The sequence below is a fragment of the Pimephales promelas genome, chromosome 12 (assembly GCF_988280905.1).
Source record: "Pimephales promelas chromosome 12, fPimPro1.hap1.1, whole genome shotgun sequence".
Classification (NCBI taxonomy): domain Eukaryota; kingdom Metazoa; phylum Chordata; class Actinopteri; order Cypriniformes; family Leuciscidae; genus Pimephales; species Pimephales promelas.
The window spans coordinates 17,255,626-17,396,416 of NC_142780.1; the positions used below are offsets into that span (position 1 = coordinate 17,255,626).

The window sequence follows — 140,791 nt, forward strand, 5'->3', positions numbered from 1 at the left end:
GCAGATGATGTGGTGTGCACAAGAGTTTATATCAGAGAGTGAAAGTATGAGGAAAAAGGAAGAACATCCATCCATATCACTGTCTTTCCTCATTAACCATTGACTGTGATTTTATATCATCTATTTCCTTTTTGCCTCATCTCGTCTTTCTTTTTTTGTTGACAATGTATTTGAATAATACATGACAGAGCCATGCAAATAATTCTTGCGAGGTTCCAGAAATCCAAGCAAAGATTTATTTTTTTTAACTGGGCCCTGATTGGTCATTTAACAAACACATAATTTGTGCTGAAAAGCACTTTTGAGGGTTGGTCTCCACATAGATGAAGACCTGGATATCTAAAGCTTGAAAATCAGTCTTTGGTAAGACGGTTCACATTCACCACTGTAAAAATCTCAGAAAAGTCACATTTATCATAAATCACAGAACTTTCACAAACAAAATCTACACGATTTTTGTGGATGGTGGAAGGGTGGAAGATTTCCCCATTCAATTTTCGCAACGGATTCAACTGACAGTGGACTTGTGTGAGCTATGCTTCATAAATCACCACACTAATGGCAATAGACAATGGACTTTTATTTTTGCCTGCAAAATTTTGTGAATGTAACCGTGCCTTAAGATTGTACATCAAAGTATGATATGCCCTCGGAACATGTTTATGAAGTTCAGTCCATATTTTTTTTTATTTTCTCAGTTGACCTTTTGTTTAGCTCTGTCTTGAAATATTACTGACCAATCCTAACTTACCAACCGTTCTCAGACAGGCTTTTACTTTCTAACTCTATGGAGAATCTATCTATGGATTGCTTTTAAATTTCATTTTATAGTTTAATTCAGTTAATTGTGAGAAGTGTATGCCTTCATTCTGATTTGCTGTGGCCAAAGTTACTCGTTACAGCATAACTTAACAATGTTTTAAACGAAAAATGGCTGATAAAATGCTTTTCAACTTCAATTCATTCCAGCCCAAGAAAGGACAATATTCTATTGGTTAAAATCCTGCTGTTCATGGAAATCTCCAGTTCATTCCTATGCGACGTTCTGTAAATCTTGTCTGAATTAGCGACAGTTCCAAAGGGGGCGGAGCTAAGCAAATGGTCAATTGTGATTAGAAACCCCTGAATCTTCAATCCCAACCTTCTCTTTTCCTCTTTATTTTTGTATATATTTTAATAAAAACTGAATCTGAATTTTCATTCAATCTCTCTTTTTATTTTTATTTTTAAGTATAAACAACTACTTACTGTATTTCTGTGCATGGACAATGAAGGTTTCTGCCGAGAACATGTGTTTTTCTGCCATTCAGTAGCGTTTATCCCCACAGAAACGTAGTGGTGGTTCCATGATGCCACTGGAATGAATGTTCATTGATTTTATTTTAAAATAAAAAAGAAATTAAAGAAATCACATTGACCTTTATAACAAATCCTCACTCTTTCTCACACTCTTTTCTCACTCAGACATACTAGTGGGTTCACATCTTATTATAGTATTTCTGCCAGCTGGCTGTAACTAGAATAACTTGTCTGTCGCTCTCCACCCCTTCGTCTCTCCCTGATTTTTCCATCTCAGTCTTTCTTTCTCATCATTATCACACCGTCTCTGGTTCCTGCCTTTCATCTCTCTGTTTTTCAAGACCCTACACTTTTAATTCACTAATCACTGTTCAAATGAATGGAATGTAAATGTATTGTAATGTAAAAATGGATGTAAAACCCCCACATAAGTCATCAAAGAAATTTCCCCAGTAACCAAATTAAAATAAAATAGATCCAGGCAAAGAAGCCAACTATCCATTCTGAGCAGGAAATGCCAGTCGGATTACAAGGTGAAGATGATTAACGGCAGATGTGCTTAACAAGGAGCATGGATCATAAGAAGGAATAGAAACTCAGGGTCAAAAAATTAAATGAGGACAACAAACACCCATATATACTGTACATATATATCTACAATACACGGTACACCCAGGACAGTTAAGAACAGAAATGTAGAGATTAATAGACATGATCAAGTGAATTCACACTTACAAAGAAAAACAAAGGTATGAATGTAGGTGATGGTGGAATGTGGAGAGGTTTAGGGGTGATGCCTGCAGCTGTACTTGGTTACTGTGACCCTAATAAAACCAACCTCTCTCTACCTCCTGCCCCTATAAAAGACCCCAAATAACTGCCTCCCCTTCCTCCTTTATTACCCCCTGGGGCAGTAAAAGGCAGCTGTCTCTCCCCTCTCGATAAACCGCCCGCATATTTGCACACATATGAAACCAAACATGCACATTCTTTAGAACCTTCACATGTCCCATCAAACACTTTGGACACTGTGAGCACAGACCATAAAACCACACACATACACATGCGAGTGCCCACAGCCAGTAATTGGCCCTAATGTGCCAGAAACACTTGCATATTTGGTCATTAACTTCAAAGGAACACAAGCATATAGTCTAACAACTCAAACACACACCCACACGCACACACATATGTTGATTTTGCCCATGTGCAGGGCAGGTAAATCTGGAATGACAATCTCTTCCCAACATCTATTCTGTTTGCTCTGGATTTGGCTGGCAGGCAATTTGAGAATCAGTTAAGCATTAAGCACACACACACACACACACACACACACACACGCACGCGCAACTAGTGAAGTGACGTGAAGGCAAGTATGGCAATCAATACCTGGAATTTGTCCTCTGCATTTAAGTGCAATGTGTAAAAATGTTGAGTATCTATTAACAGAAATGCAGTATGACACCCATATCTATGTTTTCAGTGGTGTATAAAGAACTTACTTGATAAACCGTAATGTTTTTATTACCTTAGAATGGGACATTTATATCTACATAACCGAGGCTACCACCACTTCTATGAAGGTCGACATATTGTGACGTCATGTTTCTACCGTAGCCGAACACGAACAAACAACGCTACAAAACGCGTTTCATCACTACCTTGAAAGAGAAGCCGCAGAAAGCTGGAAACTAGCCATAGACACAGTGAGTAGTGAGTTTTCCCTTGTCAGTGGTGTAAAATATGTAGTTGAAATGTTTCATGTTACTTAGTTCTTCTCCCTCGCTGTGTTATGGCTTTGCTATGTGGGGATAAATGTGCTGGTTACGTTCGTGAGACAGCTGATTCGTCCTCTTGTCATTGACCGTAAAACGGTAAAGTTACAGGAATCACCAACGCCGAGTTACAGGAATCACTGACGCCGAGCGAACTGAATTGCATAGCCGAGTCTGACAGTATTAATGAGCCAGCGAGACTTGGAGGCTGGGAAGCGCTGGCCAGTCTCCCAGACACAGTGCAAGTGGGACCAACGACACCAGAAGTACCTGGGGTGGGGCAGCGAGGCGAAATGCAGGGACACGACTCGGAAGGCATAGTGGCCCAGAGAGGGGTCTGAGTGTGTGGTGCAACACGTACCTGCTTCTGTCGAAGGGAAGAGTGAGTGTGCGGAGGCATCAGTGTGTCAGGAACAAAGGTGCTGTTGCTGCTCACTGGCGCTGAAAGAGGGGCTTGAGGGTGACAAGGCATACCGTCATCGACTGCCAAGTGTGCCCTCTTGGGACCCAGAGGTTTCAGAAATTGCTCTTTTGTTAAAAACGTGGGTACCACTGGCCGGTGGTACCCACAGAAAGAAAAGGAAACAAAAGATTCTCTGCCCCGGCCCTCCACCAGGGGAAGGAGCGGTGCCTTCACCACCTCCTGAAGAGCAACTTGGTCCACCTCTGGGTCACTCTTCTTGCCAGGGTTGTTTGCACCAGCGCTTGCCTCCTGGTTTGGCAGCGGCCTGGATGGGCTTGGCCGACTTCCTGCAGCCTGATTCATGCTGAAGCCTGGATGGTGGCTGCAGCTGCAGAGGCTTACCGGGAGCGGAGGACACCACCGGAGGTCAACCTCGGCGATGAGCAGACGGAGGGTCTGTGGCCGGTGGACGGGTGGGAGCAGCAGTGAGCTCTTGTTTGCGTTGCTGAATAACCCAACCTGGGAGATGGGGCATCCAGGAACCGATATTTATCAGTGTCCCTCACGTCCGACCGGTTGACCCAAAGGTGGCAACACCAAGGTGGACATCGCCTGACCGACTGAACGTGCGGTTTCTTTCGCCGATCAGAGAGCGAGGTCAGTTGCCACGCAGACCCCCAGGAGGAGCTCTGGGTCAGAACCACCCTTGTTCATGTCCATGAGCGCCTGGGCCTGATGGACCAGCAGAAGTGCCATGGCATGGGGGCAGAAGCAGTCTGTCCACAGGCTCTGTAAGCCTTCGCTGTGAGACTGGATGAAAACTTACAGGCCTTGGATGGGAGGCGTGGATTGCCCCACCGTCTATTTTTTTGTTCTAACATGAAGTTCGAAAGAACAGTATTTATCTGATTTAAAACATGTTGTCAAACTGTACAAGGTTTTACTGTCACTTTTCATAAATATATTGCATCCTTGCTGAATAAAAGCATTAGTTTCTTTAAAACAATACTAAATTCATAAAATCTTATATTTCAAATAAGCCTACATATATTTTCATGAAAGATTGAACAAATTCAATGTTGTTAGTCTTTAAAAATCACTCTAATCTCTCATGTAATTTTAATGGAATGTGTGTGTGGCATAGGCAAACCATGGGATGTGAGCTTGTGATACTCAAACTGTGAGCTGGCCGTCAAAGTCAGATCTTAATCTCAGTTGTTGAAAGATAACAGATATATCAGATCCGTGTTAAATCTGACAGCACCGTGTGATTTGGATCAGATTTAACCATGTAAATATATGGACAGACAGCTTGGTATGATAATATTTTGTGCCCTGCAGCAAAGATTGCACAGGACATTGTGAAAGATAGAAAGATTTATATGACTGAATGTGTATATGGTTGTGGATACGCAGGCAAAAACAATTTGTCAAGGACACTGAGTGGCAACAGAGAGGGAAACTGAAGCGTAGGGTGTGTTGAGTTTTCCAAGTATGACATGTACAAGCGTGTGTGTGTTTGTGTGTCAAACAGTTAACAGTAAGAAACAGCCTAGAGACAAAACATGCCAAAAGGCCCTGTGGGCTTAATTCAAAGCATCTACTGTCACCTTACAACCGATTGGGGGATCACAGCTGGCCCTGATCCATGAACCTCAAGGGCAGTCTGCAAGATTCTTATGCACACACACACACACACACACACACACACACACACACACACACAAGTAAACAAGGTTAAGATAATATGTATATGTGTATGTAGATAATCAAATATGTTTTTCACACCCTAATCATTTTGCTTGCACACTACCAAAGAGGCAATACGCAATACGAACACAACTACACACATGCACTTGAGCATTTACTTCCAGTTGAAAAAGACAAACAGTCTAAAACATTTCTCACAGTGGTGCTGACTCAAAGTGAGCTGGTGGAAAGGATTCCAAGATTCCAGACATGCGGAAAGAGTGAGTCCCGCACTGAGGTGTGGAGAGCAGAATCACACTGAAACAGTCACATCTCGTGCCCAGGCTTCTAGGTCAACTGTCAGTTTAAAGGAAAATTCTGGGTTCAGGACAAGTTTAGATCAATCGACATGTTGAAGCTTCACATTTCTGCTTTTAAATTCTAAAATGTATATATAAATCCCTATTCACTTAAAAATGAAAATTCTTTCATCATTTACTCATTCTCAAGTAGTTTCAAACCAGTAATCATTTCTTTCTTCTGCTCAGATCTTTTGAAGAATGTAGGAAACCATGTACCCGATTGACTTCCACAGAATTTTTTCCCCAACTTTAACTCTACTTGTCCCCGTATAGGGCAATTGGTTCTGCAGCAAGACAGACACAGGACAGACACAGATGCACCGTTGCAAGACCAATACATAAAATACTTAATGTTACAGGCTCTCGTTGTATGACAGAGAATTGAGAAGATAGATAGGCCTAAGTGCTATAGACCTAAACTAGATGAATAAATAAACGGGCCTGTAATTCGACAACCATATGTAAAAAGAAACATCTAACAATGTTCACTATAGGGGGACATTTCCATAACAATCATCATTTCATCAACAAAATCATCAACTGCAATACTGTATACATGTTATAACTACCCCATCACTATTTAATTGTTAAGTCTATCTACTCCTGAGTTGAGATTGCAGTCGGAACGAATGAGTGCCCGTATCTTTATTGCTCTTTACTGGAGTTAATCTAAACCAAGACCCAGAAGGTAAGATCTGAAACTCTAAATGAAGGGGGTGGGAGCTATCAGAAATAACTGATTTGGCCTTCCTAACTACCTGTCTGTTTTACAGGTCAGTGAGACTGCTAGACACCTAGAATTTTACTGCTGACCTTCACTATATTAGAAAGAGCAGTTTTGGCCTTAACAGTGAGATTACCACCAGCAAATTACTGATAATGTTAATACAGACTCAATGTATTATTTATAAAAAAAGAATGGTCATGAGGGTCTTATCAACATGAAACATGTATGAACTAATACATTAACCTTACAGACTCTTAATTAGTTGCTAATGTGGTAATCATTAATGAATAGCTTAATCATTAGTTACACATTAATTCAGTATTATCTGTGCATTATTCAAGCATTAATTAATGCTTATTAGTGCACACGTAAAGTGTTATCAATATTTCTTTAGGCCTCATGATCATATGGATATAGAGATTGAGGACATGTGCATCATTCAGTTTGGCAAAGTGTCCTTTTTGCAACACAATTTAAAGAGAGCATACTCTGAAAATAGGATCAGATCCCTTGCAGTATTTGCAGTGAGAATAACATGGGGAAAATTACAGATGCCCGAAAGGGTAGATGAGATCAACAGACATTACCAAAAGATCACAGCATTGACCCCAGTGACTCACTGTGGTTTTTATAGTGTAAGATATCATTACATGGAGCTCAAGGCATGAATGGGAAGAGTGCAACACTACTCAGTACTCAACAGCTTTCATAGTAGCATTTGATTCACTACTGAACGATTAATCGATGTCAGCCCCCTTTTTTTGTTCTTGCACAGGAAGCATGACATGATTCACAAAACAAGTCGGTTCCTGCTCACTTTTTCAGCAGTGCTGGTTCCGGAAGTATTTTTTCATTCATTTTTTATTAATCTTATAAAAAACGATGGAGAAATGCAAACTACTCATTTACAAATGTTGAATATTAAAAAAAAAACAATACATTTTAAGTGTGTTGCAAAATATGCGTATTATTTACAAAAATTTCAGTATTTTGAAAGCATAGGGAGATATACGTGATTACATCATTTGCAGTGCTTTCATAGAGTGGGCGGAGCTAAAAAATAAAGCTGAAATAATGCAGGCTCATGACTGAGCCTGCAACAGCAAATTCCATCATTTAACAGCCTCGTAGCTCACAGTAGGTCTGTATTTAAAGGTTTATAAGTTATCATTCAAAATCAATATTTGCTATGGAGAAAATTAATACTTTTTACTTCCAGAACAGAGCTATCCACTCTACATAACATCTATTCTAAGGTATACGTATGACTAAACCACAGAATGCACATATACTGACAGGAACAACTCTGGTGGAACACCAGATGACACACATCTCCGTCTTTTTATGTTAGTGAAATCACACTTGAACGCACGCAACACACACAAGGCTGTCAAGGCTTGTTGAGATGCACCTTGCCTTACTTGAAATGTATGCGAGAGTAGGCGGCTGCAGTGGCAGTGGGGGGAGGAGAGAAAAAAGCGCAGGCAAGCCGAACAGATCTCGCTTCTCTCAGTGGATCAGACACCTGTGAGATCAAAGACTGATATCACGGGATTCACGCCCGTCCACGGTTTTGATAATAAACTGGATGTAATTTAATTTTTGTTGCTTGTAATAAAATAAATATAATGAACAAGACACCCAAAGAGCCAGTCATGCTGATGTATGTCAAAAAATTGCAAGAGGTTGTGAGAGTTGTGCCTACACGGCAAGAATAAGTGTGATTTTTTAACCAACCTTGTGCAGTAAATTTGTTACTGTATTTTTTAATCATTGATAACTTTAGACATAAAACAACATTAATTAAACTGAACATAAATTGTCAATTTTGAATTCATGGTGACTTTAATTTTATTTAGCACTGAAATAAAGGACTGACTGAATGCGTAAAGTTGAACGTGGCTTTTTTTTTCTCTCTTTCTTCATCACTTACATACTGTACTGAATGGAGTCCCAGATGTCATGCAATGCTGTATAGTAGCATACCATATCTGTGGGAAGCCACATTGCTAGTAACAGCAGGCATCTGCTGGGGTCAGGTGACTGCTGAGTTTTGATTAGTTGAGAGAACTGAGGCAGAAGACAAGAAACGGTCAAAATCTGTTCTTTTGTTAAGAGTATGTTTTGGCCTCAATGCTTACTCTTTAAAGGGTAAGTTCACTCAAAAAGGAAAATTAAGTCATTAATTACTCACCCCCATGCTGTTCCAACCCCGTAAGACCTTCGTTCATCTTCGGAACACAAATAAAGATATTTTTGATTGAATCTGAGAGCTAGATCAGTCCTACATAGACTGCCTATGGCGGCTCAATTATAAGTTTATCAAGCGACGAGACTACTTTTTGTGCGAAAAAAACACATAAATAACGACTTTATTCCACTATTCCATTACTTCCTTATGGGCGCATGCGCGAGAACTGAGACGAGGACGTTCTCATTCGTCTACTTCTTGTTACCGGCTGCTCGCCGCTTAGGAGTTTCACCGCCACCTACCGTATAAAATGATGATCCATATATAAGGCGCTCCGGATTATAAGGAACACTGTCGTTTTTTGAGAAGATTACTTGAGAAGAAGTAATGGAATAGTGGAATAAAGTCGTTATTTATGTTTTTTTCGCACAAAAAGTAGTCTCGTCGCTTGATAAACTTATAATTGAGCCGCCGTAGGCAGTCTATATAGGACTGATCTAGCTCTCAGATTCAATCAAAAATATCTTTATTTGTGTTCCGAAGATGAACGAAGGTCTTACGGGGTTGGTACAGCATGGGGGTGAGTAATTAATGACTTAATTTTCCTTTTTGGGTGAACTAATCCTTTAATGGCAAGAGAGTGCATACTCACAGAAGATGTGAACACCCAGCTATTTTTTATTTTATTTATTATTATTACATAAGTGTGAGTCAGAAGGAAAATCCTGCTAGTCCAGTTAATAAAATTTGATTTGAATTGTAGCTTTTGTGTGTACATGTTGATTAGTGTCTGTTTGTGGGTTGTGTCCATGGTGGTGCAGTGACACCAGATTCCTTCACCTCCTCAAAATTAAATATGAGCTTTTAATGCAATTATCTTTTTTCTCCAAACATAGTCTATTTTCACATTAATTACAAGCTGTTAGCATGAATGCCCCCCCCTCTCCCCCCCCCCCGTCTGTCTGTGTGTGTGTGTGTGTGTGTGTGTGTGTGTGTGTGAGAGAGAGAGAGAGAGAGGTTAATAACGGGGAGAAATTGAATTTGTTTCCACTCCCACATAACTGTTACCTGTGTGACATTTCTTAGCGTGACAAGCAGTGCATCACATTCCTGCAGGTGAATTACACAATTTTCTGCGGTTACAAATATTAAGATTAGGGTTAGGAACCCTTGTTGTGAAACTTAACACACTTGGTAATGCTCCATGCTGAAGGAAGACTGCAGGAAATCACCAGTTGTAACACACAATTATTAAAGGGATAGTTCACCTAAAAATGAAAATTCTGTCATAATTTACTCACCCTGAAGAATGTAACCAAACAGTTTGTGGGGCACCACTTATGGTGTATCGGGACAATTTAAATAAAATGGAAGTCAATGGTGTCCCACAACTGTTTGGTTACTGACATTCTTCAAAATATCTTATTTTGTGTAGACAGAAGAAAGAAACTCAAACAGGTTTGGAACAATTTGAGGGTGAGTATTATGACAGTATTTTCAGTTTTGAGTGATCTATCCCTTTAACGCCGGTTGGCGCAGATGGAAAACTGCGAAATAGCGCCATCTCGAGGATTTTTGCCGAACATGTTAGAAGAAACAAAATTGTTTCAAATGTGTTACTCTATTGCCATCTGCTGGATGAATATTGCAAGTGGATGACTGAGATCCACTTCAAAGCACTTCGCAGTCATCAAGCAGCAGGTGCAAAAAATAGCACATAATGCTAAAAATTTGGGTCAGAAACATTCAATCACAATCAGTTGTTAGTCAATAACTGGCACTGCACATAAAGTGTTTTCAAACGTTAGCTACTTTGTTTACTTAAGAAAGAATAACATTGTCAGTTAATAATACTTCAAGTTGAAAAATGACAAAAAAATCAAGTTTTCAAAAGGGTCAGATTTCGTTGTTCATTATTTCTCTATTAAGCTTTAATTTTGTCTAGATATGCAATATATATATATATATATATATATATATATATATATATATATATACATAGATGAAGAGTTCAGATGCAAAAGCCTCTAAGTGCCATTTGAAATTTTCTTCTAAAATGATCATTTTTATCAAGCTTGTATATTTAAGTTCAGTAATTTCACTTAAATGGCAATGATAATTACCTATTAATTGTCATGTAAGTGAAATTACTGAACTTAAATATACAAGCTTGATAAAAATGACCATTCTAGAAGAAAATTTCAAATGGCATTTAGAGGCTTTTGCATCTGAACTCTTCATATATGCATATTTTGGGGTTATATTAGCCTATTCCAAATAAATAGATTGAGATCCACAAATAAATGTAAAGAATTTCACAAAAAATATATAAAATTCAGAAATAAATTAAATGAGATTTGCAAATAGGCTATTATTGGTTTTGGTTTTTTTTGTTTTGTTTTTTTTTTGGTTTTTTTTTTTTTTTTTACAAATGTGTTTTATGTCCAAAACAACTCTGCCAACTCTTCTGTGAATTTGTAAATCACTACATTTGTGATATCTTCTTGTGCATTTGTAAATCCCCTCACGCATTTGTGGATTTTGAAACACTTCTAGCCTCCACAGTTTCCTTATCCACCATTACTCCATCCACCATTTCCTCAAGGCAATCAGATAACAGCCACATTGAGCTGACCAATTGAAGCACGTTCTTGTTTGGCTCTACACTCGGGCAGAACTGAATTTGATTCATTCAGAAGATTATTACACCCTTGAAATGGAGCTGTAAGTGGCGCTTCATTCAAATTGAGCTGTTTGTTAAAACACCCTGTTTCCAAAAGATTGCTGGAGTTTAAGGCTTCTTTATATTTCCATCAGGATAAACTCAGGATTACACACAAATTATGATTATTATTCTGAGCATCATAACACGCATAGACTGTAAAAACACCCTCCATTATGGGTTTGCTATGTATGTGGGGAGAAATGTGCTGGTTACTTTGTGAGACAATCAGCTGATTACTATTATATTATATACAGTATTAAGACCCTTGATCCTCACCTGAGCTTTGTAAACTTCATCCATGATGTGGTTAATAATGGACTGTGGTACAGAAACATTGACAATGTTACACACCTTTGGCGTACTCTGGCTATTTTCTGCTGTCTCAGACAACCATATGTTTGTCCAGTTTGAGCCACCGTAGCCTCTTCGAAAGGGAGGGGTGAGCAGTGGGCTGAGCCTTTAGTGCAAATTCGCAACCGAACTGCTAGATCTCGCTAAAAATCACACACTGCACCTTTAAAGTACAATCGTGGTGACAAATAGGTAGGACATAAATATTATGTAGAATACCAAATATCTGCCCAAATAACCATCATTGAAGATGTAACAGCATATAGGCCTACTGGGGTTTTGAGTGGATCATGAAAAAATACATTTTGCGTTTATTGTGAATGCTGCAACTTTTACAATAAAATGTTATTAAATCTGATTCATACGAAATATTAAATGTGTGATCAAGTGTTATAACGGATAAAAAATGCAATGCCATTGCATATTTTTCTATTTTTCTGCTTTTTGTGGATTTTAGGCTAATCTATAGCCTATTTGTGAATTTAATACATTTTTGTGAATCTCTACATTTATTTGTGACTCTCAATCTATTTTATTTGGAATATGCAACAATTGTAACCACATATATAGGACTATGAAAAGAAATTACAAACATTTTAAAATGTGGAGAAATGATATTGTGATGGAAATTTGGTGCTGGAGAGGAGCGAAACTGGCCAGAACCGGCAAATAAGTTACAGTAATAACCCTATAAGTAGGAAAAAATAAATAAGATAGTGTTGCTTTTTTCAAATATCTCCTATTCAGGCAAAACTAAATGAGTTTTCTGGGTTGTGGTGAACCCAGACATGACCCAAAGCACTACAATATTTTGACAAAGTCTTAACATAACAGAGCTGATAATATCTGTGGCATGACTGTGGCGAGAGAACAAAATCAACCCAATCTTGCTTTTTTAAATAGAAGGTCAGTCTGCTTTTCATGTTTCCAATGCTCAGTCTTTTATAGAGCATATAACATATTGACATGTTGTATATACATATAACAACACGTTTCTGTCATAAAAACAAAAGGTTCATCTAAAGGGAAAGGAAAACTAATTGGTCTCTGTTATCATAACCAGAATCTACATGGAGTTGGCAAATCTATATTTGTTATTCAATTTACTCCGGTTGGAAACTGTAAAACTATTTCTTTCCCCCCTCAAATTTTTCCAAGAAAACCGCATCTGATGTCGGCTACTTCACGACACGTACAATAAAGTAAAATAAAGTGTGTGTATGTGTGTGTGTGAGAGAGAGAGAGAGAGAGAGAGAGAGAGAGAGAGAGAGAGAGAGAGAGAGAGAGAGAGGTTTGTGGGCCAGGCCAAAAAAAGGGTCCAGTATGAGGGAGACTCTTTCTGTAGAATCAAGGCGCTCTTTCATTTTTGGCTATATAGCCTACATATTGGATACACCGAGCGGTCGAAGGAAAGCAGTCTACGAAGGCAATGAAATAAATTTCACCTCAGGAAAATAGTTGGCTATTTCTGATAATTTCCACATTTCATATGTAAAGGATAAAGGCTTCTGTAACAACATTGAGAAAAAAAATCCCTGGATAAAGTATTTTTGTCGGTTGTTTTTGTGAATGTATTTTGGGAACCGCTCGTTTGCAACAGCTGGACTAAACTCAGGCGCGCGCTTATTTAACGACAGCAGGTGTTGGAGCCGCGCAAACCTGGATTTTTAGCAGCCTAATCGTTGTTTATGTGGGGAACAAGAAGGTAAGTTAACCTAAGTTTTCAATTTGTTAGTTTATCGAGGATTTCTTAATAGATACCGTTAAACTTCCGTGTTTGCACAAAGAAAAAAATAAATTAGCCAATAGCCTATCATGACTGTCCTCAGTTGATTTTAAACAGTCTTATTTTCTTCAGTGAGACAGGAGATGTGATTGATGACTGACAATCACAATTTAAGTCACTATTGACTTTATTTTAAAAAGTACACTGACAGTAGCATCAGTTCCTATAACATTTTGCCTATCTCCATTTGTGCTTCCCTAAAGAAAAAAGGGTAAGCTACGTTTTGGAAAAACATGAGTCTGAATTTTAAATTAGTGAATTGTCATTTTAGGTCCCTGTAGCCTAGTTTGCCATTTATTTATCATTTATAATTAGGCTATTTAAACCTTCGAGCGAAAATCGATGTTAGCCAATTATAAAAAATAAAAACTATTGTTTAGGCACACTATGTAGGCTACGTTAGGCTACTTATTTAATTGGTCAAATGTTTTTAAAAACTAGTTCGAGTCAAAATGATTAAAAAGTTGCGACAAGGCCAAAATCCCATACAGTGATGTCTTTCATGCACAGGGATGTGAGAGCGGCGCGCGTGCTACGTCCTGCACTGTGAGCGCGTGAGTAACAGTATGCCACTGGAGAGGAAGCAAATGTCCACCTGAGAGAACACACGCGTGCACCCCTGTTTCCTTGCGCGCGCTGTATTTACAATCACTGCTGACAACTACAAATTGAAGAAGGAGAAAAAGAGACTGAATCACGTAACTGGCAAATGGAGATCCAGTACCTGCTGTTGTTAAAGATCACTGTTCTTCTCAAAGGTGAGTTAAGCATGTGATTTTGCATTGATTTGTGCTGTTTACTCTCTCAGTCACGTGATGTTCATGTAATATAGTTTCTTAAATAGTTTAAAACATGCAAATAATGTTGGTAAAAGCATTTGAAGATCATCTGTAAGATCGCTGCACTTATAAGACAGTAAGTAAGCTGTAGGCTGTGACTCCAAGGACATTATTTATTTGTTTAACCACATGTTTTCAACCAATGTTATTTAGAGTAATTACTAATTAAAGTGTAAAGCATGATGTTGCATCTAATCACTACAAATCACTTTCCTTGCTGTAGTATTTTTGCTGGAATTACTTGCATTAAAGAGTTATTCTCTTTTAACCGACTTCATCTAGACATCAACAGATCAAACTATTTTGAGGGAGACCTTTGTTTAAATTCACTGAAAGAAACTAAGATTTTAGATAAAGTAGCCTATCATGCCACAATTAGGTCACACATCATAGCAAATTACTGTGAACGCTATGGTGCTTTATGGACAGTTGCAGTCGAAGTATTTCCAGAAGTTTAATGCCACTAGCTGCATGACATGTTTATATAAAACTTGTTACCTAGCCTGCATACTGTAGGCATTGGTGTCTGTTTTTGTGCATACTGCTGTGGCTGCTGATAGATTCTGCAGATGCTCAGTGATGAGTAAGCTGTCTTGTGTTTTGCTATGCTCTTCTGTGCTTTAGATAGAGAACACAGGTGTGGACTCTTGGAATTCCACCCCCTTTTACCCCCTAATGTCTCTTGGCATTTCTCACTCTCAAGACCCACCCACCTCTTGAGAGGGTTTATTGAGACATTACATGAAAAACAGGGGCAACATAAGGCAGCAAAAGAAAACAGGAGACAAGAAATCACCTGAAATGTTTTTTTTTAAATGTGTGGAGCAGATACATTAAATCTGTTTGGAAAGAAGTAAGATTTAGAATAAAGTGACATGAGAAACCAGTGTATATCCTCACACTGAGAGTGAGGATGAATGTGTGTCTGTAGGCTATGGATATTTCACTGACCCAAAAATAGAAAATATAAGGAAAAAAGAGAATATAACTATAACTAAAGAAAATAGAGTAATAACTAAACTGCACCATTTAAACTTCACAGTTTAAATTAGCATGGGTAAAATTGTTTTCCATTTCAGTGGGTTTCAACATAAAGTAACATGTTCTCTCTCGGTAATGTGTCCCATGTGTTCGCATATTACTCATACTGGCATGGCTGAACATACATTTGCATTTCTAATAAGACTCATTCAATGTGACAGTGGTGGGTGAGAATGCTTCTCTCAATGTGGTTTTAGGAAAGCATTTACTGTATGTGTGTAATAGTGTATATGTGTGTTTTTATATGTAAGGAGTGAGAGAATCTCTGCTGCTTTTCCAGACTGTTCACCACCAAGTTACATAAATGTTTACAGTTGTCATGACAAGGCCCTGGAGGCATGGACCAAGAAAACCCACAGAGCTAAAACAGAGGACCAAAGACACTCTAGATCTCTTTCACACACAGAAACAAACATTGAAGAATGAGAACAAAGCAAGTGTGAATGAGAAGAAGGGAGTTTTGCTGGGTGGATTTGGATGAAGATAATTTGGAAGAGATAAATGACCCCCCAAAAGCCACTTTTGGACATTTAAGTCACACTTAAACATGACTGAATATCATTGGATTGGATGCTAGAACTCTTAATTTTTGCCATTTTAAATGAATGTAGGAAGTCAGTTCATTTCAAGTACAAGTATCCTGCAGAGTAATCACAAGTATAGTTCATCACATTAACTATGGACATTTTCCACTAACACAGTGGTTCTCAACCTTTTTGACTTGAAGTCCGCCCACTGTCCAACACAATATTCTAAGACCCAAGATATTTCCTCTTCTATTTCTGCAGTAATTACAGCAATGCTGCTTGGCCATGAGAATTGGCTAAAAGGAGGTTGCATCCACTTGCATCCACTCCTTCAGATTTGTCCTTGAGCCGCGCAAGGGTCACCTATACATAAGCTCATTCCATTCACTTCGGTTGATGGATTGTTGTTATGGCGCAGTTTACCAGTCTCTCTCCACACCTTGCAAAGTTAAGTGCCAAAAGAGCTTCCCCTGGAGCTACTTTCAGAGCCACAATCTCTGTTTCACGTGTTTGAGTTTCACCTACTGTATACTGAAACATCATTCATGGATGATTCATGAGAGATCATCAACTTTGTGATAGCGACTGTCTTAGTAAAAGGAGTCACCTCAGCTACTCCTTGTCCCGGTCTGTCTGCATTGCACAAGGTTGCGTCGGCTAGCGCTCAGGGTGATCTGAGGGCAACAATGAGAGTGTTTCCGCCGGGTAAATCCCCATGGAGCTCTCATTCCTTGTCTTACACAGTGGAGTTTCTGAATGCGTTTGACGTTGCAACACATACCGCACCTGATTTCTCATCCGGAGTTGTGGGGATGCAGACAAAGTTCCCTTTCTCAATGACCCCATTTAGCAGGATGGACTCTTCGGCGATACTTCAGTCAAAGACTTTGCCCAGCAGTTGTCGGTAGAAAATAAGCATATGGAGGCCATTAAACACATCTTGCCGCTGCGAGATTGCTCTGCAGGACGCAGAGGCTTTGCACCCTGTCTATTCATCGCAAAGAGCATCCACCTGTGGCTGCCACACCTGCTCCACCATAGACTGAGCAGCCCGCCACTTATTCAGCCCTTGCATTTTTATAGGCAGATGATTCCCTAGAACAAGTGTCCATGCGCGTTGTTGTCACTACAGACTGGCTGGGGTGCCATGTGCAATGGGCACACAGCATCGGGCTCCTGGACCTTGACTACAGTGGCACATCAACTGTCTGGAGTTGCTAGCGATATTGCTGGCCTTGTGGAGGTTTCGAGCGTTGATCCAAGGCAGTTTATGCTGACTATGCAAGTCACAAATCGTTCATCTTGTCCTCTAGAGTCAGCCGTGACTGAAGTCGCTGTTGTCGACTTATATCCCAGTCTAATAAAGCTGACCTGCTCTTGAAATGAGTTACGCTTCAGGGTGAGTGGAGAATCCATCCTCAGGCGGCCCAGCTGATCTGTAGTGGATTCAGTTCCTAGGAATCCTGCTATTGCCCTCTGTGGTATTCCCTGACCAAGGCCTTCCTCGACAGGGATGCGCTGGCACACAGCTGGTCCCGGGGCCTTCGCAAGAATACTTTTCTCCCTGTGAGCCTAATTGCACAGACATTACACAGAGAACAGGTCTTGTTGTTTGCACCCGGAATTGGTTCTCTAGCTTTTACTCCTTGGAGAATTCCCCTAAGGAAAGACCTCCTTTCTCAGGGATGCGGCGCAATTTGGCACTTGCACCCAAACTTTTGTAACCTCCATGACCTTAGTGTCCTATTCACCAGCGGTGATATACTTCAAGCCAGAGGCCTCTCTGCACGCCAGCTGTATATTTAAAGTGTCTTTTGTTAACGGACTGGTGTTCTTCCAGAATACATTCAACCGGCCTCACAACCGCAGACCACGTGCCCAGGACCTCCACATGCAGCATCTTCACCTTCAAGATCGTCTGAGACACCTGGACAGCTACTGCAACAATCGGTTTGCATAACCAAAGAAATTCTGCAAAAACTATCAGAAACCGTCTCAGGGAAGCTCATCTGTATGCTCGTCGTCCTCATTGGGGTCTCAACCTGATTGGAGTTTGTTGTCTATACTGACTAATGTGGGCAATTGCTCACATTTGATGGTGTCTGGCACTTTCTCTTCACAGATGGTTTTCACTGTACAGGGCAGATGTCAGGCAGTGTAAATGGCGGTTTGCTGATGTCAACGATGTGGATCAAGTGGCCCATGGTGGCGGTGGGGTTATGGTATGGGTAGGCATATGTTATGGACAACGAACACAGGTGGTCACACCAGATACTGACTGGTTTTCGGACCAGTCAGATGCTGATTAGACAGCATGGTTATTGTACCCCACCCCCAGGACCCTCCCAGACCCCCCAAAACAGTGAAACAGCACATTTTAGAGTGTCCTTTTATTGTGGCCAGCCTAAGGCACATCTGTACAATAACCATGCTGTCTAATCAGCATCTTGATATGCCCACATCTGTGAGGTAGATGGATTATCTCGGAAACTGAGAAGTGCTCACTAACACAGATTTAGACAAATTTGTGGAAAAATATTTGAGAGAAATAGGCCTTTTGTGTATGTAGAAAAAGTTTAGGTCTTTGAGTTCTGCTCATGAAAAATTGGGACAAAAAGAAAAGTGTTGCATTTATAATTTTATTCAGTGTACATCCTTTGTCCCCTTTGGAGATTTGCTGAGGCCCCCAAATGCCCAAATGAAAGGAATCCAAAAAGGAATTAAAGAAAAGAAAAAGAATAGTGACTTGTGAGCATAACAGGAATATGTGTTAAACGGGAATAAGGAGAAATAGGAGCACAAGAGAATTGTGGGAAGGCAAGTTAATGTTTGTGAACATTTGGGCAGAAAAAAAAGAATGAATTACAGAGCGTGTCCCATTTCTTCTTTGATCCATATGAACCCCCCTCCATGTTCTCTTCCACTGGAAAGAGAGAGAGAGAGTGAGAGACTAAAAGAGAGAAATACAGGCTCCCTATTTGAGGTCTGTGGGGTTTGGTTCTCTGCCTGCCCCCTTTCTGAAAGCCTCCCCCTCTGCTTTTTGGGTAAACAATCCTAAGAAATCCACTCAGAGCACAACTTCACTCATAGTGAATGAGACCTCAGTGTACTTGTGGGTCAAACCCGTATCACACAAAATGGAAAAAAATCCTGTTTTATTGTTGGGTATGCTAGGAGTGTGATTGACTGGTCATCTTTGTTCCACACATCTGTTTTGGCCAATCGGGTTGTTTTGAATTAGATTTGCCTTGAGTTACAAATCCACAGGTGAACTTTCCCTTCAGACTCTCTCTCTCTCTCTCTCTCTCTCTCTCTCTCTCTCTCTCTCTCTCTCTCTCTCTCTCTCTCTCTCTCTTTCTCTCTCTCACTCTCTCTCTCGCTCTCTGAATCATATAAAAGCCAGGTCTGTATGTCATAACAGGGAACCACTATGTTCGGTAGTTATTGCAACCGACGCCCTTCCCTCTCTTCCCTTCTCTCTTTTGCCAACTCTTTTTCTCTGACCTTTTCCTGTCTGTCTGTCTATCCATCCATCCAGTTCATTCATCAGCTACAGCCATTCTTTAAAGGGATAGTTCACTTTGAAATTAATTTTTGGTTCAGCTTACCTCAAGGGCATCCAAGATGTGTCTTTGTTTCTGCAGTAGTTTCAATTTTGATATTTTTTTCAGTCATAAAATGCAGGGCTATGAAAACCTCCACAAAGAACATGCAAAAAGAAGTTATAAAGTTATAAAGATGAAGATTAAAAAATAAGCATATAATGTTGTTAAAAAACAAAAACTTATTGTATATATTAATAATGTCATGATACAACAAGACACAGGTAGATCCAAATGCAGCATGAGTTTATTACAGAGTACTCAGACAGGCAAGGGTCACAGACAGCAAACACAGCATAGGAGACAAGGCAATACTCAAGATCAGAAACCAGGCGAGATGACAGAGGCAGGCGGCAGATGAGATGGAATCCAGGAAACAGGCAATGGGTCAAAAGGCAGGCAGCAGCCAATCAAGGAATAGGTTCAGCAAGGGTCAAGTACACAGACAGGAACAGACTAGACTTGGACGACAGACTAGGATATCTCGGAAATGCTCGGAGATGTACACAACAGTGAAACAAGACTTGTACATATTTACTACTATATAGCCTAATATACAGTATGCTACTTCTAAGACTCAATCTCGGTCTCTCTTTTAGGCCTGTGTGAATGTTTTAATATTGATGTGAAGAGGCCACGGATCTTCAGTGGGCCTGAAGATGCTCTGTTCGGCTTCTCTGTGCTACAGCATGATGACAATGGAGAAAAATCGTAAGTACTTTTTTGGTACTAAGTTTTTTTTTCGTTTTAGAGGTTCTAAGTTACATTTAATTAAGATGCTATCAGGTGATTAGGACTATAACAAGCCTATGAACTCATGTTTTCCTGCTCTTTAAATGTCTCCTTGCTAAAGGTTATTTTGAAATTGTATTCTGAGTGATTGTTTTATGAACAGAATTCTGGTTGGTGCTCCATGGGACGGACCACAAAATAACAGGAAGGGAGATATTTACAAGTGCGTTGTGGGAGATGAGATAAATTCCAATTGCTCAAAAGTTAACCTAGGTATCGGATTAACTCCTTGGCTATCAGAATTTACTTCAATAGCAGTGTTGTGCATGGAGTACTAGTTTACAACATGTTTATGTGTTATTCTGTATATAGGTGAAAATGCATTTCAGAACGTGTCTCGAAATCTTAAAAACTCTCATTTGGGGATGACGCTGACCCCTGCTGCTTCAGATGGCTTCCTGGTGAGATTATATTTGAAACTCTTTTGACCGGTATTTAAAGTCTAAAAAACAACTCATGTTTGAGCACTGATATCACAGCCATTTTTGTATTATTCAGACATGTTTATGTTTATATATATATATGTATAATGAGTGTGAGTGGGCATGAGTGTGTACATATTTGTGGTATGGTGTGTTGAATGAGTAGTTATAAATTCCCCTTCTTTGACTCATTTAGCCACTACCATCTGCTATTACCACCATCTTTGTGCATGTGACCGCACCTGCAAAACAGTGGCCACTATTTAAATGACACATTATAGAGTCAGTTTTGTCTCTAAAAGGGTGTTCTTAAAGAGACAATTCACAGAAAAAAGACAATTTGATCATAATTTACAAACCCTTGTTTCATTCTAAACCCTATTACTTTTTTGTTTGTCTGTGGTGTGCAAAATTAGAAATTTAGCTAAATGTACTCAGTTGCCCTCTTCCATTGCATGTCCATTCAACTTGTGTGCTATAATCCAATTATAATTCAGATAATCTTCCCCGAAGCCAATTTATGTCAGTATTCACTGATAATCTTTCCCTCCATTATATATTAAAGGAATATCCCCCCCCCCCAACAAATAATTCTTTCATAATTTACTCACCCTCTGAAGATGTTTCATATTTTTTTCATCCATCCAAAATTTAAACAAAAAGTACAAAATAAGACATCGTACAATTAATCAATATAAATTGAGCAGTTTAAGTTAAGTCTTCTGCAGACACAAGTGCTTTATAGAGCCCCTTTCACATTTCACGTTGATCCTGGGATATTGCCAGAACACCCTCTGTGTGAATGCAAACACGACCTGGGATTGATGCCGGGATCGATGCCGAACTTAAGACGCCAAATTTAAGACGCTGCTGAGACATTACATCTCACATTGATGTCACATGTCTTTGCTGGATTTTTACGGGCTGTATGTGAACCCACTCTCTAATTCCGGAAAATCACTTGCAGTGTGAATAAACCAAAATCAAAAGAACCCGGGTCAAATTTATCTCGGATCACTTTATCCGTGTATTTTCCAGAATCTCGATGAACAGATGATGATGAACAGATTCAAATTGATTAAACCACTTGATTCATATAGATTACATTTATGTTTTTCAAAGTTGAACCAAATTCATATAGATTTGGGATGACATGAGTGTGAGTGACACTCACAGAATTTTTTCTTTTTGGGTGAACTACTACTACTACATCTACTGCAGTTGGGTCATAGTTTCAATGAGTTGAACAAGAGAATCACATCAATTTGTACTACTAAGCTATAGGGTCGATGGATGGATGGATGGATACAGAAACACATAAAACCAAGAACCTCACCTGACCTAAAACCCAACCAGAACAGCTAGTTCTTAATATATTGATGGTTTCAGCCTGTAACATTCTTTTACCCACACACACGCTTCCACATACACAAAGCTTTTTGTGTGGGGTAGAACGCAGTGAACCAGATCAGTCCAGTTCTGGAGCCCCTCCACTGTGGCTTTGGTGGAATTGCTGGGTGGCTTTCGCCAGTAGTCAGACTTTTTATGAGAGCAAGCAAATGTTTTGGCAGGGAGAGTCTGGGTATGTGTGTGTTAAAAGAAAAATATGTTTTTGTATATGTGTTTGTGTGACAGAGGGGTTAAACGGAGAGCAAGTGAGCACAGCTTTTGAGGATGGAGTCACACATAGTTCACCATGGTGTATGCCAACTAAAACTAGCACTCACAATGTGGTTGTAATGAGCTCCCTCATTGCACATTCAAATATCACTAACCAAATCATCTATTTGAATGTACCTGATTGAGGATTTGTGAGGCGGTGTTTGTTCTTTTGGTCAGTGCTATAACTGGATAAGAATGTGACTCAAGCCCTTTGTAATGACAGGCCGGGGAAAAGCCATAGCACCTCTCACCCTCATGGCCACTTCAATTCTGTCTCTCACACTCATTCTATCCCTTTTCCTTTCCCTTTCTCCATCCTCCCATCCCTCTGTTACAGGCTTTCATAATAACAGGGTGGGGAATTGCAGAACTTTTAACCCCCCTTAACCACTTCTTCCAAACACGTCTTTCTTTTGTCTCATTCTCCCTCTTTCAACTTTTGGTATGTTTTCTTTCTCTCCATTCTTTCCCTCACCAATCCTCACAATGGTTTTTCAGGCACATAAATGGTACACTTTGAAGATGTAATTTTTTATGGGTTTTTTTTCCCTTCTCCCCCCAATTCCCACCAAGTACGTTTAAATTGCTTTATTGCAGGAGCAGCCGCCAACTCTGTTAAAGCATTTATGACAATAACCGACATTTATCAACAATTCTCTGTTCATATTGTTCCCTTTCTTCTCGGTCTCATTCTTTCTCTCTGTCTAACCAATTTAGTGATTATTTCCCAAAGGGAAGAACATTTACAAATTATCATAGACAGCAGTGAAATGAATTGAAGAGCAAATGACCAAATAATTCAGACTCAAATAAAGAACCAAAGTTTCAAAAGGGATCTCAACAATACCTAAACTCTACATATTTTTCATCAAATGATTCCAAAAACTTACACTTAAAAATGATCTGAAATCCACATCCATTGTATAGGTCTATATTACATTATAATACTACTGTATGTGAAAGTTTTCTAAAAAAGATTCATTGATTTGAGACAGTATCTTATGATCATCAAGGCTGTCTTTTCTTCTATGCTTCTTTCCTTATTTCTGTTTCTCTCTCCTACTTTCCCTTGCTCATTTTACTTCAGTAGATTTGATTGGTCTGACCAGCACATAGCTCTTCCCTCCCCCTATTTAAACAGAAGAAATTTGTCAGAAAAATGTACAAATATCAGACTTAACATACACAGAGAATTTAACGTGCAATACTAACAAAATCCCTCATTTGTGCACATATCAACATGTTCTGTGAGCTGTTGTGCATAATAAGTCTGCAGTGTAACATAAGTGTTTAATATTTAGTATAAAGGTACTACAGATGTTGGATGACTTGTTTAAAAATACTTTTTTTCTGTATTCTTTTAGGCCTGCGCTCCACTGTGGTCCCAGGAATGTGGTACATCTCTGTTTAGCACAGGAATCTGTGCGTCTGTCACCAACGACATGAAGCCCAAGGACATCCTTGCACCCACTGCCCAGAGTGAGATAAACCTCTGTTCACCTAACCTGTTTTAATGAAACAACCATATTTAACTGAACTTTTTTTGTGTGTGTATTTTTAACAGGGTGCACCACTTACATGGACATAGTGATTGTTTTAGATGGTTCTAATAGTATCTATCCCTGGTCTGAGGTGCAGAACTTCCTTAGCAACATTCTCAGCAAATTCCACATAAGCCCTGAGCAAATGCAGGTATGTTTTTTTTACATGAAGTTCCTGTTTATTTATTTTTTTCATGTGTGTTTTGAGGGATTTAAGAAAATATATATGTTCTTTCTAGATTTTAATTAACAATGGTTCCTCTTTTTGGCCCTATTTAAGATGCGTTTCGGTCGATCGGATCACAAGTGGACCACGCTAAATACAGGTATAAATGGGGTCTAAACGTTTTGAGCTTTGCCACTTTTGACCACTTCCAAAGGTAGCCGGTAGCCGGTAGCCAGAAAATACACATGTGGGGGTCGCTCAGAGGAGGAACCATGTACACGGGAGGCACCTAGCCAAAGCACAGGCAATAGACACTGGCGTCGACGTCAGCAGTGTTGGAGGAACTCAGGGCTTGTGAGGCTCACCTGAGGAGAATATTGCACGTATCCAGTCTGTGCAGTGGAATGGCGAGCAAGCGAAGACACCTGAGCGGGTCCTACCAGCTGGGCTGGTTGAAGCGAGTACATGGCGGACACAAGATCCACTCGGAGATTGTAGAATCTGGCGAATGTGTTGGGTGTCGCCCAGCCTGCAGCTCTGCAGATGTCTGTTAGCGAGGCGCCATGTGCTAGAGCCTAAGAGGATGCCACATTCAGAGTGGAGTGAGCATTCACACCAAGGGGGCACGGACGACCTTGCTGCTGCTATGCCAAAGCAATGGCGTCCACTATCCAGTGGGACAGCCTTTGCGTGGAAACAGCCTTTCCCTTCAGCTTCCCACCATAACAGACAAAGAGCTGGTCTGAGGTCCTGAAACACTGCATTCTGTCTACATAGGCGCGGAGAGCACGTACTGGACAGAGCAGTGCCAAGGCTGGGTCTGCCTCCTCCAGGGGCAGCGCTTGCAGGTTCACCACCTGGTCCCAGAAAGGAATGGTAGGAACCTTGGACACATATCCAGGCCGGGTTCTCTGGATCACGTGTGAAAAGGCCGGCCCGAATGCAGGTCCCCTACCCTCTTAATGGAGGCCAATGCAACCAGGAGTGCTGTCTTCATTGACAGGAACTTAAGCTCCACTGATTGCAGAGGCTCAAAGGGAGCACTCGGCAGGGCAGTTAGAACCACTGAGAGGTCCCAAAAGGGAACAAGAGGAGGATGGCGACAGAGCGGGATGAGAGTCGTATGGCCTGGGGGCGGCATACACTGTCATCCGAGCTCAGGGACAGAGGGGGATAAGAGTGGCAAGGCTCGTAAGTGGCGCACACTGTCATCCGCACCCTCTGGGGGCTCAGAGATGGGATGTATCTCTTTGAAGAAAAGATTCTCCCCCGGCTGGGGGAAGGTGTGGCCCTGCAACCTGCAACCCATATCTGAGCTGCCCGTGAAATGTCGCAGGAGGGCGCGTTCGGCAGCAAGTGGACTGAGGTGTCTGAGACGGCGGCTGGTTGGCAGCAGATGGCCGCAGGGTCAGACAAGTTTGGTAGCCACAGTCCACTTCTGGGTGACCAAGAACTGTTGGGCAGAGGCCAGCCTGGGATATGGGGGAATTGAGGAAACGGGTTTGCTCAGCCTCGCACACATCAACCAGGTTAAGCCAGAGATGTCTGAGCAGGTATGTGGACATCACCTGACTCAGGGAGTGTGCGGTCACCTTCATCGCTCATAGAGCAAGGTCAGTGACTGCAGGCAGCTCTTGGATGAGCCCTGAATCAGCCCTACCCTCGTGCATGTCATTGAGCACCCAGAAGGACGGCAATAACATGCAGTGAGGTGGCAGCCTGCCCCGCAGCTCTATAGGTCCCTGCCACTTGAGTAGACAAAAACCTACAGGCATTGGAGGGGTGGTTAGGGTCGGCACGCCAGGTGGAGGCACTGTGGGAACACATAAGTGTTGCCACAAAACACTCCACCGAGGGGAACCCCAGTGTACCATTGGCCGCGGCCTCCGCGAGGACAGAGAAGGCAGAAGAGGCCGCTGAGCAGTCATGAAAAGTCAAAAGAGACTCCCACGATCTCATGACCTCTTCATGCACGTCCGGGTAGAAAGGATTTGGGTTTGCCACCCCCAAAAACCAATAATCAGCCTTAAGTGCTCGAGACGCATAAAAACACCAGATGTAAACGGGAATTGTGATCCGATCGACCGAAACACAAAATCTTAACACCAGCTGTAAACAGGGCCTTTGATTTAACCAAGTTCAGAAGAAGATCTGAGCTTGAGTTAACATCACTTTTGGTTGAGTATTACTTTGTCACACTTTTCACAAAATCACACTTTTGATTTGATTAACTCATCTTAGTGTGACAGTTTGACACATTCTGCAATTAAAAAATGTTTATATATATATATATATATATATATATATATATATATATATAATTTCAAGAACATGTAGCCAAAGGCCTAGAAAGTATTTGACAGTTAATAACATCTTCTTTAAAATAAAATCTGTAATTAAAGACCTTCATTTCGTAATATTTACAAATGACTGGAAAAATCATTGAAATTCATTGGTCAGAACATAATATGCATTAGCATTGAGCAAAGAGAGTTAACAAAACCTCTTCTTTTAAAACGATATGCTTTTAGGTAACAGAATGACAGATTTTGTAGAACTGACTTTTAACCATAAATCTTATCAATGGCAGATCTATCACAGATCTAGCTTAGATGTATTGAGCGACTGTGAGTAACAGAACCACAAGCCAGTCTGCAGAGAGAACTAAGCCCAAACAGAAACAGGGAATGAAATAAAATAGATGACAATGTTAATGTGAATAGACAGAAGTTGTGGTTTCAAGAGGAGAAAGACAGAAGGGACAACAAATGTATGAATGTGTACTAGTGGCAGTGTGTGAAACCAGAAAGTAATAAAGAGAAGATGGACTGATGGATCCATGAATAGTGTAGTTGGATGGATTGAGAGAGAGACGGATAGATAAATGTGTGAATCTATGTTCCTAGCCTGTATTTTTTTATGTGAGATATTTAAGGCAGTAGGCAGGCTGGGGGCAACACGAGGTAAAAGGAAATTCCTCTGGTTTGTGGCGCATATCTTGCTCCGGCAGATTTGGGCCTTCGTGTTGGTGGGGCGGAGCGCATAGTGGAGATGCCAAACTCATCTACATCTCATTCTAGAGTTATCCACTCTGCACAAATTACTGCTTCTGTGTTACTAACAGCAAATTACCTCAAACATCTGCTAGTGTTTATATATATATATATATATATATATATATATATATATATAATAGGAGCCCAAATATGATGACCTTCCTAAAATATAACTGAGATGGGGAAAAAAAAAATTACTTCAGAAATGACACTTATCAACTTTAACTTCACTGTTTGTGACCATGGTCTATAGGTTGGTGTCCTGCAGTATGGGGAGATCTCAGTACATGAATGGTCTCTCAGGGACTATCAGACAACAGCAAAAGTGGTTGAAGCCGCCAAGAACATCAGTCGTCAGGAGGGACGGGAGACCCGCACTGCATACGCCATCCAAATGGCTTGGTATGGCGACCCTCTTCTCTTTGAAAACAAATCTAGCACAGCCCCCTCTCTCTCTCTCACTCTCCTTTTTGAAAGGTATCGCTTTATGTACATTCTGCCCTTTCCATGATCCCCACCACATCCAGAGATAATGTAACGTGTGTAGAATAGTTGAGTCTGTCTGGTCAATAGTGCCTTTGTTTTTATGTTGATGCTTTTGAAGGTGCCTTCTCAAAACTGTAATTCCATTATTTCCCTGGAGACTTGCATGCATGAGCAAAGATTTGTTTAAAGAGGCTCATATTCATTCTCTGTGTCCCATTCACACTCCTTCCATTCCTGTCATTTCTGCTTCTGTCATTCTTCATTATTGGCATTAATGCTGAATCACTTTGTTGACCACAAAAGCAAAAGCTCACAAAATTAAACTCGTCTCAAATTTTTCAGTGACTGGTGGAGAAAAACACTACTGTTGAAAAAAATGAGATTTGAACAATCTAGTCTAATTAAAGTCAAGCCATGCATTTTAATAGGACCAACCCATTGAGAACATATCACTTCCTTTTTCAAAAGAGAAAATAGAGGAACCAAATGCAACACCACTACTAAATCTACAACTAAATCTACAAAATCTAAATCTACAAATCTGCTCCTCAGATTTCCTTGGCGAAAAAGGAAGCTTGTCGGCAGAGCAAGGAGCTTGGCAGCGAACGCTGCTTCTCACAACGTTCTCTTTCATAGGTTCACTTAACGGTGTGCAGTGGGAACGCAGTGGGAACGAAATACCAAACTCGGCAAGCTAAGCGCTGCCATAACTAGTAAAAAAGACCAGATGGCTCACACAACTGGTTCAAGCAGATAAAACTTGGGAACCTGGAGTCATGTCAAAATCCAAACTGTAGGATCTGACAAAAGTGTGCGGAGAGGACCAGCCTGCCGCTACACAAATGTCTTCCAGGAGGGCACCTCTAAAAAGTGCTTGCAGCCACCCCTCTGGTGGAATGTGCCCTGATGCTAAGAGGTGAAAGCAGACCGCACACCTCTTATGCCAGTGAAACAGCCTCTGTAACCCAGTGGGAAATTCTCTGCTTTGATGCAGTAAGCCCGCGACGGCCAGTACCAAAACATATCAAGAGCTGGTTTGATTTTCTCCAGCCGCCAGAGTGATCCACGTATAACTTCAATGCTTGGACAGGGCAGAGCAAATAAAGCTTGTCTCCTCAGAGACAAAAAGAGGAGGTTGGAAAGAGTGAAGGTTAATAACCTGAGACCGGAATGCTATGGGCAATACTTTGGGCACATATCCCGGTTTCGGTCACCCTGACCAGACCAGGAGCAAAGTCTATACATGTATTGCTAACAGAAACAGCTTGCAAATCCCCCACCCGCTTCAAAGAAGCCATGGCTATCAAAAGAGTAAGATTGAGAGTCAGAAAAAAAGCCTCCACTTGGAGAGATATAACCTTCTTGTGGAAGGGGCTCTTGCACTCGCAATGGTCTCCTGGACGTCAGCGGGAAGACCAAAGCTTAAAGCTAGTGGCCTCTGATGGGCCATACACATAGCTTCCAAATTTCGGGGCGAGGATGCCATATCCTGCCCTGAAGCTGGGACAGCAGATCCTCCCTGACCGGAATCTCCGCTCTCCCTCACTCTGGACAGAACTGCCTAGATCAACTTGACAGGTGGGAATGCATTAAGTTTCTGCATCGGCCCAAGGGTGGGGAATGCATCTATCCCCACTGGTGCTGGGGGGCTCAGGGAGAACCAAAAAATCTGCTGCGGGGTTCAGGATCCCAGGAAGATGGACTGCCCTCAGTGAAAGGAACTTGCCCTGAGACCATAGGAGAAGGTGGCGTGCATGCCTGTCCAGGGTGGGCGCCCGTGAACCCCCTGCCGGTTTACATGAGACACTACCACCATATTGTCTGTTCTGACAATGATATGGTATCCTTCGAGAAAGGGGATAAAGTGAAGAAGGGCCAGGGGAAACAGCTGTCAGCTCCAAGCTTTTAATGTGCCAAGAGAGAGTCTCTCCAGTCCAAATCCCACATGCTGGCCTGCCCTTGAAAACAGCACCCCAGCCGGTCAGAGAGGCGTCCCTCGTAACCATTTGGCAATGGAAAACTGCACCCGTGCCGACCCCTTTCCGAAAGAAGAGAGGGTCCCGCCAAATTGAAAGGACTTGGAAGCAACTGTGCGAGCTCTAATTTCCTGGAGTGGGCTAAAAGGAGCCAATCGTCCAGGTAGTTGAGTATACGGATGCCCTGGAGCCGTAACGGGGCCAGAGCAACATCCATACACTTTGTGAACGTTCTTGGCGCTAGAGCGAGACCAAAGGGAAGAACCCTGTACTGGTAAACCTGAGGAGCCTCCTGTTTCGCCGTACAACCTGAATATGAAAATATGCATCCTTCAGATCTACTGTCATGAACCAGTCCCCTGCTCGAATTTGAGATATGATAACTTTTAGTGTCAACATCTTGAATTTGTAAAGGGAGAAATTTAGCCGGTGCAGGTCTAGTATTGGTCGCAGACCTCCGCCCTTTTTCAGAACCAAGAAGTAACGGCTAAAGTAGCCTTTCTCGACTTCCTTCGGAGTAAACTCTTCTATTGCTCCCCTGAGGAGAAGGGATGAAATCTTCTGCTATAGTACAGAAGCCTCTAAGGTGCTGTTGACTACAGTTGGAAAGACTCTGTTGAAGCAAGGGGGCGGGCGACAGAACTGAAGTGTGTAGCCGAGCTGAACCGTGCGGAGGATCCTAGGCGATACACCTGGCAGACGCCTCCATTCTTGAAAGAAATGTGATAGAAGAAGTGGAGCGTTGCAATGCGGAGGATATACCTGTGTTAGGGTGACACACTAACTCCTGTGGGGTGGCGTGGTCAAACGTGAAGAAGAGCACCTGACGTCCTGATAGATAGTGGGAGGTACCACTGTCTGCCTGCTCCTGAAGAAAATCGAAAGTGTCTCAGAGGATGCGAGCGGCAGGTATTAAACGTGTCGGAGGCAAGGCGAGTCAGCTAAACACACCTCCTTCCTCCTGCTCCAGACAGGTTTGAACAAAGTTGAGTAGTAACTGCACTTCGAAACACGCTGGGTGGTGAAAGTGACTGGTTTAGAGAAGGAGAGCAAGTGAGAGGTGGGCGGAAACGCTTGCAAGGTCTTTCCCAACCTCGTAAATCGGGGGAAGCTCTCCTTTTTCTGACCTGTGGGTCAGGAACGATTTGTTGTCAGTTCACAGCTGTCAGCCACTTGGAACCTATCGAAAAATACAATAAAAGTCCATGGGACTTAGAATGTTGCCGCTGGGTCCAGACCGAACTTCCCATCCTCAAATGTTGTGGGCGGGGCAAAATTCGGTGTGCATCCAGGCAAATATTTTGCAGTAATATTGGACAAAGACAAAAACACTATTCAAGCAAAACTTTGGGGTTTAAAGTACACTACTACTACAGCAACAGCAATAATGTTAATAATAACAACAACAATAAACAATTATATTAAAACAATAAAACAACTTTTTATCTATTTTATTTTTGAAGAATTTCTCAAACAAATTACTTTTGTGAGCGTTTCTTTTTAGCAAATCAAACACTCAGTTTACATGACTTACAGTGTGTGGTTAGCAATGAAACTGAATAAAAAATGTTCAGGAAATGTTAGTCAAAAATCTCTGTCAGTGCTGAACACAATCCTTCATTTTGTCTTCTCCACACAAATAGAAGGGTCCCGTGGACCTTTTTTTAATCGTAGCAGGTCTTTCAGTTCTTTTACTATGTGAGGGATTGTTTATGTTTTGTGGTGTGCTGTCTTTGTTTCTACACAATTAAATACTCATTTAAGACTTTCCATTCTTTAGAAGGGGCACATTAGTCAGACACACTCTCTCATGGTAGTTGACGTGATAGCATGAGTTGGGTGAGGTTGGGAAGGTTGTGATAACATTCAGGTTTGCTGATGTAGAGAGAGGAGAGAGCTGGCTCAGCAGAGCCGCAGGTGTGGTCACCATCCAGTAGACTTTGCCTTCGCCCGTGCAGCTGTTCAAACACACATGACCATGTTCAGACATTCACACACACTCATGAACGTGAGAGAATTCAAATATAGTAATTAATTCTAAACACAGTAAAATAAAAGAGAGTGCGAGTTAAAAACCACATAAGTCCAGATGTAGCACTCAATAAAAGCACAGCAGCCTTTAAATAACACCAGCCTCGACAATTAACAGACTTATTTGCTCAAATCACTTTCCCTGAAACTAACTTTCTTTCTTTCTTTCTTTCTTTCTTTCTTTCTTTCTTTCTTTCTTTCTTTCTTTCTTTCTTTCTTTCTTTCTTTCTTTCTTTCTTTCTTTCTTTCTTTCTTTCTTTCTTTCTTTCTTTCTTTCTTTCTTTCTTTCTTTCTTTCTTTCTTTGAAAATGAAAATGTATGACAGTTTAAATTTGCATTAAATGCAAACAGTTTTTTTTTTGTTTGTTTTTTTGATTTCAGTACATTTTTTTCAGTTAAATTCATAATTATTGTCTTTGAAATATTGGTAAAGTACCGACAATTGAATGTACAGACAAGCATTTATGGTTAACTTAAATCTATGTTAATGTAAATTCTTTTGAAACTTATATTATATTTATATATTTGTAATGATATTCAGTAATTTCATAAAATCCCAGTCTGAAACATCTGTGTAACAAATTTTTCTAATAATCGAGACTTGTTTCAAGATGTCTGCCCCTCACAACAACTTGTGTATAAATCTCATCATGAAACAAACATTTTTCTCCACCATTAAAATCTGCCCTCTCCTTTTCACATACCACATCAAAACAGTCCCTTGCTCTTTTGTCAGATCTTCTCTTGTGTGGAAAATCAGAGAACCATCTTGTTTTTCAAAGCATTTTGATACCTTGTCATGATGGTATTTTCACTCTTGTTTCCTTCCTTTTTACATCTACCTCTCCTCTCCTCTCCTCTCCTCTCCTCTCCTCTCCTCTCCTCTCCTCTCCTCTCCTCTCTCCTCCACTGGATGTAATTAGGCAGAAGGCTTCTGGTTGTTTTTAAACTCTGCACTCTTGCGGGTAGCCACATAGTTATATTTAGCTAGAGTCTGGACGACCGCCTGAAAATCACTAAGTTAACTAACGCTGGCTGTGCCACGAAACTTACATCTTGAAAAATGCTGGTCACCCTTACACAAGCAGCACAGAAACCTGCTGCATGTTAGTTTGTGTTTGTGTGAACTTTAATAAGAAATATGGACTGTTTTCAGATAGATATACATCTTCAAATTGAAGGAATTATACAAGGGTCCCTAAAACGTATTTGGAAACTTAAAGGGACAATGTGTACTTTTTTTTAGGTATTTTATTATCTAAAATCAATATTTTTATTCATAAATATGTCCTCAATGGTGTACAAATACATCTGCAAAGAATCTGACTTATCCTCATAAACGAAGAATTTATTACCTTTAAATACATGGGATGGGTAGGCCCACAGAGGTTTCCATGTAGTTCCGCCATCTTGAAAAATTATAATAGCAGAGAGGGACAAAAATTACATAACTAAATAAAGAAGGCATAACTACTAATTACAATTAGTTCATGTTTTTCACCGTCAGTAATTCACACTGTAACATTCGTTTGTTCGTTGTGTCAAGTTGCAGTTTTTTGAAATAACAAACCTGTTCACCCGAAGGAAAACTCGATGAAGTGCTATTAGAAGACAGCCCGACATAGCTTTTTGATGCATATCGGCTACCGTAGTTGCAACACGCATTTTAAAAAGCTAGGCGCTGGAGAGCACAATTCGTTTGAATGCAAAATACAATTTCTCTAGATGGGAGAAATTCCTACACAAAGTCCCTTTAAGCTGCACTTAAAATGTATATTTTGTTATACGGTATAACAAAATATTAAACCATACTACATTTATTTTACTTAAATATAGAACAAACAAACTATTCAAGCAACACTATTAGGGCCACTGTACTCTAACTGAATTGTAATTCATTCCTGTATTGGCAAAGCTGAATTTTCAGCATGCTTTCTCCAGTCTTCAGTGTCACATGATCCTTCAGAAATCATTCTAATATGCTGATTTTCTGCTAAAAAAAACAAACAAAAAAAACATTTGTTCTTATTATTGGTGATAAAAAGTTTTGCTGCTTTTTTTTTTCTCTTTAGAATTCTTTGATAAATAGAAAGTTAGAGAAAACAGCGTTTATTTGAAATAATTGAATTTTGTTTAACATTTCATCAATTTTATTTTTTACTGATTTGATCATTGTTAAAATGTCTTTAAAAAACATGTTACTGACCCAAATGCTTGTGTTTAACTGTCCTATCTCTTTCTCACTCACGTCTAGCACGGAGGCCTTCAGTCCAGACAGAGGAGCAAGGGAAGGGGCCACTAAAGTTATGATAGTCGTGACAGATGGAGAGTCCCATGATGGGGAAGACCTTCCTGAGGCTCTGATTGAATGTGAGAAACGTAACATCACCAGATATGCCATCGCTGTGAGTACAAATACACATTCATACTATAATTAAACCTGACCCCTGCTGGAAAAAACCTACAACCCCTCCTAAAAAAAAACAGCGAGCAGCAGAGTCTATGCTTGAATATCAGATCTCCACTTAAACTGACCATAATTGGCACTGCTCTATTTTCAGTGTCTCTGCTCAGCTCCACCCGGTTCTCTCACTCTCTGTCTGTGCTTGAATGATAAAGCTGTCTTCTTTCATTCTTTAAACAATCATAACCACATTATTGCTGCTCAGAAATAGACTTAAACGGGGGTGCCTCACCAACAGAGGAATGAACCACACCCTAAAACCTCTCTAGACTGACACCCTGCCCCTCTTGGTGTGTCAGTAGGCAGACTGCGCCCCTTTACTGCCACCCTAAACCACAGTAGCACAAGAAAAAGACAAAGCGAAGCTGCCTTCACTAGAGCCTGGGGTGTCAGTGTAGCCAAAATGCATTTCTTCCCTTTAGTAATCTATTTATCTATATCTTACTACAAGTGTAAACTTTGGCTCATTACTCCTCCCGCACTGCTTGTCGTAGACAAGGTGTCAAATCATGCGGATTATTGAGAAGAGTGCTATGACGTTTATAAGTGATCGGGCCAAAAGTTTATATTGAAAAAAAGAATAATAAGCATATGAGATAGTACTAATAAGTACAATAGTACAACTAATAACATCAACAACATCTATTTTATATAGAGCGTATATATTCACATATTCACATTGACTCAACCATTTAACGGGTTAATAGAGGACGGGTTATTTTAAACTTGCAAACTTGAAAGCAGTCTTGAAAGCAGTCTCTTTTAGCATTTTTGTTTGGTGTCACTCCTGGTTCAGAAATTAGACACTTTAAAATAGTCTGACAGTGGAACTTATTCTTAACAGATATTGGTTTCCTTACATCAGGCTGTTCATGATTGCAGTCATACCTTGTAATGTCTGCAGGCAAACTTTTTTTTTTTGCTACAATCAGAGTTAAGTCCAAAAGAATCTATTTTTCATTGGAGGAAAGCTGATAGTTTGGTTGAACTCAAGGAGGATTCATGGAGAGCTCTTGCATATTTTAATTGTGGTATTTGTAAGAATGCCATGGTAACCACATGTAAAACCATCCATTGCTCATCATTACAATTACTAGATGTGGCTAAAGTTTCTAAAAACAAACAATGACATTTGCTATTAAAAAAGAGTAGTTTAGGCATTCAGAATGTATAAATACAAGTACCAATAAATGTTGTTCGGTGTTATTTTAGGATTTTTTTTACTGTATAATATACTATCATAATAGGCCTACCTTTCAATATTTTTAATGAGCCCTTTTCAGTTTTCATTCTCATTTTAGTTTAAATTTTAGCAATTTTGTGCGCTTTTGTCATTTTTATTTGTTTTTTTATTTCTATTAAGCTTCTTTATTTTATTTCAGTTAGTTGGCAACTTTCATTTCTATTAAATTTATTCTATTTCTACTTTATTTCAATCAACGGAAATAAATTCTTAATAGTTTGAGTTAACAACACTGATTCTGTTATTCTTAAAACAAATTCTTATTCTCTCATATTCCCTCTTTTTAAAATCATATTAATAATATAATAATATTTAGTAAGCCTTCTAACATTGTCCATTTAGCAGTGCAGGTAGTTGAGTAGTGCTGTTTTGCTTTTTGTTTTACCCATAAGCCACAGTCATTGATAGTAGATAATCAAAAAGAATGGTGATCGTTCCTCAGTATGATCTCTAACAAAATTTTATATAAACCCATTGGATATACAGTGCAGCTAAACCACTTAACAGAGTCCAAAGAATTAAAATCCATAATAAATGTCAGACTATCTCAAAGTTTTCAATTTTAAATACCCCTGAACGATTCAACATTTCTCGTACTGTACTTGTACTCATTGGAATGGAGGAGAGCATGTAAACGTGCTCCTGAATGAGCCCATGTTTTCCTCTCTTACACAAACAGTGCCAGAATAATGTCCGGACTTGCAGAGTCATCTGGGTAATATGTCTTTTTGCATCTCCTCAGGGGAACAGTGGAATAAAATTATGACAGCTGGTTTTAATGCTCCGCCAGCCAATGCATATCTTTCATGTTTTGATGTGTTTTATGTTCTCTCTTTCCCTTTTAGAACTAGGGAACGGATGGAAAAGTAAAGCACTCGTGGGAGAGTAGAGAAACAACCTCACTGTATCAGTCGTGTGGCCAGGATATGTTTTAGACATTACAGGATAGAGATGCTGGGAATGTGAGAATGGTGGGTGGGAAAGTGGGTGGAAGTTCAGAACAAGGTACTAGGAATGCGACAATTACCACTGCAAAATAAAGCAAATTAGGACTAAAAATGCATTTAAAATTAAAGGTTTGATTGCTGAATTATTGATTATTAATTCAAATACTGTTAACCAAGTACTAGTTGGGACTGGGAACATGCTTAGAAAGTTTCTGATTGTTTTTGAGAGCATGAACGCAGCCCAGCCTCAGATGAGACCCAAATAAGAAATCCTCAGATCTCTGTCCAGGGTGCTGAGCCATCATCTCTTGATAGTATGAACACTAGTCACATGCAAGGGGTCAGGGTTTGGCTGGGTATATGGACCAATTCGCCCTTGCTGCTGGTAGATGTTGTAACTGCACCAATGTGTGGATAAAAAGCATCCTTCTCTTTTTGACGGCCATTTACATATAGCTGTGTATTCTGACAAAAATATTTTTTACGTTAATTTCTACCTTTTTTAGATTCAATTAGTCACAATTTTTCGATCTAAACTTACACTCAGATATAAAATCATACTGTGAGAAAGTCACACTAATTGTGAGGTATAAAATCATACTCTAAGATATAAAGTCACACGGTGAGGAAAAGTAATACTGTGAGATAATTATCCTTCAGTATCCCAATAGTTCCAGACCTTCGTAAATTTCAAAGATGATGACCAATACATGACTCATATTGATAAGTTGAGCTTATCAAGTCAGCATATCCAACCAATGGTCTTGTTGGGAAAGATATAAGTACATGTCAATGGAGAGTGAACTCATGATCTGGCACCAATGGTTTTCAAGGCTTGTGTTCTGCCAGTGAGTGTGAGTGATATTCTCTCTGTTTCCTCTGCGTAGGTGTTTTGTTTCTAGGATGAGTTTCCTCTGAGTCCTATATCCCTTCATTAATCGATCTATCAGATCATCTGCTTTCGCCCCAAAGGTGTGGGGGAGGTGTTGGCTTTCCGTATGAGAAAATCTCTGTTGTTATTCCTCTCCCTTTACTATGTGACTTGTCTCAAACATGACTCTGAGGAATTAATATTTCTGATTAATTGTCAATAAATGAGTGAGTCTCTCTCTTCCACAGGTGTTAGGTCACTACATTCGCAGACAGCAGGATCCAGAGACCTTTATCAATGAGATTAAGTACATTGCCAGTGACCCAGATGAGAAATACTTCTTCAATGTGACGGATGAAGCTGCTCTAAATGACATTGTAGATGCATTGGGAGATCGCATTTTTAGTCTAGAAGGTAAGAAGACATTCTCAATGGACCTTTCTCACAACTTCCGTATTTGTGACCGGAAATACACAATTGTCGTAGTAATCTTCTTCCGCTCCGGTCATAGCAAATAGCGCAAGCAACTAGAAAGAGTTGTTGCGTACCGATCTTTTTTTTGTTATTCCCAAAAGCAGCCATATCTATCGTTTTCATTCCTTCCCTCAGTTCCCCGTTGATGAAGTTCGACGGAAAGGGATTCAGGCTATCCGGCGGGATGTTTTTGATCCAGCTGTGATCTTTTCTACTTCTCATGTCACCATTCACTAACCCGCCATTGCTTATGTTTATTATTTATGTATTATGAATTTTGTATAAATTGTTCATCATCTTTGATAGTTCTATAGCAAGAGCAGTGTAAAAAAGGTCACTATCTAAGAGCATAACTGTTGAATAAAACTGACAGACTTCTTTTTGGTATTCACATTAAAACGCAGTTTATTGTAAATAATAGTCCCTAAATATTTATAACTTTCCACACACTCCACCTTCTCACCTTTAATGAACGTATATCGGGAAGAATAAGCCTTAGTTCTGAAATCACAGCTGATACAAATGATTGCATGCCAATGTCCATTGGCTTGTTATTTTCACTCGAAGTTGATTGACCTCTTTAGCGAGATTCCTATTGGTTGGTTTCCTCCTCAGGGAACGAGGGTTACTGGATGTAACTGAGACAATTTCCTTTTCATTAAGGATGTTGATGTTGTTGTTTTTTCAACATATTTAGACACTTTTACCACACTTGACAAGCGGCATTTATTTAATTCATACATTTTGCGTGTGTTCGAAGTCCCCAAAAGCTTTTGGGGCTATTGTATAACATCTGATAGAACTGATATTTAGCATGGTCCAGTTTTTTAGTCACTAATTTAGACATAAAGAGAAGTGCCTTATGAACCTTGTATTATATGAAAGAATATACTGCAAGATATTTTACCAAAAAAAATTTAATGTAATAGGTGACATAGACATCACAAAAAAATAGTGGAAAAGACAGGACAAGATGTCTTTTCATAAAAAAATAATTTCTATAATAACAGGGTGTGATGCTTGTGCCATCTAGATTCTGAGGAAAGCCATGCAGGAAGGGTGGAAGGGAGGAGATGAATGACCTTAAAGTTGGCACAGCTGTGCATCCACAGATGAACAGGAAGAAATATGATTAGCCAAGGCAATGCACTAACTAGAATTCACATTGCAAGTAGGCCTATATTCTGCATTCAAATATCTTGTAATGCCATCCTGTATTGTTTACCTTGGCAAACTTCAGCTGTTTAAGACATTTTTAAGACAAGTTTCCTAGTGTACTATTTTCTTGGCCTTTTTTTGTCCAGTTCAACAGATTTCTGCACTATTACAGATTTTTTGTAATGTTTTTGAAAAAAGACTCTTAAGCCCGGGACACACCAAGCCGACTGTGTTGTCGCCTCTTGTCTCGGCTATAAAGCGCACTTGAACAAACCAAAAGACCTAAAGGCCACTGTCACCTAGCACATGCGTTCTTCGGAAACAGCAGGTATCAATAGTCTATTTTTTTTTTATTCAAAAAGGGAATCCAAAACTACGACTGCCGATATACAAATCAGAAACAAACCAGCACTTGCTTACCATTGTTAATATCGATCACGGTTATCACTTTCTTCTTTCCAGTCGGCTCATGTTATTAAGAAAATATGTGTGCATTCGAATGCTCAGGTAAAATGCCGTAAAATTATAACACTTTTTCTTTTATTCTTATGCACTGACTCATTCTAAGCTGAACAGCCAATCACACTGCTCTCTCACCAACGGCCCGGCGCTGATTTAACATGCTGAATCGACCCAAAAAAAAACCTTGACTGTGTCTGACTAGAGCAAACGGTGCAGAACACACCGAAGAAAAAAAAAAAACTAAGCTGACTGATGCTCGAAAAACGGTCCGACATTGCCCAAAGGCCGACCATCGACTTGATGTGTCTCGGCCTTTATACTCACCAAGCTGCATTTATTTAATGAAAAATACCATAAAAACAGTAATAATGTGAAATAGATTACAAAATTAAAATAACTAGTTTCTGTTTTAATAGAATTTCAAATGCAATTTATTCTTGTGATGAAAAAGCTGCCAGGTAAATTTCAGTGTCACATGATCCTTCAGAAATCATAATATGCCGACTTGCTGCTCAAGAAACATTTCTGATTTTTATCAATGTTGAAAACAGTTTTGCTGCTTAATATTTTTGTGGAAACTGATACATTTTACAACATTCTTTAATGAATATAAAGTTCAAAACAACAGCATTTATTTGAAAGAAAACTTTTGTAACAATATAACTGTCTTTACTGTCACTTTTAAACAATTTAACGCTTCCTATGAATTTACAGTGTGTAATTCAATGATAACGTGTTGTGCTGTTACAGGGACCCTGGGATACAATGAAAGTGCCTTTCTCATGGAGATGTCTCAGATTGGTTTTTCGACACACATTTTGGATGTGAGTCTAAATTAGCTTTATGTCCACGTGTACTTAAGCCTAAATATTTGAAATGACAAACTGAGTATAGAACATACAATCATGCTATAATGTGCTATATAATTTTGGTCTGTAGGATGGTATCTTGTTTGGCATGGTGGGAGCATATGACTGGGAAGGAGGCGTCCTGAAGAAGAGCAAAGAAGGGCAGATTAGGCCCTCACGGGAGGCCTTCGAGAAAGAGTTCCCACTGGAGCTGAAGAACCATGCAGCCTACCTAGGTAATGTTTCACTTCATAAAAACAACCACCAAATAATCAATCCTTCGAGTTGTTACCTTATTTGCAGCAATTAATTCATATTCAGTGATAGTCAGATTCTCTGTGTGTACATCTGTTGCAGGTTACACTGTGTCATCGGTGGTTGTAGGTGACTGGACGAGGTTGTATGTTGCTGGTGCGCCCAGATTCAAGCACAAAGGAAAGGTCATCTTGTTTGACCTCACCCCTGAAGGCGATGTCATAATCACACAGGCCTTAAATGGAGAACAGGTAGCGATCTCTCCTTTATCTCTCTATTTATTTACACTGACACCCTCCCCCTTGACAGACTTGTCTTTGGTACAGCACAGAATAGATCTTTATTCACCCTTGTGTGAAGTCCAATTCTTTGAGTTTTGCAATATCCTTCTTGTCTTAGTTGCTCTTTTATTGCTTTTTCTCTCTCTGTCCTTCTTCTTTTACACCACATTCCTGCTCTCTCACAATTAAGGAATTTATTTTTATATTAAACAAAAGCAAACGGGTTTCATTTTCTCAGACCAATCCTAAAATCAAAGTGTTTTTCAGAACAAAATCCAGAGTCAGGGTTCTCATAGTCATGGATAACCAGGATGAATCAGTGAAATTAGGGTTTCTAGGCCTGGAAAAGTCATAGAAATTAATTAAATCTTAAACATTTCTATAATAAATATACATTTGTCTAAAATATTTCATCGGTCACATACTGCTATTGGTTTTGTAGAGTAAAGTAAAACTTGCTTCCAAACTTTGATTTCTGAAAGATTTGTTGTTGTTGAGTCAGTTATTTTCGCTGTATCATTCAAATGGGTCCACATATGAGTTTAAATGATTAATTTAGCGAAACAAGAATTTTGTTTTGTTTTTATTCCAAATGAGTATAAGGTCAATGAAAAATTATGAATATTAGGGATTTATAATATATGGGTTAATATCTAACTATATTGGGATTATCTACCAGACAGTATTGTTTTTTAAGTGTGCATGCATATTTACTCTTTTTTTTTTAATGTAGATAACCAAAAAGGAATCAGATCTCAAAAGGAATTTTAAAAGGAAATTTAATTTATAATGCTGAAATATTACAATTTGAAGTATCATTCATTTTATTTTATTTGTATATATTGAAATATTCTATTCTATTTAAAATGTCATTTATTGCTGTGATGGCAAAGTTACATTTTCAGCATCATTACTCCAGTCTTCAGTGTCACATGATCCTTTGGAAATCATTCTGATATGCTGCTCAGTAAATATTTCAAATTTTTATAAGTGTTGAAAACAATACGTATATTTTTGTGTAAACTGTTATGTTAAAATACATGTTTTCAGGATTCTTTGATGAATTATGGAATGTTCAAAAGAACAACATTTATTTGTAATAGAAATCTTTTGTAACATTCTAAATGTCTTTACGGTTCAGACTTTAGATATTTCAATTAATACATCCTTGCTGAATAAAAGTATGCACTCACCCCAAACTAAACAATGTATATATTTCAATGTATGTCATTTATCAGTTATCAGCCATAACATCAAAATAATTATTGACTTATAATATCCACCAGAGTTTTAATAACAGTTTATCTCTAATGAAAACAGATTCAAGACGTGTGGAAATCTTCAGATTTCCTAACATCTTTCTCTCTCTGTCAAGATTGGCTCATATTTTGGCAGTGAGGTGTGCGTGGTGGATGTGGATCAGGACGGAATAACAGATATCCTGCTTATAGCTGCTCCCATGTTCCTTGGAGCAGGAAACAAAGAAACAGGCAAAGTCTATGTCTACTGTCTGGATGGGGTGAGAACCACAGTGGTAGTACTGTTTATGTGAATGTGAGAGACATGCAGAGAGAAAGATTCAATACCAAGGGTATTGTCATTATCCCAGCCTGTGTTCCCCTGGTCTTGTGTGGACTAAACAGCATGGCGGGGAACAGGAAATAACTTAATCAAGACAGGGGAACACAGGCTGGGATCATGACAGATGTTCACCTGGGCAAATCCTCTTCATGCTAAACAACTTATTCCTCTTTTTAGTCTTTAACTTATACCATTTTGGTTATAAATGTATAAATAAAGTGATTGTCTAGTTTGAATGCTATATCTGTAACTCTCACTGTCTCTCTCTACCAGGATGGTTTTGCACCTAATGGTACGCTGCGTTCTCAGCAGAAGGCACAGGATGCACGCTTTGGTTATGCTATGGCCGTAGCCACTGACTTAAACCATGATGGATACTCTGACCTGCTCGTGGGAGCTCCGCTAGAGGATGACCACCAGGGAGCTCTTTACATCTACCATGGCGACGAATACTACATCATACCACAGTACAAACAAGTAAATATATCATTATTTCATTTGTACAGCCAAATCCCAAGTCCACAAGTCCCATGAGACCAGGTAATCTGGAAATATTTTTTCCTCCTAAATAAACAAAGTTTTAGGGCCAGATTTACTAAACAGGGTAAATTAGTATGAAGGCGCAAATTCCAAAAAAGCACAGATGGGAGTGGAAAGTTATGTGCGTGATCTACTGATGACGCGCAAATTAAAGATCATTTCCATAATAACCAAAGCAATCCACCTGGTAGCGTCTGGTTTAAGACATGCTTTTTTTGGGCGGGAAATAATGGCGCAAACATCAGTACATTGACGAGTGCAAACCTTCGTAAATCACCTTGCGTAATTCATTGAAATAAAGTAAACTTTCCACGCCTTTTCAACGCAAAGTAAATCCTGACAGTACTTCGAATTACGTCAAAATCGGGTTTTGACTGAGGGCACACTCGGGACGGACGCACTGGTACACAATTAGCTGCGGGGCCTCCGCAAGTATGCATTTCCCACAATGAGCCTTCTTGCACATACAGTACGCGATGTACTTTATGTCGATGTACTGTACCTCGTACCATCGTACGAGGTAAAGTACGATGTACTTTACCTCGTCCTACCTGGTGTGCAAGACCATGTTGGTTGCGCCTCATTAGCTCAGCCGGACCTGCTTCTTCAATCTTGTACTCCTTGCGACAGCACCTCCCTTGCCAATTCCTCTGAGGAAGGACCCTTTCTCAGAGACAGGGCATCCTATGGAACCCTCATCCCAATCTTTGGAACCTCCACGTGTAGCTTCTTGACAGGACAAGGCAGGTTTGAGTACCCTACCACCAGAGGTGGTGGCTACCATCACTTCCGTTTGAGCATTGTCCACGAGACATGCCTATGCGTTGGAGTGGAACCTCTTCATCAACTGGTGCTTTTCTCGCTGAGAAGACCCCAGAAAATGCCAGATCAGTGTTGTCCTTTCCTCCCTGCAAGATGACAGCAAAGGCTGTCTCCCTCCACCCTTAAAGTCTATGCTACCGCTATCGCCGCACATCACAATGCAGTTGAGGGTAAGTCTTTGGGGAAGCACGACCTGATCATCAGGTTACTGAGAGGAGCGAGGAGACTGAATCCTCATTCAGTCTTGGGACCTCTCAGTGGTTCTAACTGCCCTGAAGAGTGCTCCCTTTGAGCCTCTGCAATTAGTGGAGCTTAAGTTCCTGTCAGTTAAGACTTAAGGTTGCATTGGCCTCCATTAAGAGGGTAGGGGACCTGCACGTATTTTCCATTGACGAAGCTTGCCTGAAATTCGGGCCAGCCTATTCTCACATGATCCTGGATATGTGCCCAAGGTTCCCACCACTCCCTTTCGAGATTAGGTGGTGAACCTGCAAGCGCTGTACAGCAAAGTGACCACGAAAGGATACGTCTTGGTTACGGATGTAACCCTCGTTCCCTGAGCTCCTCAGCAAGTAACATATCTACATATTGCCAGCGTACATCCTTAGCAGTAGTAGTAGTAGTAGTAGTAGTAGTAGTAACTCTTTATTGTCACATAGTCACAAGTACCAGTGAAATTGGCCATCAACCTGTCCATACAAACATATATACGGAATGACAAGGGGCTAGACAGGACAGGAAGACAGGGAATTGAGGAAAATACAGCATGACATGAGGAGAGGTGAGGAGAAAAAGGCAACCCCCAGACTATGCTCAAAAGAGTTCAAAAGAACATTTAAATCTTTTTTAACCTTATAAATGTCATTATAAATACCATTCATTTTTTTGAATGGTAGTGTTACTCTAGTGACCACTTTTATTAGTGGTCTTAGACTTTTAGACCCCATATTACTTCACACGCAAATAAATCTCTCTTTTTCTCTCTGTAGCGTATCCCAGGATCCTCTCTCACTGCAGGGCTGCAGTATTTTGGCCGTAGCTTGAGTGCTCTGCTGGATCTGGATGGGGATGAGTTACTGGATCTTGCTGTGGGAGCACAGGGCTCTGCAGTCTTGCTGAAGTACTCTATGCCTCATTACAATCTTGTGTTTTTATGCATCATCTAAATGCTGCTGTCATTCAAGTCAACAATTTGTCATATTAAATTGTGTCAAACTGTAGTAAAGTCAGGTCTGAATATGACCGTGCTTGCCTCCTGACCTCTGTCTGTACTCTACAGGTCACGCAGTATAGTGCAGATCAACGTCAGCCTATCCTTCCAGCCACACTCCATAAACGTGATCCAGAAGAACTGCCACAAGGCTGGCCGAGACTCTGCATGCCTTAACGCCACGGTTTGCTTCTTGGCCCTGTCTCGTTCTCCTGGCTCTTATGGCACATATTTTGGTAAAGTGTCTTGTTGTAACCTTTTTCTTTTTCATTGAACTCTTTCTTTGCTGTACTAAATTCCGCTTATGTACGGCAGCTCTATTAATAGCAACTCTGATACACATCCTAATGTTCCACATCTGCTTATTTGTATAGATATGCAGATGGGGGCCATGCTGGATGACAGAAAGATATCGGCTCGTGCTCTATTCGACTACAACTCCCAGCGGCAGACCCTAATGGGCGTCAGTGTTCGTGTGGGGCAGACCATGTGCTACACACTACCATTTCATGTCTTTGTAAGTACAAATGTCTTTCAAAAATCAATAAAGCAAAGGATAATGCCCAATTAGCTGGTCGATATCGCAAAAAGGGAGTTGTTTTGCTCTAATGGTTGGCTCTCTGTGCATTATCCTTCTCATTACATGACTACTTACTGATTGTTTTGAAGGAAAATTGTTTTTCTCTCTCTGTAACACTTCCTTTGTACATTTAGGATACAGCTGATTACATCCGACCAATCAGCTTCACGTTGCGCTTCAAAATCAATGACACGGAGAGCGGCCCGGTATTGGACGAAGGCTGGCCAACAACATTCAAGAAGTCTGTGAGTGCTAATAAAAAGCACTATTCCTTTTTGAAAATTGGAATATAAATGAATGTTGCATGTACAGGGTGGATTACGGTTTTCCCCTTCATACAGCTGTTTTTTAACCGACATTTTTGGATCTTTTTAGATTGCATTCTTCAAAGACTGTGGGGAGGATGATGTATGTGTAACTGATCTGGTTTTACAGGCCCATATGGACATTTCCGGAACAAGGTAACAGAGAAATTGTCCTCCTGATGATAAGCACAACTAAAGTGATGGGATTCACAACTACTGTGACTACAGTACACACTTACAGAACTAGTTAGTTCAATAGTTCCTATAGTATTTATTCCAAAAAGTTTAGAGTAGCTGACTACTAAACCTGAAACGGCAATTGAAATAGCATGTAACTTCAATGTTGCTCTTATCTGTTCTTGTAGGCAACAACCGTATGTTATACGCAGTCCCCGGCGTCGGCTTGCAGTAGAAGTGCAGCTCCAAAACCGACTGGAAAATGCTTATAACACTAGTCTCACTCTTCTTCATTACTCCAAAAACCTGCATTTCAGCAGCCTGAGTATACGGGTACCAACATGATCTCTCCTCTTAAAACATAAGAGCTTATTTATCATTTACTAATAAAAGATCATAATTATGTATACAAATTAAAATATACATTAACATTCAATAGTTTTGGAATCAGAAAGTTGTTTGAAAGAAATTAATACCTACTTTTATTCAGCAAAGATGAGAATAAAGACATTTATAATGTTACAAAAGATTTCTATTTAAGAATCTCGAAAAAAAAACATTGATCATGGTTTCTACAAAAATATTTAGCAGCACAATTACTGTTTATTACTGTTTTCACTGTATTTTCGATCCAAAAGTTGCAGCCTTGGTGAGCATAAGAGACTTCTTTCAAAAAACATTAAACTACCTCAAACTTTTGAATGGTAGTGTAATCATATCTAAATATGTCTAGTTATACATATCATTTATACAAAAGTACAGTATATTATCATAAACGGCATTTTGTCTGGCCTCTTCATTTCTCTTTCTGCCTCATGTTTGTCTCATTCTCTCTCTGTAGGAAGACGCCCAGTTTAAGATTGAATGCACGGCTCTAAGCTCAAACAGTCACTCCTGTAATGTCAGTTACCCAGTGTTCCGCTCTCACACGAAGGTAAGCCTCTGGAAGAAGAAAGGTTTGTCGTCACGAGTCATTACAACAGTCACTGAGCCGTTTTGGTTCATTGACCAGTGTTTCTCCCAACTGCCTCGTTTTTCTCAGGTGAACTTCATGTTGGAATTTGAGTTCAGTTGTACGTCTCTCATCAATAAGGTCCAGATGTGGCTCGTTGCTTCCAGGTACACAAACACATAACTTAAACCATTAGCAAATGGTACTATCCAGGGATGTCATGCACTTTTTGTGTTATATAATTTGACAGTCACCAATCACCATGCATTTTATCTAGCGTGTGCAAGTGTGCAACTTAATCATCAAAGACATTTTTTGGCATGACACTTCTGTGCCATTCTGCGCACAGTGCACCAATATCTGTTTACAATATTTGAAAATACACATTCAAAGATGTAAATAAAGGTATCTGTTGATATGTTAAGATGTATACTGAATGTGCATCTGTGTGTTTCCACAGTGACAGTTTGGAGAATGAAGACACGTTGTCGGACAACCGTGTGCAGTTACTGAGTTTTGTACAATATGAGCCTGATCTCTTCATCACAAGGTGAAGGAGCACACATCTTTAATAATATCAAAATTAATTATTATAATTATTATACTAATATGTGTTATTACTATTGTTTTTATTATTATTCGATTATTCAAGTTCACACTAGTTGGTGACAATTAAGAAAGGCTATTTATTATATTATTATTATGGAAAAATACACTAATAAATCATATAAAATAAATATAATACATCATTTTAATAACAAAAGGGTTTTGTTAGTCTTAGCATTTTTTCATTACTATTATTATACTAAAACAAAAAATTATGATGAAGCTACCACTACTACTATTACTATTATTATATTACTAATTATTATTATTATTATTATAACAAAACGTATAGCTGGTATTACTATTATTTTGTGTTATTATTACACATTATTGCTAGAATTAGTATTATTTTTATTATTATTATTATTATTATACATTTTTAAAAAAAATATCGCTAATATTGGTATTATTTTTGTTATTATAATTTTTGGTTAAACTTTTTTTTTTAAATACCACTACAATAACAACAACAACTACTACTACTACCTCTAATAATAATATTTATAATAATAATAATAATACTTTTATTATATTATTATAACAAAAATAATAATTAATAATACTATTACTACTACATGTTATTTCCTTTATATATTCACCTTTTACACCTAATTACAACCTCAAAACTGTATGCATGTTCAGTGTACAATATTCATATGTGGTGGTTTTATTTCGGCTCGATTCACTAAAGTGACTCCAACCTGAACCGCTATGAGGTCCATCCAACCAGGACAGTGTCAGAGGGGACAGGACCTGAGTTCTTCACACAATTCAGGGTGGGTGAAACTAAACCTGATAGGCTCATCAGCCTCTGTTTAAAATCAAACCAGAAAGCATCTGACTACATGCGAGTATGTTTGTTATCAGGTGCAGAATCTGGGCTGTTACGCCGTCAGTAATGTGGAGCTGAGCGTGAACTTGCCCTCTGTGGCTTCAGGAGACAGAGTGTTCTCCACTGTGGTTGATGCGTTCTCTCATAATGTTAGTGTCTCACTGCAAGTCTTTCTGTAACTCTTATACACCTTTGTGTGCTTGATGTTTTTGTCTGCTTTTATTTGTAGGCTTCAGGTGTGAACTGCAGTGTAGTCAGTGATCTTTCAAAGTTGAAGTCCAGTCAGAGAGATGTACGTCCACTTCACCCGGAAGACATGAAGAAAACTGAACTATTGGTGAGAATGCAGACACTATGTTCGCACACAGTATGGTTGTGAAAGGAATTGAAAACCAAATAACTGAAGTTCAATCAAAGTTTTCAAAATTTAGAACCGAATTTTACGAGGGAGTTCAGTTGGTTTGAGTTCACTACGGCCTACGTGATTACTGGATGTCTTATTTCAACACAGTGGAGAAATATCCACCAGTCACGGAATGGTACAATCATTAATCAAGCTACTTTGTTTACATGGGATGTATACTTTCTTGGTATATGAGATTTTTATTTTTTTTTAAATAGACTAATTAACAGCACGCCACCATTTAAAATACCTAAGAGGGTGAAAGCAGCTGCCTGCAATAGAAAGACACAATACAAAATTTGGAGATGTTATACTTTTATTTTATATTAGGTTATGATTACAGGCATTACTCAAGGCCATGAGAAGGGGATTGACCCCCAAATATGATCATCCTTTTGCGAGGGACCCCATCCTAAAAGGCATCTATGTAGTTTATTGTATAAAAATCCCATTTACACTGTGAAAATTGTATATTATAGATATTTCTTAAATTTTATTTGGAAAAAGTTCAATTTTTTATGTTTTTAGTATGGTATTTTTCATTAATTAATTTATTTGTATCTTATTTTTACTATTTCTTTTAGCATTTTTATACTTTCTCTGTAAACATTTCCACAGACCCCCTATTAATTCCTTGCAGACCCTAAATGAAACCCCTGATCTAAAGTACAATGGCTGTAACCACCCATAAGAAGATGCATGAAATGTTTCCTAAAAAAAAAAAAAAAATGTTTTCATTTTTAGAATTGCACTTCCTCATGGTGTGTGGAGGTTGTGTGTCACATTAAGCAGCTACTGAAGGGAGAGACAGCCTTGATCCGCATCACCAGGAGAATACATGACAACTTCTTCAGACAGGTGACATCTCTCACACTTACAGTATTCACACACACTTTAGTATATGCTGGCAGATGGTTGCAGAGGTCAATAGAAAGACATAACACACAGAATATGCACTGGGATCTGTTTGTGTGTCAGTCTCTAACCTCTAACTGCTGTGTGCTCCTGCCAGGCCAAGTTTAAAGCAGTAACAATTGTGGGCTCTTACCAGCTGTCTGCTCAGGAGTCCAATCTGATTACAATGGGAAATGCTGCCCTCATGAGGGAGGTGAGAGAACTGACGAGGCATAAACACATCACAAATCATTCACTAAAGAAAAAAAAGTGTTGGATTTACATGATTTAATCATGTGCATCTGTCCAAAATGAATCAGCTAAGTTAAACAAACGTAATTAGTTCACGTAATTTTAACATCACAGAATAAGTCATTTTTAAGTGACCCAAGAAAGTAGTACCAATGTGATTTTAAATAGCTTCCTGTCAGGATTAGATCAATCAATATCACATATTTTCATGTGCTATGACTGAATTTTAGGGCTGCGTCCGAAAGCTTAAAAATTATGCCAATGGGGGTCGCATTTCAAGGTAGAAAGTCATCAAGGCACATCCAAATCCAATGTTAGCTTCACTTCCTGTCTCTTGAGAAACCTTCAACTGATATTTTTTTAAAGGGAAGTATTCTTCGCTGCCTTTGATATCCCACAATACTGTGCATTTACATTCTGTGACAATTGAGTGCATCTGAAAGTTGCGGTTGGTTGTTTTTTATGTGAATTCACGTTTTTGACCACTTCTGATAATAATTCATAATTACAATTCAATACATTTATATACCGCTTTTTCAATAATTTGGCGGGGGTCGAAATTAGGCACAACACAGGTCAATTTAATGGACCAATAAAAAATAATGAAAACCAGGACATTTTCATCACTTTATATATATATATATATATATATATATATATATACGTATATGAAGAGTTCAGATGCAAAAGCCTCTAAATGCCATTTGAAATTTTCTTCTTTAATGATGATTTTTATCAAACTTGCATATTTAAGTTCAGTAATTTCACTTAAATAACAATTAATAGGTAATCATTGTCATTTAAGTGAAATTACTGAACTTAAATATACACGTTTGATAAAAATCATCATTAAAGAAGAAAATTTCAAATGGCATTTAGAGGCTTTTGCATCTGAACTCTTCATATATATATAAAAACTGCCAGGACAGCCAGGAGTCAGGACAGGACATGAAAACTGGACAATGTCCTGGTAAAACAGGATGTTTGGTCACCCTAATTTAATCAATCTAGTAGCTTGCACATTTTAGAAAATTATAATAATCAAAAGCATAGAAATCAAGAGGGTCCGAAAGTGAAATGTTTCTGTTTTACTTTTTTTCAATCCAAATTATACGGCGTGCATGACAATTAAAGTCAAAAATTTAATTTAAAACAATTCACGATCACAAATTTTGATATTGACCTGATTTTTTTTTTTTTTTGAATACTAGCTTTATTTCTGGGTTTTATTTTCTTTATTTAACCTTTTAGAAGCCCACTGTACATAAAATCATGTTTGCACATTATTAAAGGGTTAGTTCACCCAAAAATGAAAATTAAGTCATTAATTACTCACCCCCATGCTGTACCAACCCCGTAAGACCTTCGTTCGTCTTCGGAACACAAATGAAGATATTTTTGATTAAATTTGAGAGCTGTATAACTACCACATTGGCTCCTAAGGGACTGCCTCTTGACGGCCCAAAAAGTCAATGAAGAAAATGTTTAAATATCCCAAGTGACTACCGTGGCTCAACTATATGTTTATCAAGCGACGCGAATACTTTTTGTGCGAAAAAACAAACAAAAATAACGAGTTTATTCGACTATTTTTTTCTTCCTTGTAGGCCAGAACGAGACTTCCTTATAGATTTCCACGACGCATGCGCGAGAACTGCGATCTGAAGTAGTGTAAGCTGTGTACGCAGATCGCAAATCTCGCGCATGCGTCGTGGAAATCTATAAGGAAGTCTCGTTCTGGCCTACAAGGAAGAAAAAAATAGTCGAATAAACTCGTTATTTTTGTTTGTTTTTTCGCACAAAAAGTATTCGCGTCGCTTGATAAACATATAGTTGAGCCACGGTAGTCACTTGGGATATTTAAACATTTTCTTCATTGACTTTTTGGGCCGTCAAGAGGCAGTCCCTTAGGAGCCAATGTGGTAGTTATACAGCTCTCAAATTTAATCAAAAATATCTTCATTTGTGTTCCGAAGACGAACGAAGGTCTTACGGGGTTGGTACAGCATGGGGGTGAGTAATTAATGACTTAATTTTCATTTTTGGGTGAACTAACCCTTTAATGTAATTTCTATAGTATAAGTTGTTTTTTCAACTTGACAAAAAAAATGTAAATCCTAAACTCCACTAACTTGCACCTGTAAACACTCTTGCATGCTCTGTTTCTGTGTGTTTAGACAGTTTTGAAAGTGCTGAAGGGGCGTTCGATCCCGATTTCTCTCTGGATCCTGATTGGCAGCATCATTGGAGGACTGTTGCTTCTTGCACTCTTAGTATTCATTCTTTGGAAGGTACAGAACACAACAGCTTTAAACAAGCATGTGTACAGCAGAGTGGTTACATCTGAAGTGAATTAGTACTCAAAACACTGAAGTAACACTTTCTATATACTAAATACTAGCACTCTGCAGTCTTAACCAACGTGTTGAATGTATGTTTCTTCACAGATGGGGTTTTTCACAAGGAAACAGAGGAAGGACGAGGATGAGAAGGATGACAACTGACATTGCAGCAGAGATTGAACAGAGTTTACTTTACAAGAAGGAATTATGCCTTTTTCAGCCATTACTTCCCCTTTGAGACATGACACCTCTGCTCCAGGACCACCAAACCATCCATTATCAAGTCCAACTGGAAGTGCTCTGATTTTGGGGGGAAATCTGCAGAATGGATTTAAACCGAATTAAATATTTTACATGGAGCTGAGAGCACTAAACAAATGTGCCAACATAATAAATAAACATGCAAAGGGGTGCAGGATGCATACAACTTGATGAAAGACAGTTCTTGCGGTTCAGTTGAATCTATTATTCACTTTCACACTCTGCCGGGTCATAGGGTCTCACACCTAACGTTTTATTTGGATTCTATTGTGGCAAAAACAACAAATGAATCCCAGCATATCGGTTATCTGGGAGATTCTTTGGCTTCACAGAGACAGATCATTTACTATTGCATTGACGGACCGGAAAACAAGCAAATGCACTATTTGTAAAAAAAAATAATGAAATGTGTATTTAAGTTGAAATCATATGGACCTTGAAGACCAAGCTCACCGTGATTTTGCCATGACATGTTCCTGGATTACCATGTTTTGTTGATCCTGCAACATTTCTGTCTGAAAATGTAGTCCTAAACCTAACCCTACTCATAAATTATTCCTAAAATCAAAGGAAAAGGACAGGTGAAGAGCACCTAACCCTGGTTGTAAGTCTAAACTTGTCCCTCAAATCTGACTGGTTGATTGGAATGAAGTTCCAGGATCAAAGACATTGATCCAGAAACATATTGTATTTGGTGAAATCACATTCACCATAATACAACAATCAGTTTATTTAATTTTTGTTTCCTTAACATCAAAAAATCAGTGTTTCAGACAATACATGGACAATACACAGGTTTGAAAATTGTTTTTCATTTTTTGACAAATTATTAAATAAAAATTTGTAAACCATTATAAAAGGAATTCCATCTTTATTTTCCCCATTGAAAACAGAAATAAAATTGCATTCACAGCTCCACAAAACACACACACTGTTAAATACAAATAAGTCCTTGTTGCAAATGAAACATCTGTCAAATCTCAAAATAATAGCTGCATTTACTCTTCTTTATCCACCTCTTTTCACACCAACATCGACCAGTATGTCTTCTTGAACTAGCCTCCAGAGAGCCTACTAACTCAATGAGAGGCCTGTGTAGAGGTAATGTAGGATTCCAGAAGAAATATGGTCTCATCCACCTGGTTTTCACTGGAATCCAACCTGCCCCCATGAGCACAGAGAGAAGAAATGAGATCAATGATTGGCTGAACATGAATCACATGTGTAGAGAGTAACTGGTCTGTGTGTGTAGTACTTGTTAATGTGGTGTCGCAGGGACTCGAGCTGCTGTCTTTCTGGAGCTGTGATCATCTCCTCCACCTCCGTCAGTTGTGTCGTCTCCGCCCCTGTGGCCTGCAAGGATGCCAGGATGGCCTCAATTCGCTGAGACTTTTCCAAAAGTCGCCTGTCAAAAACAATGAACGGATTAATGACATAATCCGTTCGACTGCTACTTAGATGAAATGTTTCGTATTGTCAAAAAAAGGAGGGACTTGCTTGTTCTCTTTGGTCTCGTACAGCCGCCTCTCGATCAGGTTCCCAACTGTCTGTATGGTGTCCACATATACATAGATCTCAAAATATTATAAAAAAGCATTTTAAAGGGATGCTCATGTGAGCTCTGTACCTTGTAGCAGTGTTGCAGCAGCAGTCTGGCGGTGGGCAGCTGATTAACGGTGTACAGGTAGAAGGTCCGAGAAGGGGCGTGGTCTGGCGTTTTTGGAATTTCCTTCACACACAATACACAAAGAGTGATATGAAGCCTGATCGTGATAAAAAAAGACCATGTTTACACTTAGTACTAACATCCATTTCAGATGGTCCAATCACAAGTGGACAGTTCTTTAAGAGTTGTAAATAGTGTCCAAAATGTTTTGTGATCACTCAAAATACTTTCTGGGGTAGTCAGAAAAACATGAATAAATCGCATTGTACTGAAAATGCAAATATGTCCAGAAGCATCCCAGACAACAGCCAAGAACAGTGCTAAAAGCTGTGTAGCTTTAAATGAAAACAACCATCCATTCATAAATTCGAACATTGATTTTTTTAAATTAAATTTTGTATTAGTGGTGTTCTTCAGGTCTTAGTCTCTGTTTTTTCTGTTTCTTCATATAATTTCAAATGCACTCGATGATGGTGAGATCCGACCTCCGTGTGGAGCATTGGCTGTTGTCAGAATCCTTGTGCATTCAAGAATTTCACTGGATTATTACAATTAATGGCACAATTAATGTCTGAAAATGTAAACTGATATTTCCTACTGAGACACTACAACAAAATATATAAATAACTGGCTTAAAACCATTTCTTTGAGGCGAAAATACTAGTGTGCCAAAGACTTCTGCACAGTACTGTATATATATCTAAACAAGACCTGTGAGTGTGTTACCTGTAGCTGGACCAAGTTCTCAGATAGGAGTGTGTACAGCATGTCTTTGGCCTCTTTGGCTGGAATCATGGCAAAATCCTCCACCTGCTTCTGTTCTAGGTGTCTTTTCCGCAGTAACAGACGAAAGATGCGTGCTGAACGAGAACCAAACCTGACGTAAAGCAAAGAATCTAAGAACAAAACCAAAAGAAGATTTCAGCAAGCTAAAACACTACAAGTCTACTAACCTCTCTTGGACCACAGACTCCAGGGTAGCTCTGGCCAGGTTAGCCAGTGCACGGTGTAGATCTGACCACAGGGTCAAGGGTCAACCAAGCCATTACAAGATTTCTACTATTTTGTTAAAAGATTATTAGATATATACCATTCAGAAGTTTCGGTTTTTGTTAATATTTTTTCAAATGTTTTCGTAGCTCACCAAGGCTGCACTTATTTTGTTACAATTTTGAATAACTGTTTTTTTTTTATATATATGTAATTTATTACTAAGATGGTTGAACTGAATTTTCATCATCATTAGTTGATCTTCAGTGCCACAAGATTCTTTAGAAATCATTAGTGTGCTGATTTGCTGCTCAAGAAACATTTCAGATTCAATGTTAAAAACAGTTGTGCTGCTTAATATCTTTGCAGAAACTGATACATTGCTTTCAGGGTTCTTTGATAAATATAAAGTTAAAGAGAACAGCATTTATTTAAAATAGTAATCTTTACATTATAAATGTATTTACTGTCACTTTTGATTCATTTAATGTGTACTTGCTGGATAAAAGTATTATTTTCTTACTGACCCCCACAATTTTGAATGGTAGAGTAAATAAATAAATTAAAATTAAAATGATTTGCATTTAGCTTCCTTTTGTCTTTCGGGTGGTGTTTTAAAGGGATACTGACGACATACATTCCTCCTCCACTGTCACCTGCCTTCCCCACAAATTCCATCTAAGAGAAAAAGCAAAGCTATTTAAGTAATTTAATGCTTGGATAAATAGGAAATATAAAGAAGTGTGTATTTGTGTATGTATTGCTTTACCGGATCGTCAACCAGGAGAGTGAGGTATTGGTCTAAAATTGGCCTGGCGATGTTGTAATTGGATGGAAGAGCTCGGAAAATCTGATGGGAAACAATAAGGCTTTGATCACACTTCATGACAATCTGAAAGTTTTCTCAGTAAGAGCTGCAAGAAAACAAAAATGTGCATGTTCACCCATTATTACCTCGTTTGCTGAAAGAGCTTGTGTGAAAGCAGCGTTAGCCGACGTTGTAACTTCACTCATCCGTAACATGGTTCTAACTATCTCACTGCTAGTCTACAGGGGAGAGGGAGAAAGAAATTTAGCCGATAAAGACCTACATTCAACCGACTTATTATTTCCCTTGAGGAGAAAGCCTAAATGTGAGAATCTAGAACGTTCTGTCTCAGATTCACCAGTGAAAGAATATTCAGTCCACAGCCTAATTATATCTCACGTGTTTATAGTCACCTGATCAAGTTTACAGGAAACAGCAGTAATGATGGCCTGATCCCTGAAGTGCAAGTGAAAGCGTTCAAAATTCACCTGCCAAAAGATCCCTTCATCCCCACACTGAAGAAAGAGAGATACAAACAGATGTAACATGAAAAACTCAACTAATGAAAAAGTCACGTGTGATGTCATCTCAATCGATACCTCATTGTTGTCTGTTTTGGCTTTTTTTGCTGCACGCTGGTCAGCTTCCCCATCCTCACTTGAGCGTCTGCGTTTTCCTTTACCTGGATGAACACACAATTTAACCTCTTACATTTTAGTCTCAATGTGTTTAAATATTTCTAGCTGAGAAAATATAATCTAGCAATATGCCATTTGGTGCCCCCCAAAAATTTGCTTTTATTTTCAAATAAACAATAAAATGATTTTTTTTTTTTTAAATAAAAATGTTTTGCTTCTTTAACGTAATTTACGTCACAGAGCTAGATGATCTCAGAAGGCAGGACTCGGGAGTTTATCATACTGACTGAGCATCTATTTATATTCTAACCTTTTACCTGATTTCACTTCTCTGTTTGCGATCAGACGATTTTAAGCTGCTAAACTCTGGGAGGGAAAGTTTTCAGTCCAATGATCCAGTATCCAGTAGATGGCAGAGAGAATAGAGACTCGCATAGCGTTTTCATTGAGTGTGTATTTTGCTTTAAAACATGTGCTCTGTCATATTCTGTGATTTTACGAGCTCTCACTCATTGTGCTGTGTGAAATACAGACTAAACCAAACATCACAACATCCCATCGCTGTATGGTCAGATGATATACAAACTAAGTTTCTCGGCTAGATAATGCAAACCAGCGTCTCGCAAGTAAAGTTTTTTGATTAAGGATTACAATCAAGTTAAAGACGATTGCGGTGATGTAAGTATGTTGCTGTGTTTAGTAATACTGAATGGATCTATTGTTCTGTATAATGCAGTCAGGCCAAGGCAGTCAGTTTAGGGTTTTTTTTCAATGTGGTCCTGTTTAGATTTGCAACCTGACTTGTCCAAAATGTGAACAAGCTCTTTGCTGTTGCACTGTGCACATACATATTAAAAAACACTGTTAATTCTGAAAAAAAAAAAATCCTGTAATGTTTTTTGCTTCATGAGTGGTGTGAATTGGACTCCTTATATCATTTGTTAATATGGTGCCCTTTTAAAGTCTCCAAGTGTCCTTTTTTTTTTTTAAAAGACACCTACATTTACATTGAACAATCTTGCGGAAAATACAGTTTTGTGAGAATCACCTTTCAATCTGATGGTTTACTTTGTTGGATATAGAAAATTATGACTCAATGAATGTGTTAAACAAGATAAAAGCTTAATTGCAATTAAAAACAGTATTGAATTGACAGCCATAATATATAATCATGTAAAATACATAAATATTCCTTATATCACCACCATCCCCCAGCCCACAACATAATCGTTCTACCAATATAATTTTAAACCTTTATTAAATTAGCTAAACATTTGACTGGCACTGTATATACACCATATGGGTTGACCACTAAAAGGTTTTTTTAAGAATGCGATAAGTGCTTTAAAACTGACCGGTGAGATTGATGTAGGGTACTCTGTAGCAGTCTGGGTGCTTCTCTGGTTCAGAGGGTGTTACAGCTGGAGGAGGAGGAGGAGGGTCAACCACTTCTGAGTTTGATGGTCCTGCTGAGGCCACAGGAGGACAGCGCTGAAGGAAATGAGTCTCCACCAACTGGGAAAATGCAGAGACAACCTCACTGTAGTCCATACTCTGACCCTCTGGTACAAAAAAAAAGTTTAAATAGTTACGTTTCAAATGGAAATCATTCTCAAGACAAAAGACTATCAGTTGAGCATGAAACATATTTCAGAGATGCTATTTTAATTAAACCTTTTTTGTTATCTTCATCTGGTCCATTCTACAAGATCCAAACTCAGACACTTTGAAGTGGCCAAAAAGATCACATGTGTTGAATATAGTCTCAGACATATTTCCGGTCTTTATCTACTTTTCAAGAGCAATTTATGTGAAACCCTTCCAACTTGAATATTCTTATAATATAGTATTAATGACTACTATTATTGTTATATTGAATGTTATAGTACAATTATTAAAAGTAACATGTCAATTAAACGCCAATTTAAACATTGACTTAATAATGGAATAAGAAGCACTATAGTTGTCCATGTTTGATAAACATCCTACATTTCTGAAACTTTTTTTAAAAATCAGTTAACATTTTTGAAACCAAAAGACATTTCCATTTTTGTACAATACCATCTTTATACTAAGCACTATGAATGAATGCCAGTCTCTATTAAATGGATTGTTTTCCTAAATTTTAGCCATTAATGATAGCCATTCAACAATACAGTATTATTGAAAGCTATCAATCTTAACAATAAATAGGCTTTAAAAATATATAATGTTTTTTTTTTTCAACTTAAAAACAAAATTCACATAAATTCATTGTAATTAATGTCACATTTAGCTATGGTTCAACGCTAATGTTTTTTTTCTACTGGCCCAGTCGGGGCCGGTTTACGCTTTTATGTCAAATACCTTTGAGTTTACATATACTTTAAGCCAAAAGGTCTATTTTTCTCAAATCCTGTTATATCTATGAATCAGCCCTTCAGTCTGCTTGTGTTCTTACCTGGCATATTGTGAGTCAGCCTGTCTGCGACAGTCTTGACTGTGCTGCTCATTGTCATCTGGCCTCTCTGCAGTATCTCCTCAACAATGAGCTCGCCTGTGTCCCCATAAAGACTCTTGGCAGTGTAGATGTAGCGTGGATAACGAAGCATGTGAATGATGCGCTCACAGCTGATGCGATATTCCACAGGTCCCGCTGGACCACGACGCCCTGCACCAAATGTGCACATCCCATGCTGCACCAGCACACACAGAGATTTCTTGACCTAGCAGGAGGAGTGTATGTTAAAGAGGGAAAATGAAAACAGAGAGAATGTGAACAAGATGGTGAAGAATGGTATGTGATGATAAAAGAGACACCCAAGAACAAGCCATTACCAGGTCAAGACCAAGTTTGGTCTCATGAGCAAGAGCTCGCAAGTTCAGAACTCCACTGCGGTTGAGATGAGTGCCCACTTTCTCCACCACATCTCCAAAGTGCTCCTGCAGTAGCAGTCCACACAAACGCACCTCCTGTGTTGTCATCTTGAGGAAAGAGAGGAACAACAATCAATTTTTTTTGACCAGCGAAACATATGTTTTATCTGTCAATATAATAGTGGTTTTAACCCTATCCATATTACTAAAATCTAATACAGTGTGTCAAATGATCTGTGCATAAGCCTTGGAGTGTAAAATGCAAATGTCACTTTTTATTATGTTTACAATGTGATACTTTGTGGTTCATTTTATTACTAACTTTAAATCAGTCACTCAGTGATGAATAATAACACATACCTTGGTTTAAAACAAAATACAATAGTGCCTTACAACACCTCTTATAACAACCATAGTCCTAAAATATAAATATGATTGATACTCTTACAACTTTTTTTACAGGTATGTAATTACCACAAACACATGAAAAAAAAACACATTAACATTTAGTCAGGTCGTCTGACCAAGTGGACTTTAATTTAATAGACTTGTTAAGTAATGGTGGCATATTGAAAGCACTAAAAGAGCATCATGTCCACAATACAGGAATAATCATATAAGTTATGAGTGATTCGCATTAACTACAAAAACTAACACATGAACGCAGCGTTAGTTGCTTTCTGGGCTTTCTACAATTCATACGTCTCACGTAAAATTGGCCTATTAATGTACAAAAAGACAGTCATACATAAAAATGAGCCTACCTCTAAAAAGTATGTAGCTGTACGTTTTTAGAGTTAAGATGAGTTTATTCTCACATGTGTTGTTCGGGCGGTGTGTAATGATCAGCACTGACGAATTTCCGTGGTGTGATCATGTGGCACTCGAGTGATTTGTGAACAAATCGTTGATATGAACCGATTCTTTCTAACGATTCAGAAGAACCGAATGTGAATCACTCGACTATAAAAAAATATTTTGAAAGTAAAACAATTAGATACATGATAAACAGGGAACATAAGCACAATAATATACAGAAGTGTTTAAAATATATATTTTGCTAGAAAAAATATGAATATTCTGGCGCAAATACTAATGATATTTCATGAATATTATGGATGGATTTTTTTTTTATTTCATATATTGTAATAATCATTATTGCTAATAAATCACTCTCGTTATTTCAACTTTTATTTTATTTTACATTTACATTGTTTCACTGTAACAGTTCATAAACGAACCGCCCGAGTGAATCGACTCGTTAAACTGAATTGGAAATCCGAATGCTGATGTCAGAGCGCCTCCCTCTGCAGTGGGCGGACCGACGGTCAGCGCTGCTGCTGTTTGGGACACAGACAGTCTCACGGAAAACATGGCGGAGGCTGCGGCGGTCCCTCTGCATCGCTTCTTCTGTCACTGTTGTAAAGGTGAAGTGAGCCCCAAACTGCCGGTGAGTCCGTGTCGCCTGTAACACACAGTCAGTTCATCTAAGTGGGATTCTGTAGTGCCGTTGTCGCTCTGGCAGGTTTCGCTGTTGTGCTAAAGTTAGCATGTTAGCAGTGTATCAACCTGATGTAGGCGAAGGGCCTGCCATGGCTTGTTGTTTGTTGTTTGTTGTTGTAACAACACTACAAAATTAAGTATTTAACGTTATCGATAACCAGCATTACTAAACGTAATACTGGTGCTCGTGACAGTTACTCAATGAGAAAATTAACGTGTTGTCTTCAACACAAATGCTACACTCATGTCTTGTCTTTTTGTTGGTATTGTAACAGCTTTCGTTTAAATAATGACTTTTTAATACATATTAGACTTTAACAAGTGTTCAACTTCCGTTCATGCCGTTACTGTTCAGAAATGTTTACAAAATATCTTTAAATGTACACTCTTATCAAAAGCGAAACTGGAATATGAAATGTTTCTGTTTCTGTTTTACTTAACTTATTTATAATGTCGCAGAATAACTGAACTGTCAATGACTGTTCAATTTCAGCACTTTTCGGTCAGTGTGTCAGTAAATCAATGAGTATGAGTTGTGTGTAATCCCTTGTTTACTGTCCAATACACTTACTGTACTCAGAAGGTGAATCACAACTGCATGAACCTGTTATGATTCTTGATTCTATGATCTTCTTAATGTATATAGTGTGAATGAGTCTGAACAGTGTTCTGAGTTGTACTGCATGTCAAGATAAGTAGCCATTGTCCTCCTTTTGTTGGAGACCCACAGGATGACATGTCTTGACCTCTTCAAATCAGAGAAAAAATAGGGAAGCACCCCTTTGAATCAGACAGCGATTGTTATGACACGCATTACAGGGAGTGTCTCTCATTATGCAGGTCTATTTGCTTCAAAATTCAAATAAATGTGTGTTGTAGTGCTATGCAAATGTGCGTGTCCTCACAAAACCACAGCTATCCCTTTGTTTATTTACAGTGTTGAGGTCAACAGTGTGATTTTTCTGTATTCTGATTCTGCTTGCATTTAGGAGTATATCTGTCCCAGATGTGACTCGGGATTCATCGAGGAGGTTACAGAGGATTCCAGGTGAGTTTTTCAATGGCTGCACTTCCTCATTCGTTGTCTCTTATGGCATGTTGTAACTCCTGCACTGTTTACCATGGCGGCTCTTTCAGTGTCTTCTGGTGTATGTAGATACGTCTATTGTATCACCTGATTCATAGCACCACCAAACGGTGATGTTGTTTATTTTTTTTTAAAATGTTATTGATACATCAAGCATATGATCATTCATAGTTTGTGTCACCATTCTGCCAGCATAACATCAATGATATGAGTTAATTGCTTTTAATTCCAGCTCAGTTTAAGTTTAATTTGTATTATATTGGAATTTATTGGGGAAAGGTTTTAGATCAGTGGTTCTCAATCCTGGTCTTAGATTACTGCTGTGTTGCACATTGTGGATCTCCTTTATCAATACAATTTATTTATATGATTAGGTCTTAAGTAGACATGTGCTGTGTACAAAATCATGTCCTTTTTTAACAGAATGCACTAAATATCAGAACCTCTTTAACATTGCTAAAAGAGACATTGCTGGATATACCACATATCTCATGTTGCAATCATCCACTGACTCTGTTCTTTTGCTTATGATGTACTAACAGCAACCATGAAAATAATTAGCTTGAGTTGTATTCAGCAAGTAATTTCATATAACTAAGTGCCCACAGCACTTAGGTTAGTTAATGAACCAATCTATATTAATTTATTTGAAAATACAATAAAAATGCGAAACTTTAAAAAATGGCAAAAATGCCTACAATAATTTGAATAAACGTATTAAATAGTTTGGTGTAATCTTTTATTATTTCATAGAAGCCTAACCAAGGATTTTTTTTGGTTGACATTTTAAATATTTGAAAAACTGAATGAAAGTCATGTGGTGCAACTGATGTGCATGGAAAAAATATAAAATAATATCTAATATAGACCCTGCCGACCCTCATGACTGTGTGTCAAGGTCAAAAAGTATCCTAAAATATTACATAATTTGACCATTTTCTTACATGACAAGGTTAGTTCAAGTTGTGAAATGTCATGTGCTACAACCCTCCCAAAATCAAATTTAATAAGCAAGGGATAATCCACGGCTAGCTGTGCAATTTAACTGTTTTAATGCCAAGGCGTGGAGGTAAAGAACCACCTGTTGTGAAGCGATTCATATCGTTTAATGCACTGCTTGCCGTGGATTATCCAGCATATTCCATGGTCATTTGACAGTATTGACAACTTAAAGCTGTTATTGATGTTGTTCACTGTGCAATATTTGACTGGAAGGGTTGTCACAGCTCATTAGATCTAGCATTCTGTCTGCTTTCAGTAAGACACAGATACATGGTTTTGCTTTAAGATTAGCCTACATTTATCTGAATGAATGAATTTATAGCATTTATTTGAATTAATTATCAAGGGAAAGAGAGAGAGATGAGATTCCTTTGTGAATTACCTTTGTGTGTGTGTGTGCAGCATCTCTGTCTAGTAACAATGTAGCTGTGAGTTCAATTACTCCAAAACTATCTCTCTTTGCTGAGAAATATAATTTAGTGATTCAGTTTTATTTCTTTGTAAAATCAGTGGTGTTTGTTTGTGCATGTATGAGAGTGGTGTGTTTGTGCGTGCTTCAGTGAAAACCGCACATTAATATAGAACGGAGTGAAACTACCTGTGGATTAAACGGTTTTAATGCACACCTTCCAGCCATTCAGACAGACCATGGTATAAGTAATAATGTTTCTGATTTAATAATTCATGATGCTTTAAAAAATTTGCTTTAAAATTTGCTTTATTTGCTTTAAAAAATAGGGTGTGTAGTACTGTGTACATTTACATGTGTTCAAGATGTAAAGACCTTTTGTTTTTACTTTTCTTAATGGTGACACCACAAAACACTGTAGGGTCACTCAATTGTAACTTGGAAATTGGATAAAGGTTTTTTTGAAACCATCATATTGATACAATAAGTTAATTTCTAAGAACTTGAAACATGAGTTTTAAACTAGATTTATAAAATCGATTATATCGATTATCGACAATGTCAGCTGATGCAGTAGGTTATTTGGGTATTGTTCTTGTTTCACGTTTTATATACTGCTTTTTGCATAGTGGGGATCATGTACTGGTCGGCTTTTAAAGGCTACATAGATGCCTGTGATATTCCACAGTCCTGTTTGTGTAGTTCAGCTGTGCAGCGATTTAAAAACATTACAGTCATTTAATATTTGATTGGTTACTAGTCATAACTAAAGCTCACAAAAAAGACCAGTTTACTTAGCAGCTGCGTTTATCCTAAAAATGCTTTTGTCATTGACTGTCTGGCCACTGTGGAATAGCAAGGCAGCTTCTGACGCAGTCCTCAAATGGGTGAGACATCCAAAATGTGCATTTCCGGATTGAGAAGCACTGGTTTAGAACGACGACTCCCTCACTGTGACAATCAGCTGTACTGCAGTTTATGTTGCCAAGTTCCATGAAACAGCAATATGTTCCCTGGCTATCCCAGTAGCCAGGTCTGACATGAATGTGATTGTTTACTCCTCAGTCTTCTGGACAGTAGTTCAAATAGTCTTGATGACACAGCTTCACAGTTTGCTGAGGTATGTGGACCCCTTCCTTCCACAACATCTTCCCTGTCTTGTGTAGCTGTTGATAAGGAGTTTTTGGATACGTTTGAAGAGGTACATTGTACAGCTCATTCATAACTATCTCTTTCACTCGCTCTTTTTCTGTAGCTATGGCAGCTGTTGTTCGTGGAGAGGCCGTTCAGTCTGGATCTAGAAAGTCCTGACTCTGAGCGGGTCCCTGGAGGGGGTAGTGGCTCTGGGAGTCTCGGAGCCGGACCGTTCGGCGGTTCTGTCCCAGGTGGGCTTAGTGGGACTCTGGGTGGCCCTCTAAGTGTAGCAGAGCACTGGGGTCCCGGTCGTCCTCCTCGCCTGCACACTCAGAGGAGGTACCGATCCAGAGGAAGCAGTCGACCGGATCGCTCTCCCGCTGTCGAGGGGTAAGTTATATATCTTAGTTTTTAAATCTGTGGATGTGTTTTTATTCTCTTAAATTTTTTGCAGGCTGCACTTTTATCTATCAGTTTTTCTTTTGCATTTTAACTAATTCGAACAGCATGAATAGACGGCTTGCTCCGTGAAGACCAAATTATCTCCAATATAGTGGATAGTGCTCATCTAGCTGACAGTTTGCAGATTAATCAAGCTGTTATTATGCATTTTGAGGAATACAGATTAATTTTGTTTGCAAGTACAATGGTGCATAAATATGCAGACACATTGGATAGATTTTTAGAGTAGTCAATGTGCTGCTTGTATAGCATTATATATGTATTTACTGTCCTCTAAAAATAACTCAACATACAGGCAATTTTTGTCAAAATAGCTGGCAACAAAATTGAGTACACCCTAAGTGAACATGTCAATATTTTGTGGGAGCACCATTGTTATCTAGCATTGCCTTTAATCCTCCTGGGCATGGAGTTCACCAGAGCTGCACAGGTTGTTGCTGGGATCCTCTTCAACTCCTCCATAATGACATCACAGAGCTGCTGGCTGTTAGACACACTCCATCACCTTCACCTTCCTCAGCAAGGAAGTTGTCATCTTGGCAGTATGTTTGGGGTCGTTATCATGACATTCGGCTCAGTTTCTGAAGGGAGGGCATCATGTCGCAGTACATGTTGGAATCCATGTTTCCCTCAATAAAGCACAGCTCCCCAGTGCCAGCATGCAGTCCCAGACCATCATGCTACCACCACCATGCTCGACTGTAGCCAAGACACTGTTTTCTTGGTACTCCTTACCAGGGCGTTTGCACACATTCTGGACACCCTCTGAGCCAAATTATCTTATCTTACATGTTTCCAGTAATTCATGCTCTTGAACAGGTTGCTTTTCATCAAACTGTTTGCGGCCTTTCTTGTGAGCCAGCTTCAGAAGAGGCTTCCTTCTGGGACGATGGCCATTGCAAACCGACTTGTTGTGATGACGCACAGCACAAGGACTCGTTTAATTGACCTTTGCGAGGCCTATTTCGAGTGGATCCCGTTCAGGAAAACCTCTGTATGACCCTGGCCTGTACTGTAGCTCAGTTTCAGGGTGTTACCAATCTTCTTATAACCAAGGTCATCTTTGTGGAGAGCAACAATTCTAATTCTCAAATACTTAGAGAGTTCTTTGCCATGAGGTACCATGTTGAACTTTCAGTGGACAGTAAATAAATATATATAATGCTATAGAAGCAGCACATTGACTAGTCTGTAGACCATTTCACAAGATGTAAACAACACTGGTCCAGAAGCACTTCCTGTTTCAGTTTTTTAACACTACATAAAAGCTGGGATAAAATACAACCAACAGAACATTTAAAACTGAATCAAAAAGTTAAACAAACATCTTTAAGATGTTTTCTTTACATGTGAAATAAAGAAAACAGTTACAAACTGAAACAGGAAGTGCTTCTGGACCAGTCTTGTTTACATCTTGTGAAATGGTCTATATACAAGTTTCATTATAGTATTGTCACTTGAGAAGATACTAAAATGTTTGCTGAAATGTGAGGGGTGTACTCACATTCATGAGATGCTGTATGTACACACATTTACTCAAACACACACACACATTACAATTTTATCTCCAATCTACATGCTTGAAGATAGGCACACAATATGCTTTTTTTAATGCCATGATAAAACAAACTCTTTAATGAACATGAAGAAAAAACACTAGTTGAAATAAAATAAAGTGCATTTAATTACAATTTATACAACATTTCTTTAGTATTTATAGGCTATTTGATAGTGTCATTTCTAAATGACAGAATATTTAGATTTCTTTAATATCAAATGAATTCAACTTGGCAAACTGGATATAGGCATAATGATAGGTAAATAAAAAAAATAAACACTACTGGTAATAGACCAAAAACATGAGGTCCACCATAATATTACAAATGGTTTATGTCCCAGTGAGGACATACTGTTTTGTTCAACAATATATGTATTGCTACTTTAAAAAAAATGTTACTGGCAATATTTACATGTAATGTATGCAAGTCAGCTGACTGATTATAACAGCTCATTATTTATGTCAGCAAGAAAATAAAAAAAAATAAGGAAGTTGGCAGAATTCCCCAGTACTAATATCAGTTTCTCAATTATCTCTCTTCTCTACTTCTAGAATAGTACAGCAGTTTCTCGCAGGCCTTTTTGCCAATTCAGGAGTACCAGGTTCTCCTCCGCTGTCATGGTAAAGAAAACATTTTCATTCAGTTTAAATATGGCAAAGCCGGTCATCTTGGTGTACTGTCTGTGTGTGTGTATGCATAATATATTTTAATTTTATTGACTTACTTTCTATATAAGTAAATTAGCTTTTATAGTGGAATTGCATTTTTTTTTTTTTGTAACAAAGTGTTCTCTAATCTCAGTTTAAATCTGGTAAAGCTGGTAATCTTGATGATTGTGTGTGTTAGGACGGGCATGCTGCACTCAAATCCCGGGGACTACGCTTGGGGACAGGGAGGTCTGGATGCAGTCATCACACAGGTAGTTGAGCAGGATGATGCGTGTGCATGTTACATGATCCGTGCCTCGGTGCAAACAAGCTGAACATCTCTGTGTCTCTCTCACTCAGTTACTGGGTCAGTTTGAGAACACTGGTCCTCCTCCTGCTGAGAAAGAGAAAATTTCCTCCCTCCCCACTGTTATCATCACTCAGGAACACACTGGTTAGTCTCTCCTCTCTCTTCCCTTTGGTTTTCTTTGAAACTCGTCGTTTTTCTCTTCAGGGGTCTCGTTTATAAAACTGTGTGTAGGATCCTTACTAAAAATGGCGTACGTAAAAAAAAAATATTCAGACTTATAAAAGCGTGCGTACGTATTCCAGAACTTTATAAATCCCAGACAGCAGAAGATTGTGCTCACATGCGTCTCCTTCCCGAAATAACCATATATGGAGCTTACAATGCCTAGTTTTATCCTCATCTGCATACCATTTGCACATGCTTATTCATCCACATTATACCACAATTAACAGTACAACAAGACATTAGGAAAATAGGAAATATCGATGTGCCGTCACATTACATTAATAAAAAATCATTTAGTAGCCTATCCTTGCCTTGTTTTTGAATAAATAAATAAATAAATCAAGTAGTGTGAAATAAATTTCAGAGAAAGTTTTTCTCAATCTTTTCCTCTGGCCAAATTTATTTTTAATTGATTTATATTTTTAATGGAAACAGGTAGACCGTGTTGTGCATTATTTCCACTAAACTACTTTCTCTGACAATCTGCTATTATCATAAAAAATTATCTCTGTAGTTAAATTATGACTCTGTATTTAAACTATGACATTAAAAGTGTTCAAATGCATTGAATCCACAACAAATATTACTTGATTTCATTTAGTTCAAGTGTTAAACTCCATTATAAGAATGGCATATTTAATCTAAATATTTATATCAGAAGTAAAACATAGTTTAAATAATTATTTATTTAAACTGTTATTGTGAACATGCACTGTTTTTATGATGAGGATTCGTACTGAAGGTTTATGGTTTTACTTCATCTGCTGTTAGATAGGCTATATATGTAGCCTGGCATGCCAGACCTACATCAAGAAGTTAGGTCTGGGAACTCATCATTGACAGGGCTCAATCCGAGGGGCGGGATAAACGGTTGTCTTTGCACGCAATTGGATAGTGTTACAACCAATCAGGGCAACGACGAAGGTGGCGGCTGATTCCCATGCGTTTTCCCACCGGCGGTGAAGTTGATATGTTAAACTTTTACCGTATCCAGTCGGCAAAAAATTAATGGAGTGCCGTTCAAAGCCGAATCGAAAGAGCTGTTCGCCAGCAGCAGCCATTCTTTGTTTTCAAGTAGCAGTGAACCGTCGCAACTCTGTCGTCATTATGTTTAGCCCGCCCGCCGACTCTATACACGATGTGATTGGCCTGACCAGAGTTTGGTTTTTCCAGCTAAAAACGTCTATGGAGAGTTGCTAGACCACACTGGCTGCGAAATATTTTTTGCTGCCGCTAGGGTACGTCTCGATTTCTAGGCTACTATATATATATATATATATATATATATGTCAGTTTCACTAAACTGCCCAACGCGCTCGCTTCAAATAATCAGCTTGGTGAGTGAAATTATATTTGTATTATCTTTCTGTAGAAGTATAAGTTTCTTTAGATTTTCTATCTAAAAGTGACGAAAAAGACATTTAACTCCAGCTCACCATCAGGGTCGCCAAACTGCTCCATCTCCAAAACGTTCATATGCATGGGTCAGAGTTTGCTTGCAAAGTGTGCACATTTTGTCATCAAGTTTGTTTTTATAAATCACAACTAATGCGTCGGAAGTGGCGTACGCCTCTTTCGGGGCCTGTTTTGTGTGTGCAATGGTTATAAATGAGGCCCCTGATCTTTGAGGAGGAACACTGTGTCAGTTATGATGATTTAAGGCTCACAGACTCCGTGGGGGTCATTGACCTACCAGTATGAGCCTTGTGTGGTGATGAATTATAACTCCTATTTAAGGCAACGCTCGTCTAGCGAAATCTCATTATTCTCTCTCTCTCTCCTTCTTCTTGTCTTTATTAGACTGCAATATGGAGTGCCCTGTATGTAAGGAAGACTATACGGTCGGTGAGCCGGTCCGGCAGCTGCCCTGTAACCACTTCTTCCATAGTGACTGCATCGTGCCCTGGCTTGAACTGGTGAGAGAAACAATAGAGAGGAAGGAACAGGACAAAACAAGGGAGAGAATGAGGAAAAGACATAGGAAAGAGTTCAGGAAAGAATTTAGATATGAGAATCTTTTGAAGTAGGTAAACAAATGATGCGGTTATGGAAATGTTCCTAGATGCCTAGCAAGCACAGAGTTTTCTGGAAAGCAGTTTATGTTGTGTACAATGATCTGATAAATAGAATTAAAACATTTGAATAGTTTTGTATTAAGAGACTGGTCTCGACTTAATTTGTACTCGTTCCCGTCTCAGTCTCAGACTAAGAGGACTCAGGATTTAATTTCATGACCAGTCAAGACCACAAGTTGGGGATGTTGCTAAATAACTGGTGCATTGTCTGATTTATTTATTACCACTTCACTTAATGAGATTGGATGTAAAACCTCCTGCTTTAAATGCTATTAATAACAAATCTAATTTGATTATTAGATCCAATCTAACGTCAGACTCTGTTGGAATAAAGTTTTTTTCACTTGAGAGCTTTCATTTGTTTATTACTAATAATCACTGACATACCCTTCTCTCTTCTTCCTCCCTGAAGCATGACACGTGTCCTGTGTGCAGGAAGAGCCTGAATGGAGATGAAAGCGGCACTCAGTCCTCGTCAGAGCCTTCCTCCTTAAACACTGATCCTCGCACACCAGAGAGATGGTCCTTCTGAAACACACACACACACACACACACACTTCCGCCCGTCTCATCCGAGCTCTGTCTTAACCCAAGCTTGTTTGTCAGTCTTTCCTTTTTGTCAATACTTTTGTGTTCATCCTACCATGATGGTATATTTTTACTATGGTTTAATTACTTATTTCTCTAACACAGTCCTTCTGAGTTGTGTCTATGCCAATGTATCTATATCTTACCCATATTGATTCCTTCCAGTTTTCTGCACAGCATTTTCTTCAGTTTATCCTTTCTTATTCCTCCCCCGGGTGAACAAACAAACATTGCAGGATGAGGGTAGGGTCGGGCACATATTGTTGCTGTAGCAACACAACTCCCAACCCACATTTAGATCATACAGTGTTTGGTTTCCCAGAGATGAGCTGTACTCCCCAGATAGCGCCTCTTACCGTTCAATGTGAATTTTCTTTGGGATGGGGTGGCGTGTCTTTGCAGTTGATAAAACGTCGCTTTAGGCCCACAGGCCTTTCGTTGTTCTTGCATCCTTTTTTTTTTCTCAACTTGTCCAGGGGATCATGAAGTTTTGTCTCTCTCCCCTCCATCTCTGGTGTGTATATATCACAAACCCATCAATGTCATTCAGATTAATTTGATTTAAATCTTTTCACTCTCATTTCTATTACAGTTTTTTTCTAATGTAAATAATTTTAGTTGGAAGACTCATTTAAGGAAGACAAAAAAACATTGATGATGAAAATGACAATGAATCGCTAAATATTAAAGTATATAAATATATATTATATGATGTGTATGACCACGATGTATTAATAAAAAAACTGAATAAAAAAAACAGGAAACATGTTAATCTTGCTATGACACAGGCAAACAACAAAAGCATTCAGACATTCATATTGATTTATTTTTTTTACATGTGTATTCTCAGAAAAAAATAGGCTGTGATAAGTTGTTTGATTCATTTTAATTCATAATATCTTCAGTGCAAGAAATTTTATACATCAAGTTTTTTCCAGGGAAGTTTTTTTTTTTTTTTTTTGCTATAACATGACCCAATTACATCATGCTTTTTATTGCCTCTAAAACTTATAAATCACTATTACTGACTAATACTAATATTAATGCTGACTCTATTGAAATGATTTCTTTTTATGCAGTCATTTGAAATGTTAAAGGCTTTAAAGCATGATTTGAGTTAACATTAAAGGGTTAGTTCACCCAAAAATGAAAATTAAGTCATTAATTACTCACCCCCATGCTGTACCAACCCCGCTTTGTGCGAAAAAACAAACAAAAATAACGAGTTTATTCGACTATTTTTTTCTTCCTTGTAGGCCAGAACGAGACTTCCTTATAGATTTCCACGACGCATGCGCGAGAATTGCGATCTGAAGTGGTGTAAGCTGGTGTACGCAGATCGCAAATCTCGCGCATGCGTCGTGGAAATCTATAAGGAAGTCTCGTTCTGGCCTACAAGGAAGAAAAAAATAGTCGAATAAACTCGTTATTTTTGTTTGTTTTTTCGCACAAAAAGTATTCGCGTCGCTTGATAAACATATAGTTGAGCCACGGTAGTCACTTGGGATATTTAAACATTTTCTTCATTCACTTTCTGGGCCGTCAAGAGGCAGTCCCTTAGGAGCCAATGTGGTAGTTATACAGCTCTCAAATTTAATCAAAAATATCTTCATTTGTGTTCCGAAGACGAACGAAGGTCTTACGGGGTTGGTACAGCATGGGGGTGAGTAATTAATGACTTAATTTTCATTTTTGGGTGAACTAACCCTTTAAGGTGCATATATGTGGGTTATTGACCCAGCCAGTCAACGTCTGCTCCACAGTAGTGTGAGGATGGAGTGAGGTGAAGCACTTCCTGGTAAAAAGCCCAGAGTTTGATCCCAAACTTCAAACTGCACCTCCTCTTCAGACCTGAAGTTTCAGAAACATTTTATATTAAACTGAATTCATGTAATGACTGCTACGTAACAACACCAGTTGAGTGTAAATGATGAAATCCCAGTCTTTTACCTGTTGAGAATGATGAACACTGCTGAGGAATCAGGTCTGATATAGGCAGATATTTCCAGGCCAGTGTGTTGACTGAAGGATACGCCCACTCTCTGTGACTCCTCCAAAACGAACTTGCTGTCAGTTTTAAAAGCACAAAAACTTAAAAGTTGAGACCCAAAAAATGCCGTATTTGGATTATATGATTTAGATTTAGAAAATATTGTGTCAAATATGACACACAAAAAGTCAAGTGCCTACTTCCATGTTTGCAATTAAAATACGGCATTGGCAACATTTAAGAGCCAAATCTGAACATTAGATGGCATTTTTGTGCAAGAGCTGAATTCTGCCCGAGTTTAAATGAGTCGAACCTGAAGTGGGCCATGCTGTAGAAGGTGGGCTGCTTGTAGAAGACATCTTTGCTTGGGTCCACAATAATGGGGCTGTCCACAAAGTTCTTAACCCAATTTGGCCCTCCATGCTGATTAAGGGCCAAGTTCCAGTCTGTCCAACCGGTCACATAGTTATTCATGTCCTAAATAAGGAGAAAATTGGAGAGAAAAGTTACATTATGTAATAATTTTTAAATAATTACATATAAAAATGTCTATATATTATATTGCAGCCACTATGTACATTAGTGGCAATGCAGCCTCAACACAAAATATTTTAATATCCACCACAATCAGTATATCTGTATTATGTAATATGCACTCACCTACAGGATTATTAGGAACACCATACTAATACTGTGTTTGACCCCCTTTCACCTTCAGAACTGCCTTAATTCTACGTGGCATTGATTCAACAAGGTGCTGAAAGCATTCTTTAGAAATGTTGGCCCATATTGATAGGATAGCATCTTGCAGTTGATGGAGATTTGTGGGATGCACATCCAGGGCATGAAGCTCCCGTTCCACCACATCCCAAAGATGCTCTATTGGGTTGAGATCTGGTGACTGTGGGGGACATTTTATTACAGTGAACTCATTTGTCATGTTCAAGAAACCAATTTGAAATGATTCGAGCTTTGTGACATGGAGCATTATCCTGCTGGAAGTAGCCACCAGAGGACATGGTGTACATGGTGGCCATAAAGGGATGGACATGGTCAGAAACAATGCTCAGGTAGACCGTGGCATTTAAACGATGCCTAATTGGCACTAAGGGGCCTAAAGTGTGCTAAGAAAACATCCCCCACACCATTACACCACCACCACCAGCCTGCACAGTGGTAACAAGGCATGATGGATCCATGTCAAATTCTGACTCTACCATCCGAATGTCTCAGCAGAAATCGAGACTCATCGGACCAGGCAACATTTTTCCAGTCTTCAACTGTCCAATTTTGGTGAGCTTTTGCAAATTGTAGCCTCTTTTTCCTATTTGTAGTGGAGATGAGTGGTACCCTGTGGGGTCTTCTGCTGTTGTAGCCCATCCGCCTCAAAGTTGTGTGTTTTGTGGCTTCACAAATGCTTTGCTGCATACCTCGGTTGTAACGAGTGGTTATTTCAGTTAAAGTTGCTCTTCTATCAGCTCTTCTATCAGTCGGCCCATTCTCCGCTGACCTCTAGCATCAACAAGGCATTTTCTGCCACATACTGGATGTTTTTCCCTTTTCACACCATTCTTCGTAAACACTAGAATTGGTCAGTAACTGAGCAGATTGTGAAATACTCAGACCGGCCCATCTGGCACCAACAACCATGCCACCTTAAATCACCTTTCTTTCCCATTCTGACATTCAGTTTGGAGTTCAGGAGATTGTCTTGACCAGGACCACACCCCTAAATGCATTGAAGCAATTGCCGTTGATTGCATTAATGAGAATTTGAACAGGTGTTCCTAACAATCCTTTAGGTGAGTGTAGTGTACGTTTCCTTAATCAAAAATGTCCATTAACTTCAGCATTGCTATTTCGAAGTGATTTTCATAATTTTGACAGGTAATAAATTGTATTTACCTGTGAAACCAAACCTGGAAAGAAGAGACGTTAGGATTGAGGAGAACATTTTGAAGTTCTTTGTGCATTCCAGTGAATTAATGGGATATATTGTAAACTAAATCGGGAGAACAGACCACAAATGTGCAGTCTATGTTGTCATTTTTTCATACTATTACAGCGAAATGCAAAGCGAAAAAAGAAAATTATCACGAGGAAACTAAATGCAGCAACTGAAACAAGCTCTTGCCATAGATATTCTTGCTCTAACATCTCACGTTAAAATACCAAGTGTTACGTTATTCTCATGATGTCTGAAAATAAACAATGAAGGATTCAGACAAACTGACAGATCAGCTTCATTTATAAGGCAATCTTATGATCTGAAATTATTCGTTTCAGTGTTTTTAAATGGAAGATCCCCAAACCAGATGTGCCACCCATAATTCAAAACGCAGTAAACTCGTCAGGAATAAGGTGGATAGGTTTTAAAATCCTGATTAAGAGGGGGAAGGAAAAGGCTTAAATATAATTCAATATTAAATAATAATGTTAAAATACTCTACAGGTAAGGTATTTAATATGTAAATCCTCAATCAAGATTATGTTATTATATAGTATATAATAATTTTGTTCTACATTGATAAAGTACCTGTATGATGTCATGTGCATAGTCCTCTGCTCTGTCCCAGCTGCCCAGACGCACACCATGATCCCCCGGTTTCCATCCAGAACACGCCTCAGTTGCAAACAGGAAGTACTCTGGGTAGAGGTGGTGTGTGGTTGACAGGGTGATGTCAGGTGGTGCAAGACGGTCCAGGTACCAGTGAACACCAATGCCGTGTATATAACGTGCTGCTTGCACGTCACTCAGAACCTACAACAGGGAAGAGAAGTCGACTCCATCATCTGCATCTTAATGAACATCTTCCTATCCCTCTTTTTGTCCACCCAACATTTACCACTTTGGCCCAGTGTGGAAGCAGAAGTCGATTGTCATCGAGGATTATAAGGCGGGTCTTGGGAAAGGATGAGGAATGGAGTGCTGGACCCAAATCCAGGGCAATCCAGTCACGCTGTGTCTCCGGAGTAAAACCCAAAGCCTGAAAACTGTAATTTGTCACTTGGCCTGCAGTGGGCTCATTCCCTGACGTCAACCCCCAGAATGAAAGATTATATTTCCCATACTCCTCTAGAAATCTGAATAGGGCACATAAAAGCCATTGTTAAAAGGATAAAAATGTGAAAATTACTATAATGAAAAACAATATTAAAGTTCATGTAGTTCAGATATGTGTGCACCTAATGTAGTACTGAGCCCAGGTCTTGTGCTCTTTGCCTCCAGGCTTGCCTTTGAGTGAGCCCTTCCCAGTCAGTTTGCCATTGGTCTTCAGCCAGGCAGGGGCGCTCCAGGCACTGGCAAACAGATTGAGAGGCTGCGCAGAGAGAGCCTGTGCCCGCTGCAACAGGGGAATCTGCGGGAGAAAGATTCAATTAATCAGAATATGACTGTGGTGTTGTGTTGTGATTAGAGGTGTGCATTATGTATCGTCTACAGTAATTTTGTGATTGTTGTTTTAACGACGTGCAAGTAGACATTATTGAGTCTTTTGCAAGATGTAAACAACACTTGTCCAGAAACACTTCCTGTTTCTGTATTTCAAATGTAAAGAAAACATCTTAAAGCTGTGTGTTTAACTTTTTGATTCAGTTGTAAATGTTCTGCTGGTTGTATTTTATTCCAACGCTTATGTAGTTTTAAAAAACTGAAACAGGAAGTGCTTCTGGACCAGTGTTGTTTACATCTCGCAAAATGGTCTATAGGGTCAAAATCGCACCTTGAGAGACCCAAGCATTTAGACTGAACGTGGTGTAAACTAGAATCCATTTACAATGCCAACGAAAATAGTTCAACAGAACCGCTGCATATCTCAAAGCAACACACAGGGGAGTACATTACTGAATGAATCTATGTTTTTGAATTAATCGATTGAGAGAAAGATTCAATAATCACTTCTAAAGCACTTGCTTATTTTCCAAATTAATCAGCCATTTTGAAATAATCAGTTGAAAGAAAGATTTAATTGGTACTGGTGGTTTTAGGGCAATTCTATGGCAGTTTTTAGGCAAAATTTGTGATGATGTGTTTCTGTTTGTGTATGATACCTTCATGTGAATATCCTCTTTGGCCAGGGTGAAGTTCTGGAGATCGTAGTCCCCTGGAGTGTCAGCGTATGTGTAAAGGCGAGTTGAAAAATCACAACTGGCCACTGGCACTCTCACGAAACGGTACTCAATACCTGTGACAGACAGGGATGTGCACCATTCAGAACTCAGAATGCTAAACACATTTTCATTCTCGGTCACTCTCACCATCTGGGGAGAAGTACTGTCTGAGCAGCTGGTCCTGAGCTCCAGAGGACAGAGACAGAATATTCATAGCTGCCGCATCTGTCATGGCTCCCCCAAATCCTTTAATGCGCTGGTACTTCTGACTGGGATTCAGAGTGATTCTGAGAGCTAAGATTCATAAGAGAATGAAGAGAGGGGTTCAGCATTTGACATGATATTAAACAAATATATTTATATATTTAATAGTTCTTCCTCTACTTTCCTTAAAATCACCATGAAATAAAAACTGACAATTCTTATTTTTGATGGAATACTGCAGTATTTATTATAAGATTCTGTGTTTTTTACATTTCATGTGCTTTTGTAATCTTCAATTAAAAAAAAAAAACTTCCCCTCCCTCTTGCAGCAACATTTCTTCTTTTCTCTGATGACGTCGTGTTTACTGGCGTGAGGTCGGGGGAACCTGTCACTCACATGACATCACAGTAATAGAAAACTGGACTCTTTCTGTGTGACAAATGTATTCTTTTGATATGATGGTCAAATAAATGTAACCATACAATAATTTTAACTTTTATTGATTCAATTATTTTCTGGAAATGAAAATACTCAATCTACTCAATTCTCATCTTTTTGAAAGTCCAAGCAACCAAAACGTTCATTCACATTTAAAAAAATGAATGCAAATAGAGTTAATCAAATATGGTAAACAAGCTCAAAAGAACAAGCTTGATGCAAGAACCAACTTGGTTTATTCTCTTACATCAAACAATCATGGTTGAGCTTCAGTGTTTACCATTTTTTATTAACTATGTTTACATCTGAATGAATTAATTAAATCTGTTTACCGTATAATGTGATCATGTATCTTCAGAAGTATCTTCATATGGATTACTTGTACAATTAAATCTGTTTACCGTATAATATGATCATGCATCTCTCTTTTTGCACTTTTTGATGTGTTTAACTTGTGGACTCTCAATGGATGGAAAAAAATATCTTTTGTTTGAAATGAGGGTAGGGCGGTATTTGATTTTGTCCATCAGGAATTCATTGGATGGTTGAGGTTTGCCATTGCATCTCATGTGAGTGACAGGTTGTCCAGTCCAGCCCTAACGCCAGTAAACACGTCATCAGAAAATAGATTGCGTGGCAAAAGGGAGGGAGGTGTAATTTTGATTAAAGTTTACGAATGCACATGAATTTAAAACGATGGGAAAAGAAAAAATCACTAATAAAAACTGCTGCAATATATTTAGATGTTGTCCAGTTTGATTTCATGGTAACTTTAAGAGCACTCACCTGCACCTGTGCTGTTTTTCTGGAACTGGCCTTGACTCCTCACGAGTCTGCTGCCAGTTTTACTGCTGACATATGACAAGAACTGACCGGGATCTGGCAACACAACCCGGCCAACCGAGTCGCAGTTTGTCGCATTGCACGCGCACACAACAGAACCATAACCGAAATTCAGTGCTTGACAGTCGGTACTGTCAGCTGGACAGGGTGACACAAACAAGCAGATACATATGATAAAGACAGCAGTAGTTTAACACATTTCATATATCACTTATCTGTTTATATTTAGATAATAAACACACCTCTTGCTATATTGATTAATCCAGTAAACAGAATGAAAATAGCGGTTTCTTTCATTCTGTCGAGATGATGCCGATATTCTTGTTACATATAGCCTAACTAAACAACAACAACGCCTATTCAAATATTTAATCAGGTTCCCACGACCTATCATCAGCAGACAGCCCCCTCTGTGTATTTAAAGTTTGTCCGAAGCCTAAAAACGGAAATATTAATATGATTACTGTCCTCTAAATGCAGTTTAAAAGACAATTTTCTTCTCTTTTTATACTGTGTCTGAGCTGTAAACAATCAATCACGCACCACGCGCCAGAGTTCCGGGTGAGGCAGCGTCCACATGACCATTTTCTTCATCACGTGACTTCCAACAACAACCAGAGCCATGTATTCAGACAACAACGTTTATCATGAGCAATTTCAAGATACTTGTTATTTTTTTATATATGAAAAGACAGTAAACGTTTTCCAAATTTTTATTCCAAGATTTTTTTAATGAAAAATTCTGCATGCTTATAAGTTTATTGAATTCACATGATATACAGATCCAAGAGAGACGCAAATGTGCATTACAAGAAGGCACACAATCGTTCCAGGACAGATGGATTTTTGTTGCTGAGAAAGATGAGCTCTTTCTTTCCTTCTTCAGATAGACCTGTTGGTAACATAAGAGATACTAAAAATGGGTTTTGTAACATACATAATAGGTTATTCTGACTTCAAGTCATGTCAGAATGATCTTAAAGGGTTAGTTCACCCAAAAATGAAAATTATGTCATTAATGACTGCCCTCAAGTCGTTCAAAGCCCGTAAGACCTCCGTTCATCTTCAGAACACAGTTTAAGATATTTTAGATTTAATCCAAGAGCTTTCTGCCCCTCCATCGAAAATGTATGTACAATATAATGTCCTTGACCAGAAAGGAATTAAAGACATTAAATTAGTCCATGTGACATCAGTGTGTAAGAATGTTTTGAAGCATCAAAAATACATTCCAAAAATATCAAAAACTATTACTTTATTCAGCATTGTATTGTCTTCCGGTTCTATTGTCAATCTGCATTCAGTGATGCTGATGACCTAAGACGCTGCTACGTGTAATCCGGTGTGCCCGAGCTTTAAATATTACAAAACAATATTAGCAAACATGTCTAAGGATTGAAACAGAGGAAGACTTGCATTTTTTTTTTGCCCAGCCATATTTATTTGAACCCGAATACACGGACGCACCAGATAACACGTCAGCAGCGTCTCAAGTCATCAGCGTAACTGAAACCGGTTTGACAACAGAACCGGAAGACAACACAATTCTGAATAAAGTTGTAGTTTTGGGGAATATTTTTGGACCAAAATGTATTTTCGATGCTTCAAAACATTGTAACTAACCCACTGATGTCACATGGACTACTTTGATGATGTCTTTAATTTCATTCTAGCCAAGGACAATATGGAGGGACAGAAAGCTCTTGGACTAAATCTAAAATATTTTAAACTGTGTTCTGAAGATGAACAGAGGTCTTACGGGCTTGGAACGATATGAGGATGAGTCATTAATGACATAATTTTTATTTTTGGGTGAACTAACCCTTTAATTTACGAGATGAATATGTGAACATAGCTTTTTCAAATATAGGTTTTATAAAGGCATTTTTTGGTTCTGTAGATATAAAATAGCTATAAATACTAAACAAGCTTCCTACTTTGCCAGGAAGTGAAAAAGAGAGAATGAAAAAAAGACATTGCCTGTTGCTTTCATTTTATTCAGTCCAAAAATCACATGAACGCACATTAAATCATAATTATGACTTGAACATTATTCTCTTTACATCTAGTGCTGCTGCCATTGTCCACTGATTGTACCTCAAACACACAAACACAAACTTACTGTGCGGATGCTGCAGCCAGTTACGGTCTAAATAGTACAGATAACAGCTCTCAAACTCCTTCTCATTGTAGATGGGCACAGAAACTGGCACAAAAGGTTCCATTTTATCAAACCCCTCCTGATAGACAGAAATAGGGGAAACAAGAGAGTGAGAGAAAGAATGAGAAGAGAAAATACGTTAAGCCCTTTTAACAAATCTAGATGATACATGCAACAGCCTCAAAAGTTCTGCAAATGCTTCAAAGTCTATTGTTGAAGTAAAAATCTAAAAACAAAACTCTGTTAACTTAGGGCATTTACACTGCAGTTTAATGGAAAAAAAAGGCATAATGAGCTTTTGTGAGTGAGGGATGCTGACCTCTCCTAGTAACTCATTGGGAAGGTAAGCAGACCGTGGCTTGAACAGGGACCCGGTCTGAGACAGTGCTGTGAGAATGGCACCTCCACGCTTTAACAGAGAGCAATATAAAGTGAAAGTAAAAGCATGTTCACACCTAGGAAGATAACTAGAGCGATAATGATAAAGAGTTAGTTCTGAGAATCATGCCAAATGTAAGAAAACAGCAGAGTCCACACCACAACTATAATGATAATGACACAGTGAAACGATATAGTCAAAATCACTTTCAGAAGGACTTTTTACAGCTGGTGAAGGATAAAAACATTGACAGCCAATCAGAATCCATCCTGCTTTAAGAGCTTGAGCATTTAAAGCAGCAAACTTATAAACGGAATTAACAGAACAATATTACTGTATATGCAGGTGTGGACACTAATATAGTTATCATTTAGTTATATTTTCTTGGTGTGAACATGCCTTAAATTGAGAGTAAACAACTCACTGTGAGTACAATCTGTATTATAATAATAAGTGAGAGGTTTTTTTACCCAATCGTTTTTCATCATCTTCCTCAGATTATGGATCAGAGTCAGTTCCTCTGGCTCAAACTGCATAAAATGAATGATACTAATTATTTAATAACATGAATATAATAATGTTTTTTTTTTTTAATATGAATTCATATTTTATACTGGCTAATTTATGCCAACGTACCATAGTCTTGTCTTCCTTTTTTAGAGATGTTTGTCCCCACAGAGCATTTACTCCATCCACAGCCACGGCCAGTTTAAAGGCCCCCTCGCCATCAGTGGCGCCCCCTGCCTGAAGCCTCAGCTCTCGCATCACTGCACCCACCACATCACTGCTGCTCTTCATGCGATTCACACCCTGTTCAAATTCAAAACAAATTATTAAAAAAAAAAATAAACATTAAATAATTCATGCATATACAAGAATAAAATAATAAAATAAGGCAACAAAGTTTATGATATCCCCAATTTAAGGTAGTAGAAATGGGGAATTTTTTTGATGAAGATGATGAAGAAAACTCACCTGATCAACAAGCTCCCCTAAAGGCTGCCCCTTCTCGGTACTTTCTCTCTTTGTCCACACATATCGCTGTGTTGTCTTTATCTGTCAATTGATAAGATTGACATCAGAGCAGCACGGTAAAAAACTAATATATATATATATATATGAGTATATATTATGAAATGTTCTAGAATTTCTACTTTATATTTAGACATTAGACAACTACATAGTCCATATTTTGTTCAAAAAATAAATTATATAAAATTTTATATAATTCAGAAATCATTCTAATATGCAGATTTGATAGTCAGGTCAAAAAACATTCATTATTATTATCAATGTTGAAAACAGTTGTGCACAATTTTGTTCAGGATTCTTTGACGAATAGAAAGTTCAAAAGAACAGCATTTATTTGAAATAGAATCTTTTGTAACATCATAAATACCTTTACTGTAACTTAATTCATCCTTTCCCCCGAAAAATTATTATGTTTTTAAAACATTAAAAATCTTACCAATCCAAAACTTTTGACTGGTAGTGTACTGTGTACATAAATATATATTTTTACATAATTTGTTTCCGTGGACCAGACAGTGTGAAAATGTGATCTACTCCCCTAATTTCATATCAATAAACCCTAATAAACACACCTTGGATAAAAAGCGTTCATTGGTGATTTTGAAGTTCTTCAGCCATTGGGAAGCCTGAATCGGCTGGTCAAAGCGTGAGGGGCGAGAGGAAGAGGGTAGCAGCTCTTTACAGTTCTTGACCCACAGATGAGCTACAGAGAGAACATCACAACATCATCAGACTCCAAACTTCACATCATCTTGCATTTTGATTGAGTGAGTGCAGCTCACCATCAGGTATGTGCAGGATCAGCCAGCCCTGAGTGTAACAGTAATGCAGGGCATGACACAAAGACATCGTCTTTCCAGAGCCAGTATCTCCATCTAAAGCACATTGTCAAGGAATGTGTGAAATATGGAAGAGAAATATGCACAAAATAAAACAGTTGACTGGAAATTTTCTGTTTGAGGATACACAGTATACAACGCAGGGGTGGATTGCTGTAATCAGCTTTTTTAAGATATGAGATAAGCTCCAGCGCTGGCGGCCTCACCATCACACAGCCTTCATTAAATGTCTTAACCTGAAACAAGAGTACCAAGATGTATTAGACATGAATAAGAGTACTAACACGTCCAGGCAACTTCAACCACAAACATCATGCCAATTCTATTTAGACTATATTAAATATATACTAAAGTGTTCCACACAGAGAATACTGTTCCCAAACCTGCAACTGAAAACGTGGAGGCAGTCCATGGGGGAAGAGTTTTTGGATGTGAGCTGGGGGGATTGTGTAGTATTGCCCAGTATGCCTTTCTGAATGGCATGCCTGAGGAAAAAAAAGAGAGAGGGTTGGCGAAGAGTACGAAATGTCACAACATAAAGAGCTTTTCAATAACATGTTTTCAATTCTGTCCATTCCATAAGTTTTTAGAACGTACTGGATCCTGCTCTGAAGTTCTGAAGACTGACAGCGGATTCAGCTCAGCTGATGATGCTTCAGCAACAACCGCCTCCAGCTGCCGGCCACTTCCTTGGATGTGGAGATGTCTGAATTTCTGTGTGACCTGAATATGACAATCTGTTGTTATGAGTGATCTGTCCTGTAAAATGTTTTTAAATTTTGGTATATTTATAGATATATATAAAAGGTAAGCAAAACTTACTGTTGGGCGCAATCGCGAGGACAATTTGTGCAGATTCATATTCTGAAACAAAAACAAATCAATTTGTCCATTTAACCAGAGATGTTCTTAGTGTAATCAGGTTGACAACCTATGCTCACATTATAACGGTTAAGCTGATGACTTGTTATGCAAGCGTCTAATTATGGACATTAAGTTATATGTTTTCCGAAATGAATTCCTTTAATGTTATTCTCAGAGAGTCTCGTAGATCTCCAGGTCTTTCACCTTGCGAGAGAAATGCTGGCTATGAAAGTGCATGAGGTATGATGCGGCTGTTACACACCATGTAACGTTAGGCTACAAAAAACAAACATAATAAGACAATGACTTACCACTAGATTTGTCAGATGCTTAGAAAACAAATTGTCAGTAAAATGCTACATGTAGATTGATAACCACGTATTGCTGATTGTTGCGAACGGTCGTACTGTCACTGGCCACTGCCGATGGAGGTCGCCATCATTGTTTCAGCCGACGTCGGAAGTTACGTCATTACGCAAATGACGAATATCACCAAGAGGTCAAGGTTTGGCTGGTAAGCGTCAGATTTTAATTAAGTGAATTAAATTAATACGCAAATGCGTTTTAATATATAAATGGTTATGATTGAAAGCCTCTGCTGGTTATTATGATCCATTATGCTTCGTTTTTATTCACTGGCGGCCAATCGCAAGTAGCCTGACGAAAGCTAAATCTTTCTGCATCTATCCAGTGGGTTTAAACCCTGTTTAAACTCTGTTTCACCTTGTCACGGACCCATTCAATGTTTAAATATGAAAATACAAAATGTTTACTTTAAACCCATTTTACATTTTGCGCCATTTTTTTATTATTATTATTATTTTTTTTAAAGTTAATTGATAGCAGGATATAAAATGTCAAAGGTGTTAAAATCGATAGAACTACCACATATTTTTATGGTGCATAATTTCCAATGATGGTACATTGCTACCTATCCGAAATTTCTACAATTTCTATGTTATATTGTTGCACCAATAGGTGGCGACATTTGAATGTATTTTTGTTCATTATGAATGAGTCATCAATAATTGATGATTAAATTGTTCATCATAATTGAACTGATTCGTTCAAAAACACTAATCCATTCAGGAACAAAAACTGTGTTGCTCGAAGACCTGCAACGTGACTTTCTACAGCAGGTAAACAACTTAATTGTATCGTGAGTTTCTTTTCAGAAATCCATGCATGCACTTGGAAATATTGTATGCATCTAAACAATAGTTTTCAAGTAAATCAAATGCAATTAATGACGTTCAGTAATCAATATATCTAATTTTTGTTAATATCTCTACTCCATCTAAATTTGTTTTGAGACAAATGTTTCCCTCTTTTGAGTGGGAAATATTTTGTAGAGTTCTTCACTTGGACAAATTATGTGAAAGAAACACTACAGTAGGCCTACATTTTTTAATTCGAAGCCATTGAATATAATATGGTTTTGTAATTCTGAATGTGAAACCATGGTACATTTATTTTTTTGAATGTCCCTATTCTTCTCTCTTTTGGCCTGAGATGTCACGAATTCTGATAAATCTATCCAAAGTTTTACTTCACTCAACATTTCAAGCAGTTACTGTTTTTTTTTCTTTTTATGAAATTTTCATAGCAAGTGGAGTGATTTAAAATCCTATTTTCTTCGTTTGCAAACAGCCCCTGTGATAAATTTTGATATCCCTAAAATTATTTTGTAATAATAATAATATAAAAAATAATAATTAAGATAATATAATAATATAAAGCATTGGTTTCTCTTAATTAAATCAAGGTTAAACCACTTTACTTTAATGATGTCTTTACTACCTTTTTGGGGCTTGAAAGTGGTAGTTGCGTAGGCTGCCAATGGAGGGACAGAAAGCTCTCAGATTTCATTAAAAGGATTTGTATTTTGAAGATGAATGGATGTCTTATGTGTTTGAAATGACATGATGCTATAGTAATTAATGACAGAATTTTCATTTTTGGGTGAACTAACCCTTTAAGTCTTTTTAAGTCATCAACTTAGGCCTGGTTTCACAGAAAGGGTTTAGATAAGCCAGTATTTGGCCTTCAATTAGGGCATTTAAGTTGCTTTTATAAACATGCCTTAGAAAAAAAAACATTAGTGGTGTGCATCAGTAAAGTTGCTTTCAGTTAAAACAGCCCATACATGCATTTTTAGTCTGGGACTAAAGCCTATTTTGTAAAATTGTGGAGAAATCTTTTCTGTTTTGAGTTTAAACAGGCTAATAAACAAGGATTTGATTCTCGATTGAAAGTCCATTCATTTTTATTTATGTATTTATTTTATTGTTATGTATGACACATAGGCTATGCAATTACATAACATGCTTAGTCAGTACATATGCATTTACATAACTTGCATATAAAATTGTAAAATGTGTTTTGCAGTTTGTATAGTAGCCTATAGATAGGCCTATAGCTAGCTACTTGTTTTATGTGTGCAACTACAAATAAGTAGGCTATAGATACAAAATATGTATTGTAACAACAGAACCCATTGGTATTTCAAGAGCCAGATGTCTGGGCACAAAGTTTGTAGCGGCCCCTTGGATTTACTGATCAAGACGCAGAGAGTTTCAAACGGGTGTCGATTTATTTATGCCTCTCAACGTGCACCATGCACCATGAACACCGTGAAAACTACAAAATAAACAGAAGTACAAAATGCTTCAATGTAGTTTCACAAATAATTACACATAAATAATGTTCACATATTAATCATGTTTACACACAATGCAAATCATTTTTAACTAACAACCAATATTACTATGAAATGTTTTTAAGCCTTTATGACAAAAATATCACATGCTTTTACATGAAATACAATAAGGTTGCTCACAGAGATGATATTGCTTGTATATTGACGACATGTGCAATTAACCATAAACAAATCAAGTAGTAAGATTTCTTTTCCTTAAAATCCCTTCTAATGACAATAAACTAGACACATTTTCATACCTCATTCCGCTATCCAAGGACGCTATTCAAATAGTTTCCACCATCAGCTATCGTGCTCTCTTGACACTCTCACAGTTCGTAGGTCTTAGAAATAACACGTACAAACAATACAAAATAATAAAATCACAATGAGAACACTTTCTTTACAAGAATCAAAGGGATGAACATGAAAAATAACTACATGTTTAACAGTTTTACCGTTCTTCCGACGACACGTGAGCATCACATTATGAGGAGAGAGTGGCAGGAAGTTTTTTGCGTCACAAACACATTAGAAGAAGAAAATGCGCCTTTTTCAAAATAAAAGCCAAACAGACAAAGTGACACCGTAGAACTATAAATATAATAATAATATAATATAAAATATTTATATAAATGTAATACTATGTAAGATAATATTAAAGTGATTTATCAGACATTTACACTCCCACCAAATCCTAGTACCATGAATGAACAAATATACAGAGTGAATGAATTGTACAGGATTTCTTGACTCTAAGAAATGAATAGCCTTAACTTAAGCTATCAGAGGTGTAACTATATAGCCTCACAGATAATAAACTGGTGTGCAGTGATGTCGATTGCTTTCTTCTAATCAGTTCTCAAGAAGGAGCACCAATTTTTTGATCGGTCTCTCAATTACTGAGGGCTTGGATGGAAGATCTTGTTTTTTATAAGGTTTCCTCTCCCCAACTTGCACCTTAACTCGACGAACTAAGCCATCACTACCCTGAACAGTCTCAATCACTCGTCCAAGCTGCCACTGATTTCTTGGGAGATGGTCATCTTTAATAATGACAATATCATTCACATTGAGGTTGCGCTGAGGTGAGTGCCATTTCTGTCGTATGGACAAGTTCAACAGATACTCCCTTTTCCAGCGGCTCCAGAACTGTTCAATAAGATACTGAACTCTTCTCCACCTCCTTGTCGCATACAGGTCCTCCTTGACAAATACTCCAGGAGGAGGAAGAGCAACTTTAGATTTCATCATTATGAGGTGATTCGGTGTTATAGGCTCCAGTGCCTGAGGATCATTGAGTCCATCCACTGTTAACGGGCGGCTGTTAACAATAGCCATGGCCTCATATAGCAGTGTTCTGAGGGAGGCGTCATCAAGTCGGCCTGGGCACTGTGCAAAGGTGGCATTCAACACGTTTCTAACAGTTCTGATCTGGCGTTCCCAGACACCGCCTGCTTGACTGTCAGAGGGAGCATTGAAAACAAATTCGCACTGCTTCTCAGTCAGGAAGATTTCCAGTTGCTTAGTGTCACATTGTTTAAGTGCTTCCTTGAGCTCATTCCTAGCGCCAACAAAATTAGAGCCTTGGTCACAGCGCAGTTGTTGAACAGCTCCTCTCAGGCTGATGAAGCATCTCAATGAGTTGATGAATGAGTCTGTTGACAAATCTTCGAGCATTTCAATGTGAACTGCTCTAGAGTACAGACATGTGAAAATCAAGCCGTATCTTTTGTATTCTTTGCGGGCTTTCTTTACAATAAAAGGGCCGAAACAGTCCATGCCACTGCATGTGAAAGGTGCTGAGGCTTCGACGCGTTCTTTGGGAAGTTCGGCCATTTGCTGTGTTTCTGTCGGCCGTCGCAGTTTTCTGCAAAACACACAAGCGTGTATCAGCTTGGCGACCAACTTGCTCCCACCAATTACCCAGAATCCATTGGCCCGAAGCTCCATTAAAGTCTGGCTTCGCCCCTGATGACATGTCTTAGCGTGGAAATGGGACACAATCAGCTGGGTGATGTGACTGTTGTTTGGTAGGATGACTGGGTGCTTGACTTTGTAACCTAGCGATGACTGGTTTAATCTCCCACCAACACGAAGAAGTCCTTCAGACAAGATAGGGTCAAGGCGAAAAAGAGAGTTTGATTTCGGAAGGTCCTTTTTGCTCTGAAGCATCTTAATCTCCTGGGGGAAGGCTTGCTGCTGTACGATCTTAATCACTTCATCTGCAGCCTTTGCACGCTCCTTAACAGTCACATACTCACTGTATTGTTTCTGTTTAGATCCCAACCTCTTGATTCTTGCCACCACTTTAAGAATTGTTGTCCAGGAGGAAAACTGACTCAAACGCCTGAGGATGTCATTGCAGTTTTTGACTTCAGTAGCAAGCACCTGAATTGTCTTGACCTCAGGATCCCCAACAAGTAATTCTGATGGAGCGCTGGGTGTTAGAAGTAATTCACGCTCCCAGAGAAACTTTGGACCACGCAGCCAGTTTGTTGCATGAATGTCTGAAGCACGAAGACCACGGGAAGCATGATCTGCCGGGTTTTCTGCAGTATCCACATAGTGCCACTGACTGGGATCACTGTTATCCCTTATCAGCTGAACACGGTTCGCAACAAATATGTGGAACCTACGGGCATCATTGCTAATGTACCCAAGCACAACTTGCGAATCTGTCCAGAAAACCTCTTCGTCAATCTTCATGTCAAGTTCACCTCTTAACATGACACTGACTTTCGTAGAAACCACTGCTGCTGCGAGTTCTAGTCTTGGGATACTTGTGACCTTTGAGGGCGCAACTCTTGCTTTCCCCAACACGAGACTGCAATGGACTTCATCCATGTCATTTTTATACCTGAGGTAAGAACATGCACCGTACCCTACGCAGCTGGCATCCGAAAAATGGTGCAGCTCCACTCTGACAATGTTACGGAAGTCATATGGGTGGTAACATCTCGGAATTGAAACCTCTTTCAACCTGTGAAGCCCATTTATCCACTCCTCCCACCGTGGCTTCATATCTTCTGGGAGTGGATCATCCCATCCGATGCCTCTGTGACACAGCTCTTGAAGTATACGCTTTCCAGTTAGGCTGAATGGAGCGATGAACCCAAGTGGATCATAAAGAGAGGCAATGACAGAAAGGCAACCACGCCGGGTTGAAGGCTGATCCTTTAAGCTGCTGCTAAAGCTGAAAGTGTCTGTTTTAATAGACCATTGAATGCCGAGTGCACGCTCTGATAGGGTTGGATCAAGTCCTAGAGGTTTGATGGTTGCTGCTCTTTCTGAGGGATCTAAGGAGGCGAGGGCTGCTTCCTCATTTGAGTTGAATTTATGGAGGCGTAGACCTCCTCTTTTGCACAACTCCTGTGACTCAGTGATCAGTTTCTTGGCTTCCTCGACCGATGGGACGCTGACTAGCCCGTCATCAACATAAAAGCTCTTCTCTACAAATGTTGACGCTAATGGATAGGTAGCTTTGTGTTGCCGAGCCAGATATTTCAAGCCAAAATTGGCGCATCCTGGGGACGAGGCAGCTCCGAAGAGATGAACCGCCATTCTGTATTCTTGTGGCTCCTTCTCCAAATCTCCACCTTTCCACCAGAGGAATTTCAGATAATTCCGGGATTCGGGAGTGACAGAGAACTGATAAAACATTCTCTCGATATCACAGATAATCGCTACGGCCTCCTTCCTGAAGCGGCAAAGAACTCCTACCAGAGGATTGATAAGATCAGGCCCAGTTAGTAGAGTGTCGTTTAGAGAGACTCCATGGAATTTGGCTGAACAGTCAAATACAACTCTCAGCTTGTCTGGTTTTCTGGGGTGATAGATACCGTGATGCGGAAGGTACCACTCAGTCTCTCCAGCAGATGTTGCAGGGGCAGGCTCTGCATCACCCCTGCTAATTGTTTCTTCCATGAATGTTTTGTATTGATCAAAATATTGTTTATTGGTCTTTAATTTCTTCTTAAGGCACTGCAGTCGAACCGTGGCTAGCCTCTTGTTGTTCGATAGTTTGGGTGGACTGTTGCCCTTGAAAGGGAGGGGCATCTCATAATGTCCATCTTTCTTCTGCGTGATGTTGTCACTGAGGAACTGTATAAAATGAACATCGTTCTGTGACACATATTTATCTTCATAAGTTCTCTCTGTGAAGTCTGATTCTAGGGCCTTTAGAACATCTGTTGCCAATGGAATTGGCAGTTCTTTTACTGTGAGCCGATGCACAAAGCTCTGACTTCCTTGTCTGTCAAGGTGAGGGTTTGATGAGCCTATGATACTCCATCCTAGATTTGATCTCTGTGCAAACGGTTGATTTTTCTCACCAATAATAACCTCAAGAGGAGCCAGTGCTGCTGGACAGTCATATCCGATCAGGAGCCCTACATCACAGTCTTGAAGGGGTGGTAGCTTATCTGCCAGATGTCTGAGATGAGGCCACTGTAATGCTGTTTCCTTTGTTGGGACATAAGACTTGTCCACCGGAATAAAGTCACGACTGTAAGCCTGCTGCATTTGGATGTGGTTCTTAGAATGCAGTCCTCGAACTTGTAGACCATGGACGTTTTTGCTAGATATGACTGTGTCAATAGCCGTCATAGTACTCAATTTTAGTTTGACTGGTTGGGCATCTACATTCAGCTTGTCAAGTACATCTTCTAAAATAAACGTTGAGTCACTCTGGGTGTCCAGTATTGCGTACGTAAGTACTTCTCTGTGTGGCTCTTGTATTGAAGACACAAGGACTGGGACGATACTTGAGGTAGCGGAAGCACGTTGTGTTGATGTATGGGATACGACCTTGTGCGTTTCAAAGCTTGCATGGTTTTCTGTGGAAGTGGTGCCGTTCGTTGTTGCTTCCACAGGTCTTTGTTTCCTGTCTTCGTGCAAGCAGGTTGGGTGACGACGGCTGCATATGTTGCATGTGTGTCGCCTCTTACACTCTTTGGTCATGTGACCCTTCCTCAGGCACCCAAAGCAGAGCCGATTTTCACAGATGAATGCTTTTTTGTCTTCACTACTTTTCGCTGCGAAGGTGGGACATTTGGTGATGTTATGAACTTCACTTTTACAGACAGAGCAAGGTGATTTTGGTTTACTGCCATTTGTTTCTTGTTTCTCCTGAGCGAAACTCTTTGCTTGTGTGTTTGTGTTGAAAGCTCTGGCTCTCTTTGGTAATCTTTCCTCTGTTGCCTTGAAATTCATCAACAATGGAGAAGCAATAGGGTTACAAGCTATCCGCGCCTCTTTGCTCAGGAACTTTGTAAAGCATGCAAGATCTGGATAGCTGCCAGATGTGTCAAGTTCCTCTACAACAATTCGACTCCACTTGCGCACAATCCATTCCGGTAGTTTTTTGAGCAACTTGTGGTTTTCCTCACAATCGTTAAGGATAGCTAGTCCTTTGACATGTGGGATTGCCTCAGTGCAGCCTTGAAGGAAATCGGCGAACGCTTGTAGTGCTAGTGGGTCGTTTGTGTTGATTTTCGGCCATCTCATGAGCTTATCTCGGAACGCCTTTTGTATGATGAACGGGTTCCCATATCTGTCATGTAAGACTTTCCATGCTCCATGGTATGCACTATCTGAATCTCGATAAAAGAAACCTTCTACAGCTTTGCGCGCCTCTCCAGCAAGATAATTTTTGAGATAAAACATCTTTTCACTTGGTGGGAGGGGTTTTCTGTCAATGAGAGATATGAATGACATCTTCCAATCTGTAAACTGTAAAGGGTCACCACTGAACGTGGTTGGTTCAGGGACTGGCAAGCGGTTCATGCTTAATGAGCTGGCGATTGCTTGGGCTAGACTGACAGATTCTTGGGTCATTGTCCCTTCAGGAGCAGCTTGGTGAGGTTGGAAGGATGCAGCATCAGGATTTAATCGAGGTTCAGTTTCTGATTTGTAGCGAGCAAAGTAAGTTTTGTCAATCCCCTCATCATGGTTCTCAGAACCTTCAAAATCATCATATGCTCTCACACGCGCTGTTGCTATGGCAACGTCTTTTGCTGCTTGTAACTGCTGCAATTTGGCTCTTTCTTGTTCCAACTGTTGTTGCATTTCTACCTCCTTTTGTTTCATTTCTACTAACATTTTCGCCTCTTTAAGTTTCCATTCATTCTCTAACTTGTGAAGATGTGCTTGCTGTGTTTGGATTTCTTTCATGGCTTTTGATTGTTCCAGCTTAGCCGCAAGTTCTGCTTGTGCATTTACTCTACTGCTGTTGGTACTGGCTGAGCTGGAGTGGTTGCTAAGTCTCTCTGGTGACTCCGCTGAGCTTACCGTTTCAGTTTTAGTGTGGCCAAAGACAGATCCATATTCTTCTTTGTTTAATGTTTCTCTTACTCTTTCCTTCTCAAGTTGGTCATTATAATCTTGATTAATAGTCTCTAAACGGTTACTTATGAGATCACAAATGTCTTTTGTTAGTGTAACACAGGCATCCATTTTCTTTACAATCTCTGGTGTTGTGTTACCGTTGCGTAGGATAGGTTCATACTGCTGGCTTACGTCACCATGCTTCGCTTGAATGTCTTTCTGTAATTCATTAAGGTCTTCTGGTGAACAGAGGGTCTTTAATTTTTTCCTAGTCTCCCTTGCTATTAGCTTCCAAGCGTCATAGGTCTTGTTAAATGCTTTCTCACGTTTTCTGGTGTCTTGGTCATGCATCTCTTGGCCTTTCTCTGTTAGCTTTCGTTCACGTGAGCTGGACCTGACTGCTGTGTCTTTAAGCGACATCTTGTTTGTTTGTGCTGCTGCTTTAAGTCGAGTGTAACCTTTGATTGTCCTATGCCTGAATTCACACTTGTAAGCTGTAGTTATCTTTTACCACAGAGTAATGTTACCAAGCACTTACAGATTATGGACATCCAAAAGGATTTTTGTATAAAACAGTAACAACAATTCACCCTTTTCATAAATAAACGACACAAGCGCTTTGGTCTTGAAATAGTCACAATTTTTAGAAGCGTTGGGAACTGAGAATTAGCTCACCAGTTATTTTGACCTTATAATACCACCTTATTATTTCAGTCACTTCAGTTACGCTGTACGTTTGACAAGAAATTGTCCATTTTTTAGCGTTTTTGCTCCTTGGCATCCAGTGTCTCTTTTTGCATCCCTAGTTGTACCTTAAGCATGCTGTTCATTTCAAGTCTTGCCTGGGTGCAGGAGTTGGATTGAAGCGATGTAAACTGGCTGGTATAAGGTTGGTAGTTGAACCTCGGATGTGATGGCGTCAGCTTCTCACCAGGGATGACAGGGCTGGTGCAGCGATGAGTTTTCACTGTAGCGGCCCCTTGGATTTACTGATCAAGACGCAGAGAGTTTCAAACGGGTGTCGATTTATTTATGCCTCTCAACGTGCACCATGCACCATGAACACCGTGAAAACTACAAAATAAACAGAAGTACAAAATGCTTCAATGTAGTTTCACAAATAATTACACATAAATAATGTTCACATATTAATCATGTTTACACACAATGCAAATCATTTTTAACTAACAACCAATATTACTATGAAATGTTTTTAAGCCTTTATGACAAAAATATCACATGCTTTTACATGAAATACAATAAGGTTGCTCACAGAGATGATATTGCTTGTATATTGACGACATGTGCAATTAACCATAAACAAATCAAGTAGTAAGATTTCTTTTCCTTAAAATCCCTTCTAATGACAATAAACTAGACACATTTTCATACCTCATTCCGCTATCCAAGGACGCTATTCAAATAGTTTCCACCATCAGCTATCGTGCTCTCTTGACACTCTCACAGTTCGTAGGTCTTAGAAATAACACGTACAAACAATACAAAATAATAAAATCACAATGAGAACACTTTCTTTACAAGAATCAAAGGGATGAACATGAAAAATAACTACATGTTTAACAGTTTTACCGTTCTTCCGACGACACGTGAGCATCACATTATGAGGAGAGAGTGGCAGGAAGTTTTTTGCGTCACAAACACATTAGAAGAAGAAAATGCGCCTTTTTCAAAATAAAAGCCAAACAGACAAAGTGACACCGTAGAACTATAAATATAATAATAATATAATATAAAATATTTATATAAATGTAATACTATGTAAGATAATATTAAAGTGATTTATCAGACATTTACAAAGTTTTCAGATGGTGGTGGTTAGTGTAGCCTAGCTATTATAGCCTATTAAATGAAATATCAAATATTGATAAACTCCAAAATATCGATAAATTCCAAAATATTCTTTCAAATGAACGACGCAGGCTGGTTCACAATTTAATTACATCATTGCTCATCGTTTCAAAATCGGCCATTTCGTATTAGATTATTCAATATCATATTCTAGCACACACACACACACACACACACACACACACGTTAGATTTATTGTAGTTGCTTTGATCCGCTCTTTGATAGTGTCGATAAAAACAGCATCAGCTAGGGTGATAAATGTGCATGTCTGTTTACGTTTATTGTATCTTCTGTTATTGGTTGGTAAATTTAGCTCAAGTTGCAAGGATCAGCTCAGTAACCGAACACATACAGCATGGTCATTCCTCTCATCCGTCTCCCCTCATCGGTGAACTTGGGTTGTGGCTATCTGGGTACACAATGTACGACCATGCTTTTGATGTAAAACAACTGCGCAAGAGACTGATAGAAACAGGGGGGCTGAGAGAAGAAGGGGGGACGTGAGTACCGTGTGGTGTTGCACAATGTTCATCTTCATGGGTCCTTCGCTTCGCGCAATGGACACGCAACATCCCTCCATTTATCGTTTCAGTTCGTTGCGCACACTTGTAAATTAGCTGCTCTATTTCTTGTGATACCTCCTCTTTGCAGCTCGGTAAGTCTTTTTTTCTTCATTTCGTGGAGCAACGTGGAAATGATTGTTTCTTGTTGTGTTAAATCTTCGACTAGTTTTAGAGAATATTTTCGGAGTGCACTGCTCCCCGTTGCTTAATAAAAATGTAATTTGAAACGGGACCTTCATCTGTTAGGCCCTCGCGCATGAATACGCAAAGACACTTTTTATCGTAAACATATACGCGCGTGCTGTGCCTATCTTATCGCTATACAATTTGAGGTATTCAAATAATAACGCTGTAATGTAATATCGATACAGCTCGAGCCTCGAGATAGCGGATAGATTAGAAAGCTAAGTCGCTCTCTTCCTTTCGCCACTTTCCCGATAACTTTATATCGATTATGTCCTCGCGCTGCAGGATCGTAATGACATTTCTATGTTTCCTTTTGACTAGAAAAACAGTTTCTTCTAATTCTTTCTACAGCGAGGGAAACAGTAACTTATTATACCGCCTACTTACTATGTCCCATCAATCATGTCATGTTCACACTGCATTGACATGCTGTGCTCGTCTTCTCAAGCGACGAACCAACTAAAACATAAACACCTAATTAATTGACCATATTTCTGGTTCTTTTTCTTTAAATGTTCTAGTTTTATGCTATTTTTGGAGCACCGTTCTATATATAGGTCAGATAGGAGCCTGTAGAATCGAAAAAAAGCTTTATTCCTTCGTATTTTCAAAAACGGCAAATGGATTTGGGGGCAAATTACGTCAGTTCTCAGAGTTTGCCCAGGGACCCCTTAAATCTTGCCAGGGAGAAAAGCTTTGCCAAAATGAAGGGCAGTGCTCAGTGATGTCATCTTATTTGCAACTCTATTGCACTTCAGTTTGCTACTTTCACATTACACCGATTAACAATATATGGCTGATTCTGCTTGACAAGCTAAACAGAGGAAGAGCTTCTCAGGTCTACTTGCCCAAAAAAAGGCCGGTGTTACTGTTAACCTGCGTATTGTTGTCTTAAAGTACATTAGAGGACAGAAGACCCCAATGGGATGAACAGTATAAGATAACAGTTACATTGAAACATAATAATAACTTCCTCATTGCACTTGACACTGAAGGGTTGGATTGAAAGTACATCAGGTAAAAATCAATAAAAGGAAGACTATAATTAAATGGAAATGAGAGGAGCAGAACGAAAGTAAAAATGCAAAGTTAATTAGAGATGACAAAACGGTTATTTTCTAGGAGATTTTCACTTGTTTGCGAAGATGTGTATTAGCAACACCAAAATAGAATTTTAAGCTAGAACATATGTTTTTGATTTATAGGGAAACAGTTAAAACACTTATTTAACTGATCGGTGTGGCCTGCTTTGAAAAGATGCCTTAACGCCTTAAGATAAATTGTAAAAGAGAGAGCAAATTATATTTTGGCAGGAACAGTTATGAACAAAACCAGAAACGAGAGATTAAATAAAAGGAGAGATAAAGCTAGGGTAGAGAAAAGAGGGGAAAGGAAACCTGTGGATAGGTAACATTGATGCAGTACAAGAAAATGAATAATTATGGTAAATGTTGAAAAGTAGGCTTATGTCCCAGGGAGAGAAAGACCCTCAAATGTCCTTCTCACTTTGCTTCTGAACTGTGCTACTAATAGCCACAGAGCTCCCTCTTCTAACACACACATCATTGTACTTTGCTCTCTCTCCTCTCCTCGGGCCATTTTTCTTTTCAAGCGTTCCTTTGGGATTGTTTTCTTAGCACCAAATGAGCTGAGAAGATTGCACTCAGGAAGTGAAATGCTGTTGGATTTTGTCTTCTTAATACGAATTGGCAAAGACTGAAACAACCTGCATAGGGTGTTACTTTCATATAAACGGTCACTAAAGCACTTCAAAATATGATGCAAGAAAGACAGAGATTGAGAGATAAGGGTGGGACATATACAGTTAGACTGTATGAGTGGATTGAAGTTTTGATAATGCTTTGACAGAGTCCAGTTAACAACCCTCATATGTCTCAGACTACCGATCCTGGGCTTTATTAGCCTGTTCTTCCCATGGAGCCTGGAGGTCAAGCCGCTGGATTTTACGGGTCCCCTGTGCAAGTTAACGCACTGAGGTCATTATGCGGAATCTTCCATAGTATGACCTCACTCTGTGGGAAAGCACCTGCCTTTCAGACTCAGCTTAACTCAAAACAGAGTTTCAGCCAGTTTTTTGAAATTGCTGGGGATTTTTATGCGGGTTATGTCCCGAAGAAACTGGTATTTTGAAATGTAATGCTGGTCATGTACGTTATTGTAGGTTAAATGATCTATATTGTAGATTCAGAGTTAATTTAAAAGGAGATTGTAACTGTCTAACCTACTCACATTTACTGTAATAGCTTCCTTTAGAGTTTACATTTTTAGATAAAGCTATCTGGGTTTTTAAAAAATGAATTCTTCATCTATGGCGTCATTACTCACTGAGCTGCCCTTCTATTACACCAAATTTGGAAGTATTCTGAACTGCTCTGATAGAGCAACAAATGGAGAAACATAATACAACTGAAAATGTGCAGGTCTTTGGGGAGCAGAGAAATCATTGCATTTCAAAATCGACAAACTCTCTTGAAAGTATAACTAAATATTTATTCCCTTTTTCAAAAAAAAACAAACAAACTGAACAATAGGTTTCCACTTCAGGCTCCAGTTGAAAAGTATAGTGTTCTGACATGTAGCAAGATTGCGCTTTGCCTGAGTTTGTTCATTTGCTGTCCTCTCTCCATCTATACATTTATCTAAACAAATGCAAATAAGCCAAAAAATAAAGAAAAGTACTGTTGAAGTTGTAACAATTCACCATACACCAGTGTTTCTAAATGTTTTTGACTCCAAGGCCCCATTATCCACAATATTATTGAACGTTAAATTGCCGGATTTAAAATATTTTAGGAGGTGTATGTGTTATTCAGGGTTTCCACGAAATTTACATGACAAAGATTAAGAATAACAACTTTTTATGAAATGTATAATCATCATTTTATGGGGTTTTAAGATTTTATTAAATTACTTTTTATTCATTTGGTTTAGATGATTTTAATATTTTTTCTTTCAAATACTTTCAAATACAAGTATTCAAAATACTTGTACAAGTACAAGTATTCAAATACTTTTACTGTGTCATCTGAAAGTTTGCTGAGGCCCAGTGGGCCCCGACCCCACCATAATATAACCTACGATAAATCTGTCAACATTGAAAGATTTTCTGTTTGGAAGTGTTAACAGTTCAATAGATGAAATGTACTTTAATTTAAGTTTGTACTAAATCATAGTTGAATGCTAAATTAGCAAATATTTATTATAAATATTTTACAACAAAAAGCATTGAATGTTGCAACCATACATAGCTGAACACATTTACACATGCTTAACAGATTAATCTAAATTAATTCCTCTATATGTAAGCTTTTGTTGTTTGTTTGTCAGTACACTGCAGGATATTTACTTTCTAAAAGTATTCATGTCCTACTCTAAAACAGATTCCATTTGCATCTGAATCAGCTTGTTCAGAGCCAGCTGCACATACTTTAATAATCCATGCCTCTAAATTGAGCACTCAAGTATTTGAACTAGTCAGTCACAGTAATAGCTCAGGTAACTCACTGGTTGAGTGTAAAGTTGCAGTCTTTTTGAGTGAGATATGTGGTTTGATGATCTGGGTAAATGTTGAAAAGTGTAGCATTTTCTGTTGTACCGCCTGCATATCTAATCTTCTCACTTTGTGCTGAGGTTTTCTGATGAAACATTTTGAATGTGTCATATTATGTGACACGCTGAGTAATGTATGACTAATGTCTGTCTCTTTCTTGTTTTTACTTTATAGACTCTTCCTTTGTACCAGTACTTCATTACTCTCTCAAGTCAAGTGAGATTATAGAAGAGTATTAAGATAAGACTGGAAAACATTACATTATCTTTTCTCATAAACTGAAGATTAATTATCAAGAAAACTTTGACAGTAGTCAACATACTTTTCCCATAAACAAATACTACTCTGAGAGTTCAAATGGATAGGAAAAAGCAAAAAACAACACCTCAACCAAGACTGGAGAAAGAAGAGAGGACAGAAGACAGGAAGAGGATGAGAAAAACCAAAGGGGCAGAACTAGAAGCTTCCTCAAAAAATACTAACAGCGAGCTTGAGCACCAGCAGCAGACTAGGCCGGAGGAGTTAACACATACAAAGTCCGACCAGTCAGACGGAAACGTAAGAATGAAACTAGGGGTTGGAGCAAAACGGACGAAGAAGCCTCCAAAGAGCCTCGAGAACTTCATATGTAGGCCCACAATAAGGATCTCTCAGAGGCTTGCTCATGGAGATGGTCATAGTTCATGTGGAGGTGAAGTCTCCAGTTCTGAGATCAGAGTGGGCAAGCAGTCACATCGAGAGATGAAGAAAAAAGATAGCAACAATTCCATTTCTCGAAAAGGTTCCACAAGAATGAGTCTCCCACTTCCCACTTCATCCAAAACAGGTGACTCTACACCAGACATAACAGCCTATAAAAAGGTAAGTCTTACTTTTATTTTCTTTATTTCTTTCATTCTTTAGTTCTAAAGTTCTTTTAAAAATATAGAGACAAATGCTTGTTACTATTTCTGTCTGCATCTTGCCGTTTTCAGCCACCAGCAGTTTGACATCTTTTATCTATTTTTACATCCTCTCAATTTATAAAATGCTTCTCTGTCTTTTTTTTCTCACTCAGATCTAGTTTTCTCACTTGTTCTTACTTCTTTTTATCCCCTTCTCCCACATACTGAAAAATATCCAGTTGGAAGTCTTCCATCTATGATCTGTTATTCATTTTTGTTGGTTCTTTTGACCAGAAAACAGTTACTGAAAAGCCTACAGCTAAATAAATTCCACCCATTTGTTTTCTTTTACCATCTCCCTCTCTCTCATTTACCCAAATTATTTTAAAATTATCTGATCATAGTACCATGGAATGGTTACATCAAAGTTGTAATAAATAAAAATAATTAAAAACCTTATTTACCATTAGTGTTGGGTTATTATGAAATGTCATTGAGTCAAAGTCATTAAGTCAAAGATTGTCAAAGTCTGTCAAAGTAATTATGTAATAAAGCTTGTTAGATATGTTTAAATGTACTCCAGGCTGCCTTTGATTTAATTGTAATGGATATCATAGAGTGACTTGAAATACTTCAAAATATTTCCTAATGAATTTTAGTCAGCACGTAATCTCTCTTCCAACAGACACCATCAAAAAACACAAAGAAGACTGACTCAAAGTCATTATTCCCATCAGATGGACCTTCTTATGCAGTTCAACCACAGACAGATAGCAAAGTACCACTTTCAGATAGGACAACCTTCTCTGCCTTGTTAAAACAGACGTATTCACCTCCAGCTGCCCCTTCTCCACCTCCCTCATTACAACAGAACTCCAGTCCACAAGACAGCACACAAGTTTTAAATGCTCAAAAAGAAATGGGAAAAGATCTTCCAAGTGGAGAAATAATGACCTCCGGTTCAGATGGTTCGAAGGTTATGAACACTCAGACATCTCACCAGTCTTCTTCCAATCTTGACAATGACAGCACATCATTTCCAATATCGTTACCAATATCATGTAGTGAGAATTCACTTAAGCAAACTCCAAAAAAGACTTCTAGAATCAGGGAAAGTAATGTTGTGAATGCAAATGAGAAAGAGGATGGAGATACTACATGTTCCAAGAACATGTGTAACACAATAACTAACAGTAGAAGTAAGGAAAATGGTTTATCACACCCGGCAACTCCCTCTATCAAGACACCTCTGCTCCTTCCTGCTTCAGATAAATCTGCTGCATCAGAAACTCCTGAGAACAGCACTTGTACGAAAGAATTACTGGAGAGCAGAGAAAGAAACAAGAAGTATAATGAAAGTGAAGTCATAGATGACACCAGAAAAATGACCATTGAACCTGCCCAAACTGTTGCTGTCCAGTCAAATGATGGCTCCAGGATAGGGCATATCATTGACAGGAATAAGAAAAGAGATAGGCATAGTTCAAACCAAGAAGATATGCAGTGTTCCTCTCAAACTTCCAGCTGTACAGATTCTCAGTTTAACAATTCTGTTCTAAGTGATGAGTCACCTTTATATCCCGAACAAAACAGAAAAACCATCTCACAGAAAAATCAAAAAGCTGTTCAGATGACAAAAGTGGCAAATAGAGGGGAGTTTATGGATATAGTGAAAACTGCTAATATTAGTTCTACTGCCTCTAAAATGATACCTCTCAAAAAATCAAAACCTATAAAAGTTCCTTCCATGAAGTCCTCAAAGGCATTGTCATCACAGCAGGGTAAACCAAGACCAGTTGGCCGACCTCCTAAATCTAGTCAACTGCAACATTCATCACCCAGATTAGAAACCTCATCCCTTGAGCCCCCTCCGAAGAAAAGGGGCCGTCCAAAAATCATCAGGTTGGATGAGTCTCCTCAGGGAAGTAAGTCTCAGAAGTCTTCTACTAAGCTCCCCATTCTTGAACACTCAAATGTCCCTGATCCAGGGGATGAACTGAAACTCCCAAAGCCAACACCCAAAACACAAGTTCATCCCAAATGTTCCTCCGCTGTCCAGACAACTAAATCTAAATCACAGGACTCATCATCTGGGAAGAAGGGTGCTGATGGAAAACTTAAACCCTCCTTGTCCAAAGCTAGAGATGCTCAAATCCGCCGCAAGCGAAATAGGTTAATAATGAAGACAATTATCAAAAATATCAATAAGATGAGAGTGAAGAAGAAGGATAAAACACTCACACAGTTTCTTTCAGGGCAAAGCCAAAGTTACACAACTGATTTTGCTCATAAGAAGAATGAAGGTGATGCTCATTGTTCAGTTTCCGATGGTACACAGGCTTTATCCTCACTTCTTACATCTTTTGGGGCAAAACTTGGTCCACAAATTAATGTCAGCAAACGTGGGACTATCTACATAGGAAAAAGGAGAGGTCGTAAACCTAAAACTCAAAGGGAAACTTCTGGCCAAGTTCTGAGTCAAAAGTCTCAGCAAGTCTTGACAGAATCTTCAAATCATTTGAACTCTTTGTCCACCTCTGGTGAACATAGCCATTCATTTAATGGCCAATCTGCTTTGTGCAGCTCCCCATATTCGTTTAAACAGCTAGAGTCCCCTTCGCCCTCTATTAGTTATTTCCGGAGAAAGCCTCATCCTGGCGACCATGAATATGATCAACTATCTGCTCCAAAGGCAACCAGTTCCCAAAAGGTTAAAGTAGTGCCTGGAGAGAAATCTAAACCTCCCTCCTCTTCGCAGTCAGCACTACACCCTTCGGCCACACCCCAGTTAGGCTCTGTAAGGATTCAAGACCACAGAACAACACACCTTGCACGATCAGTGTTGATGGAGCAGGAAAGACTTAAAAACAAGTGCCATAGAAAAGGTCATAATTGTTTTAGCCACGATAAGACTAGGAGACATAAACACAAATGTAAGAGAAAGTATCTTCAACTCAGGGCCAAAAGGCAAGACCCAGCATTTCTGGCAGAGGTTGAGGAGTTAGTGGTCAGACTTAGTGAGATACATATTGTGCATCATATATCATCACGAGGGTGTGGGGATGAAGCAAAGTCCGGAAGGAAGAGTGGGAAAGGCAAAGCTCATGTTCTTCAGTGTCTGCCGCAAAACCTTCACCATCCGACTATGTTTCAAATCAACTTCAGTGGTTACTACTCACCTCAGTCAGACTTTTCCCGTGACTCTCTGCATTATGTTGGAATGACAGATTTGAAAAGGAACAACGGATGCCCCTCACAACCAAGTGAACATATTGTTACACATTGTCCGGTAGTGCACAAACTTGGCTTCCCTCTGTCAGGAGGTGGTTGTTACCACTCGCCCTACAAAATGCCACTCTCTACAACTTCATTTGGTTTTGGACTTTATAGTGGATACCCTCCATCTGCAACTATATACCCTTCATCACCTTTTTTACCCTCTTTTGTGCACCCCTACTCCAAAAATCCAATTTTAAGCCCATCGAAGTTCCATAAAAGGAAGAACAAGTTTCTGAAACGTGACTCTGTACTTTGTAGCGGGAAGCCACAGGCGACATACCCTAATGTAACATCTCATTCCTCTAGTGACTGGTTCAGTAGAAATAGCTGGCAAAGAAAAGACAACAGAGAGCAAGGTAGAGATAGAAGATTTGTGGATGATATGCTTAGAGAAAGAGAGGGAACAGAGGGTTTAATAGGACAAAGTAAGCTTAGAAAAGACCATTTCAGAAGGGGTCTGTCCTCAAATTCCCCGTGCTCTTCCTCAACACTCTTAAAACAAACAGATAAACTCAAAACTTCACCACTTTCATATATAGGACCTGCACACCTGAGACCAATACCAAAAGTTAGGTGGGCAGAGCATCAGCAGCCATGGAGGTGGAGAGAGAGCTTTCAGGTAGAGCAAAGGAACAGGGGCTTAAACCAAGAAGCTGGCTCAGGGTACCCGGAGGACGATGATGAAGGGAATGAAGACCTACCATCATCTCCCCGAGTAGACAAAACAATCTCCCATCATGGTTTCCTGAGGAACCCCAACCTTGCTAGCAGTGGGTACAGTCGAATGACTGGACAAAGGAATGCAGATGGAGATCAGTGTGCTTCAAGAAACTTAATGAGACCTGGAAGTTCAGTGATGAAGGAGTCTTGCTCAGCTGGAGGCACAAGAACATCAGGTAGGATGGCATGAATTTATTTTATTTGTTTGTTTGCATGTAACAACTGTCACTGTTCTCCACTGAGAACTGAGATGTTAGATGTGAGATGTCTGAGATGTTACGTCTCCACTGAGACATATATGGTCTTGTTTGTGTGTAAATATTGTTATGCATTAGCTGTACACATTATGTGGTATTCTGGCATTGATGTTGCTATCATTATTTAGTTGCTTTGTGTTATTTCCTCTTGGATAGTTTTAGATGGAAATTAGTGAGGGAACCACAAAGTCCGTAAACATTTTTAATGCCTTTGTAAATCTCATACTTTCATGTGACTGGCTAACTGTCTATAGTAGCACCAGTTGAAAACTTGATTTATTGCCAAGTTGAATAGAATTTTATTTTTGTTCATACCACGGATATTTGTATTACGACTCTCAAACCTGAAATCAAGAAAATCCGAATCAGACTTTTTATCTTCAAGTACACACCTTTAGAGGCAAAAACATTGCATATTTTTCTAATTAGCATTGCTGAAAACATATGGTAAGAAGTAAATGCCAGCGTGCGAAGAACTTCTCACAGCAGGAAGATTGGGACATTTGGTGTAGCATAGTGTGTTCTGTCTGCTTGTCTATGTGCATGCAGCTTTTGCTGATTATTAAGAATTCCTGCCCATCAGGGGCACTTTCTCATAGAAGGAGGCTGCCACTACTGCATAAAAAATAATAAATAAATAGAATGAGTAAATAATTGGTATTAAAATAAACAATATTAAGTAGCATGAGATCAGATTCAGTTCATTTTTCTAAAGCTACAATTTCCAACAGCCCTCAGAGTGTCAGGGTTATGGGTCTATGTATGTTTATTTTCATTGCGATTTGGTTTCCTTTTTTCCGTATTGCCTGAGTTCCTTGGTCATTACAGTTCCTGATTAACCCCGCACCTGTTTCTCTTCTGGTTAATTATGGGGGCTTTTACACTTGGCTGCGGTCCGAGCCCGAGCACATTAATTCCCGGCGCCCCTGTTTCACGTTGGACTGGTTTCACACTCAAATTGATTCTATCGACCCCAGTTGCATTAGAGATGCGCCAATTACAATTGTCTAGGCTGATCCCGATTTCCAATTTTTTCCTTGAGTTTGACCTGCCGATAACAATTCTAATTTTTTAAACCACTTTACAGCACACACAAGATATTTCCTGTCTTCTCTTTAAAGGTGCCTTGTGTAATGTCCGCCAAATTCATACTCCACATTCCATAGCAGATGGGGGCAGCATACCTCCAGAAAGTGAGTTGGTCTATTCTAGAGTAACTAACGAGAAACGGGATAGTCTCTATGCTCCACCCCTGCCTTCACAACGACCCTAAAGCCATAGCCGAAGTCGAGCCAGCTCCTAATAGAGGACATTTTGACTCCAGAGGAACGTTGGTTGATGTCAAGTGATTTTTAATTATGACATCTTCAAGCTACTCCCCTACACCTTTACCAGTGAATATGTTCATATTCGTTTTGTTCATATTACATTTTTATTGTTAGTTTGAATTACATTAATTTGACAGACAGCATTCGCTGATGTTGACCAAGCTAACGCCATTCAAAGCTGCCAACTCTCACGAATTCACCGTGAGACACACGCAATTGACACTTTTCACATCAATTTTGTCACGCACAGAAAAATCGCAAAGCAAAGAGGACACGGAGACCGACAGACTAGACAGAGCAGGTTAGTTATGATATAAAAAATCTCAGCTCTCAGATTCTGTCAATTTTATTACGCAATTTAAACAATAAATACCGTTTTGGCGCTTGTAAATGTTATTCGACATCTCCACTTTCAGTCACGGCTGAATCAAAATGAACTTTAAATTATAATCTGTTAGTAACAAGGCAAGTATTGTGTTACTGATTGCTTGTTGATAATCCTTAAGTTTATATGCCTATTACATAGAAGTCATCAATGGAAAATGAATCTGGAACATGAACTAAAAACCCAAACCCAGATAGGGGGATTTTCCATCTCATTTCAAAAGTCCACCACATGCACACTCCTGCAATAAGACCTTTTTCTAAACAAATAAAAAGATGTTTCCTGATTTCCCTAATGAAATGCCAGTTCTTGCAAGGAAATAAAAGAGTAGTAACATTTCTGCAATTATAATCTTAGCTTTAGGGTTTGGGTTCTCTGTAATGAAATCCCTCATTAGAACCGCTTTACTGTTGTTGCTCACAAAATGAAAGGTCATTTTGTGGATATAAATGCTTAAATTAAGGTACTACCGGGATTTTCTTAGTCCGAGCAGCATTGGTTTGTTTTCTGTCATGCTGATTCAAATAGGGAACCAAAATTGCTTTTACGTTTCAGTGAAGTATGAAAGTGCTTATTTTTATGTAAACACACGCTTTAATCTTTGTACTTCGGACATTTGAGTATTTCTGTAAAAGGGAACCACCCAGATTTCTGCTATACATTTAACCATTTTGAATTATATGCTTATTCTGTCATGTTCCTGCCAAAGAATTTCCATTTAAGACTGCCATAGACCTTCTGTCAGCCTGTGGCCAAAACAGTTTGTTTGATTTGGAAAGGGTGAAAGAGAAAGAGAAGGCATTCAGCAGCGGTAAGGAAATTTGGTGATGCTAGTGGAAAGGATGAAATCTGAGTATGGAAATCTACAAGTGAAATGTGAAAAATGATTGACAGAAAGAATAGGGGAAAGGAAGGAATGTTTTTGTAAACGAAAGCGAATATTTATGGCAATAACACATTTTGTAATCAGAGCCAAATGTGCCCTAAAAATGGCACTCTTGTGTATTTACTCTGCCCAAAAATGTTATTAATACTGAGTATATCTGATATATCAGATGGTAATGTGTTCTCACACTCTCATTCAGAGTTTTTTTCTTTCTTTTTGTAATCTAGGTTTGGCTGTCATCCAGAGACTAGAAATAGCTCCTTTGTAGAAACAAGTTAGCTGCCCCCAACACACCCCCTCTATGTATCTCTGACTTTATTCCTTCTTTTCCATCTCTCAGAGAGGTTTTAGAGAGATAACAGGAATATGATGTTAGCCTTTATCCTCACTGCGTGTCTTTATATGCTGTCAAATATGTTATTTTATCACTCTAGTAAAGACTGTCCAAGCACACACCCTGTCTTCATCTCACAATTGCGGTGCTGGGGACACAGTGTATGGCTCGCTATGGAATGCACTCCAGTGGAGCTTTGTGAAATTGATTTAGTGTTGTATCTGAACTAGTTGTACTGGTAGATGAGAGTAGAGGAATTTACATTAAAAGAGTAAATACTGGCAGTATAATTCCCACGGTCAGGATTACAGTAGTTCTCAAAAACATAGACTCTTTCATGAGCATTATTGGTTTAAATAGAATGATAATGCTTGATGACTCTATCATCTTCAGTAACAGGAAAGAAACTTTACTTCCTTTCATTCCCTCACTGTAATTGTCATTTGTACCAACAGTAATTGTAATCATTGTGTCATAATTGTAATTACAGTTCCTATGTGGGCTGTGCTAAGACAATGTCCAAGGATGTTCAAACTTTCTTGCATGGTGTTGCAATGGAAATATCATTTTACCTCCCAAATTGTGGTTGTGCCCTATACGCTTCATAACCCTTGACATTTACAACAACATATTCAGATTGTTATTTTGTTTTATTTCAAATGCCTGGTCACAGTTTTATATACTGTATATGTGTCTCGTTATCTGTACACTGTAAGACTCAAGCATAAGTTGCTCACAAGATATTTCCATTTGCCCAATAGTAAAAAAAAATAAACAATGACTATAAAGTCTTACTACATTAGTTATTCTAATATTCTAGTCCACACTACAGCTATAACAATGACTGAGAAACAATATGGTTGGAATCACTTTTAGAAAAAAAAAATTCTTGCCGATGAACAAAACAAATATAATTGACAGTCAATCAGAATCCACCCAACTTTAAAGGGATACTCCACTTTTTTTGGAAATAGGCTCATTTTACAAGTCCCTCAGAATTAAATAGTTGAGTTTTAACATTTTCGAATCCATTCAGCCGATTTTCTGATATTTAGAAGAATATCAGTAACCTGGCCACCCACAAATCATTTTGAACCAGACACTTGTATTTATTTATTATTATTATTATTAGCACAGACATCTCCTTTCAAATTAAAAGAAGCTAATTGTAGATTTTAATTTATTCATGAAATTCTGCCAGCATTAAAGAGCCAATTCAGGTACCAGAATTACAGTAGGGGGGTTGATACTGTGCAGCACACTACATTCTATATGCCAGATTGTTGAGTGCTGCATCCTTCATAACTTGGCACCCAGAATTGTCCTGCAATCATGGGGAATTGCATCATGGAAGTTAAGCTCAGCACAGCTTTTTTGGCCAAATGGGTATTACTTTGTCTGCATTGTTTTAGAACCAGTTTCACCAGAGTGTGCAATTTAAAGACGACCTCAGTGGTTGCAATTCATTAGTAAATTTTCTATCTTTACTCTTTCAGAGAGTTTCCAGCCTGGCGGTTCACTCTTCAGTGAGCACTATCCACATGCTAGTCCATCTCTTAATGAAGGACAAGAGGGAGGAGGAAGAGAGAAAAGAGCTAGCAAAACACAATTTCAGACCAATGATATCAGGCTTTTTTCCTCTTATTCTGCTACCAAAAACAGCCTTTCTCGTTTAAATAATTCTAAAAACACAACACCGAATAAGTGTACATTGAAACATGCCAGGAAAAAGATTCCCAAAGGTCAAGAGGTCACAGGAAGCGAGGTGAAGAGGAGGGGACCAGGTCGACCAAGGAAAAACCCTGCGCCGTGTTTTTTTCCACCTCTACTGGACACACCTTTACATCACGAAGTGAAAGAGAGTCCTGCAAAACGGAAGAAAGGTGAAAGAGACGAGTACACAGTGCCCAATGCGATTGATGCCATGGCTCAACATGAGAAAAGGAAAAGAAGGAAAAAAAGAGATGAAGCTAGAAGCAACAAAGGGCAGGTAGATGTGGCTCTGAGCCAAGAGCCCTCACATTCGCACACTGACACATCCTCACCGTCCCAGAACCCATCAGAGTCAGTAAACAGCCAATCAGAGAAGAGGTCTGCTGTGCCACCCGAAAAGAAATACGAGTTGGCGGGGCTTTACTCGAATGTGTACAAAAGCGAGAAGTGAGTGAGCTCTCATGTATTTATAAACAAGTCTTACGAATATTTGTTTAAATGCAGCCTTTATTTACAGAGCTCTCTACAAAGAGCTTGACAAATCGTCTGTCTGTTTGTTTACTCTGCACAGCCCCATGAGTCTGTCCTCTTCGGTTCACACAGACGGCCTTGAGTATGACCCCGATGAACATGAGCACGGCCTGCTTCCTGCACCTATACACGTAGGTAAGTTTGTGTATGTGAGTTTAATGGGGTCATTTGGAGGTCACTATGAAAGTTGAACGAAATGATCTCTCTCAGTCTATAATGAGCTTGTATTAAGTCCAAACTTAATTTGAACTGAATGAAAGAATCAAGAGCTCTTTCAGGCACACATGTTATGAAATGCCACTAGATGGGCCACTGGCAGGCTGGTTGAATGAATAATAATTGAAGGTACACTATGTAAGTTTTGGCCCTCTGGCAGTTATAGAAGTTAACCTTTCCAGCTCATCGTAGCAATTGGCCTATGGCACTCCCACAACATACTGTACACGCTTCAAAGTACCCGTAGCAACTTTTCTCTATTTACAGATATAAGGAGACACACGGGCAAGTGTTGTATGTACACAATATACTGCTAAAACCACCCCGAAAGGTCTGAAATATAAACATAATAGGCTTACTAATGTGAATTAGGGTAAGGCGAAAACATATTTTGGAAGAAATTATTTACATTTACACTGCAGAGTGGAGTAATGATGCTCAAAATTCAGCTTATCCATCACAGATTAAATGTAATTTTCAAATGTATTAAAATGGATAACACTTATTTTAAGTTGTAATAATTTTTCACAATATTACTATTTTTACTATATTTTTGATCAAATAAATGCAGCCTTGGTGAACTTAAGAGACTTCTTTGAAAAACATTTAAAAAATGTCACCAACTCCAAACTTTTGAACAATCTCCTCAGTGATTTTCAACCATTCTATCTTCATATTCAAATATATGTCATATGTTATTGTGAACTTCATTCTTACACCTGTCAGAATAGTGTATGGAGAGAGAGAGAGAGAGAGAGAGATACATTAACGTGGTAACTGAATCTACTGAATCTCAATGATACATTCATAACCCCTCTGTGTCTATGTGTGTGTGTAACAGGGAAGTATCTGAGGATGAAACGGATTGACTTCCAGTTGCCCTATGACATATATCAACACTCTGCACACAAAAAGGTATTTTTTTGATTAGTTTGAAAAACATAAAACATGACATGTCATCCTTTGTTAGCCCTTTTGTCATTGCAAAACCGTTTGTCTGTATGCTGGAACAGAAAAGGAGGGAATTTTGTCGAACTTCTCTGTCTTGTAATTAGACCTAAATTAGACTAAATTGAAAAAAGCCCCATGACTTGTGCTCTACATTCCAAGCCATCCAATAGCTTTGTTTGAGGAACTTTAAAGGGGTGGTAAAATGCCCCTCTTAACAATATGTAAAACAAGTCTCTGTTGTCCCCAGAGTGTGTATGTGAAGTTTTAGCTCAAAATACCCCACAGATAATTTTTAACAGCATGTTATAATTGTCTCTTTTTGAGGGTCAGTGTTTTGTTTGTGTCGCTTTAAATCCAAATGAGCTACTGCTCTCGATGCAGAGGGCGGAGCTTCAAGAGCTTCTGTGTGTTAGCAGCTTATGTTGCTGATGTGGACTGAACTATCTTCAACTAGCTTATTCTGTCAATAATCTATAAGATCGCTCGTGTGGGGACTGTTATAAGGTACCTACAGTGACGTTCTATTGCATTTGTGTTACGTACTGTATTCCATGTGAAAAGACGGATGCGACAGCTTGAGCAGACTCACAAATGTGCTCGACTACAACAACTCTTCCTCTTCTCAACATGGACTGCGTATTCCTGGGGGTGGGGGTTATGTAAATTTTAGGGTTAGTGATGTGAGGAATGTTGTGTAGTCCCTACCAGCCATTTGTTGTAGTCCTTAAAAAAAACATTTTTCTTCCTTTGCTTTGAGTGTTGTAACTTTGCAGATGTTGTTTATGCTCAAACAGCAACATTACACACTAACTAAAGTTAGAAAAGTGAAATCATAATCAACCACCCCTTTAAGTCATTATTTGCTGAAAATCCTAGGTCTCAAATCTTATTCACACATATGCACATTAAAAATTTTGCCTCACAATTGGTAATAAGACACATGAGAACCAATGATGCCATGGATCATTGGTTCTTGAGGGTTTCGCATTACATTAGGATTACATTATAGTAAATGATGAAAATTTAAATTTTTGAGTCAACTTTTAAATATTGTCTTTTTATCGCTGTCATACTATAATTGCAATCTCTGTTCCAATATAGCGTTCTAAAAAGTCGAAGACCCCACGGAAGACAGCCCCATCCAGTGAGTAGGCTTACCTGCCAATTTGTGTCGTTGTTTGTCTATGTAGGTGTAAGGAGGCTGTAATTTACTCTGCAGAGTAACTAAACATCAGTTTAGTTTAACTTCAGTTTCCGCTCACATACTTTGATCTGTATGGATGCCCATTTGTACCACATAAGAAAAAAAAATTAATGCTGTGGTAAATCATAATTATGAAATGAATTTCATAATTATGACTTAAGTCAAATTCGTGACATATCAAGTCATTAATACGAGATTATGAAAAATTATGATATCAAAATTTGAAATTAGTAGTTAAGAAGTCATTATACAGTCAAAGTTATGACAAAAAAATTACTTTTATGGTATAAAAATTATTATGGCATAAAAAGACAATGTTCTGACTGTAATCGTAATGTCAAAAACTCTAAATCAAAAGACAAAATTATGAGAACATTTTTATCCCATTATTATGACTTTTATCTCATAATCTTTTATCTTTTTTCATATACTGAATCAGAATTTTCACTTGTCAGAATTCAAAATCTTTTATGCGCTTTATATATTTTTTTTATATCATAGTATCAACTTTTTGTCAAATTATGACAAAAAATTATTTATCAATTTTTACTTTTTATCTCATTTTGACTTTTTAATTTGATGTCATAATTATGCAAACATAAGTATGGGTTGTTTTTCTTATGTAGTGGAAAAGAGCTTCCATAGTTCTGTAACACTGCAAACACAAACAACCAATTAACAAACAACCACCCAATCAAATTTGAAGACTGTCACTGACTATTGTGTAATAGTATATTTAAAGGGGTTGTATAATGCCCATTTTCATAAGATGGAAAATAAGTATCTGATGTCCCCAGAGTGTGTATGTGAAGTTTTAGCTCAAAATACCCCACAGATACTTTTATATAGCATGTTAAAATTGTCACTTTTTGAGGGTGAGCAAAAACGCATAATTTTTGTGTCTGTCCCTTTAAATGCAAATGACCGGCACAGAGGGCGGAGCTTCAACAGCTGGTTCCTAGCAGCTTCGATTACCTCACATGATAGGGGGTTATCACGCTGATACGTAGGACTTCCGGATTCTGTGATCTTTGTGCACTGCCACTTCCGTTGAATCACCGATCTCGCTGGCGAACTGATGACAGACTACACTAAGTTTGTTTATACGGCATCCCTGGTAAATTAGTCTGATTCACTAAAGTGCTGGCTGCAAACAAACGTGCTACCTTGTTTTATTTTAAAGTTTTAATCCACTTCTTCCTTATACTCAATTCAGTCGGGAATCCATGAAAACGTACGTAGGGTTGGCGTTGTTGGTTAGATTTACAAAGTGGAACAGAGCAGTGACGTATATAGCATTCGTCTCAGGCATTGTTGAACTGCGTCGGGAGTGGACATGCACAAAGTGGACAAATCCCGCCCATGAAACCCGGAAGCGTGATAATCCCCTATCATGAACTGAAAATTTCACAAACCTTTAGCCTTTTATGTTCAAACGGAGTCAGACAAAGATGGAGAGACTCAAGAAGAAGTGACAACATTTAGAATGCAACAGGAAATTTCTGAATGGTTAGTTGATGAATTTATGTAGCTTCTGTGCCGTTATCTTCTAGTCATTGATTAGCATATTTTGTCTTGATAATTTATAAATTGCGTTCCTGGGCGCAGGGTTCATGTAAATTTTAGGTTTTGTGATGTCACCTACCTGGGAGGAAAGTTGTGTAGTCCCTAGCAGATGTTTTTTGTAGTCCTTAAAAATCGATTTCTTTAAAAGAAAATATCTCGCTTTGCTTTTAATTTTGAGCGTTGTAACTTTGCAGATATTGTTTATGCTCTAACAGCAACATTACACATTAACTAAAGTTAGAAAAGTGAAATCATAATCAACCCTTTAAAATGGTTTGTTTTCTGAATTAAGTCTGTAGAATCAGTGAATTTTGTGTAAACATTTTCTTCTTTGTCTTTTTGAGATGGGTCTTTTGATGTAAAATCTCACAGTCAGACCGAAGACAGTTTCTGTAAACCTCATAAGCACAGTGTGACTCGTGACTGCGTTTCTGACAGCCTTAATAGGTAAAGAAACACACATATACACAAGCACATTCGCAGGCAAAACATCTATTGTTAAATTTAAAGTGGAGTGAATCTCTTTTAGGCTGTTTTTTACACTTGGTTTCAATTTGTTTATCTGAACCTTTTTTCTTAATCATAGAAATGTCAGCTGTAAACCAACTACAGAAGACGTTGGACAAACAAACATGGATAATGAGCTTCCCAATCAATCTGACCCAATCGAACAGCAGGTATATTCAGATAAAGCTTCACTCCACCATTACTCCTTTTCCATTACATCATGTCTGAATGTGACTTCATTGTGAATTAGTTTAAAGTGCATGGTCAGTTGGGTCACATTGCGAATGACTTTATTTGCAGGAGAAAGGCAATGATGCTGAAAATGTCCCCTCCCCTCTCCTGATGATGCCCTTGTCTTATGAGGAGAGGCAAGAACACTCAGTGATAACAAATAACAAGATTTCTACCCTTTCCTCTCATTCCTTTTTTATGTTTTATGGATCGTTTTTTATGCTTTCCTCTTACTTGCACACTCACATTTCTCATTGTCTTGTACTTCTTACGTTTGTTCATACATCTGTGATTGCTCTTATTCCCTTGATAGGAGTTTCGTCTTGGAACATGGCATTTTTCTGGTGAGAAACTATGAAAAAATGAGAGACAGACAGGCATTGCTCCTGAGGGAGGAGGTGACAGAGCGAGAGAATGAAAACAAAGAAGATGGAGGGGGCAGCCAAAGTCAGAAAGGGGATCTGGAAGACTCCAGCACTAAGTCAGGTCCAGCAGTGTGTGTATAGCTGTAAAGTGTGTGGGTGTGTGTGTGTGTGTGTGTGTGTGTGTGTGTTGTCAAATTGTTCTTGGCTGTTAAAGGGGTATATTGCCTAAAAAATAATCTGTCATCATTTATTTACATTTTATGACCATTTTCCATCCACTTTGACTCTTATCTTAATTATGCAGGCTGCTGTGCCTTTAAAACTGTCATCATCGCATGAGAAATGATGTGCTTTTACTCACAAGCTGCAGGTTGGCTGTCAAGTTCAACATAGTTCCCTCTTGTGAAAAAGAAGTGTGCTAAACTGTATTGAATGTGCACTTGTAGTGTACTTTGTACCTTAAAAGTATATGTTTAAAAATGTATTTGAAGATAATATACTATCAAAGAAGTAAAAGGCAAAGAAATAAAAACTGAAATTTTACACAAACTGTTATCAGGTATCAGAGACTTTCTTTAAAAAAGTATCTAGAAGAAAAAGCATCTATTCAGATTTATCCTTAAAGGGATAGTTCACTTTGACATTAATTTTTGAAATGTTTTAGCTTACCTCAAGGGCATCCAAGATGTAAGTGTCTTTGTTTCCACAGTATTTTCAATTTTGATATTTTTAGATCAAACCTTTCTTGTCTGTCAGTCATATAATGGAGGTATATGGGGTCTACCTCAAAGAGCATGCACAGAGAAGTCCAAATTAAACATGATTTAATGACTCGTAAATGTAAGTACACATTGATGCCCTAAGACACGAAACGAGCGGTTTGTGTGAGAAAACGAACAGTGTTTATATCGTTTTACCTCTTGTTTTTTCCTCTTGAAAGCGGCGGAAGTGTGGTTGCGAAAAAAATTCAACGTTGTCTGTTGATATATCGAAATCGTCTTTCATTGCAATTTCCTGTATATCTAAATATGTTTAGATCTTCACAGTGAAAGGTAAAACTTCGAAATCTCTGTGTAAACAATGAGTGACGTACACGCGCGAGAGATCATTTCCACCGCTTTCCGGCGCTTGTGCAGACTGTGATTACAAGAGGTAAAAATGATTTAAATACTGTTCGTTTTCTCATACAAACCGCTCGTTTTGTGTCTTACACCACCAATGTGTACTTACATTTACGAGTCGTTAAATTATGTTTAATTTGGACTTCTCTGTGCATGCTCTTTGAGGTGGACCCCATATACCTCCATTATATGACTGACAGACAAGAAAAAATACTGTGGAAACAGAGACACCTACATCTTGGATGCCCTTGAGGTAAGCTAAAACATATCAAAAAAATTATTTCAAAGTGAACTATCCCTTTAATATGGGTCAAGTTTCTGAATACCAAATAGATAATCATATCGATTTGTACAGGGTTTTCCCACTAAATGGGCATCATGTTTTCATACGTATTTGGTTTGTGTTCGAAATGTATTTGAGTTGTGGAAGTAGGAAAGTCATTTCAGTGTAATTTCATCAATCGTCACTTTTTTAAGTTTTGAAATTAGTATGAAATTGTTCCCTCAAGATATGACTCTAATATTATACATTCCAAGTATGTAGCTAAAGTGATTTGGTTTCCCTGCAAACCTCACCTTGACGAAGCGTATGTACCGGTGCTACAAAAGACACTTACATTAAGTGGGGCACTCTGTTTCTAGCGCTTTTTTGGACCGGAGGCAGTTTCTTGATGAAGAACATGGCATCAGCTATTCCTCCTTCTTCATGCTCTGTGGGCCGTAGCTTTGGACCAGCTCCCAAAACCACCTCAATTCTATTTCCACTCTGCATTAGTCAAAAGGGCAGAAGAGGACATGTGGTTAACGGCTAGCGCGACTGGCACGTACAGGCTACCGTGTCCCGTTGAGTTCATGGAAAAAGTGTATTTAAGTGCATTCCGATTATTGCACTTAAAATAAATTGACAGACTGTGAGAGTCTTCAGATTGCAGTCCACTACTGAATGTGCATTGAATAGTATGTGGACGTTTTGTATCATGTATATGTGTAATAAAAAGACTATATTCTGTATGTGTAAGAGGATGTTTGTTCTGCACATTACAGACCAGCACCTGACTCACTCGAGCACACAGTCTGAAAACAGACTCGGCGGCGAGAGAGATGAGGAGGGGAGAAGTGTACGGAGCAGAAACCTCACGCAAACACTCCAGGGGATCTATGACGTCATTGTCAGTCACAAGGGTACGTCTGCTGATTTTATTAATAGAGACGTGTTGCAAAAGCCTGAGACAGGGGCTCAGTGTGAAGACCAGCACAGCTGATCACTCTTTCTGTCATTTGTGTTTTTAGGGTCATCTGGACAGTCCCTCGCCGCACCTCTGCTGAACCTGTGCTCCAGAAAGAGGTTTGTGTGTGTGTGTGTGTGTGTGTGTGCTTTTCCACTCGCCAGTGTTGTTTGCTCAGCGACTCTCTGGTGTTCTCTTCACAGTCTCCAGATGATTAGAGATTCAGGGAATCTGGGAATTGAATCCTCTTTGCTCTGACAGCTACAGTAGATTACAGAATGCTCTTAAAGCGGTGGTGTGGTGATGATAGTTATTAAAGGGGTCATCGGATGCCCATTTTCCACAAGTTTCTATGATTCTTTAGGGTTTTCATGTAAATTTTATAACACACTTTGGTTAAAATTCCTCAATGGTTGTGTAAAACAACACACTTTTTACCTCCTCAAAGACAGCTCTGTTCACTGCGACCCGTTTCGGTGCATATCTCTTTAAATGATAATGAGCAACTGCTTAACCCACCCCTATGGAAGTAATGAATTTGACATAATAAAATAATGTCAAATTCTTTTGAAACAAAAAGCAAGTTGAATTGCACCAATTGAAAAAAAATATATGCATTGCGTTAACCATGTTTGCATTTTAATCCATTGTATTTTTTTAAGGCTGGTATTTTTATGGGCTGAAATTCAACATGGTTCAATATTTAAGCTGTGAATATTTCAATTAAAAACACATTACAAACACATTTTCATAATTAAAAATTCAATAATCCATATTCACCTTTCATATTTCACTTCCAACATTTTCAAACTGTTTAAAAATACAACCTATAATATTCAACAGGCCATTTTCGGTTCATTTTATTTCGCTTCCACAAATTCAGTGGTTCAAATTCGACAGTAAGTTCAACGTTGACATCCAGGAACTGCAGGAAAAGCAGTAGATTGCCGAGCATATTCTCCATCTGCTGTTAGTCGGCTTAGTAGGGATAGCTGTTAGTAGGGATGTTCTTACTCTACAGAGCATTTTATCGGACAACCGTTTGTATAGTACAACATTTCAGTCAGTACACTAGAAGATAGATGGCATCAGAGCTACCAGACAAGGACTAAAATCACAAACTTCCCATTTTGATTTCATGGGGTTTTTTTATATTTGTTGGGGGGGGATTAATTGAATTTGTGTGCGTCTCTTCCAGGTCAGGCTCGGCTCCTGTTGATCTTAGTATGTTGCAGAGGCAGCTCCTCTCAGGCCACTATGAGAGTCTGGACACCTTTCATTCAGACATGCTGAAGGTGTTCCATTGCGCTGAGGTCAGTTTCACACAGTATTGATGGACTCACACTGTTTAATGTTGTTCTGCACCAGGTCATACCTCATACTGACCATCAAACAAAATTCTGAATAGATTCGATTTTTCATGGCCACACATCCTGTGAATTTTCCTTACAACGTTACCATAGAACAGCACCATGAATTTACTCGAGTGACAGTCCCGGAGCATCCTGAGCTTCAGTGTCTTACAGTATGCCTCACTGGTTTGGCAAGCACATGCTGATTGAAGACCAATATCTGCAGATTGGAGCCAAGCCTAAAATCTGCCTCAGCATAATGTTCAGAAATGCACTGGTAATATCTTATCCTCTCATTATGTTTTGAACCCTTTCAGAAATACTACGGTTGCGAGTCCTCAGTGGGTCGTAACGTAAGGCAGCTGAGGGAAGTGTACCATAGTGCTCATCGGGAGGCCTTAACTCAGATCGGCAGTTTCCTGTGAGTGACAAAAAAAAAAAACACATCAGCAGCCTCTATCAGGGCATTGCTGTGACCAATCCCAGAGGCATGATGGGCCTTCCAGAAGGCAGACAATGCTCTCCGATACCAAAGACCTGCTGTATATTGCACTCACAGATGCACTGTACAGGTAAAAGTTTTGTCATTTATTCACAAACACACACAGACTGTACTAACGTCCACACAAGTATCAATTCACACAGCTCTGCTGGGAATTATTTTAAAGAAATGACATCAGTTATAAACATCACTATTGGAGATGCACAATATATTGGTACCATATTGGTAATCATCTGACATTAGAGGGGTTTTGAAGTTAACAGTAAAAGTTAGATATACAGTATATTGGACAATATTTAATTGTGCATATCTCATATTTTTTTTTAATTTTAGATTACCTTGGTTGTCATTTAACAGCCAATTAAATTTAATCTTTAAAATATAATCTTTAATCTTTTATAATTTAGTAACATTATTAAATGTAATTTTTGCATTCATTTTAAGATTAATTTAATCTTAAAATGAATGTAAATGTTCATACTGAATATTATAATGCTGTGAATTCACCTGTAGCTTTTAATACAATTTAGAAACTATTTTTTTATTATTATTTCAGATTTAAATTAAATCTTATAGAGTTTGTAATGTTTATCAGCTAGTTAATAGCCATTTATTAGTTTTCAATATTTTAGTTTTTTTTTATTAATTTATAGTAATAAAATAATATTTAGCTTTAAATAGTAAGTTAATAGTAAGTAGTTAATACAACTATAATGTTATAAAGTTATTAGTTTTTATCCAATTACTAGTTTTTTATATTTTATTTTAATTGATAATTATAAAATTAAAACATTTTTTATTGTATTTGATTTAAGTAATCTAGAATTTTATTTGAGCTATTTATCAATTAATAATCAATATCCATTAATTAGTTCTCAATATTTTATTTTTCATTAAGTTGAAATCATAAAAAAATAAACATTATTTTTAACGCACCCTAGAACATGAATATATGTATTGGCTTATCAAATCAACCAGAATTTAATGTCAGCACACCCCATTACTGCAATAAATTATTTTTAGTGGTTTTTTGTTGTCTTACATTTCAGTAAAAAAATCAAAATATTATAACAGATCAGTTAAAACAAGACTGAGAAAAGAAATGAAGGCTTGTTAACGTAGAAGATCTCTTTTAATTCCCCTAATGACAATTTTTTGTTTCTTTTGGCAAACCAAACCATTTGCTATTGGAAATGTACAGTAACACAAGTTAATATTTTCAGTCGGGCTCTAGAGGTGAAGCACTAACTATATCAGCCTTAAAGCAGCACTATGTAACTTTTTCAACCTTTATAATATTTTTCCAAAACCATGGAGATGGTACATTCATTAACTTACAATAGATTGAATGACAGGTCTGCCATAGCCTGACAGTGTCTGTATCGCTTTTACTGGCGCTATGTAACTTCGGGGTGCGGGTAGGAACCCGAGCACAAAAAGAACTACAAAATTCGACTGCTTTATGGCATACATCACTTCCTCAAATTCCGACGCAAAGGCCAAGGAGCGTTTATGTTGTCATGGCTCCTGTCCGATGCATCAATCTTCCCCCGCCTAGCAAATGTGCGTCAGAAACGCGTGCGCAAAGAGAAATAGAAGAGCGCACACGATCAGTTTACTGTTGGTAATGTGTTGTGTCCGCATCCAATGTAGACTGCATTGCTTTCTTTTGAGGGCGCTTAACACACTCAAGCATCCCCATAGAGCCGGGGCGCGCAACTCGTGCCAGCTCGAGACGTGAAAGTACACTGATTGCTGAGTTTACTAGGGGCTGACACGTGTATTCCCTGGTGTAACCATGGCAGATTTTACAACAGTAGTAGAAGACAATACTGTTTCCCAACTGTAGGGGGATCCCGAGAGCAAAATTTCAAAAGTAACATAATGCTTCTTTAAGGCCACCGCATGGATCAATGCCTTTTATTTCTCCGCACTTCAAGGGTCCTTTAATAATTCCCATTTCACTTGATTTATATTTGCTGTAAGGTGCTCTCGCTCTTACTATTTTTCTCATTCTTTGTCCTCTGCAGGTTAAGACAGCACTCCTGGAACTGCCATTTGTGAGCATGGACACGGCTGATGCTTGACAACATGATTAGTCGAAAGCCCCTCAGCCTTTCTTTCTCTCAGGGAAAATAAAGTTAAGCGAAGAAACAGGAGACATGATTCAACAAATCAACATCTGAGACCCCAGATCCTTTCATGTACATGCCGGAAACCATGCAAACAACAAGTCGTGGGTGGAAGGAATTAACACACACAGGCAGTTTTAAATCATTCAACACACTACATCAGCATACCTACAAGATGCTGACTGCATACCTACAGCTGACTGAACAGTTTTGAAGGATGTGAGCAGACTTGTGGTCTACAGCCTTTTTAGAGTTTTGTGTTGGAGTTATAACTATAAAGTAAGCAATAATGCATGAAAGGTTTAATAACACAGCCTTAATGTAAGCAAATGTGTATGTTTTTAGACATTTTAGAAAGAAAAAAACTATTATTTTAAAGGGAATTTACTACCACTTTGTGCAGAGCTGTCTTGTGCTAGTGATGTTTTGTAATATATTGATTTGAGGCATTAATCTTTATAGCTTTGAGACTCTGAAATGTTTTATATCGTTGTATTTTTGTATATAATGTATATTTAGCAAAATTATGTTTTAGTATGGTTCAAGAAACTCTATTTACAGTCTTAAATTGTTGTGGGTAAATAATCTCTATATCTTTAATAATATTTTTATAGATAGTTTTCCGATGATAGCTGTCTCGACGCATGTGTAATTTGGAACAGGACATTCAATGCCTGTAAAATATCAGATTTTCATAGTCTTCTTTATGCATGACATAATTTATATTGCTTAATGTATAATCGCTGTGTAGTGTATGCAACAAAGTGGTTATGCTGAACTAAGAAATTAGTTGTTAGAAGCTCATTAAGCAGCTTAAAGCAGAACAAATGAATTATACCAGCTAAATTAGTTAACTAATTAAAGTGAGTCAATATTTGAACCATTGTGCTTTCAGATTTAATAGGTTTTATTGTTTATAGATAATAGTGCTTAAAGAAAGTTGGAACCAATTACTCTACAGAGACTAATAAACCCATAGGCACAGCTGCAGATCTATTTTTATCTTTTGCTTTGTCCATAAACGTATTAGTGCTTCATAAGTCAAATTTTATTTAATCCCTTTATCTTTGTGTACAATTAAATGTGCCAGTGGACCTACATGCTAATTGTATCATATGATTCATTAAATATCATCTCTTTATGGAATTAACAGTATACTCAAATTTGTTTTCAAGGCAAAAGCAGGTCACAATGTAAAATTGTTTAACTGAACTATCCTGAGTTGATGGAAAATTCTAGATAAAGTTTCTTTCCAGGTCTTTACATAGTGGACTTGATTTCATCCCTCTAGTTATATAGCGGGATAAGAATCGATTCTGGCGTGACTGATTTTCACATAGGCTACATTAATTTCTACTTTGGAATGTAACAAAGGTCATCACAAATGAGATTGAAAGAGAAGAAGCAGATTATTATGACTAATTGTGTCTGAAGTGCTAAAATTATTAAATGAATAGATTGTAAACCTGCTAGCTGTATTAGCTGTTATTTCATTTGATAGCGGTGTCGTGTTTAGAAGGGAAATGGCACTCTCTCCTGGTGATAATTTGAACTCTGAGATAGCTAATAGATGCAGATTTGAAACTGCATCGAAACTTTGACTAAATCAAATGTTAAAATAACCTTATTGCATGTAAATAATAGTCCAATGGCATTTTTTCCTATAGGTCTACATGCAAAATGTAGTGTTGTGAATAAATGGTAAAAAGTAGCCTAAGTGAACTTGTCTACAAAGGAGCCAGCAGGGTCACTGAAGAGCATACTTGAAAATAAATATATAATAAATTATCATGACGTGTAAAAACATTTCGTATGAATTATCCTATAGGCTATACAGAGCCGGCCCGAGGCATAGCGAACTAAGCGGCCGTCAGGGGGCCCCCTAATCGGGGTTATTTTTTATTTTTTATTTTTTTTAGATTACTTAAACAAGTGACATAAATCAATGAATGAATGAAAATGACTGAATGAATCATTCAAGACAACAAAACTCTGATTTAATTATCAATATACCTGCCAACAACTGTTGCTGTGTCTGCCTGCATTGCGTCTAGATCATAGACTGTAAAAAACCGGGTTGAAGAAATATTGTTTAGGCCACTTTGTTTGATATAATCACAACAATTTAACGCAAGTATGGGAATTGAACTCAGATCTTCTTGACCCCGTTTACACCTGGTATTAAAATGCGATCTGTATCCAGATAAGTTATCCGGATAATAAAAAACGCATGTTAATGCAAGATGTAAACGCGTTGTGATCGGATCGTGATCGGATCTGCCTGACCACATCTGGAGGTAGTCTGGCTCGCATTGTGTCCGGATCTTTACTAGGTGTAAACGCAATCTGGTTGTTGAAACCACATATGTATATTTTACTCCTCCCAAAAATGCTAAAAAAATAAACGAGTGAGAGCGTGTTATATAGGCTGAGTCATGGCCCTCTATCAGAATCCAGAGTTTTGGGAAGATTGGAGAAACTTAATTTTTCGCCCAAAAAAAAAAAAACGTAAGGGGTACCACTGTCGTTTTTTTTTTCGGGCCGAATTTTTGAGTTTCGATATCTCAGCTCTGGAAGGGGCTAGAGCCTCCATTTTTGCACTCAGGTCTAAGTCTCATGGCCCTCTATAAGAATCCAGAGTTTTGGGAAGATTGGAGAAACTTAATTTTTCGCCCAAAAAAAAAAAAAAACGTAAGGGGTACCACTGTCGTTTTTTTTTCGGGCCGAATTTTTGAGTTTCGATATCTCAGCTCTGGAAGGGGCTAGAGCCTCCATTTTTGCACTCAGGTCTAAGTCTCATGGCCCTCTATCAGAATCCAGAGTTTTGGGAAGATTGGAGAAACTTAATTTTTCGCCCAAAAAAAAAAACGTAAGGGGTACCACTGTCGTTTTTTTTTTCGGGCCGAATTTTTGAGTTTCGATATCTCAGCTCTGGAAGGGGCTAGAGCCTCAATTTTTGCACTCAGGTCTAAGTCTCATGCCCCTCTATCAGAATCCAGAGTTTTGGGAAGATTGGAGAAACTTAATTTTTCGCCCAAAAAAAAAAAAACGTAAGGGGTACCACTGTCGTTTTTTTTTCGGGCCGAATTTTTGAGTTTTGATATCTCAGCTCTGGAAGGGGCTAGAGCCTCCATTTTTGCACTCAGGTCTAAGTCTCATGGCCCTCTATCAGAATCCAGAGTTTTGGGAAGATTGGAGAAACTTAATTTTTCGCCCAAAAAAAAAACGTAAGGGGTACCACTGTCGTTTTTTTTTCGGGCCGAATTTTTGAGTTTCGATGTCTCATCTCTGGAAGGGGCTAGAGCCTCCATTTTTGCACTCAGGTCTAAGTCTCATGGCCCTCTATCAGAATCCAGAGTTTTGGGAAGATTGGAGAAACTTAATTTTTCGCCCAAAAAAAAAAACGTAAGGGGTACCACTGTCGTTTTTTTTTTTCGGGCCGAATTTTTGAGTTTCGATATCTCAGCTCTGGAAGGGGCTAGAGCCTCCATTTTTGCACTCAGGTCTAAGTCTCATGCCCCTCTATCAGAATCCAGAGTTTTGGGAAGATTGGAGAAACTTAATTTTTCGCCCAAAAAAAAAAAAAACGTAAGGGGTACCACTGTCGTTTTTTTTTCGGGCCGAATTTTTGAGTTTCGATATCTCAGCTCTGGAAGGGGCTAGAGCCTCCATTTTTGCACTCAGGTCTAAGTCTCATGGCCCTCTATCAGAATCCAGAGTTTTGGGAAGATTGGAGAAACTTAATTTTTCGCCCAAAAAAAAAAACGTAAGGGGTACCACTGTCGTTTTTTTTTTCGGGCCGAATTTTTGAGTTTCGATATCTCAGCTCTGGAAGGGGCTAGAGCCTCAATTTTTGCACTCAGGTCTAAGTCTCATGCCCCTCTATCAGAATCCAGAGTTTTGGGAAGATTGGAGAAACTTAATTTTTCGCCCAAAAAAAAAAAAACCGTAAGGGGTACCACTGTCGTTTTTTTTTCGGGCCGAATTTTTGAGTTTTGATATCTCAGCTCTGGAAGGGGCTAGAGCCTCCATTTTTGCACTCAGGTCTAAGTCTCATGGCCCTCTATCAGAATCCAGAGTTTTGGGAAGATTGGAGAAACTTAATTTTTCGCCCAAAAAAAAAACGTAAGGGGTACCACTGTCGTTTTTTTTTCGGGCCGAATTTTTGAGTTTCGATGTCTCATCTCTGGAAGGGGCTAGAGCCTCCATTTTTGCACTCAGGTCTAAGTCTCATGGCCCTCTATCAGAATCCAGAGTTTTGGGAAGATTGGAGAAACTTAATTTTTCGCCCAAAAAAAAAAACGTAAGGGGTACCACTGTCGTTTTTTTTTTTCGGGCCGAATTTTTGAGTTTCGATATCTCAGCTCTGGAAGGGGCTAGAGCCTCCATTTTTGCACTCAGGTCTAAGTCTCATGCCCCTCTATCAGAATCCAGAGTTTTGGGAAGATTGGAGAAACTTAATTTTTCGCCCAAAAAAAAAAAAAAGGGGTACCACTGTCGTTTTTTTTTCGGGCCGAATTTTTGAGTTTCGATATCTCATCTCTGGAAGGGGCTGGAGCCTCCATTTTTGCACTCAGGTCTAAGTCTCATGGCCCTCTATAAGAATCCAGAGTTTTGGGAAGTTTGGAGAAACTTAATTTTTCGCCCAAAAAAAAAAACGTAAGGGGTACCACTGTCGGGTTTTTTTCGGGCCGAATTTTTGAGTTTCGATATCTCAGCTCTGGAAGGGGCTAGAGCCTCCATTTTTGCACTCAGGTCTAAGTCTCATGGCCCTCTATCAGAATCCAACGTTTTGGGAAGATTGGAGAAACTTAATTTTTCGCCCAAAAAAAAAAAACGTAAGGGGTACCACTGTCGTTTTTTTTTCGGGCCGAATTTTTGAGTTTCGATATCTCAGCTCTGGAAGGGGCTAGAGCCTCCATTTTTGCACTCAGGTCTAAGTCTCATGGCCCTCTATCAGAATCCAGAGTTTTGGGAAGATTGGAGAAACTTAATTTTTCGCCCAAGAAAAAAAAACGTAAGGGGTACCACTGTCGGTTTTTTTTCGGGCCGAATTTTTGAGTTTCGATATCTCAGCTCTGGAAGGGGCTAGAGCCTCCATTTTTGCACTCAGGTCTAAGTCTCATGGCACTGTATCAGAATCCAGAGTTTTGGGAAGATTGGAGAAACTTAAGTTTTCGCCCAAAAAAAAAAAAAACGTAAGGGGTACCACTGTCGTTTTTTTTCGGGCCAAATTTTTGAGTTTCGATATCTCAGCTCTGGAAGGGGCTAGAGCCTCCATTTTTGCACTCAGGTCTAAGTCTCATGGCCCTCTATCAGAATCCAGAGTTTTGAGAAGATTGGAGAAACTTAATTTTTCGCCCCCCAAAAAAAAAACGTAAGGGGTACCACTGTCGTTTTTTTTTTTCGGGCCGAATTTTTGAGTTTCGATATCTCAGCTCTGGAAGGGGCTAGAGCCTCCATTTTTGCACTCAGGTCTAAGTCTCATGCCCCTCTATCAGAATCCAGAGTTTTGGGAAGATTGGAGAAACTAAATTTTTCACCCAAAAAAAAAAAAAACGTAAGGGGTACCACTGTCGTTTTTTTTTTCGGGCCGAATTTTTGAGTTTCGATATCTCAGCTCTGGAAGGGGCTAGAGCCTCCATTTTTGCACTCAGGTCTAAGTCTCATGGCCCTCTTTCGGAATCCAGAGTTTTGGGAAGATTGGAGAAACTTAATTTTTCGCCCAAAAAAAAAACGTAAGGGGTACCACTGTCGTTTTTTTTTTCGGGCCGAATTTTTGAGTTTCGATATCTCAGCTCTGGAAGGGGCTAGAGCCTCCATTTTTGCACTCAGGTCTAAGTCTCATGGCCCTCTATCAGAATCCAGAGTTTTGGGAAGATTGGAGAAACTTAATTTTTCGCCCAAGAAAAAAAAACGTAAGGGGTACCACTGTCGGTTTTTTTTCGGGCCGAATTTTTGAGTTTCGATATCTCAGCTCTGGAAGGGGCTAGAGCCTCCATTTTTGCACTCAGGTCTAAGTCTCATGGCACTGTATCAGAATCCAGAGTTTTGGGAAGATTGGAGAAACTTAAGTTTTCGCCCAAAAAAAAAAAAAACGTAAGGGGTACCACTGTCGTTTTTTTTCGGGCCAAATTTTTGAGTTTCGATATCTCAGCTCTGGAAGGGGCTAGAGCCTCCATTTTTGCACTCAGGTCTAAGTCTCATGGCCCTCTATCAGAATCCAGAGTTTTGAGAAGATTGGAGAAACTTAATTTTTCGCCCCCCAAAAAAAAAACGTAAGGGGTACCACTGTCGTTTTTTTTTTTCGGGCCGAATTTTTGAGTTTCGATATCTCAGCTCTGGAAGGGGCTAGAGCCTCCATTTTTGCACTCAGGTCTAAGTCTCATGCCCCTCTATCAGAATCCAGAGTTTTGGGAAGATTGGAGAAACTAAATTTTTCACCCAAAAAAAAAAAAACGTAAGGGGTACCACTGTCGTTTTTTTTTTCGGGCCGAATTTTTGAGTTTCGATATCTCAGCTCTGGAAGGGGCTAGAGCCTCCATTTTTGCACTCAGGTCTAAGTCTCATGGCCCTCTTTCGGAATCCAGAGTTTTGGGAAGATTGGAGAAACTTAATTTTTCGCCCAAAAAAAAAACGTAAGGGGTACCACTGTCGTTTTTTTTTTCGGGCCGAATTTTTGAGTTTCGATATCTCAGCTCTGGAAGGGGCTAGAGCCTCCATTTTTGCACTCAGGTCTAAGTCTCATGGCCCTCTATCAGAATCCAACGTTTTGGGAAGATTGGAGAAACTTAATTTTTCGCCCAAAAAAAAAAACGTAAGGGGTACCACTGTCGTTTTTTTTTCGGGCCGAATTTTTGAGTTTCGATATCTCAGCTCTGGAAGGGGCTAGAGCCTCCATTTTTGCACTCAGGTCTAAGTCTCATGGCCCTCTATCAGAATCCAGAGTTTTGGGAAGATTGGAGAAACTTAATTTTTCGCCCAAGAAAAAAAAAACGTAAGGGGTACCACTGTCGGTTTTTTTTCGGGCCGAATTTTTGAGTTTCGATATCTCAGCTCTGGAAGGGGCTAGAGCCTCCATTTTTGCACTCAGGTCTAAGTCTCATGGCACTGTATCAGAATCCAGAGTTTTGGGAAGATTGGAGAAACTTAAGTTTTCGCCCAAAAAAAAAAAAACGTAAGGGGTACCACTGTCGTTTTTTTTCGGGCCAAATTTTTGAGTTTCGATATCTCAGCTCTGGAAGGGGCTAGAGCCTCCATTTTTGCACTCAGGTCTAAGTCTCATGGCCCTCTATCAGAATCCAGAGTTTTGAGAAGATTGGAGAAACTTAATTTTTCGCCCCCCAAAAAAAAAACGTAAGGGGTACCACTGTCGTTTTTTTTTTTCGGGCCGAATTTTTGAGTTTCGATATCTCAGCTCTGGAAGGGGCTAGAGCCTCCATTTTTGCACTCAGGTCTAAGTCTCATGCCCCTCTATCAGAATCCAGAGTTTTGGGAAGATTGGAGAAACTAAATTTTTCACCCAAAAAAAAAAAAACGTAAGGGGTACCACTGTCGTTTTTTTTTTCGGGCCGAATTTTTGAGTTTCGATATCTCAGCTCTGGAAGGGGCTAGAGCCTCCATTTTTGCACTCAGGTCTAAGTCTCATGGCCCTCTTTCGGAATCCAGAGTTTTGGGAAGATTGGAGAAACTTAATTTTTCGCCCAAAAAAAAAACGTAAGGGGTACCACTGTCGTTTTTTTTTTCGGGCCGAATTTTTGAGTTTCGATATCTCAGCTCTGGAAGGGGCTAGAGCCTCCATTTTTGCACTCAGGTCTAAGTCTCATGGCCCTCTATCAGAATCCAACGTTTTGGGAAGATTGGAGAAACTTAATTTTTCGCCCAAAAAAAAAAACGTAAGGGGTACCACTGTCGTTTTTTTTTCGGGCCGAATTTTTGAGTTTCGATATCTCAGCTCTGGAAGGGGCTAGAGCCTCCATTTTTGCACTCAGGTCTAAGTCTCATGGCCCTCTATCAGAATCCAGAGTTTTGGGAAGATTGGAGAAACTTAATTTTTCGCCCAAGAAAAAAAAAACGTAAGGGGTACCACTGTCGGTTTTTTTTCGGGCCGAATTTTTGAGTTTCGATATCTCAGCTCTGGAAGGGGCTAGAGCCTCCATTTTTGCACTCAGGTCTAAGTCTCATGGCACTGTATCAGAATCCAGAGTTTTGGGAAGATTGGAGAAACTTAAGTTTTCGCCCAAAAAAAAAAAAACGTAAGGGGTACCACTGTCGTTTTTTTTCGGGCCAAATTTTTGAGTTTCGATATCTCAGCTCTGGAAGGGGCTAGAGCCTCCATTTTTGCACTCAGGTCTAAGTCTCATGGCCCTCTATCAGAATCCAGAGTTTTGAGAAGATTGGAGAAACTTAATTTTTCGCCCCCCAAAAAAAAAACGTAAGGGGTACCACTGTCGTTTTTTTTTTTCGGGCCGAATTTTTGAGTTTCGATATCTCAGCTCTGGAAGGGGCTAGAGCCTCCATTTTTGCACTCAGGTCTAAGTCTCATGCCCCTCTATCAGAATCCAGAGTTTTGGGAAGATTGGAGAAACTTAATTTTTCACCCAAAAAAAAAAAAAAACGTAAGGGGTACCACTGTCGTTTTTTTTTTCGGGCCGAATTTTTGAGTTTCGATATCTCAGCTCTGGAAGGGGCTAGAGCCTCCATTTTTGCACTCAGGTCTAAGTCTCATGGCCCTCTTTCGGAATCCAGAGTTTTGGGAAGATTGGAGAAACTTAATTTTTCGCCCAAAAAAAAAACGTAAGGGGTACCACTGTCGTTTTTTTTTTCGGGCCGAATTTTTGAGTTTCGATATCTCAGCTCTGGAAGGGGCTAGAGCCTCCATTTTTGCACTCAGGTCTAAGTCTCATGGCCCTCTATCAGAATCCAGACTTTTGGGAAGATTGGAGAAACTTAATTTTTCACCCAAAAAAAAAAACGTAAGGGGTACCACTGTCGTTTTTTTTTTCGGGCCGAATTTTTGAGTTTCGATATCTCAGCTCTGGAAGGGGCTAGAGCCTCCATTTTTGCACTCAGGTCTAAGTCTCATGCCCCTCTATCAGAATCCAGAGTTTTGGGAAGATTGGAGAAACTTAATTTTTCACCCAAAAAAAAAAAACGTAAGGGGTACCACTGTCGTTTTTTTTTTCGGGCCGAATTTTTGAGTTTCGATATCTCAGCTCTGGAAGGGGCTAGAGCCTCCATTTTTGCACTCAGGTCTAAGTCTCATGGCCCTCTTTCGGAATCCAGAGTTTTGGGAAGATTGGAGAAACTTAATTTTTCACCCAAAAAAAAAAAAACGTAAGGGGTACCACTGTCGTTTTTTTTTTCGGGCCGAATTTTTGAGTTTCGATATCTCAGCTCTGGAAGGGGCTAGAGCCTCCATTTTTGCACTCAGGTCTAAGTCTCATGGCCCTCTTTCGGAATCCAGAGTTTTGGGAAGATTGGAGAAACTTAATTTTTCGCCCAAAAAAAAACGTAAGGGGTACCACTGTCGTTTTTTTTTTCGGGCCGAATTTTTGAGTTTCGATATCTCAGCTCTGGAAGGGGCTAGAGCCTCCATTTTTGCACTCAGGTCTAAGTCTCATGGCCCTCTATCAGAATCCAGAGTTTTGAGAAGATTGGAGAAACTTAATTTTTCGCCCCCCAAAAAAAAAACGTAAGGGGTACCACTGTCGTTTTTTTTTTTCGGGCCGAATTTTTGAGTTTCGATATCTCAGCTCTGGAAGGGGCTAGAGCCTCCATTTTTGCACTCAGGTCTAAGTCTCATGCCCCTCTATCAGAATCCAGAGTTTTGGGAAGATTGGAGAAACTAAATTTTTCACCCAAAAAAAAAAAAACGTAAGGGGTACCACTGTCGTTTTTTTTTTCGGGCCGAATTTTTGAGTTTCGATATCTCAGCTCTGGAAGGGGCTAGAGCCTCCATTTTTGCACTCAGGTCTAAGTCTCATGGCCCTCTTTCGGAATCCAGAGTTTTGGGAAGATTGGAGAAACTTAATTTTTCGCCCAAAAAAAAAACGTAAGGGGTACCACTGTCGTTTTTTTTTTCGGGCCGAATTTTTGAGTTTCGATATCTCAGCTCTGGAAGGGGCTAGAGCCTCCATTTTTGCACTCAGGTCTAAGTCTCATGGCCCTCTATCAGAATCCAACGTTTTGGGAAGATTGGAGAAACTTAATTTTTCGCCCAAAAAAAAAAACGTAAGGGGTACCACTGTCGTTTTTTTTTCGGGCCGAATTTTTGAGTTTCGATATCTCAGCTCTGGAAGGGGCTAGAGCCTCCATTTTTGCACTCAGGTCTAAGTCTCATGGCCCTCTATCAGAATCCAGAGTTTTGGGAAGATTGGAGAAACTTAATTTTTCGCCCAAGAAAAAAAAAACGTAAGGGGTACCACTGTCGGTTTTTTTTCGGGCCGAATTTTTGAGTTTCGATATCTCAGCTCTGGAAGGGGCTAGAGCCTCCATTTTTGCACTCAGGTCTAAGTCTCATGGCACTGTATCAGAATCCAGAGTTTTGGGAAGATTGGAGAAACTTAAGTTTTCGCCCAAAAAAAAAAAAAACGTAAGGGGTACCACTGTCGTTTTTTTTCGGGCCAAATTTTTGAGTTTCGATATCTCAGCTCTGGAAGGGGCTAGAGCCTCCATTTTTGCACTCAGGTCTAAGTCTCATGGCCCTCTATCAGAATCCAGAGTTTTGAGAAGATTGGAGAAACTTAATTTTTCGCCCCCCAAAAAAAAAACGTAAGGGGTACCACTGTCGTTTTTTTTTTTCGGGCCGAATTTTTGAGTTTCGATATCTCAGCTCTGGAAGGGGCTAGAGCCTCCATTTTTGCACTCAGGTCTAAGTCTCATGCCCCTCTATCAGAATCCAGAGTTTTGGGAAGATTGGAGAAACTAAATTTTTCACCCAAAAAAAAAAAACGTAAGGGGTACCACTGTCGTTTTTTTTTTCGGGCCGAATTTTTGAGTTTCGATATCTCAGCTCTGGAAGGGGCTAGAGCCTCCATTTTTGCACTCAGGTCTAAGTCTCATGGCCCTCTTTCGGAATCCAGAGTTTTGGGAAGATTGGAGAAACTTAATTTTTCGCCCAAAAAAAAAACGTAAGGGGTACCACTGTCGTTTTTTTTTTCGGGCCGAATTTTTGAGTTTCGATATCTCAGCTCTGGAAGGGGCTAGAGCCTCCATTTTTGCACTCAGGTCTAAGTCTCATGGCCCTCTATCAGAATCCAACGTTTTGGGAAGATTGGAGAAACTTAATTTTTCGCCCAAAAAAAAAAACGTAAGGGGTACCACTGTCGTTTTTTTTTCGGGCCGAATTTTTGAGTTTCGATATCTCAGCTCTGGAAGGGGCTAGAGCCTCCATTTTTGCACTCAGGTCTAAGTCTCATGGCCCTCTATCAGAATCCAGAGTTTTGGGAAGATTGGAGAAACTTAATTTTTCGCCCAAGAAAAAAAAAACGTAAGGGGTACCACTGTCGGTTTTTTTTCGGGCCGAATTTTTGAGTTTCGATATCTCAGCTCTGGAAGGGGCTAGAGCCTCCATTTTTGCACTCAGGTCTAAGTCTCATGGCACTGTATCAGAATCCAGAGTTTTGGGAAGATTGGAGAAACTTAAGTTTTCGCCCAAAAAAAAAAAAACGTAAGGGGTACCACTGTCGTTTTTTTTCGGGCCAAATTTTTGAGTTTCGATATCTCAGCTCTGGAAGGGGCTAGAGCCTCCATTTTTGCACTCAGGTCTAAGTCTCATGGCCCTCTATCAGAATCCAGAGTTTTGAGAAGATTGGAGAAACTTAATTTTTCGCCCCCCAAAAAAAAAACGTAAGGGGTACCACTGTCGTTTTTTTTTTTCGGGCCGAATTTTTGAGTTTCGATATCTCAGCTCTGGAAGGGGCTAGAGCCTCCATTTTTGCACTCAGGTCTAAGTCTCATGCCCCTCTATCAGAATCCAGAGTTTTGGGAAGATTGGAGAAACTTAATTTTTCACCCAAAAAAAAAAAAAACGTAAGGGGTACCACTGTCGTTTTTTTTTTCGGGCCGAATTTTTGAGTTTCGATATCTCAGCTCTGGAAGGGGCTAGAGCCTCCATTTTTGCACTCAGGTCTAAGTCTCATGGCCCTCTTTCGGAATCCAGAGTTTTGGGAAGATTGGAGAAACTTAATTTTTCGCCCAAAAAAAAAACGTAAGGGGTACCACTGTCGTTTTTTTTTTCGGGCCGAATTTTTGAGTTTCGATATCTCAGCTCTGGAAGGGGCTAGAGCCTCCATTTTTGCACTCAGGTCTAAGTCTCATGGCCCTCTATCAGAATCCAGACTTTTGGGAAGATTGGAGAAACTTAATTTTTCACCCAAAAAAAAAAACGTAAGGGGTACCACTGTCGTTTTTTTTTTCGGGCCGAATTTTTGAGTTTCGATATCTCAGCTCTGGAAGGGGCTAGAGCCTCCATTTTTGCACTCAGGTCTAAGTCTCATGCCCCTCTATCAGAATCCAGAGTTTTGGGAAGATTGGAGAAACTTAATTTTTCACCCAAAAAAAAAAAACGTAAGGGGTACCACTGTCGTTTTTTTTTTCGGGCCGAATTTTTGAGTTTCGATATCTCAGCTCTGGAAGGGGCTAGAGCCTCCATTTTTGCACTCAGGTCTAAGTCTCATGGCCCTCTTTCGGAATCCAGAGTTTTGGGAAGATTGGAGAAACTTAATTTTTCACCCAAAAAAAAAAAAACGTAAGGGGTACCACTGTCGTTTTTTTTTTCGGGCCGAATTTTTGAGTTTCGATATCTCAGCTCTGGAAGGGGCTAGAGCCTCCATTTTTGCACTCAGGTCTAAGTCTCATGGCCCTCTTTCGGAATCCAGAGTTTTGGGAAGATTGGAGAAACTTAATTTTTCGCCCAAAAAAAAACGTAAGGGGTACCACTGTCGTTTTTTTTTTCGGGCCGAATTTTTGAGTTTCGATATCTCAGCTCTGGAAGGGGCTAGAGCCTCCATTTTTGCACTCAGGTCTAAGTCTCATGGCCCTCTATCAGAATCCAGACTTTTGGGAAGATTGGAGAAACTTAATTTTTCACCCAAAAAAAAAAACGTAAGGGGTACCACTGTCGTTTTTTTTTTCGGGCCGAATTTTTGAGTTTCGATATCTCAGCTCTGGAAGGGGCTAGAGCCTCCATTTTTGCACTCAGGTCTAAGTCTCATGCCCCTCTATCAGAATCCAGAGTTTTGGGAAGATTGGAGAAACTTAATTTTTCACCCAAAAAAAAAAAACGTAAGGGGTACCACTGTCGTTTTTTTTTTCGGGCCGAATTTTTGAGTTTCGATATCTCAGCTCTGGAAGGGGCTAGAGCCTCCATTTTTGCACTCAGGTCTAAGTCTCATGGCCCTCTTTCGGAATCCAGAGTTTTGGGAAGATTGGAGAAACTTAATTTTTCGCCCAAAAAAAAAACGTAAGGGGTACCACTGTCGTTTTTTTTTTCGGGCCGAATTTTTGAGTTTCGATATCTCAGCTCTGGAAGGGGCTAGAGCCTCCATTTTTGCACTCAGGTCTAAGTCTCATGGCCCTCTATCAGAATCCAGACTTTTGGGAAGATTGGAGAAACTTAATTTTTCACCCAAAAAAAAAACGTAAGGGGTACCACTGTCGTTTTTTTTTTCGGGCCGAATTTTTGAGTTTCGATATCTCAGCTCTGGAAGGGGCTAGAGCCTCCATTTTTGCACTCAGGTCTAAGTCTCATGCCCCTCTATCAGAATCCAGAGTTTTGGGAAGATTGGAGAAACTTAATTTTTCACCCAAAAAAAAAAAACGTAAGGGGTACCACTGTCGTTTTTTTTTTCGGGCCGATTTTTTGAGTTTCGATATCTCAGCTCTGGAAGGGGCTAGAGCCTCCATTTTTGCACTCGGGTCTAAGTCTCATGGCCCTCTTTCGGAATCCAGAGTTTTGGGAAGATTGGAGAAACTTAATTTTTCGCCCAAAAAAAAAAACGTAAGGGGTACCACTGTCGTTTTTTTTTCGGGCCGAATTTTTGAGTTTCGATATCTCAGCTCTGGAAGGGGCTAGAGCCTCCATTTTTGCACTCAGGTCTAAGTCTCATGGCCCTCTATCAGAATCCAACGTTTTGGGAAGATTGGAGAAACTTAATTTTTCGCCCAAAAAAAAAAAACGTAAGGGGTACCACTGTCGTTTTTTTTTCGGGCCGAATTTTTGAGTTTCGATATCTCAGCTCTGGAAGGGGCTAGAGCCTCCATTTTTGCACTCAGGTCTAAGTCTCATGGCCCTCTATCAGAATCCAGAGTTTTGGGAAGATTGGAGAAACTTAATTTTTCGCCCAAGAAAAAAAAAACGTAAGGGGTACCACTGTCGGTTTTTTTTCGGGCCGAATTTTTGAGTTTCGATATCTCAGCTCTGGAAGGGGCTAGAGCCTCCATTTTTGCACTCAGGTCTAAGTCTCATGGCACTGTATCAGAATCCAGAGTTTTGGGAAGATTGGAGAAACTTAAGTTTTCGCCCAAAAAAAAAAAAAACGTAAGGGGTACCACTGTCGTTTTTTTTCGGGCCAAATTTTTGAGTTTCGATATCTCAGCTCTGGAAGGGGCTAGAGCCTCCATTTTTGCACTCAGGTCTAAGTCTCATGGCCCTCTATCAGAATCCAGAGTTTTGAGAAGATTGGAGAAACTTAATTTTTCGCCCCCCAAAAAAAAAACGTAAGGGGTACCACTGTCGTTTTTTTTTTCGGGCCGAATTTTTGAGTTTCGATATCTCAGCTCTGGAAGGGGCTAGAGCCTCCATTTTTGCACTCAGGTCTAAGTCTCATGCCCCTCTATCAGAATCCAGAGTTTTGGGAAGATTGGAGAAACTTAATTTTTCACCCAAAAAAACAAAAAAACGTAAGGGGTACCACTGTCGTTTTTTTTTTCGGGCCGAATTTTTGAGTTTCGATATCTCAGCTCTGGAAGGGGCTAGAGCCTCCATTTTTGCACTCAGGTCTAAGTCTCATGGCCCTCTTTCGGAATCCAGAGTTTTGGGAAGATTGGAGAAACTTAATTTTTCGCCCAAAAAAAAAACGTAAGGGGTACCACTGTCGGTTTTTTTTTCGGGCCGAATTTTTGAGTTTCGATATCTCAGCTCTGGAAGGGGCTAGAGCCTCCATTTTTGCACTCAGGTCTAAGTCTCATGGCCCTCTATCAGAATCCAGACTTTTGGGAAGATTGGAGAAACTTAATTTTTCACCCAAAAAAAAAAACGTAAGGGGTACCACTGTCGTTTTTTTTTTCGGGCCGAATTTTTGAGTTTCGATATCTCAGCTCTGGAAGGGGCTAGAGCCTCCATTTTTGCACTCAGGTCTAAGTCTCATGCCCCTCTATCAGAATCCAGAGTTTTGGGAAGATTGGAGAAACTTAATTTTTCACCCAAAAAAAAAAAACGTAAGGGGTACCACTGTCGTTTTTTTTTTCGGGCCGAATTTTTGAGTTTCGATATCTCAGCTCTGGAAGGGGCTAGAGCCTCCATTTTTGCACTCAGGTCTAAGTCTCATGGCCCTCTTTCGGAATCCAGAGTTTTGGGAAGATTGGAGAAACTTAATTTTTCGCCCAAAAAAAAAAACGTAAGGGGTACCACTGTCGTTTTTTTTTCGGGCCGAATTTTTGAGTTTCGATATCTCAGCTCTGGAAGGGGCTAGAGCCTCCATTTTTGCACTCAGGTCTAAGTCTCATGGCCCTCTATCAGAATCCAGAGTTTTGGGAAGATTGGAGAAACTTAATTTTTCGCCCAAGAAAAAAAAAACGTAAGGGGTACCACTGTCGGTTTTTTTTCGGGCCGAATTTTTGAGTTTCGATATCTCAGCTCTGGAAGAGGCTAGAGCCTCCATTTTTGCACTCAGGTCTAAGTCTCATGGCACTGTATCAGAATCCAGAGTTTTGGGAAGATTGGAGAAACTTAAGTTTTCGCCCAAAAAAAAAAAAAACGTAAGGGGTACCACTGTCGTTTTTTTTCGGGCCAAATTTTTGAGTTTCGATATCTCAGCTCTGGAAGGGGCTAGAGCCTCCATTTTTGCACTCAGGTCTAAGTCTCATGGCCCTCTATCAGAATCCAGAGTTTTGAGAAGATTGGAGAAACTTAATTTTTCGCCCCCCCAAAAAAAAACGTAAGGGGTACCACTGTCGTTTTTTTTTTTCGGGCCGAATTTTTGAGTTTCGATATCTCAGCTCTGGAAGGGGCTAGAGCCTCCATTTTTGCACTCAGGTCTAAGTCTCATGCCCCTCTATCAGAATCCAGAGTTTTGGGAAGATTGGAGAAACTTAATTTTTCACCCAAAAAAAAAAAAAACGTAAGGGGTACCACTGTCGTTTTTTTTTTCGGGCCGAATTTTTGAGTTTCGATATCTCAGCTCTGGAAGGGGCTAGAGCCTCCATTTTTGCACTCAGGTCTAAGTCTCATGGCCCTCTTTCGGAATCCAGAGTTTTGGGAAGATTGGAGAAACTTAATTTTTCGCCCAAAAAAAAAACGTAAGGGGTACCACTGTCGTTTTTTTTTTCGGGCCGAATTTTTGAGTTTCGATATCTCAGCTCTGGAAGGGGCTAGAGCCTCCATTTTTGCACTCAGGTCTAAGTCTCATGGCCCTCTATCAGAATCCAGACTTTTGGGAAGATTGGAGAAACTTAATTTTTCACCCAAAAAAAAAAACGTAAGGGGTACCACTGTCGTTTTTTTTTTCGGGCCGAATTTTTGAGTTTCGATATCTCAGCTCTGGAAGGGGCTAGAGCCTCCATTTTTGCACTCAGGTCTAAGTCTCATGCCCCTCTATCAGAATCCAGAGTTTTGGGAAGATTGGAGAAACTTAATTTTTCACCCAAAAAAAAAAACGTAAGGGGTACCACTGTCGTTTTTTTTTTCGGGCCGAATTTTTGAGTTTCGATATCTCAGCTCTGGAAGGGGCTAGAGCCTCCATTTTTGCACTCAGGTCTAAGTCTCATGGCCCTCTTTCGGAATCCAGAGTTTTGGGAAGATTGGAGAAACTTAATTTTTCGCCCAAAAAAAAAACGTAAGGGGTACCACTGTCGTTTTTTTTTTCGGGCCGAATTTTTGAGTTTCGATATCTCAGCTCTGGAAGGGGCTAGAGCCTCCATTTTTGCACTCAGGTCTAAGTCTCATGGCCCTCTATCAGAATCCAGACTTTTGGGAAGATTGGAGAAACTTAATTTTTCACCCCAAAAAAAAAACGTAAGGGGTACCACTGTCGTTTTTTTTTTCGGGCCGAATTTTTGAGTTTCGATATCTCAGCTCTGGAAGGGGCTAGAGCCTCCATTTTTGCACTCAGGTCTAAGTCTCATGCCCCTCTATCAGAATCCAGAGTTTTGGGAAGATTGGAGAAACTTAATTTTTCACCCAAAAAAAAAAAACGTAAGGGGTACCACTGTCGTTTTTTTTTTCGGGCCGATTTTTTGAGTTTCGATATCTCAGCTCTGGAAGGGGCTAGAGCCTCCATTTTTGCACTCAGGTCTAAGTCTCATGGCCCTCTTTCGGAATCCAGAGTTTTGGGAAGATTGGAGAAACTTAATTTTTCGCCCAAAAAAAAAAACGTAAGGGGTACCACTGTCGTTTTTTTTTTCGGGCCGAATTTTTGAGTTTCGATATCTCAGCTCTGGAAGGGGCTAGAGCCTCCATTTTTGCACTCAGGTCTAAGTCTCATGGCCCTCTATCAGAATCCAACGTTTTGGGAAGATTGGAGAAACTTAATTTTTCGCCCAAAAAAAAAAAACGTAAGGGGTACCACTGTCGTTTTTTTTTCGGGCCGAATTTTTGAGTTTCGATATCTCAGCTCTGGAAGGGGCTAGAGCCTCCATTTTTGCACTCAGGTCTAAGTCTCATGGCCCTCTATCAGAATCCAGAGTTTTGGGAAGATTGGAGAAACTTAATTTTTCGCCCAAGAAAAAAAAAACGTAAGGGGTACCACTGTCGGTTTTTTTTCGGGCCGAATTTTTGAGTTTCGATATCTCAGCTCTGGAAGGGGCTAGAGCCTCCATTTTTGCACTCAGGTCTAAGTCTCATGGCACTGTATCAGAATCCAGAGTTTTGGGAAGATTGGAGAAACTTAAGTTTTCGCCCAAAAAAAAAAAAACGTAAGGGGTACCACTGTCGTTTTTTTTCGGGCCAAATTTTTGAGTTTCGATATCTCAGCTCTGGAAGGGGCTAGAGCCTCCATTTTTGCACTCAGGTCTAAGTCTCATGGCCCTCTATCAGAATCCAGAGTTTTGAGAAGATTGGAGAAACTTAATTTTTCGCCCCCCCAAAAAAAAACGTAAGGGGTACCACTGTCGTTTTTTTTTTTCGGGCCGAATTTTTGAGTTTCGATATCTCAGCTCTGGAAGGGGCTAGAGCCTCCATTTTTGCACTCAGGTCTAAGTCTCATGCCCCTCTATCAGAATCCAGAGTTTTGGGAAGATTGGAGAAACTTAATTTTTCACCCAAAAAAAAAAAAACGTAAGGGGTACCACTGTCGTTTTTTTTTTCGGGCCGAATTTTTGAGTTTCGATATCTCAGCTCTGGAAGGGGCTAGAGCCTCCATTTTTGCACTCAGGTCTAAGTCTCATGGCCCTCTTTCGGAATCCAGAGTTTTGGGAAGATTGGAGAAACTTAATTTTTCGCCCAAAAAAAAAACGTAAGGGGTACCACTGTCGTTTTTTTTTTCGGGCCGAATTTTTGAGTTTCGATATCTCAGCTCTGGAAGGGGCTAGAGCCTCCATTTTTGCACTCAGGTCTAAGTCTCATGGCCCTCTATCAGAATCCAGACTTTTGGGAAGATTGGAGAAACTTAATTTTTCACCCAAAAAAAAAAACGTAAGGGGTACCACTGTCGTTTTTTTTTTCGGGCCGAATTTTTGAGTTTCGATATCTCAGCTCTGGAAGGGGCTAGAGCCTCCATTTTTGCACTCAGGTCTAAGTCTCATGCCCCTCTATCAGAATCCAGAGTTTTGGGAAGATTGGAGAAACTTAATTTTTCACCCAAAAAAAAAAAACGTAAGGGGTACCACTGTCGTTTTTTTTTTCGGGCCGAATTTTTGAGTTTCGATATCTCAGCTCTGGAAGGGGCTAGAGCCTCCATTTTTGCACTCAGGTCTAAGTCTCATGGCCCTCTTTCGGAATCCAGAGTTTTGGGAAGATTGGAGAAACTTAATTTTTCGCCCAAAAAAAAAACGTAAGGGGTACCACTGTCGTTTTTTTTTTCGGGCCGAATTTTTGAGTTTCGATATCTCAGCTCTGGAAGGGGCTAGAGCCTCCATTTTTGCACTCAGGTCTAAGTCTCATGGCCCTCTATCAGAATCCAGACTTTTGGGAAGATTGGAGAAACTTAATTTTTCACCCAAAAAAAAAAACGTAAGGGGTACCACTGTCGTTTTTTTTTTCGGGCCGAATTTTTGAGTTTCGATATCTCAGCTCTGGAAGGGGCTAGAGCCTCCATTTTTGCACTCAGGTCTAAGTCTCATGCCCCTCTATCAGAATCCAGAGTTTTGGGAAGATTGGAGAAACTTAATTTTTCACCCAAAAAAAAAAAACGTAAGGGGTACCACTGTCGTTTTTTTTTTCGGGCCGAATTTTTGAGTTTCGATATCTCAGCTCTGGAAGGGGCTAGAGCCTCCATTTTTGCACTCAGGTCTAAGTCTCATGGCCCTCTTTCGGAATCCAGAGTTTTGGGAAGATTGGAGAAACTTAATTTTTCGCCCAAAAAAAAAACGTAAGGGGTACCACTGTCGTTTTTTTTTTCGGGCCGAATTTTTGAGTTTCGATATCTCAGCTCTGGAAGGGGCTAGAGCCTCCATTTTTGCACTCAGGTCTAAGTCTCATGGCCCTCTATCAGAATCCAGACTTTTGGGAAGATTGGAGAAACTTAATTTTTCACCCAAAAAAAAAACGTAAGGGGTACCACTGTCGTTTTTTTTTTCGGGCCGAATTTTTGAGTTTCGATATCTCAGCTCTGGAAGGGGCTAGAGCCTCCATTTTTGCACTCAGGTCTAAGTCTCATGCCCCTCTATCAGAATCCAGAGTTTTGGGAAGATTGGAGAAACTTAATTTTTCACCCAAAAAAAAAAAACGTAAGGGGTACCACTGTCGTTTTTTTTTTCGGGCCGATTTTTTGAGTTTCGATATCTCAGCTCTGGAAGGGGCTAGAGCCTCCATTTTTGCACTCGGGTCTAAGTCTCATGGCCCTCTTTCGGAATCCAGAGTTTTGGGAAGATTGGAGAAACTTAATTTTTCGCCCAAAAAAAAAAACGTAAGGGGTACCACTGTCGTTTTTTTTTCGGGCCGAATTTTTGAGTTTCGATATCTCAGCTCTGGAAGGGGCTAGAGCCTCCATTTTTGCACTCAGGTCTAAGTCTCATGGCCCTCTATCAGAATCCAACGTTTTGGGAAGATTGGAGAAACTTAATTTTTCGCCCAAAAAAAAAAAACGTAAGGGGTACCACTGTCGTTTTTTTTTCGGGCCGAATTTTTGAGTTTCGATATCTCAGCTCTGGAAGGGGCTAGAGCCTCCATTTTTGCACTCAGGTCTAAGTCTCATGGCCCTCTATCAGAATCCAGAGTTTTGGGAAGATTGGAGAAACTTAATTTTTCGCCCAAGAAAAAAAAAACGTAAGGGGTACCACTGTCGGTTTTTTTTCGGGCCGAATTTTTGAGTTTCGATATCTCAGCTCTGGAAGGGGCTAGAGCCTCCATTTTTGCACTCAGGTCTAAGTCTCATGGCACTGTATCAGAATCCAGAGTTTTGGGAAGATTGGAGAAACTTAAGTTTTCGCCCAAAAAAAAAAAAACGTAAGGGGTACCACTGTCGTTTTTTTTCGGGCCA

General features: G+C 39.1%; 8 protein-coding genes across 15 annotated transcripts in view; 4 read left to right on the plus strand and 4 right to left on the minus strand.

Moving 5' to 3' along the window:
- Positions 1 to 582, plus strand: part of crabp2a (cellular retinoic acid binding protein 2, a) — a 4,421-nt gene extending 3,839 nt beyond the window's left edge. Inside the window, exon 4 of the mRNA XM_039680193.2 lies at positions 1 to 582. This exon is cut by the window's left edge and continues 9 nt beyond it. Within this exon, the coding sequence (XP_039536127.2) occupies positions 1 to 42 (42 nt within the window). The 3' untranslated portion in view covers positions 43 to 582.
- Positions 583 to 12,863: 12,281 nt separating this feature from the next.
- On the plus strand, positions 12,864 to 53,063 carry itga10 (integrin, alpha 10). Its single transcript, XM_039680171.2, has 31 exons — positions 12,864 to 13,227; positions 13,819 to 14,066; positions 19,917 to 20,028; positions 20,213 to 20,322; positions 20,422 to 20,510; positions 23,558 to 23,672; positions 23,758 to 23,885; positions 27,210 to 27,358; positions 33,704 to 33,854; positions 37,223 to 37,388; positions 39,819 to 39,892; positions 40,008 to 40,152; positions 40,274 to 40,422; positions 41,828 to 41,971; positions 42,307 to 42,510; positions 44,385 to 44,515; positions 44,675 to 44,841; positions 44,980 to 45,122; positions 45,320 to 45,430; positions 45,561 to 45,646; positions 45,856 to 46,000; positions 46,509 to 46,601; positions 46,710 to 46,786; positions 47,080 to 47,169; positions 47,917 to 48,001; positions 48,093 to 48,206; positions 48,287 to 48,394; positions 49,205 to 49,318; positions 49,473 to 49,568; positions 51,784 to 51,897; positions 52,054 to 53,063. Exons 2-31 carry the CDS (start codon positions 14,018 to 14,020, stop codon positions 52,108 to 52,110), a joined length of 3,516 nt encoding a protein of 1,171 aa, XP_039536105.2. The 5' UTR covers positions 12,864 to 13,227; positions 13,819 to 14,017; the 3' UTR covers positions 52,111 to 53,063.
- polr3c (polymerase (RNA) III (DNA directed) polypeptide C) lies at positions 52,925 to 60,085 on the minus strand. 2 transcript variants are annotated; one of them, XM_039680188.2, is made up of 15 exons: positions 59,986 to 60,085; positions 59,129 to 59,275; positions 58,752 to 59,016; positions 57,667 to 57,873; positions 56,273 to 56,355; positions 56,087 to 56,188; positions 55,820 to 55,912; positions 55,635 to 55,715; positions 55,492 to 55,543; positions 54,829 to 54,889; positions 54,602 to 54,752; positions 53,837 to 53,938; positions 53,707 to 53,756; positions 53,465 to 53,614; positions 52,925 to 53,370 (listed from the first exon to the last, which is right to left on the minus strand). In XM_039680188.2, the coding sequence occupies exons 2-15, from the start codon at positions 59,273 to 59,275 to the stop codon at positions 53,289 to 53,291; spliced, it is 1,626 nt and encodes a 541-aa protein (XP_039536122.2). In that variant the 5' UTR covers positions 59,986 to 60,085; the 3' UTR covers positions 52,925 to 53,288. The 2 variants fall into 2 exon arrangements, with proteins under 2 accessions (XP_039536122.2, XP_039536116.2); XM_039680182.2 differs by having other exon boundaries at positions 59,932 to 60,056.
- Positions 60,086 to 60,479: 394 nt separating this feature from the next.
- Positions 60,480 to 70,896, plus strand: rnf115a (ring finger protein 115a). The gene is made up of 9 exons (XM_039680158.2): positions 60,480 to 60,617; positions 61,660 to 61,718; positions 64,234 to 64,288; positions 64,424 to 64,692; positions 66,875 to 66,943; positions 67,170 to 67,242; positions 67,331 to 67,424; positions 69,306 to 69,421; positions 69,993 to 70,896. The coding sequence occupies exons 1-9, from the start codon at positions 60,540 to 60,542 to the stop codon at positions 70,110 to 70,112; spliced, it is 933 nt and encodes a 310-aa protein (XP_039536092.2). The 5' UTR covers positions 60,480 to 60,539; the 3' UTR covers positions 70,113 to 70,896.
- A 139-nt stretch (positions 70,897 to 71,035) lies between these two features.
- gba1 (glucosylceramidase beta 1) lies at positions 71,036 to 78,328 on the minus strand. The gene is made up of 10 exons (XM_039680145.2): positions 77,997 to 78,328; positions 77,698 to 77,892; positions 76,416 to 76,562; positions 76,209 to 76,342; positions 75,345 to 75,517; positions 75,005 to 75,242; positions 74,695 to 74,919; positions 72,472 to 72,635; positions 72,119 to 72,235; positions 71,036 to 72,019 (listed from the first exon to the last, which is right to left on the minus strand). The coding sequence occupies exons 1-10, from the start codon at positions 78,049 to 78,051 to the stop codon at positions 71,914 to 71,916; spliced, it is 1,554 nt and encodes a 517-aa protein (XP_039536079.2). The 5' UTR covers positions 78,052 to 78,328; the 3' UTR covers positions 71,036 to 71,913.
- A 123-nt stretch (positions 78,329 to 78,451) lies between these two features.
- dap3 (death associated protein 3) lies at positions 78,452 to 83,500 on the minus strand. The gene is made up of 13 exons (XM_039680133.2): positions 83,341 to 83,500; positions 82,988 to 83,029; positions 82,763 to 82,888; positions 82,549 to 82,650; positions 82,293 to 82,401; positions 82,109 to 82,201; positions 81,899 to 82,029; positions 81,270 to 81,350; positions 80,931 to 81,104; positions 80,765 to 80,824; positions 80,235 to 80,324; positions 79,877 to 79,994; positions 78,452 to 78,646 (listed from the first exon to the last, which is right to left on the minus strand). The coding sequence occupies exons 2-13, from the start codon at positions 83,024 to 83,026 to the stop codon at positions 78,561 to 78,563; spliced, it is 1,209 nt and encodes a 402-aa protein (XP_039536067.1). The 5' UTR covers positions 83,027 to 83,029; positions 83,341 to 83,500; the 3' UTR covers positions 78,452 to 78,560.
- Positions 83,501 to 86,254: 2,754 nt separating this feature from the next.
- LOC120481703 (uncharacterized) lies at positions 86,255 to 93,864 on the minus strand. Of its 2 annotated transcripts, XM_089117575.1 has the most exons (3): positions 93,645 to 93,864; positions 93,447 to 93,530; positions 86,255 to 93,128 (listed from the first exon to the last, which is right to left on the minus strand). In XM_089117575.1, the coding sequence occupies exon 3, from the start codon at positions 92,472 to 92,474 to the stop codon at positions 86,583 to 86,585; it is 5,892 nt and encodes a 1,963-aa protein (XP_088973701.1). In that variant the 5' UTR covers positions 92,475 to 93,128; positions 93,447 to 93,530; positions 93,645 to 93,864; the 3' UTR covers positions 86,255 to 86,582. The 2 variants fall into 2 exon arrangements, with proteins under 2 accessions (XP_088973701.1, XP_088973700.1); XM_089117574.1 differs by having other exon boundaries at positions 93,447 to 93,864.
- A 267-nt stretch (positions 93,865 to 94,131) lies between these two features.
- Positions 94,132 to 121,079, plus strand: LOC120484714 (histone-lysine N-methyltransferase ASH1L). 6 transcript variants are annotated; one of them, XM_039680090.2, is made up of 16 exons: positions 94,137 to 94,578; positions 98,418 to 99,104; positions 99,813 to 103,302; positions 107,813 to 108,476; positions 108,601 to 108,695; positions 109,618 to 109,691; positions 110,829 to 110,871; positions 112,842 to 112,944; positions 113,084 to 113,174; positions 113,305 to 113,372; positions 113,549 to 113,721; positions 115,766 to 115,903; positions 116,012 to 116,066; positions 117,146 to 117,260; positions 117,617 to 117,871; positions 119,832 to 121,079. In XM_039680090.2, exons 2-15 carry the CDS (start codon positions 98,601 to 98,603, stop codon positions 117,722 to 117,724), a joined length of 5,721 nt encoding a protein of 1,906 aa, XP_039536024.2. In that variant the 5' UTR covers positions 94,137 to 94,578; positions 98,418 to 98,600; the 3' UTR covers positions 117,725 to 117,871; positions 119,832 to 121,079. The 6 variants fall into 6 exon arrangements, with proteins under 6 accessions (XP_039536054.2, XP_039536045.2, XP_039536035.2 ...); XM_089117576.1 differs by having other exon boundaries at positions 94,137 to 94,423; XM_039680101.2 differs by lacking the exons at positions 117,146 to 117,260; positions 117,617 to 117,871; positions 119,832 to 121,079 and having other exon boundaries at positions 94,134 to 94,578; positions 113,549 to 113,716.
- Positions 121,080 to 140,791: the final 19,712 nt, after the last annotated feature.

Bases quoted from the DNA above. Each gene is read 5' to 3' on its own strand.
- itga10 (XM_039680171.2), top strand. From the start codon at position 14,018: ATGGAGATCCAGTACCTGCTGTTGTTAAAGATCACTGTTCTTCTCAAA. The intron at 44,516-44,674 runs GTACTCTATGCC...TGTACTCTACAG, and splicing joins GGCTCTGCAGTCTTGCTGAA to GTCACGCAGTATAGTGCAGA. The intron at 45,431-45,560 runs GTGAGTGCTAAT...GGATCTTTTTAG, and splicing joins CAACAACATTCAAGAAGTCT to ATTGCATTCTTCAAAGACTG.
- polr3c (XM_039680188.2), bottom strand. From the start codon at position 59,275: ATGACAACACAGGAGGTGCGTTTGTGTGGACTGCTACTGCAGGAGCAC. The intron at 56,356-57,666 runs GTCAGTTTTAAA...GTGTTCATCCAG, and splicing joins ACCCTACATCAATCTCACCG to GTAAAGGAAAACGCAGACGC. The intron at 53,371-53,464 runs GTACTACACACA...TCATGGGGGCAG, and splicing joins CTGCGACACCACATTAACAA to GTTGGATTCCAGTGAAAACC.
- rnf115a (XM_039680158.2), top strand. From the start codon at position 60,540: ATGGCGGAGGCTGCGGCGGTCCCTCTGCATCGCTTCTTCTGTCACTGT. The intron at 64,289-64,423 runs GTATGTGGACCC...CTTTTTCTGTAG, and splicing joins CAGCTTCACAGTTTGCTGAG to CTATGGCAGCTGTTGTTCGT. The intron at 66,944-67,169 runs GTAAAGAAAACA...TGTGTGTGTTAG, and splicing joins GGTTCTCCTCCGCTGTCATG to GACGGGCATGCTGCACTCAA.
- gba1 (XM_039680145.2), bottom strand. From the start codon at position 78,051: ATGAAAGAAACCGCTATTTTCATTCTGTTTACTGGATTAATCAATATA. The intron at 76,563-77,697 runs GTGAGTGCTCTT...TATGAATCTTAG, and splicing joins GAAAAACAGCACAGGTGCAG to CTCTCAGAATCACTCTGAAT. The intron at 76,343-76,415 runs GTGAGAGTGACC...TGTCTGTCACAG, and splicing joins ACAGTACTTCTCCCCAGATG to GTATTGAGTACCGTTTCGTG.
- dap3 (XM_039680133.2), bottom strand. From the start codon at position 83,026: ATGAATCTGCACAAATTGTCCTCGCGATTGCGCCCAACA. The intron at 81,105-81,269 runs GTGAGTTTTCTT...GAATTTGAACAG, and splicing joins TAGGGGAGCTTGTTGATCAG to GGTGTGAATCGCATGAAGAG. The intron at 80,825-80,930 runs GTACGTTGGCAT...CATTTTATGCAG, and splicing joins AAAAGGAAGACAAGACTATG to TTTGAGCCAGAGGAACTGAC.
- LOC120481703 (XM_089117575.1), bottom strand. From the start codon at position 92,474: ATGTCGCTTAAAGACACAGCAGTCAGGTCCAGCTCACGTGAACGAAAG.
- LOC120484714 (XM_039680090.2), top strand. From the start codon at position 98,601: ATGGATAGGAAAAAGCAAAAAACAACACCTCAACCAAGACTGGAGAAA. The intron at 103,303-107,812 runs GTAGGATGGCAT...TTACTCTTTCAG, and splicing joins TGGAGGCACAAGAACATCAG to AGAGTTTCCAGCCTGGCGGT. The intron at 117,261-117,616 runs GTCAGTTTCACA...GAACCCTTTCAG, and splicing joins AGGTGTTCCATTGCGCTGAG to AAATACTACGGTTGCGAGTC.